The sequence below is a fragment of the Muntiacus reevesi genome, chromosome 1 (assembly GCF_963930625.1).
Source record: "Muntiacus reevesi chromosome 1, mMunRee1.1, whole genome shotgun sequence".
Taxonomy (NCBI): Eukaryota; Metazoa; Chordata; class Mammalia; order Artiodactyla; family Cervidae; genus Muntiacus; species Muntiacus reevesi.
In genome coordinates, this window is record NC_089249.1 from 24476449 (window position 1) to 24620627 (window position 144179).

The 144179-nt window shown below is 38.1% G+C and overlaps 1 protein-coding gene across 2 annotated transcripts; it reads left to right on the forward strand.

The window, feature by feature from the left end:
- The first annotated feature begins 8245 nt into the window (after positions 1-8245).
- IPO8 (importin 8) lies at positions 8246-80514 on the forward strand. 2 transcript variants are annotated; one of them, XM_065939863.1, is made up of 25 exons: positions 8246-8544; positions 12480-12561; positions 17760-17916; positions 20427-20585; positions 21552-21708; positions 29814-29903; positions 31562-31656; positions 32093-32177; positions 36900-37034; positions 37881-37980; positions 42707-42783; positions 43071-43187; positions 43618-43707; positions 45128-45293; positions 46372-46532; positions 46987-47112; positions 49249-49315; positions 52501-52626; positions 53282-53379; positions 57517-57612; positions 65343-65563; positions 69949-70154; positions 74857-75060; positions 77330-77446; positions 78528-80514. In XM_065939863.1, exons 1-25 carry the CDS (start codon positions 8461-8463, stop codon positions 78623-78625), a joined length of 3114 nt encoding a protein of 1037 aa, XP_065795935.1. In that variant the 5' UTR covers positions 8246-8460; the 3' UTR covers positions 78626-80514. The 2 variants fall into 2 exon arrangements, with proteins under 2 accessions (XP_065795935.1, XP_065795944.1); XM_065939872.1 differs by lacking the exon at positions 20427-20585.
- Positions 80515-144179: the final 63665 nt, after the last annotated feature.

Consider the following 144179-nt stretch of genomic DNA (forward strand, 5'->3'; position numbering starts at 1 on the left):
ACTGAGAGGTCTGTCAGATTCTTTTAAAAAAACTCTACTCAGGGCTTTTGGTTACATATGACAGTTCAAAGGAGAGTACCATGCCACTGACTTTATTATACTAATAATACTGAAGATCTTACATTTATGAGACATATGTATGTACTGTTGCCTGTATTTCAGGTGCTATGATGTAGAGTTCAGCCAATAGAGACCCTTTTGAAGTAGAGGCATTTAGTAAAAAAATTTATCATACTCACAGATCATTTGAATGATTTAAGATGATTTAAGAGATCATGTAACTTACAGATAGAGATTTTTGTGCATTGGGTTTTAACTCCCATTTTTGTCTTTACCATATGGACGAGATTCAGTCCTGCTAACATAGCAGATGAGCTGCTGCCAACAGATGGGGAGGCCAGCTGTGTGATATTCCATTTAGATGACTGAAATGTTAAATCTTAAAAAAAGGCCACAGTGGTAGTGCTTGGAGTGAAAATTGCTTTCCATAACTCGAGCTGTAATCATGCCAGTTATCCTCTATAGCTGTATTTCTAGGATGATGTCATCTACTTCTGTGGTGTCAACTAACTTACATACACAGATGACTCAGCGGTTCTCTTTACTCCTTCCTGTAACCCCCCACCCCCTGCCATGACTTCCTCTTTCTCACCCAACTATTCTGTGAGAGCCAGATGTCAACTTCCAGATGTCACTGGAAATCTCCACCTGTATAACTCATAAGCACCTCTAGTTCAACATGTCCAAAGACAAATTCTTCTTTCCTCCAAAATATAGTACTCTTCCCATTTTCCCAAAGGTCATCAAATCTTGATGCTCTATAATCATTTTTTATTTCCTTTTTGTTACTTTGTGGATCTAATCAGTCACAAATTTCGGTTGCTTCAGTGAAGTCACAAATTTCTGTTGTTTTTGTGAAATGTCTCATATCTGTCCTATCTTCTTTATTCTGTGTATATCCTGTTTCAGATGCCTTCTCTCTTCTCACATTCACTCATGTATTCATTCAGCCAATATTTACTAATTGCTTATTAGGTGTCAGGCATAGTATGGGACTGTGTCTCATTTATCAAAGGTTGAATAAGGTCTCTCCTCTCCTTAATAGAATACAATGATAATAATTAATACTGAGCATTATCTTGGGCAATGTACTTACCTCATTCAGTCATCACAGTAGCTTTTGGAAACAGATGAGCAAACAGGCCCAGAAAGGTGAGGCATATGCAAACTACAATGAGACAATACAGCTCACTCAAATTCTATCTTAAGGTGAATGTGTTAATTTATACAGACATACTCTCATATTGTACATAGTAGTAACAAAGAGGGAACTCATAAACAACGAGCCATGTATAAGCTAAAGATACAGTTTAGGGAAAGCTACTTTAAAACACTTGTGAAGAAATAGGTGCTTATGGGTTGTTTGTGTGTGTGTGTGTGTGTGTGTGTGTGTGTGTGTGTGTGAGTGTGTAATTTTTGTTGTCTCAGAATTTGACAGCATTATTTTTTAGTAACTTCACTGAGTCTTTTCAAAGCATACACAGTTTTCATGGGAACATCATCTCTTTCTTTAGTTATATATTTTGTAACTTACAATTATTTTGAGATAATTGTAGATTCTCATGTAGTTGAAAGAAATAATACAGATGGATCCTGTGTACCCTTTATTCAGTTTCCTTCAATAGTAACATCTTGCAAAACTGTGATGCAGTATCACAACTAGGATAATGAGGTTGATGCAGTTAAGACACAGATTATTTCCATTTGCACAACAATCGCTCATATTGCCCTTCTATATTAACATACACTTCCCTCTTGTAGCCATCTCCACTTGAATCCCTCAGAAGCAAGCCCCGATCTGTTCTTAATTATTTTTATGAATGTCTGTGTGCACCAGGACCCAGGAGGAAGGAGCAGTGACCCCACAAGAGACTGACCCAGACTTGCCCGTGAGTGTCCAGGAGTCCCCTGCGGAGTTGTGGGTCAGCAGTGGCCTGCTGCAGGGCTGGGGGCGCTGAGTGCAGCAGTGCCTGCATGGGGCCTTTGGAAAGAGGTCACCATTTTCTTCATTATGCCCACCATAGTTTGGTCTTAGGTCAAACAATAGGGAGGGAACACAGCCCCACCAATCAAAGAAAATTGGATTAAAGATTTACTGAGCACCCGCCCCCCCCAATCAGAACAAGACCCAGTTTCCCCCCACAGACAGTCTCTCGTTCATAAGGCCCTTATCCTTATGAGGGCAGGCAGAATGAAAACTACAATCACCAAAAACTAACCAAACTGATCACATGGACCACAGCCTTGTCCTAACTCAATGAAACTAGGAGCCATGCCGTGTAGGGCCATGCAAGATGGATGGGTCATGGTGGAGACAGCTGACAAAATGTGGTCCATGTGAGAAGAGAATGGCAAACCACTTCAGTATTCTTGCCTTGAGAACCTCATGAACAGTATGAAAAGGCAAAGAGATATGAAACTGAAAGATGAACTCCCCAGGTCAGTAGGTGCCCAATATGCTACTGGAGAAGAGTGGAGAAATAGCCCCCAAAAGAATGAAGAGACAGAGCCAAAGCAAAAACAGTGCCCAGTTGTGGATGTGACTGGTGATGGAAGTAAAGTCCGATGCTGTAAAGAACAACATTGCATAGGAATCTGGAATATTAGGTCCATGAATCAAGGTAAATGGAAGTGGTCAAACAGGAGATGGAAAGAGTGAACATTGACATTTTAGGAATCAGTGAAGTAAAATGAACTGGAATGGGTGAATTTAACTCAGATGACCATGATATCTACTACTGTGGGCAAGAATCTCTTGGAAGAAATGGAGTAGCCCTCATAATCAACAAAAGAGTCTGAGATGCAGTTCTTGGGTGCAATCTCGAAAACTACAGAATGATCTCTGTTCATTTCCAAGGCAAACCATTCACTATTACAGTAATCCAAGTCTATGCCCCAACCAGTAATGCTGAAGAAGCTGAAGTTGAATGGTTCTATGAAGACCTACAGGACCTTCTAGAACTAACACCCAAAAAAGATGTCCTTTTCATCATAGGGGACTGGAATGCAAAAGTAGGAAGTCAAGAGATACCTGGAGTAACAGGCAAATTTGGCCTTGGACTACAAAATGAGCAGGTCAAAGACTAACAGACTTCTGCCAAGAGAATGCATTGGTGATAGCAAACACCCTCTTCCAACAACACAAGAGAAGACTCTACACAGGGATATCACCTGATGGTGAATACTGAAATCAGATCGATTATATTCTTTGCAGTCAAAGATGGAGAAGCTCTGTACAGTCAGCAAAAACAAGACTGGGAGCTGACTGTGGCTCAGATCATGAACTCCTTATTGCCAAATTCAGACTTAAACTGAAGAAAGTAGGGAAAACCACTAGACCACTCAGGTATGATCTAAATCATATCCCTTATGATTATACAGTGGAAGTGGCAAATAAATTCAAGGAATTAGATATGATAGACAGTGTCTGAAGAACTATGGACTGAGGTTTGTGACATGTACAGGAGGCAGCGATCAAGACCACCCCCCGCCAAAGAAACTCAAAAAGGCAAAATGACTGTCTTAGGAGACCTTGCAAATAGTTGAGAAAAGAGAAGCTAAAGGCAAAGGAGAAAAGAAAGATATACCCATTTGAATGCAGAGTTCCAAAGAACAGCAAGGAGAGAGAAAAAAAGCCTTCCTCAGTGATCAGTGCAAAGAAATAGAGGAAAACAATAGAATAGGAAAGACTAAAGATCTCTTGAAGAAAACTAGAGATACCAAAGGAGCATGCCATGCAAAGATGGGCACAATAAAGAACAGAAATGGTAGGGACCTAACAGAAACAGAAGATATTAAGAAGAGGTGGCAAGAATACACAGAAGAACTATACAAAAAACATCTTCATGATCCAGATCACTATGATGGTGTGATCACCCACTTAGAGCCAGATATACTGGAATGTGATGTCAAGTGGGCCTTAGGAAGCATTACTATGAACAAAGCTAGTGAAGGTGATGGAATTCCAGTTGAGCTATTTCAAATCCTGAAAGATGATGCTGTGAAAGTGCTGCCCTCAATGTGTCAGCAAATTTGGAAAACTCAGCAGTGATCACAGCACTGGAAAAGGTCAGTTTTCATTCCAATTCCAAAGAAAGGCAATGCCAAAGAATGTTCAAACTATGACACAATTGCACTCATCTCATATGCTAGCAAAGGAATGCTCAAAATTCTCCAAGCCAGGCTTCAACAGTACTTGACCCGTGAACTTCCAGATGTTCAAGCTGGATTTAGAAAAGAGAGGAACCAGAGATCAAATTGTCAGCATCCATTGGGTCATTGAAAAAGCAGGAGAATTCCAGAAAAACATCTATTTCTGTTTTATTGACTGTGCCAAAGACTTTGACTGTGTGGATCACAACAAACTGTGGAAAATTCTTCAAGAGATGGGAATACCAGACCACCTTACCTGCCTCCTGAGAAATCTGTATGTAGGTCAAGAAGCAATAGTTAGAACTGGATATGGAACAACAGACTGGTTCCAATAGGGAAAGGAGTATGTCAAGGTTGTATAGTGTCACCCTGCTTATTTAACTTCTATGCAGAGTACATCATGCAAAATGCCAGGCTGGATGAAGCACAAGCTGGAATCAAGATTGCCAGGAGAAATATCAATAACCTCAGATATGCAGACAACACCACCCTTCTGGCAGAAAGGGAAGAAGAACTAAAGAGCCTCTTGATGATAGTGAAAGAGGAGAGTGCAAAAGTTGGCTTAAAACTCAACATTCAGAAAACCAAGATCATGGCATCCAGTCCCATCACTTTATGGCAAATAATGGAAACAATGGAAACAGTGACAGACTTTATTTTCTTGGGCTCCAAAATCACTGCAGATGGTGACTGCAGCCATGAAATTAAAAGATGTTTGCTCCTTGGAAGAAAAGCTATGACCAACCTCAGCATATTAAAAAGCAGAGACATTACTTTGCTGACCAAAGTCCATCTAGTCAAAGCTATGATTTTTCCAGTGGCCATGTATGGATGTGAGAGTTGGAGTATAAAGAAAACTGAGCACCAAAGAATTGATGCTTTTGAACTGTAGTGTTGGAGAAGACTTCTGAGAATCCCTTGGATTGCAAAGAGATCCAACTAGTCCATCCTAAAGAAAATCAGTCCTGAATATTCATTGGAAGGACTGATGCTGAAGCTGAAACTCCACTACTTGGGCCACCTGATGTGAAGAACTGACTCATTTGAAAAGACCCTTTTGCTGGGAAAGATTGAAGGTGGAGGAGAAGGGGACGACAGAAGATGAGATAACTGGATGCATCACCAACTCTATGGACATGAGTCTGAGCAAGCTCTGGGAGTTGGTGATGGACAGTAAAGCCCGGCATGCTGTAGTCCATGGGGTCGCAAGGAGTTGGGCACTACTGAGGGACTAAACTGAACTGAACTGATATTTAAAAAATATATAAATATCAAATAGTATGTAACCTTTTGGAATTGGCTTTTTTTCACTTGGCATAATTCTCATCTAGGATTCATCGAGTATGTTGTTGCTTGTATTGTTCCTTTCTACTGCTCAGTAGTATTCCATGGTATAAATGTGTCAGATTGTTTAACCACTGTTTTCCAGAGAGGCTGTATCATTTTAAACTCCAGCCAACAGTATATGAATGATCCAGTTTCTCTGTATCCTCAGTAGCATTTAGTTGTGTTATACAAAGATACCATATATATATGCATATGTGTGTGTATAGATATGTGTGTGTATATATATACACAGTACAGTGTATATATATATATATACACACACAGTACAGTGTTGGATACCAGTGAGAGGTTTTAAGATGAGAACTAAAATTGTCTCTTGCATATATCATCAGGTGCACATACCTTAGATAGCAACTAAAGGATTAGTGCTCATTTTTTGTTGGTAGTTTTAGTGGGAGAAATGAAGGCAGAAGCCTAGGAAAAACTGATTGAAGCAAAGTAAGGAAGCAGAGACAAGGAATGAATACCATTCTTTGGAAAAGGGTGAACAATAGAGAGTATTACTGCAAAAAGACTTTTTCACTGGGGGAAATATTTTTAGGCTGAGTTTGAATCAGTGGAGAGAAAGAGGTTGAAAATAGAGGAAAAACGTTTCACAAATTGTCAACCATAAGTGTAATAATACTCAAAATTCACTTTAATGAAAAATATATAGAATAGAGATTTGTGGAGCAAGGTCCCAGGGGAATGGGAGATTAGGTTCAGATTGGAGACAAGGAGGTGTAAAGCAGGGTAAAGTGAAAGTGAAGTTGCTCAGTCATGTCTGACTCTTTGAGACACCGTAGACTGTACCCTGCCAGGCTCCTCTATCCATGGCATTTTCCAGGCAAGAATACTGGAGTGGGTTGCCATTTCCTTCTCCAGGGGCCCTTCCTCACCCAGGGACTGAACCCAGGTCTCCTTCACTGCAGGCAGACTCTTAACCATTTGAGCTACCAGGGAAGCCTGGTAAACAGACTTAAAGCAGAGTAAACTGATTCATTTGTGTTTCAGTGATTGAGCCTGGTGGTTTTGTCTTTGCAGGGCTCTGTGGAAAGAGAGGGAATTTGAGAAGAGTCTTGAGGGTTGGAACAGTTGCTGAGGTGATGCTGAGCAAAGGAAAGGAACAGGATTTTGGGGCTTAAGGAAAGAACACACATTTGTAATGGTATCAGTTTTCACATTGGGTCAAGGGAAGACTTGAGAAAGGATTGAAAAGTAAGATTGAGTTGGAAAATAGGTGTAAAGTTATTAAGGGAGACAGAGATGGAAGAGAAGGTCCTAAACTAAAAGAAATTGGAGTTAAGATTCCAGAGGTCAAGGAGTTTTAGATTCATGAAGTCCAAGAAAGTAGGATAAGGAAATAGTGTGAAGATGAAAGGCACTATGTTTCATGAAACCTTGAGTGGTAAGGAGTTTGTAGTTTATATTTTATCTTGATATTGATGAGAAATCATCAAGGAAAGAACATGACAGTATTAATCTGTAAGAAACACAACTGTGGAAATTCAGAGAATGGGCAAAACTGGAAGCAACCAGAGACATATTAGGCACTTTTGCACCCAACTGAAGGACGTGATCCCATTTACAGCCCCTGTAGAGGGGAGAGTGGTCAGGCTGCCAAATTTTCTACCACAAAATTTCTACCTTCTTGATTGAACCCAGTTAACTGAATCATTCTGTTTCAATTATCTGCTCTGGGAAAGATCCACCTCTTCAGATGTATTTCACCCACAATCATCTTTACAAGTGTAATTAAACTTTTTCTGAGTAACCTCAGGAGCAACTAGCTCCTTAATATTTTCACGCCATTGAAATTTTGGGCCCAGATATGGCCACAGTGGGTGGAGACAGCATGACGTTTCTTGCCTTTCACTACTTTTCTGAGAAGATTTGGAAAATTTTCAGAAACTTTAGGCATATAATTTCTCTGATCTGGAACAGTTACTTTATATTTTTTTGTTTATATTTGTCTCTTCTATCACACTGTAAGTTCCTTCACAGTAACTTGCATTGAATTAATTTTATTATAATGTGGTACCTAAGTATCTTGGTACTCTCTGACTGAAAAATACATGTTTAAAAAACATTCAGGATATGAGTGAGTAACTGAATGAACGAATGATGGCTCCCACAGAGAGAGCCTTGCGCTACTGGTAAAGAACCCGCCTGCCAATGTAGGAGACATAGGAGATGAGGGTTCAATCCCTGGGAGGGAAGATTCCCTTGGAGGAGGGCGTGGCAACCCACGCCAGTATTCTTGCCTGGAGAATCCCAATGGACAGAGGAGCCTTGTGGGTACAGCCCATAGGGTCGCACAGAGTTGGACACGACTGAAGCGACTTATCACGCACGCAGATGATCTCAGTTGTAATACCCATAGAATTTTCAGACGAATAAAAAGTGACATTCCATCCATATATGCTTAACTTGGAAGCAACTGTAACGAGACACCTTGCGAGCTCGGTTCCCCCCGAAGGGAAATGGTAGGCAGTTCTTTTCCGTAAGGCAGCAACGACGACCGCCTGCTGGAGCTAGTGAGCCCGGTTTCCCCGCTGGGAAGAGGCCAAGACCACTTTCCGTACAGCAGCATGGTGGCCGCCAGCGGGGGCGGCCATAGCAGCATGCCCGGGGGAAGAGGCCGCCGTAAAGGAGGCGCCGTTTCCTCTTCTTACTTCTCCCGCCTCCCACCGGCTGTCGTAAAAGGGTGAATGGAGAGCGAGTTGTGGGGGGTAGAGAGGGAGGACAAGGGGCGCGGAGTCAGAGTGGCGCAGCAAGTGGCTGCAGGTGGCGACGGTGGCGGGGGGTGAGGAGTGAGGTAGTTCAGGGGTCGCGGAGGAGGAGGCTGAGAGGGTCAAAAGACAAACTAAAGCGGCAGTCTGGCCTACTGGTCCGGGGGCCGCGGAGCCCCCGCCTGGGGAGATGGACCTCAACCGGATCATCCAGGCGCTGAAGGGCACCATCGACCCGAAGCTGCGGATTGCGGCCGAGAATGAACTCAACCAGGTGAAGAGCGGGCCCCCCGCCGCCTCGCCGGGCTCTCCCTCTTCGGCGCCCCTGATCTCCACCCCGACCCGGGCCCCCGACCCGGGACCCCGGACCCGGGACCCCAAGGCGGCTCTCGGCCGGTTCCGTCCCCGCCCCCGCCCCAGGGTCCGGTGGAGCCGCACTCCCTGGATCTTTTCTCAACGGCTCACGCACCTGTTGGCCACCTTTGCATCTTTCCCTGTCGTTTTCCTTCCCGGTGCAGTTTGTTCAGCTCGCCTGGTCCGCAGAAAGAAGCTTTAGCAAGCTTTGCTAGTGTTTTCGGGATGGGATTTTTTTTTCCTTAAGTACGCCGAGTTGGTGGGAAAATTCACGTAAAATTCAAACCTGAGTTCTTTATTCTGCAGACCCAGACCTTTTTAGGTGTTGTTGTGGGAAACCCTGTCGGTTCGCCTGCTTCTGTGGGGTTGGCAGGGCCGCTTAGACACCGAGTGGCAGAGTTTGCTGGAGCGCTGGGGAAATGCTGGCGAAGAGTGCTTTGGGAAGAAGAGGCAGTTTTTATGGTGGTGGTGCTTTGCGAAAGCCACGCCGAATAGTAAGAGTTTGTAGAGGTTTTTTAAAAAACGGTAAAATGTGTGAGACTTTCTTTTATTCCCTTTTCTTTATTCTTACTAACTAGCTTTGACCTGTTCCAGCGATATCACCGACATTGCTAAATTGAAGGATCCCAAACTCTAGGTTGTATTTTCCTCCTCACCTGTAAGAATGAATCATAAACTTATCACTGCAAAGTACGAATTAAGGTCTACCTCCAGGACAGAGTGACAGGTTTGAGGTTGCAGTAATCCTTAAAATGTAAAGGAATATACCTGAATTAGTGGTTCTCAAAGCGCTGCCCAGAATGAGCAACGCCAACATTATTTGGGAACTTGTTGGAAATGCAAATTATGGGGCTTCACTCTAGACTTAAGGAATTAGAACCTCTGGGGATGGGGCCCAGCTGTGTTTTAATTAACTAGCTGGGTGATTCTGTGCTTCCTAAAGTGTGGGAATGACTGTCCTAAGTAAGTGTGTCGTAGGTTTTCCCGGGATGGAATTGACTTTGAAGTGCAGATATCTCTTGTGAATCTTTGAAAGGGATTGTTTTAATGGGAAATCTGGGTGGAGTTAAATGTGAATCCAGGATGAGAGAGTGAAAATAACTGACTCTGGAGAGAAGGTTGAGTTCAACTGACGCCCAAGGGAGTGTATTGGTGCTTCAAAGAGAAAAGGACTGTCTCTCAGAATAGGGGAAAGTTAAGGTCAGTACCTGTCCCAGGCTTTGCAGAGTAAAAGTACTACGTGTTGCTTAGTTGGAAGAGTAGTAATCCAGGCGTTGGCTAGGAGCAACAAAGCAAGAGCTGAACTTGCATTCTGCTAGTGTGAACAGGGGAGCTGGCCTGTTTATGACCCCCTTCTCTTCACAATGTGGCCAGATGTTATTTCGATAGTGTGGACAGGGATCGTATCTTTTCTCTCTTGTTGTACTGCTCTGCTTCTGTCAGCCTATGCTTGTGTTGTTTCTGAGTCATCAGTATGTAAGTGCAGCTGACTTCATAGAAGTGGAAAGGGAAGGGGGAAAACCTGCAGAACTACAAGAGATATTTAGGACCCCATACCCTTTTCTTCGTGGTGTGTGCATGCTTAGTCGCTCAGGCCTGTCCGACTCTTTGCCACGCTATGGACTGTAACCCACTAGGCTCCTCTGTCCATGGGATTCTCCAGGCGAGAATACTGGAGTGGGTTGCTATGTCCTCCTCCAGGGGATCTTCCCAGGGATCAAAACAGTGTCTCTTAGGTCTCCTGCATTGGCAGGTCGGTTCTTCACCACTAGTGCCACCTGATAGTGCCACCTGGGAAGCCCCTTTGTTCGTGATATTTCAATCCAAATCCATACTAACCTAACTCTGCCCTGCCCCATATCCACCCAGCTCACTACAGACCACAGCTACCTCTGCAACTTCTGAAAGTAGCTTATTGCTGTGTCACTCATTTAGCATTTATATTTAGTATAATATAATGTTTTGGATTGTAATATGCTCTAAGTATTCTTTTGAATTGTAAGTAGAAGACCAAAATATAATGTCACATAACCTTCTAATAAATAAGGTTTTAGTGTCGGGTTTTGCATGCTTTATCCTTTACCACCACTGCAACATCCTTCTTTGTTGGATAAACCGGTGGGTAACCTACCACAAGTGATTAGGGTCTAGCTCATTTATTTTAGTGACTGAACAACAAGAGTAAACTTTTGAATTATCTTATAATTATTCTTCTTTTCATCCTCTATAAACCGCAGAATCTTAAATTTTTGTATATGAAGTAAATTCTTTATCTATAATTGAAGCCACTAAGTTGTGACTAACTCTTTGTGACCCCAAGGACTGCAGCACGCCAGGCTTCCCTGTCTTTCACTGTCTCCCAGTGTTGCTCAAATTCATGTCCATTCAGTCGGTGGTGCCATCTGACCATCTCATTCTCTGTCACCCTGTTCTTTACCTTCAGTCTTTTCCTGTGGGTCAGCTCTTCCCATCAGGTGGCTAAAGTATTGGAGCTTCAGCTTCAGCTTCAGTCCTTTCAATGAGTATGAAAAGAATCAATATTTTAAAGATACCAATTTTCTCCAGTTTTTTGGTTGAACTTTTATCTCAATGAATGTTATTAAAAATAATAGGAAAGGTGATAAATTTAAAAAAAAGGAGTGGTGTGCATAAACCTAGTGGTGCACTGAAAGGGATGCCACCATAGATCCAGGCTCTAGGGAGGAGGTAAGCAGAACAGACTCTTTGTGACATTGTCTGGCTTAGCCTCACTGAGCATTTATGAGTCTTTTCTGGGAATGTCAGCAGGCAAGGCCAGGTGTAAGCTCTGGGAATGTGGCAGGCCTGTAATGTGGTCCAGGTACTAGACATCTGGAGGGAATATGATCAGAAGGAATAGGCTGCTTGCTCTCTCTTTTTTTTTGCATCTGTAGTCACCATGGCCAAGCTCAGGAGTAGGTCAGAGTAAAGCATGTCTGTGGGGAGACACGGCCCAGGCAGTAGGCACCTCATCAGTGCAGGCTCACTGGGGCACTGCTAAGTTTAAAAGATGCTCTGGCAGTGGAGGGCGGCTGGTGACAAGAGCTCTCAACCCTGTCTCTTGAGATACATACACTGTTGCAATCTGGACTGGCTTATGCACAGCCATTGTTCATTTTCTCTGTTGGATCTCCCATTTTCCGTAGCCCAGGTTTTCTTTTCCTCAAAAGTACTAACAAAATTGAAGTACAGATAAGCTGGAAGGAAACACTGGTATAAGTCACTCGCCTGGAAAACCGCATTGACAGAGGAGCCTGGCGGGCTACCATCTATGGAGTTGCAGAGTCAGACATGACTTAGTGACTGAGCACAATGTATGAGTCAAATAAAAATTTGAAATTTTAAATTCATAAAATAGCTCTTAGAATTTATTAAGAATAAAACAAATATTCCCATTACAGAAGATGAGGGGAATAAAGAATTTGTGGAAGAAAACAAATAGCCAACCAACAGGAAAAAAATTCAAGCTAGAATAAGTGTAATTTAAAATATGAATAAGGATGAAAAGTTTTCAAGGACTGATAATGCTAGTCTCTATATTAGATAGATGGGCACACATATAATCTACCATTGGAAGCAGAAATTGCCACACCCTTTCTGGAGAACATTTTGACAATATGTATCTAAAAAAACATAAAAGTGTTCTTACTCTTTTATTCACCGATTTATTCTAACTAAATTTTTTTGTATTTTAGTAATCTTTATTTTGCTTTGGAGAGTTTCTTTTCCTTTAAAAGTTTTTCTTTTGTTTGGACAGGAATGTATTCAGGAACAGGTGCTGACAGTTATTCACCTGTATTGCCCTATTTTTAATAAAATATTTCTTTGTAATTTCAGTCATACAAGATTATCAATTTTGCCCCCAGTTTACTTCGGATTATAGTGTCTGAGCATGTGGAATTCCCAGTGCGCCAGGCAGGTGAGTTGTTTTTTTTTTTTTAAGTGCTTTATAAGATTATTTATGGGTAAAACTAGAACTAGAGTTTTATTTCATTTCTAAATATCTGCTTTCTTTGAAAACATAGGAAATATACATGAGGTATTTCTCATGACTTAAAAACTGACTCTCTTTTTCCCTGGAAATTTAGAGGTCCATACGGAGCTCTAAAATCTCCCATAGCTTTTTCTGTCCTCTTCTATCTAGCTATTAATACGGTTCCTTTTCTCTATTATGGCATTTTCCCTGTTAGCTTATTCAGTTTTAATAGCTTTATCTCCCTAATTTTTAATGATTCCTGGTGGCTTTGCCTTTAGACCCATAGATTAACACCGTGAATTTATGTGTATGAATTTGGCTCCATTCCATGTGTCAGATCATGGAGGGGGAAGGTTTGCACAGGTGTTCCTAACCGCATGATGGGGAAGCAGAGCTTTTTTTTTTTTTTCCCAGAACTTTTATTATAAACATGAACCTTGCTTTTGGGTCTGTGGATCTTAGGGTAGTTCCTTGATGTTTTTTTAATTATTATTCTTCCTTTTTTAAATGAACTGGTCATTAGAAACCAGAAGGTTAAAAATGGAGCATGAAGAGTCCTGGGAAGAAAATAATTTCAAGTGAAGGGGATAAAATGACAGTAGCTAATTTATATGATTGAAGAGACTTTTTAAAAATTATGTGATGTACACTCATAAATAAATTTGGCAATATAAAAAAATACTCAGAAAAAAGTAAAAAAATTACCCTACATTCATTACTCAGAAATGGCCATCATTAACATTAGGTGACCATTACTCTGTGCATGTGTTCAGATAGAAGAGGCTAGATGAACAATTTTATAGAAATGGAATTATACTCTACATGCTGATAAAACATTTAGTTTTACTTGAACATAACAGAATAAAGTAGGGAATCATTAAATTTTGGAAAAATATGTATGATTTCCTAAACGATCCCTTTGTGGTTAAATTATCTTATGAAAAAATAAATTTCTTATGAAAAAACTGTGGAAAAACATTCATGGTGGAATTATTTTTACTTTAATAAGGTTTATGAGACTTCAGTGTAAGTTTTTTGAAATCACAATTTTCCGTTTAATGTTTGTTTTATGAAATAGGGCTGTTTTGAAACCACATTTTGCTAAATGGAACTTACTTTAATAACCTAAGTTGTTAATAGGGCCATTGTGAATTTGCTATAAAGCTTTGCAATGGAAATAGTATTTTTAAGGATCTTAAAGCAGTTTATTAAATTAATAAGTCTTATTTATATAACATACAAATATTTCAAAAAAACAATTTATATCATTAGATTGCTTTTGAACCTACCCCGAGAGATGGCTACTATCAACTTTGGTGCTTGGTTCTCTAATTCTTTTTCTGTATGCTGGTTTTAAAAAGTAATAAAAATCTGTGCTACGCATGCTATTTTGTAATTTCCTTTTTTTTTTTCATTTAACCATATACCCTTGGGAGATCATTCCATGTCAGTGCACATACATATACTTCATTCTTTGTAACAATTATTTAGTAGTATTTTTTTTAAAGAGAAAGTATATTTTTGAGATTTCCATACTTCCATTCCTCTATATATTCTTTTTTTTTTTTTAATTTATTTTTGTTTGGAGGATAATTGCTTTAAAATGTTGTGTTGGTTTCTGCAGTAGCTTGAGCCAACTGTAAGTATACATATATTCTCTTGAGCCTCCCTCCCACCCCTTTCCCATTCCACCCTTGTGCGGTGTCATGGAGCACTGGGCTGAGCTTCCTGGGTGACAGCACTTCCCACTAGCTCTCTGCTTTATACATGGTAATGTATATATTTCAGTGCTGCTCCCTCGGTTTGTCCCATTCTCTCCTGCTGTGTTTCTTTGAATTAGAACTACCGTAGTGTATTTAAGCAATCTGATACTGGTGGGCATGTCCCTTATTGCCCCTTTTTCTTGTTTTTGTTAGAGGTAACGTTAAAATGAACATCTTTGAACACATATCTTTGGATACTAGTGGGGATATTTTCATAGGATGAAACAAATGGAAATGCTAGGTTAATGATGTTAACAATATTAACATTTACAATTTTGAATCTTGTCACCAAGTTGCATTTGCTTACTTGTTCTATCAACGGTGCATTAGAATGCAGGGTTTTCCATATCCTCACCAGTTCTATACAACTTTGAATCTTAATAACTTAGGTAATTAAGTTTTGATATAAAATCTAATTAGCATTTAAAAGCAACTTTTATTTACAATTTATGTAGATTTTAAATCTGTTAGCCACAGGACAGAGTTTCTCTTGGTTGTTGATCATGTCCTAATTTATTAGGACAACTTTTTACTTTACAGCATCCATTTTATTATACAGTCTGTGTCTATACTGTGTAGAAGTCTACAGTATAACTATCCTAAATTTAAGTGCCATTTATAAATTTTCTTTTCTGTTTAACCTATTATTAGAATACAAAGATACCCCAAGAATCATGGTGACCCTCGGACAATTTATCATTTTAGCATGACCTTTAAAACAGAATGTTGTGATCTTTGATTTTAAAAAATCAGCTTGTTTATATAAAGTGTTAAAGTTATGCTATAATATTAAGTGGAAAGACATGGTTCTGTGAAATATTCAGTTCTTGATTTTTTTTGCTTGTGGGCAATTAATATTCTTGCTATTATCAAGAAAGCTTGTTAGTGAGTGTCCTTTATTACTTTACTGGTAAGAAATAGGAAATAAATGTAATATTTTGATATTGGCAAGCTAAACAAGATAAATTTGGATGTTTGCTCCACTGCTTTCCTTTTGATTGGTAGGCTTAGTAGCATTATCAAGGTGTTGACCTCATTGTTTCAGAATACACAACCTAGAAATTAACAGGAAGTTGCCTCTGATTAGTCCAGAAGCACCTCAAGATGCTCTTTTGTTAAAACTCATGTATCTTATTTGTAGGAAACTCTATGGCTCTTACTCAGAATCTATTTAATCTTGTTTTAGATATAATTTACACACTTTGTTACCTTGTTTCTTGGCCTTTAACAGATTAAAGTAATAACAAGAGAGAGAAGAGGAGAAGGGCTACCACATTGCTATGAAAAATAGAAAAATTTAGAAACATCAACTCAAAAAGAATAGCATTCCGCTTCACTAAGTTTGCTTGCATCCTTTCCACTTTGATGTTATAGAACCCAGTTGACCTGTGTGCTGCTGGCTCTGGGTCCAGAAGATAGAGCGTATGTGATGATTCATTGTGTTTCAAAAGGGGAGAAATGTGTGTATATTTTAAAGTTAATTTCAAACTTAAGATGCTTGAAGTTATAAGTAGATTTTGCAGAAAAACAAATTTTAATACTAAATTTTTTAATGAATGAATTAAGATATTTGTATTTACTTAGCTCTGGCATATGGTTAGATAGACATTTGAATTAAATGATTAAAGGGATATTTTTAGATTATTGGTAGAGTTTCAGTTATTTTTGGTATTTTCCCTTCATTATCTTTAGTAATCTGTGATTACAAGCATGATTAATATTCTATTTTCAAATTATTACATTAAATTCAGTTTTATTTTAACTAACTGCATGTTTCTTGCAGCCTATACATCTCTTATGGTGTTCCAGAATAAAAATATTTTTAGTTATAAAGTTAATAGCATTTAATGAATAAATTAAATAGGTCCATGATTTTACCATGTCTGTATCTATGCTGTCTGAAAGTTACTTTTTATTTTTAAGACTAGTTCTGTAGGGATTAAAATGGCATTGTGATTTTTCTTTTTGCAAAGATTAATCTCATGAAATCAGTCTGAACTGCTGACAGGTTGGACCATATTCTTAGATCATTTATTCATTTTTTCCAACAGTTTGTGTATTTTTATTGCCAATGACGGTTACATAATAAAATAAGTATACTGGGGTAAACGATGGTACTTAGTTCAGAGCCTGTGTGGTCTGACTTAAAAAGAGACAAAAACCCAAACTCTCACACATAGACACATTTCTCTTTCTCTGTCTCCCGCCTCCCTCCCTTTCCTTTTCCCTCCCTTCCCCGCCCCCCGCCCCTTTCTCCCTTTCCCTCTCTCTTTCACTGTCTCAAATAATTTTTGTTTTTATCCTAAAAAATGAAGTCTTAGGTGAAATTGTCTTTTTCAGACCTTTGTTGAATCAAAACTAATGAAAGAGGAGCTTATAGGAGATCAGGTTCATAATTTCATTGGATTTCTACTGTATTACAGCCAATGTAAAACATGTTTTGGTTTAGTCTTTGTGGTATAATGCTTTTATGAGCCAGTTTAGCTTACGTTAAAATTGAGATGAAGGGAGGAGTGGGGAAGAAGGGAGAGGAGAAACTTGAGGGAAGACAGTTATAATGCTTTGCAGGTCATCTCTCTTTATATTTTATGTATGGGTAAGAATATGACATCATAAAAACATATGTATTCCCAGTGCTTAGCTGGGTTGGTAAGAAAGCTTTACATTCCCTGTCAGAATTCTGTAGCAGTATATTAGCTTCTTTCAGACGTCTTTTGTTAAATGTTGAAGATGATTAAAAAGAATAGAAACCAAATCACTGATGATCGTACTTTGATAGAAATAAACAGATAAGAGATTTCCCAAAAATATTTGAAAGCTAATGTTCTTTTCTCTATTGTTATATTTGAAAGTGGCAAATATTTCTGAAGGGTTAGATAATAATTACCAATACTATAAAAAGCATACAAATTTCAAAATGATAGTGTGGGATAATAATAGCCAGTGAAAGAAAGACAGGAAAAGCAATCTATGTGAGGGACTGTAGAGTTTCACCTGTTGTCAGTTCAGTATTGGGCATTATGAACAGTATGACTCTCATGATCTGAAAATTTTTTGGTAGAGTTGCATTTAGACCATTTTGTATTTATTTAGTATACAGGTACATACTTGAGTTCCTAGGTCATTTTTCTGTCATGTAAACTCTGGAGCTTTATTTAATGAGGTGTTTTCTGCTTAGATTTACTTTACTAGCTAAAGAGAAACTTTAAATTCTTATTCATTTTCCCTTCTCCGCTTGGCTATTTATAAGATTTTCCATTTTTGCTGGGTGTCGTATTTAGCATTGAAGGGTTTAGCCTTTCATGCTCTGCAAGGCTAAATGAAAGCCATCTTTTCAATACTGCTACATTAGTTTTTTTTTTTTCCCCTCTAACTTAGCTGCCATTTACTTGAAGAACATGGTGACACAGTACTGGCCGGACCGAGAACCTCCACCAGGAGAAGCAATATTTCCATTCAACATTCATGAAAATGATCGCCAGCAAATACGTGATAATATTGTGGAAGGAATAATTCGGTCTCCAGATTTAGTGAGGTACATTATACTATATCTGTGTGCTTTGTGGGAAGCACAGACTATGTGGATGGGGGAGATTAAATTTAATCATCAGCCTCAAGTTTGTTTTTTAAAAGAGATACAAAGTAATGAAGGTGGTCATTCAAAGAATACAGTTTTAATTATTTGTTTTTGCATTTGTAATTCTTTGCTTATTATATATATATGTATATATATATTTTATTTTTTTTGGCTGCACCATGTGGCATGTGGGATCTTAGTTCCCCAACCAGGGATCAAACCCGTGTCCCCTGCAGTGGGAAAGGAGGAATCTTAACCACTGAACCACTAGAAAGTCCCTGCCTCAAAATATTTTGGAAAGTATTTAGTTGCTATAAGTAGCCGTAAGAAAAGTTAAGGCAAACATGTAACTAAAATTGTTGTGTAGATCCCTGTATGTAAATAACCTATGTTCTCATTTAGAGCACTTGACTTTTCACTATTTGCTTTTCTTTTCCCTGATACAGGGAAATTGACTTCTGGGGGTTTTAACTTAGCACTTTTGTAATACTGTACCTATCTTTTTATTCCTTTTTGTGAGCTGAGCATCTGTTCCTTTGAAGAAGATAGGATGGAGAAAGTATAAACTAGAAGTATCTCTGGCTTTTTAAATTTAGATTAGCTGTGTATATTCCAGTAGATTTTCTGCGGTAATGGAAATCTTCTGTATCCTTACTGTCTGATCCTTAGTCATGTGGCATAGAAGCAGTGGAGTACTTGAAATATGGCTAGTGTAACTGAGGAACTGAATTTCTAATTTAATTACATAACTGGTGGCTGCCCTTATTGGATAGCACAACTATAGAGTCAAAAAAATTATGCAGTCTTAAAATAGGAAAAACAAATTCTTTTCAACATGAGAGAGTGATTAGGTTTCTTTAGAAAAGGCAGGAGGGAAATAGATGAATCTGAGATAGGGAAATGAAGCTAACTTCAAGAGATTAGATATAACTTTATCCCTGAGTGTGACAAGCTTTGAACTCCTCTTTGTGCAGTTGTTTCATTAAGAGGAGAAAGGAGGTGTACTGATAAAAGAAAATAGTCTTTATTCTTTTTGGTTGCCCACATGCCTGTCTGGCACTGGCTTCCCTGTGGTACCATCATGTGTCCATTTCTTGGCAAAATCTTTACATTTTTAAATCTCTCTGAATCTTGCAAGCAATGCTTCTGCACAGTAATATATGAAAGGATGGCTGTTCGTAGACATCCTTTGCTTGGCTTGGAATGAGAAAGGATTAAGAGGGTCAACCTGAAGATGAAATTAAAAAAAACTAAAAGTTTCAGTTTTATTGAATACAGATATGATCTATTGGTTGTTTAGGAACAGCTGCTGGTGGCATAGGATGTTATCGTTATCTTTATTATGAGACAGTTCTTTGTGGCTTTGCTTCTTTTATGTCCTGAAGGCTTAACTGTAACCACTCTTAGATAAATATTCTCAAAGTTTATTTGAAGTACTGCAAAGGATCTTTTGCAGATAGATTTGGAGACACAAGGGAAAGGCATTATTTTGTTTGTTTCATTTCAGTGAATTCAAGTTATTGGCTGTTGAACTGAATACGTATCTTTTTCTTGGCATGGTGGAATCCTAATTTAGCTTGATTCACTTTCTGACCATTTGCAAGTGACCATGTAAGGACACACTGGGAGTTTGTAGGAGAGAAATTTTTTTCCCTCACTTTCTGTTCAGTTGTGACTAGGATCCAGTTGAGGAAATGATTACTGACCTAAGCGTTATGAGATCACATCTTTTATCACTTAACTTCGTGGTTTTATTGAAGATATGTCCTTTTTTTTTTCTGTTTTATGTCTTGCCTGTTGGTTTTTTTTCTATGTTTCTTTGGAAATAGCTCTTAACATTCCCCTTCAAGAATTTCCAGCTAGTACTTGGTACTTTGTATAAAATTTAGGATCTAAGGAAGCTTTGATAGGTGCAAAATACTGCATGGCTGGAACTGCTGATGACTGATTCCAGACTTTGGCTCATGGAGATGCTTCCCACTGTTACGTAGGCTTCCATTTTACTTACTGTGACCATATTTAGGTTAAGTTTGTCCAGTTGAAATAATAAAGTACTTTTTTGTTTTGTTTCCCTGTAGGATATGATAACCAAAATACAAAATATGACAAGGTGGGAAATTTTATAAAGAGCTGGGGTTGAGTCATTGTCTTTTTTTTTTTTGGAGAATTTTTAATGAATTTATTCATTTTTTTTTTTTTTTTTTTACAAAGCTTATCTTTAGGATAAGACCATTTGAAAGATTTGATACATTTTAGGCAATCACTCATTCTATTTATTTTCAGTAAGTTTAAGTTACTGAGGAGGTGTTTTTTAAATAGGACCACTCTTTTTCTTATCATCCTAGATAAATAACTATATAATGTAGATAAATAGGAATCAAAGTGCTTTTGTGTACAGTACTAGAGGTCTTTGAAGCCTGATATTTATAACTACTTAGATTGTGGACTTTTTTCCCCCCACCTTATAGAGTCCAGTTAACAATGTGTCTCCGTGCCATCATTAAATACGATTTCCCTGGTCACTGGCCAGCAGTAGTCGACAAGATAGACTATTACTTGCAATCACAGAGCAGTGGAAGCTGGCTTGGCAGTTTGTTATGTCTGTATCAACTGGTGAAGACATATGAGTAAGTTGATTTCTATTGGCTGAAGATACCAACCTTGTGTTACTTAGAAAGAATTACATTGCATAGAGGGGTCTGCTGTGGGTGTTGTGCAGAATCAGGTTAGTTTGGGAAATGTTGGATTCAACACAAATGTGGTAATTTACTACAGTTTTTCAAAGAATCTTTAATCTGCTAATGTGTTAATCTTTCAGGCAGTGCTTCTCAAACTTATTTGTTAGTTTCAGAGGACCATTTATTTAACAGCTTTCCTTGGAAATTTTGATGGAGAGGTACCTTAACATTTGTCTTCAAGTGAGCACATTATTAAGTAAACCAAACATTTACCTTTTTGGGTACAAGGTAGAAAATGTTCCAGTTTCTTTGCTAGTGAGTTTCGTTTCTATAAGAATTGCTTGGAAGGTGTGGGGCTAGTGTCACGTTTAATAGCATTGCTTTCTAGTTTCGAATTGCTGCTCCTGCATACAAAGTTCTGTAGTCCTCCTTTTAAAATGATTTTTAGAGGATATTTTAGTGATCTAAGAGCACATAAATTTGTAAACTATTTTAACTTGTCAATATAGGGTATAGACAACTGTTTTTTCCACCACATTATTTGTTATATAATAGGAATATCTATTTAAGCTGGCATATCAGCCTGTATTTTGTAGCAAGAATTGTGGTATGATGAAAATTAATCTAAGTACTAGAAAAATTGATTTAGGAAAGTCGCAAAGCTGTTTTTGATTATTTTGAATTAGTCCAACTCTTCCTAAAAAGATTTTAGGTATTCTGCCTGAAACAGGGGTGTGCTCTTTGAGAGTTTCCCTCAGGTTCATTCTAACAATCCAAAGTGAAATGTAATACAGTGTTTAGAAAGTTATTGTTTTAGTTTTATATAGTTTAGAAATACTGTTTTTCATTCATTGTTTATAGCTCTTTTGTGGGGGGAGAAATTATTGTTTTCTTGTTTTGTCTTTGCTTATGTAGATATAAGAAAGCAGAGGAAAGAGAACCTCTTATAGCAGCAATGCAAATATTTCTGCCTCGTATTCAGCAACAAATCATGCAGCTCCTTCCTGATTCCTCACACTATTCTGTATTAATACAGAAACAGATTCTGAAAATCTTTTATGCACTTGTGCAGGTAAGTTTCTATAGCAGAAGACAAATTTGATGCCATGTATTTCTGCCTGGCACATCGAAAGTGCTCAGTAAGTGTCAGTTATTGTTTATTGTTAAAAATTACATATTATATATTCTCACATGTATTTCTTTAAAAAAAATCCTTAGGAGAGAACAGACTTAGGTCAACTTAATTGTCCAAGGTTATCTGAGTGGCAGAGCTGAGATTCAGTGGCCATATGTCTTTCACCCCAGTGTCTGAAGTCTGAGTATGGAAGAAACAAGGTAGTTAACTGTCCTAAAACCTGATGATTTGACTAATCTGTCCATAGCATTCTGCCTGTAGATTAGTTATGATTATAGGAGAAGAGAAAGGAAAAGAAGAGAGTTTTTTTTTAATTGAGAAATAATATTGATGGTAGTTTGTTTGCATTTCACCCAATTTAAAGCTAACAAATGAGACTGAGTGACTCATTTACCTTCATTTAAAAATTTCTCTTTTCTTATTTGAAAGCTATAATGAACATTAATATAGAATGTTTTAAATATAAAAATATTTAAAATTTAATCCTCGAAAGGCTTGGGTAAGATATTTAGATCTGGGTGGAGAAAGAATAATTGCTGTCAGTTTAAACTATTTGAGTGATGAATGGATTAAAGCTTTATTTCTTGCTTTCTTGTTAACTTAGTCATGGCAAGAGGGTAGTTTCATCAAGTTAGAGAGTCAGGATAGTTTGGTTTTGTTCTTGGCTTCTATCTGACTGAAGTACTTTTATATTGTTCTAGAATATTTCACTTTAATAAGATTTATATTTTTAGCCTCACCTTTTAAACTTTTAATAGAGACAGTCCAGGGAGGATTTTTATGTTTTTTTCAACTTTGCCTTTTTTGGGGCAGTGGGAACGGGAAAGGACGCACCTCTGAGAAAAGAGAAGAAACTAGAATACCAAGAAAACATATTCCTTCACCTTTTTTTCCTTTTTTTAAAAGTAATAAAGTAGGAAGATGTATGATGCTTTTGTTTTTGTTTTTCTGTTCAGAAATCTTTCTCAGGAGAATCACTTTGGGGCAAACATTTTTTATTCAGTGAGATGTCTTGCCATTAGACATAGTAATATCCCATTTATTCAGAGCCAGGCTTCCCTTTCTCACTGGGAGAAGCATAGCCAGGAACTGTAAGACACAGGATGATGAAATAGTTTTCTTAAAGTCTCTACTTCTACTTGGTTTGCTAAGAGAGCAAAAATCTAATTTTTTTTTCTTACATGTATGTGTTAAAGAACTAAAAAATCTGGGGGAAAAAACCCTCATCATTTTAAACCATTTCAGTAATTTATTATGTGCTGATATAGTAATATTCTTCAGTGAGGAATCCTGGAAGCAAACATTTAGAAGGCTTTAAGTGGCATAGTTCCAGTATTTATGTAAGTAAAGAGTGATTGTCTATAAGGGAAAAGGCAGAAAAATTTATGTTATAAAAAGTATGATATAATGAAATTGATTTTGTCTAAGCATTTATTAAATATTTATTGTGTACAGGGCTCTTGAATATTTCATACATATTTCAGAACTCATTTGTCCAGAAGTGAACTCATTACTATCGTTCCCCCAACCCTGAGCCTGCTCCTCCTCTTTGCTCCTTCTTAAAACCAATTGACTGCCCACTGCATTTAGAATAAAGTGTTAATTTCGTCACATGGCCTGTAAAGCCTCTCATCTCTCACCTCATCTTATGCTATACTATCTTATACTATTTCACCTCATCTTATACTATCTTATACTATATTTAGCTTTAGCTTTGTTCTTTACACTCCAGCCATGTGGAAATTCTTTTAGCTTCATGAGCAGGTCATGTCCGCTTGTCACTGCTGAGCCTTTAAGGCACCGTGTAACCTGGAGCACCCTCCTTCCCCTTTCTGCCCTGGTTCATTTGTACTCCTTCTCCATGGCTCAGCTTGCATATCACTTCTTCCACAGAAGTTGTCTCTTCTGTTAGTAGGCTGCATTACATGGTCCTAATGGGTGCTCTTATCAACACTATAATGCTTGTTTATCACATCATATTGTAATTTCTTGTTTAAATATTTTTCCCCCCTCAATTAGAATGTAAGCTTTACTTACTATTATATCCTTAGCATGTAGCAGGTTTTGGAATGCATGAATGCAGAGATGCTAAGCCTCATCTCCTGTAGCTCAAGGTATAGTAGGGAGGGGAGTTGTACACTGTAATATAGTGTAGTGGACTGAGATGTCATGCCACAGTGTAGACAAAATTAATTGAAAAAAGTGTTTCTTGAAGGAAAGATTTTCATTAAAGTCATTAAAATGAGTTTGCATCACAAAAAGATAATTATGGGAGGAGAAATTAAGGAAACATCCCTATTTACAACTGCATCAGAAATAATAAAATGCCTTGGAGTAAGCTTATCCAAGGATATAAAAGACCTATATTCTGAAAGCTATAAACATTGATGAAGGAGTTTGAAAACAGTACAAAGAAATGGAAAGATATTTTGAGTTCTTGGATTGGAATAATTAATATTGTTAAAATGTCCATACTATCCAAAGCAATCTGTAGATTTACTGAAACCTCTATCAAAATATTGATGACATTTTTCACAGAAGTAGAACAGATAATTTACCAAAGACCCTGAATTGCTAAAGCAACCTTGAGAAAAAAGAACAAACTTGGAGATATCATGCTCCCTGACTTCAGACTATACTGCTGCTGCTGCTGCTAAGTTGCTTCAGTCTCTGTGCGACCCCATACACGGCAGCCCACCAGGCTCCGCCATCCCTGGGATTCTTCAGGCAAGAACACTGGAGTGGGTTGCCATTTCATTTTCCAATGCATGAAAGTGAAAAGTGAAAGGGAAGTCACTAGTCATGTCCAACTCTTAGTGACCCCATGGACTGCAGCCTACCAGGCTCCTCCATCCATGGGATTTTCCAGGCAAGAGTACTGGAGTGGGTTGCCATTGCCTTCTCCTCAGACTACACTACAAATATACAATAATCAAAACAGTATCATACTGGCACAAAAACAAGCTTATAGATCAATGGAACAGAACAGAGAACTCAGAAGTAAACACATGCACATATAGTCATTTAATCCATGACAAAGGAAGCAAGAATATATGGTGAAGAAAAGACAGTCCCTTCAGTAAGTGGTGCTGGGAAAACTGGACAGTCATATGTAAATGAATGAGGACATTTCCTCATATCATATACAAAAGTAAAGTCAAAATGGATTAAAGACCTCAATGTAAGACCTGGAAACCATAAAACTCCTAGTAGAGAAACATGTAGCACATTTTGACATAAATCAGCAATATTTTTTTAAAAATTTATTTCTTAAGACAAGGAAATAAAAACAAAAACAAATGGGACCTAATTAAGCTTAAAAGCTTTTGCACAACAGAGGATACCATTGACAAAAAGACAGCCTACTAAATGGGAGAAGATATTTGCAAATGATATTAGCAATAAGGGGTTAATATCCAAAATATATAAACAGCTCATATAGCTCAATAACAATAACAAAAAACCCAATTAAAAAATGGGCAGAAGACTTGAATAGACATTTATCCAAAGAAGACATATAGATAGCCAACAAGCACTTGAAAAGATGCTCAACGTTGCTTATCACCAGAGAAATGTAAACCAAAGCCATAATGAGCTACCACCTCATACCCAGTCAGAATACCTATCATGAAAAAATCTTCAAATAACAAATGTTGACAAGGATGTGGAGAAAGGGGAATCTTCATACACTGTTAATGGGAATGTACATTGGTACAGCCATTATGAAAAACTATATGGCATTTCCTCAAAAAACTAAAAATAGGACTACCATATGGTCAGCAATTCTACTGCTAGGTATATGTCTGGAAAAAGTGAAAACACTGATTCAAAAGATATATACACCTCAGTGTTTGTAACAGTATTTTTCACAATAGCCATATTATGGAAGTAACTTAGTTCAGTTCAGTTCAGTCGCTCAGTCGTGTCCAACACTTTGCGACCCCATGAATCACAGCACGCCAGGCCTCCCTGTCCATCACCAACTCCTGGAGTTTACTCAAACTCATGCCCATGGAGTCGGTGATGCCATCCAGCCATCTCATCCTCTGTCGTCCCCTTCTCCTCCTGCCCCCAATCCCTCCCAGCATCAGGGTCTTTTCCAATGAGTCAACTCTTCGAATGAGGTGGCCAAAGTATTGTAGTTTCAGCTGCAGCATCAGTCCTTCCAATGAATACTCAGGACTGATCTCCTTTAGGATGGACTGTTTGGATCTCCTTGCAGTCCAAGGGACTCTCAAGAGTCTTCTCCAACACCACAGCTCAAAAGCATCAATTCTTTGGCGCTCAGCTTTCTTCACAGTCCAACTCTCACATCCATACACGACCACTGGAAAAACCATAGCCTTGACTCAATGGACCTTTGTTGGCAAAGTATTGTCTCTGCTTTTTAATATGCTATCTAGGTTGGTCATAACTTTGCTTCCAAGGAGTAAGCGTCTTTTAGTTTCATGGCTGCAATCACCATTTACAGCATATTGGATCCCCCCAAAATAAAGTTTGACACTGTTTCCACTGTTTCCTTATCTACTTCCCATGAGGTGATGGGACCAGATGCCATGATCTTAGTTTTCTGAATGTTGAGCTTTAAGCCAACTTTTCACTCTCCTACTTCACTTCCATCAAGAGGCTTTTTAGTTCCTCTTCACTTTCTGCTATATGGGTGATATCATCTGCATATCTGAGATTATTGATATTTCTCCTGGCAATCTTGATTCCAATTTGTGCTTCTTCCAGCCCAGCATGTCTCATGATGTACTCTGCATATAAGTTAAATAAGTAGGCTGGCAATATACAGCCTTGACGTACTCCTTTTTCTCTTTGGAACTAGTTGTCGTTTCATGTCCAGTTCTAGCTGCTGCTTCCTGACCTGCATATAGGTTTCTCAAGAGGCAGGTCAGGTGGTCTGATATTCCCATCTCTTTCAGAATTTTCCACAGTTTATTGTGATCCGAACAGTCAAAGGCTTTGGCATAGTCAATAAAGCAGAAATAGATGTTTTTCTGGAATTCTCTTGCTTTTTTGATGATCCAGCAGATGTTGGCAATTTGATCTCTGGTTCCTCTGCCTTTTCTAAAACCAGCTTGAACATCTGGAAGTTCACAGTTCATGTATTGCTGAAGCCTGGCTTGGAGAATTTTGAGCATTACTTTACTAGCGTGTGAGAGAGTGCAATTGTGTGGTAGTTTGAACATTCTTTGGGATTGCCTTTCTTTGGGATTGGAATAAAAACTGACCTTTTCCAGTCCTGTGATCACTGCTGAGTTTTCCAAATTTGCTGGCATATTGACTGCAGCACTTTCACATCAGCATCTTTCAGGATTTGCAATGGCTCAGCTGGAATTCCATCACCTCCACTAGCTTTGTTTGTAGTGATGCTTCCTAAGGACCACTTAACTTCACATTCCAGGATGTCTGGCTCTAGGTGAGTGATCTCACCATCGTGATTATCTGGGTTGTGAAGATTTTTTTTGTACAGTTCTTCTGTGTTTTCTTGCCATCTCTTCTTAATATCTTCTGCTTCTGTTAGATCCAGTCCATTTCTGTCCTTTATTGAGCCCATCTTTGCATGAAATGTTCCCTTGATATCTCTAATTTTCTTGAAGAGATCTCTAATCTTTTCCTTTCTGTTGTTTTCCTCCATTTCTTTGCATTGATCGCTGAGGACGGCTTTTTTATCTCTCCTTGCTATTCTTTGGAACTCTGCATTCAAATGGGTGTATCTTTCCTTTTCTCCTTTTCTTTTCACTTCTTTTCACAGCTACTTGTAAGGCCTCTTCAGACAGCCATTTTGCTTTTTTGCATTTCTTTTCCATGGGGATGGCCTTGATCCCTGTCTCCTGTACAATGTCACATACCTCCGTCCATCAAGCACTCTGTCTATCAGTTCTAGTCCCTTAAATCTATTTCTCACTTCCACTGTAGAGTCATGAGGGATTTGATTTAGGTCATACCTGAATGGCCTAGTGGTTTTCCCTACTTTCTTCAATTTAAGTCTGAATTTGGCAATAAGGAGTTCATGATCTGAGCCACAGTCAGCTCCCAGTCTTGTTTTTGCTCACTGTATAGAGCTTCTCCATCTTTGGCTGCAAAGAATATAATCAATCTGATTTCTGTGTCAACCATCTGGTGATGTCCATGTGTAGAGTCTTCTCGTGTGTTGTTGGAAGGGGGTGTTTGCTATCACCAGTGCATTCTCTTGGTAAAACTCTATGAACCTTTGCCCTGCTTCATTCTGTACTCCAAGGCCAAATTTGCCTGTGTCTCCAGGTGTTTCTTGACTTCCTACTTTTGCATTCCAGTCCCCTATAATGAAAAGGATATCTTTTTTGGGTGTTAGTTCTAAAAAGTCTTGTAGGTCTTCATAGAACCATTCAACTTCAGCTTCTTCAGCGTTGCTGGTTGGGGCTTAGGCTTGGATTACTGTGATATTGAATGGTTTGCCTTGAAAATGAACAGAGGTCATTCTGTCGTTTTTGAGATTGCATCCAAGTACTGCATTTTGGACTCTTTTGTTGACCATGATGGCTACTCCATTTCTTCTAAGGGATTCCTGCCCACAGTAGTAGATACAATGGTCATTTGAGTTAAATTCACCCATTCCAGTCCATTTTAGTTCGCTGATTCCTAGAATGTCAGTGTTTACTCTTTCCATCTCCTGTTTGACCACTTCCAATTTGCCTTGATTCATGGACCTAACATTCCAGGTTCCTATGCAGTATTGCTCTTTACGGCATTAGACCTTGCTTCTATCACCAGTCACATCCACAACTGGGTATTGTTTTTGCTTTGGCTCCATCCCTTCATTCTTTCTGGAGTTTTTATCCACTGATCTCCAGTAGCATATTGGGCACCTTCCGACTTGGGGAGTTCCTCTTTCGGTATCCTATCATTTTGCCATTTCATACTGTTCATGGGATTCTCAAGGCAAGAATACTGAAGCAGCTTAAGTGTCCATCAATAGATGAATGAATGAAGATATTGTATGTTTATGCACATGCATATACATACAATGGAATATTACTCAGGCATAAAAAGAATGAAATTCTGCCAATGCAACAATGTATGGATGGACCTAGAGTGTTTTACACTTAGCGAAATGTCAGGCAAAGAAAGACAAATATTGTTATCACTTATGTGTGGAATCTAAAAAATAAATTAAACAAGTGTATGTAACAAAACAGAAACAGATACATAGATACAGAGAATAAACTAGTGATTAACAGGAGAGGGAAGTGAGGAGGGTCAAGATGCATATGGGATTAAGAGATATTAACTACTATGTATAAAATAAATGAGTAACAAGGATGTACTGTACAGCACATGGAAATATAGCCATTATTTTGTAATAACTTTAAATGGAATATAGTCTATAACAATAGTGAAGTTACTTGTATACCTGAAAATAATATAATATTTTAAATGAACTACATTTCAAAAATAAAAAGATAATTATATGAGGTAATGGAAGTATTGACTAACATTGTTATAAAAGTAATTTAACAATATATATGTGTATCAAATAATCATGTTGTGTACCTTAGACTTATGTAGCGATTCTATTTCAATAAAGCTGGAAAGATGAAATTTGACACCCAAAGTGGTAAATGTTAAAAAAATCACTTATCTAGAGTCTCATGCTGAATAAATGACCTCTTTCTGTATTATTTTTATTATTTTTTACTTTAAAATATACCAGGGACTTCGTTGGAGGTCCAGTGGTTAACACTCCATGCTCCCAATGCAGGGGGCATGGGTTTGATCCCTAGTTGGGGAACTAAAATCCTGGATGGTGCACAGCATGGCTGAAAAAAAGGAGGAACTCAGAGAAATAATTTATGGCATGTATGTTTTCTAGATTTAAAAAATTTAACTTACACACGTAGAGCTGTTTTAAGTTAAATTTTAGGTTGAATCATCTGAAATTACTGTTTTCATGTTCAGGTGTTAGCTGTTCCATGTATTTCAACCTTTCTATGTAGATAAGTTGCTGATTTTTTAGAGGGGAGGAATTATTGTCTGATATTGTTGTCCTTTGTTTTCAGTATGCGCTGCCTCTTCAACTGGTGAATAACCAAACCATGACAGCGTGGATGGAGATCTTCCGAACTATTATTGACAGGACTGTTCCTCCTGTAAGAAAGGGCTTCTGTTTCTAAGAAGAATTGGGAAAAGTTGGATTTGGGTTGTTTGTGGTAGACTATTATCCCAGCCTACTATTCGGAAAAAAAAAATTACTATAATAAAAATAATTTATGATACATACTTAGCTATAGAAAATTCAGATAAACAAAATTAATAAAATAACTGTTTAATCCTACTAAAAATAGATAGCCATTTTTAAAACTTGATAATCATTCCTCTTTTTTTCTCTGCATTCATATACAACATATTTTTTCCTACAGAAAATACTTTATAGGAAGAAGTGATTAAAAAGGGTATACTGACAAAATCTTATTAAAAAGTGATTAAAAAAGGTATACAGGAAAAGAAGCATTAATGGGATCTGTCAGGAGGAACAATTATATTTTATTTGTAAAAATAGTATATATAGATAGTTGTGTGCATGCATGTGTGCTCAGTTCTGTCTGACTCTTGCGACCCCATGGACTGTAGCCCACCAGGCTTCTCTGTCCATGGGATTTCCCAGGCAAGAATACTGGAGTGGGTACTGTTTTGATATTAATTTTCACTTAAAATTTTGTAGAAATGTTTTGTATGATTTTGAATTTTTTTGTATGGTACATTTTTGCTTAATGCTTCATTGGCTAGATTTTTAGCTTGTTATAGGTTTAACTATAAGGATATAGTTAGGTTTCTATGCACATACATGGTTATTTTGTTTGGATAACCTCCTTGCTGTGTTAAGGCTTTGACAGATCTTTAGCTAATTAGTAAATTAATTAATTGAAGTAGAGTTGATTCACAATGTTATATTAGTTTCAGGTGTTTGGCATAGTGATTTAGTATTTTTATAGATTATATTCTGTTAAAAGTTAGTAGAAAGTAATGGCTTAATTTTCTACTTTGACAGATATTTCCAGAGTGGCTTATACTTTAATAAGCAGTGACTGATACTGTTTTGTTAAATACTAAGTTTGCCAGTTTGATAGGTGAAAGATGGTGTCTCATTTTTATCTGCAATAAATGTGATACTATATTTCATATATCAAATTAACTCAAATAATCAGATTAGCTAAATTAAAATATATTAACTGAAAAAATTATATATAAGATTATATTAAATATATAATATTAAACATTACATTAAAATATAAAATATTTTAAAAATATAAAATTATAAAAATTATAAAATATTTAAAATTTTGAGCTTGTCTCCAGATGTTGTCTCCAGATGTCTCAATATTCCTTCCTTTGTCTATTTCTTGGGACAAATTATGTTGAGGTTTAGTTTATACACGTTAATGCACGGAAATTAATGAACAGTTCAGTGAATTTTGACAGACTGACACTTGTGTTACTGTCTCCCAGATCAAGATATAGAACTTTTCTGGTATCCTAGAGTTTGCTTGAGGGATGTGACGTTTTCTATTTTATTTTCTACTTTTTTGGGCCTTTTAAAGATAGATAAATGTGAACAATAACACTAGTTAGTTGAAGTTTTGCTTGTTTAATTCCTACCTAGCAATCTGTAAAGTAAGAACTTGTATTTGTATGGCAATCTGAATTCACATTTAATATTGCTTAATTTATATCAACATTTATTCTGCCTTTGTTAGTCACACAAACCCTTTCATTGTAGGAATTTTATCTGGGTGTTTTGTCCTCCTAGGAGACTCTGCAGATTGATGAGGATGATAGACCAGAACTAGTCTGGTGGAAATGTAAGAAGTGGGCACTACACATTGTAGCTCGTCTCTTTGAACGGTAATTCTGGTTATTAGATTTACCATCTGTGGTTAGTATCTCAGTATTGGATATAATAAAATTGAATAGGTCCCCTTGATGCTGTATGGTATTTGATTATTTTTCTTTAGAGGGCAAAAAGTTATCCTGCGCTTGTTTTAAAGCAGACTTCACTGTGATCATTGGCTTTGATATCATAATGAGGTGAATGGTCTTCCCTGGGTCTTTCTAGTCTCTGTCAAAAAGGATTGGAGATATGATATTTCTGTCTGAAATTTTAAGTATGACCTGGAGTCGAAGTGTTGCTTGTTATAATTTTACTTCAGTGCTGGTGAATAAAAGGGAGTGTTAGTTTTCTGCCCCAGTAGAATGTATCTATCGAAAAGTATTTAAACTAATGAGCATGTTTTGTTTACAAAATTCTCAATATTTAAACATTTTCTCTTTGTGTTTTAAGATATGGAAGCCCAGGAAATGTCACAAAAGAATACTTTGAATTTTCTGAATTCTTTCTGAAAACCTATGCAGTGGGAATTCAGCAGGTAATAAACTTAACATTTTTAAAATAAAAGTATGGTTACTACTGAAAGTAGTTAAAGTCGCTTTTATCATTTAAAAGTAGTTTATAAAATATTAATTAATACATTACCTATTTTTAAGGATGAAATGGCAGCTCTGGGAATCTAATGCAATGCAGTCAGTTTTAGAACCAAGTGTACTAGGGTAGCTACTGCAAGTTTCCCTCACAAACAAACAAACAAACAAACAACAAAGAATTCCGCGCCGTGACGCTGGGCTCGGCCTTTCACGTGTGCTGACTGATGCTTGTGCGGCAGTCACCAGTGTTAGACCATGTTCTGCAGGTAACTTTCTGACCTCATATCAGTGTCTACCCTCTATTTCTTGAATCCTGCACATCTTTGTTTTAAGTTTTTATATCAGAAGATTTAGGTAATAGGAATTGATCTATTTCAAGAGGAGTTGAACTCAGAAGTTGACTTTCAGCTGAGAGCTTACACATTTTTGTGGAAGTTTGGGAACTTTTCTATACAGTGAAAATTAGGAACTCTTAAGAAATAATCCAAGTTGATGTTAATGTTTACAAACTACAAAGGGTAGATGGACATGAAGACTGGATTATCTGTATTACCATTTGAATTATGAAATTTTTGTTTCTATTTCAACACATGAAATTTAATAATGATTGAGCATTGGCTATATCAGGGCTGTATTAAGGAAACAGATTAATCAGACATAGTAAAAGGCTTTAATGATAAAGTGTTTCTAGATTTTTATCAGTCTCTGCATATTAGTCTTTATTGTCAGTGATAGAAAGTTAAATACTTAAAACCTGACATCTTAGATGGAGTAATTCCTTTTATGGATTATCATTTCTAAAAATTACCTTTCAGTGTTTGAGGAAAGCTATGGCTATAATTTCCTCACAAATTATTTTATTGGCCCATTAAGTTCAGTTCAGTACCTCAGTTGTGTCTGACTCTTTGTGACCCCATGGTCTGGAGCATGCCAGGCCTCCCTGTCTATCACTAACTCCTAGAGCTTGTTCAAACTCCATGTCCATTGAGTCATTGATGCCATTCAACCATCTCATCCTCTATCATCCCCTTCTCCTCCCGCCTTCAATCTTCCCCAGCATCAGGATCTTTTCCATTGAGTCAGTTCTTCACATCAGGTGGCCAAAGTATTGGAGTTTCAGCTTCAGCATCAGTCCTTCCAATGAGTATTTAGGACTAATTTCCTCTGGGATTGACTAGTTTGATCTCTTTGCTGTCCAAGGGACTCTCGAGAGTCTTATCTGACAACACAGTTTAAAAGCATCAGTTCTTCAGTGCTCAGCTTTCTTTATGGTCCAACCCTCACATCCTTACATGACTACTGGAAAAACCATAGCTTTGACTAGATGGGATCTTTGTTGGCAAAGCAATGTCTATGCTTTTCAATATGCTGTCTAGGTTTGTCATAGCTTTTCTTCCAAGGAGTGTGCGTGCGTGCTAAGTTGCTTTAGTTATGTCCGACTGTTTGTGATGCTATGGGCCATAACCCACCAGGCTCCTCTGTCCAAGGGATTCTCCAGGCAAGAAAACTGGAGTGAGTTGCCATGCCCTGCTCCAGGCGATCTTCCAAATCCAGGCGATCTTCCAAATCCAGGGATTGAACCCGCATCTTTTATGTCTCCTGCATTGGCAAGTGGGTTCTTTACCACTTGAGCCACCTGGGAAGTCCTTGCTGCAGTCACCATCTGCAGTGATTTTGGAGCCCAAGAAAATACAGTCTGTCACTGTTTTCATTGTTTCCCCATCTGTTTCATGAAGTGATGGGACTGCATATCATGATCTTAGTTTTTTGAATTTTGAGTTTTAAGCCAGATTTTTCACTCTTCTCCTTCACCCTCCTCAGGAGGCTCTTTAGTGCTTCTTCACTTTCTGCCTTAAGGCCCATTAGACAGTTTGTATTTCAAATCCTAAAAGATGATGCTGTTAAAGTGCTGCACTCAAAATGTCAGCAAATTTGGAAAACGCAGCAGTGGTCACAGGACTGGAACAGGTCAGTTTTCATTCCAGTCCCAAAGAAAGGCAGTGTCAAAAAGTGTTCAAACTACTGGACAACTGCACTCATTTTGCATGCTAGCAAAGTAATACTCAAAATTCTCCAAGTGAGGCTTTAGCAGTACGTGAACCGAGAACTTCCAGATGTTCAAACTGGATTTAGAAAAAACAGAGGAACCAGAGATCAAATTGCCAGCATCCGTTGGATCATGTTAAAAGCAAGAGAGTTCCAGAAAAACATCTACTTCTGCTTTGTTGACTACGCCAGTCTTTGACTGTGTGGATCATAACAAACTGGAAAACTCTTCAAGAGATGGGAATACCAGACCACCGTACCTGCCCCCTGAGAAACCTGTATGCAGGTAAAGAAGCAACAGTTAGAACCGGACATGGAACAATGGACTGGTTCCCAGTTGGGAGAGGAGTATGTCAAGGCTGTATGTTGTCAACCGCTTATTTAACTTATACATAGAATACATCATGTGACATGACAGGCAGGATGAAGCACAAGCTGGAAACAAGATTGCTGGGAGAAATATCAATAATCTTAGATACACAGATGACACCACCCTTATGGCAGAAAGTTAAGAAGAACTAAAGAGTCTCTTGATGAAAGTGAAAGAGAAGAGTGAAAAAGCTGGCTTAAAACTCAAAGGTCAAAAAATGAAGATCATGGCATCTGGTCCCATCACTTCATGGCAAATAGAGTGGGAAAAAATGGAAACAGTGCCAGACTTTATTTTCTTGGGCTCCAAAATCACTGCAGATGGTGACTGCAGCCATGAAATTAAAAGGCGCTTGCTCCTTGGAAGAAAAGCTATGATAAACCAAGAGAACATATCGAAAAGCAGAGACATTACTTTGCCAACAATGGTCCATATAGTCAAAGCCATGGTTTTTCCAGTAGTCATGTAAGGATGTGAGAGTTGGACCATAAGAAAGCTGAGCACTGAAGAATTGATGCTTTTGAACTGTGGTGTTGAAGACTCTTGAGAGTCCTTTGGACTGCAAGGAGATCAAACCAGTCAGTCCTAAAGGAAATCAGTCCTGAGTATTCATTGGAAGGACTGATGCTGAAGCTGAAACTCCAATACTTTGGCCACCTGATGGGAATAACTGACTTCTTGGAAAAGACTCTAGTGCTGGGAAAGATTAAAGGTGGGAGAAGAAGGGGACGACAGAGGATGAGATGGTTGGATGGCATCACCAACTCTATGGACATGAGTTTGAGCAAACTCCGGGAGTTGATGATGGATAGGGAAGCCTGGCGTGCTGTAGTCCATGGGATCGCAAGGAGTCAGACACGACTGGGTGACTGAACTGAACTGAAATATACACTTCATTTTGGATACCAGGATAATCAGGGAGCTGGTCAGCTCTCTCTCTTTCCACTGCTATTAAAGCCCCAGTAAGCATCCTAAAATTGATGCCTTCTTATAGTGTGTTCAGTAGAGGTTTTCCAGTGTCACATAAACATGTGTAAATACACACACATTTGAATTTCATGCTGTTGCATCCATGCCATGGAAGCCCTTCACAATATGGTGCTCATGATTGAACAACTAAACTGAACTGCATCCATGCCATAAACTGAACCTTGGTTATTTAAGGTATATATTCTGATATTTTTTAAAGTTTTTTTTTGTTTTTAAAGCAAAAGCTGTTCCTTCTGTTACTATTGTCTCATCTGCTACCACCTGCACTTCATGTGAACCACAGCAGTATTAAGAAGAGCTGTGTTCAGTAGCATCCCTTTTTAGCCTGAATTCCAGAAAGAGTTTCTTGGTGATAGGACTTCTGACAAATTTTATAAACCTGAACTTTATGTGACTTGAACTGAATTCATGTTCTGAATTTATAAATTTTGCACGTGTTTTAAAAGAACACTTTTTAACTTATGCCACAGTTCAGAGATAAGCTTGCTGTGGTGAAGGACTGCAGATCAGGAACCGGAATACTTGGCTGTGTGGCGGTGCAGCCTCCAGCATGGATCATCGCAGTGGCTTTGGTCATGGTTCCTTCCTTAGAAACAGTCTTTTTTTAAAAAAAAATACTTAAAAACTCAGTTTTGTGTTACTTCTACAAAGACTTTCCATGATCTGAGATTATAAAATAAAAAATTTCCACACTCTTTTAGTTATTCTATGGTTTCATTTTTTGGTTGCTGTTGAAATATTTTCCGCATCTGGAATTTATTTTGGTGTGAAGTTTAGTTAGGGAGCTACATTAATTTTTTAGGAGCTACCTAGTCAAGTATCCCAGTACTGTTTTTTTTTGAATGACCTTGTTTCTCTTCCAGTTGAAATGCACCTTTTATCAAATGTTAAAAATCTGCTTATGGTGTCTCTCTCTAAATGGATATAGTGTTTTCAGTGTTCATTTAGTCACGTTTATTATTTCACAGTAGTTTTAATTTATTTGAAGAGCTAGTATGTGGAATAGAATATAGACTTATTTGAATACTTCCACAAGTTAGAAGTTGGGTAAATGGCAGAAAATCACAGTGAGATACCTTTCAGTTCAGTATAACAAGGACCTATCTAAGCTCATGTGCTTTCTCACAAAATATTTATTTCTCTAAAAATCTGTTAGTTCTTTTTTATCTCTGTAACCTCTGGCTTGATTTTATGTCATGCCTAAAATGCCCCTCCTGTTAACTTTTGTTTTCCTATGTTTTCTCTTCCTGTTTTCCTGTAGGTACTACTAAAAATTTTAGACCAGTATAGGCAGAAAGAGTATGTAGCGCCCCGTGTTCTTCAGCAAGCCTTCAACTATCTCAACCAAGGAATTGTTCATTCTGTGACCTGGAAGCAGATGAAGCCACACATACAGGTTAGTGTCAGTGAACAGGTCTCCGAAATTATCCTGTGGTTAAAAGTTTTCTAGACAAGGTCAGTATTAACTAATCCAATATTTTATATTTAACATATTTTTGTTTTCATTAATAATTTCAGAAGAGTATCTTATATTTCATATAAAGAGTTTAGAAGTTTAACTATTTGAGAAGAATGAGGCCTTCAAGTTAAAGGAGTTGATCTTGGTTGGAATCTCATTTAGCCTCTGTTTTTCCTCTGATATGTCAGATAGTATTTTTCTACCCTCCTTACCTGCAAGTTGCTAGGAACAATTGAGGCATTTTGTATAATAGCATTTTGAAAACAGTCGCCAGGGCTGTAATTAAGGTAGTGTGTTCTTTTGTAGGAAATGCAGCCTGATACATGACCATTTTCTTTTGTAGGTTTTTATTTCTCTTTTTAGGTTGTTAAATTCTACAGCAAAAGTTAAAGTTTTCTGTTTGTATCAATTTTACTTAAAGGTAGAATTCAGCATTGTTATTAAGGAACAAATCAATGAAAAATTAGTACCATTGATAAAGTAATATTTACATACAGATAACTGGATAATTTGAAGATGTTAGGAACTAAATTTTTTCCTCTCAAAGTATGCATTCTTTAATTCTGTAATCTCCTAAGGTGGTAGATGAAAAGTAAAGCAAATTCTTTTACTTTATCTTTGGTGTCTAGGATAGATTTTGTTTAGTGTTATTACGGATCTTAAAGATCTGTTAGAAACATTAATATGACAGTTTGGAAAACTAACTTACTAAAGCCTTTCATTATTCATATTCCCCAAATGTGAATACTCTATATCCATTTATTGGTTTGTTTTTTTTCTTAGAATATCTCTGAAGATGTGATTTTTTCTGTGATGTGCTATAAAGATGAGGATGAAGAACTGTGGCAGGAAGATCCATATGAGTATATAAGGATGAAATTTGGTAATTAAGATGATTTTATTCCAATCAGTTCCTGGTTATATGAAGTAGTATAACTAAACTTATACTTTTAAGTAGATTTACTACTTTGTGAAATACCCGAAGTTCTGCTTTGCATGATAAACTCCAAAACTCGTGAAAGTTTGATGTTCTGTTGAGCCAGTGGTCTTGAGATGAGAAGCTACTTTATTCATCTAACCCTCTCAAGGATGCTGAAGCAGTACCATCTCTATACAACTCTTTCTCTTGTGATGCTGATCTGTAGAGTCCATTCCTTTCTGTGCCTTTTGGGCTACTCATTTGGGTTTGTTCTTGGTCTGCGAGATTCTTTGCATTTCTGCATATTTTAGGAATGCCCCAATATAGTTTGTGTCCTTATCGTAGGGACTAAATATTCCTCAGGGGAATGAAATTACTTATGTTGACACCAGTGTGTGGCCCTATTCTCTGTGGGTTGTTTTAGCCTTGCATCTTCCTGGAACCTGCTGAACTCTGTAGGTTGCCTGAGTTCATTCCCCTTTATTCCCAGTATGAATTAATCACTTCATGGATACTCAGGCAGTTAGTATAGGAAGATGTTATTTCTGTCCCTCTGTTTCTCCCACAGTGAAGAAGCTATCTGACAGCAGGGACTATCTTCAGTTCAGTCCAGTTCAGCCTCTCAGTTGTGTCCGACTCTTTGTGACCGCATGGACTGCAGCATGCCAGTCTTCCCTATCCATTACCAACTCCCAGAGCTTGCTCAAACGCATGTCCAGTGAGTTGGTGATGCCGTCCAGCCATCTCATCCTCTGTCGTCCCCTTCTCCTCCTGCCTTCAATCTTCCCTAGGATCAGGGTCTTTTCCAGAGAGTCAGTTCTTTGCATCAAGTGACCAGAATATTGCAATTTCAGCTTCAGCATCAGTCCTTCCAATGAACACTCAGGACTGATTTCCTCTGGGATTAACTGGTTTGATCTCCTTGCAGTTCAAGGGACTCTCAAGAGTCTTCTCCAACACCACAGTTCAAAAGCATCAATTCTTCAGTGCTCAGCTTTCTTATGGTCCAACTCTCACATCCTTACATGACTGCTGGAAAAAACCATGGCTTTGACTATATGGACCATTGTTGGCAAAGTAATGTCTCTGCTTTTTGATATGCTGTCTAGATTCGTCCTAACGTTTCTTTCAAGGAGCAAGCACCTTTTAATTTCATGGCTACAGTCACCATCAGAAGTGATTTTGGAGCCCAAGAAAATAAAGTCTGGTGCTGTTTCCATTGTTTCCCCCTCTATTTTCCATGAAGTGATGGGACCGGATGCCATGATCTTAGTTTTCTGTAAGTTGAGTTTTAAGCCAACTTTTTCACTCTCCTCTTTCACTTTCATCAAGAGGCTCTTTAGTTCTTCTTCCCTTTCTGCACAAGGGTGGTGCCATCTGCATATCTGAGGTTATTTCTCCCGGCAATCTTGATTCCAGCTTGTGCTTCATCCAGCCTGGCATTTTGCATGATACACTCTTGACTATAAGTTAAATAAGCAGGTTGACAATATATAGTCTGAACGTACTCCTTTCCCAGTTTGGAACCAGTCTGTTACTCCATGTCTGTTTCTAACTGTTGCTTCTACCTGCATACATATTTCTCAGGAGGCAGGTAAGGTGGTCTGGTATTCCCATCTCTTGAAGAATTTTCCACAGTTTGTTGTGATACATAGGTAAAGATTTTGGCCTAATCAATAAAGCAGAAGTAAATGTTTTTCTGGAATTCTCTTGTGTTTTCAATGATCCAGCAGTTTTTGGCAATTTGATGTCTGATTCCTCTGCCTTTTCTAAATCCAACTTGACCATCTGGAAGTTCTCAGTTCACGTACTGCTGAAGCCTCATGTGGAGAATTTTGAGCATTACTTTGCTAACATGTGAATAAGTGCAATTGTGCAGTAGTTTGAACATTCTTTGACATTGCCTTTCTTTGGGATTGGAATGAAAATTGACCTTTTCCAGTCCTGTGGCCACTGCTGAGTTTTCCAGATTTGCTGACATATTGAGTGCAGCCCTTTCACAGCAGCATCTTTCAGGATTTGAAATAGTTCAGCTGGAATTCCATCACCTCCACTCGCTTTGTAGTGATGCTTCCTAAGGCCCATTTGACTTCATATTCCAGGATGTCTGGCTCTAGGTGAGTGATCACACCATCATGTTGATCTGGGTCATGAAGATCTTTTTTGTATAGTTTTTCTGTGTTTCTTGCCACGTCTTCTGCTTCTGTTAGGTCCGTACCATTTCTGTGCTTTATTATGCCCGTCTTTGCATGAAATATTCCCTTGGTACCTCTAGTTTTCTTGAAGAGATTTCTAGTCTTTCCCATTCTATTGTTTTCCTCTATTTCTTTGCATTGATCACTGAGGAAGGCTTTCTTATCTCTCCTTGCTATTCTTTGGAACTCTGCATTCAAATGGATATATCTTTCCTTTTCTCCTTTGCCTTTAGCTTTCTTCTTTTCACAGCTATTTGTAAGGCCTCCTTAGACAACCATTTTGCCTCTTGTATTTCTTTTTCTTGAGAATGTTCTTGATCACTGCTTCCTGTACAATGTCATGAACCTCTGTCCATAGTTCTTCAGGCACTCTGTCTATCAGATCTAATCCCTTCAGTCTATTTGTTACTTCCATTGTATAATCGTAAGGATTTGATTTAGGTCATACCTGAATGGTCTAGCAGTTTTCCCTATTTTCTTCAGTTTAAGTTTGGAATTTGGCAATAAGGAGTTCATGATCTGAATCACAGTTAGCTCCTGGTCTTGTTTTTGCTGACTATATAGAGCTTCTCCATCTTTGATTGCAAAGAATCAGCCCATCTGATTTCAGTATTGACTGTCTGGTGGTCTGTCTTACTTGCTTTATTTTGCATTCTCTATCCCTTCTACAGCCCTACACTACTTTGCAAGTTCTTGGCACTAGTTTGCGTTCAGTGAAATGTTGAAATAAATAATGATAAGATTAGCATTACCTAAGGCATGCTGAAGGAGCCGTGACCACAGTGCTTTCCTGTCCTTGGGACATGTATTTCTGGTTACCTGAGTTAAGCCTACTAGTATAGATGCCAGATTGTTTTCAGTGTTGTTTCCCCAGTGCTTTATGTTTAGTACTATTTGATTCAGTAAGTGAGGAAGTGCCCTTGGAGACAAAGTACAGGAAAAGCAAAAGTATGAGAAAAGTAAATACAGAAGTATTTGCCACTGGTTTGTCCTTCCATTCTCTCATTTCCTTTTGAAAGTCATGATACATATTGTAGGCTTTATTAATTCCCCTTCCTAATGCCTTAATGGGCTTCCCAGGTGGCGCTGGTGGTAAAGAACCTACCTGCTGATGCAGGAGAGTTAAGAGACATGGGTTCGATCCCTGTGCCGGTTTTCCTCTAAAGGAGGGCATGGCAACCCACTCCGGTATTCCTGCCTGGTGAATCCTTGGACAGAGGAGCCTGGGGGGCTACTGCCCGTAGGATTTCGTAGTCGGACACAACTGAAGTGACTTGGCACATGCACAGTGCTTTAAATAGCACAGAATTATCTGCCAATCTTTCTTCTGTCTTCTTTAAGGCATTCTTTTTAGTGTTTGGCTTTTCTATACTTGTGAATTTTTATAAGTGCAGTGTATTTGTTTAGCTTTCAGAAAACTACTATTATTTTACTTATTCTTCATACTAAATAAGAAAGTACCTCAGGTTTTGGAAACTATAATAGTTAAGAGCTCTGTGTGTTACATTTTATTGATTAAAAGAGAGTATGGATAACTCAAGACTAGGTTAAGTGTCTTTTTTTCATTAATAGTTTCCTTCTGTGGTCTAGAATGCAGTGGCTATTGTGTGTATTTTACTTTTAGAAAGCTATTGGGGAGAACAATTACTAGTCTCCTTTTTATATTTTTGTCATGTGCAGTTATTTATATGAACAAAATACTGCTAAGTATATTGACTGATATTAATAATGGTGTTTATAGATTTGGTAAAAACTGAAGGAGAGGGACTTATCTGCCGGTCCAGTGGCTAAGACTCCATGCTCCCAATGCAGGGGGCCCGGGTTTGATCCCTGGTCAGAAAACTAGATCCTACATGCCATAATTAGAAGATCCCACATGCCCCAACACAGATCAAAAATCCCACGTGCCACAGCTGAGACCCAGCACAGCCAAAGAAATAAGTAAATATTAAAAAAAAAAAACCAGACTGAAGGAGCTCGGGCCTTGATGTTAAGACTGTCTGGATGTGAATACTGGCCCAGACGTTTACTGTGTAATTGTGGACAAATGACTTAACCTCTCTGACATGCAGTGTTTTCAGCTCTACTGTCTTGGTGCATTTGTGTATAATTAGTTTGTTTCTTTCTCTTACTGTGTAAGCAACATGAGAACCTTTTTTGATATTTGTATCCCCAGAGCTTAGAACAGTGCCTGGCACACAGTAAGCAGTAAATAAATTTTTATTGTTTTCTGATAGAGGAAAAGCATTTTTCCTATCCTCAGTGGAACTGTATTGTTTGTTTTAATATGATTATTTAAAAGGACAACCTATAGAGTTTGATAAATATTGTTGTGTATGAGAGCAGTCATGATATGTTCTTAGCTTATAACCAGTGTTATATATGGACTGTTTTATTTCTTGGTTTTGAAATAGTGGTCAGTCAGGTTTAAACTCTATAATAAGTAGTTGTATTTTTGCTCACATGGTTTAAACTTTTAAAATCTAAAATCTTAGATATTTTCGAAGATTATGCTTCTCCTACCACAGCAGCCCAGACTCTCTTATATACTGCTGCAAAGAAAAGAAAAGAGGTATGTAGTTATTCTTTTTAAATACAAAACTGAAAGGTGACCTGTGTTGATTTGACATTCTAATGAATGCCCCTTGTAATTGAAAAATTATGTTAGTAGTTATAATCAGTAACTTAAAAAAATTTTTGTGTCCTCATAAGGGAAAAGGAATATTTTTTCTTAATTGTAGTTGCTTGATAGAACACAGTAAAATGTCTTTATTTTTGATAATTTGTACATCATTTTTAATATGATAGTAAAGCAGTGGAAGCTCATGTAGACTAAAGTGGATTCTTCTATTTCTTTAGGTGTTGCCAAAAATGATGGCATTCTGTTATCAAATCCTAACAGACCCGAACTTTGATCCTAGGAAGAAAGATGGAGCCCTGCATGTGATTGGTTCCTTAGCTGATATTTTACTGAAGGTTAAGCTACTAAAATTTAATTTACTTAATAACACTGTGAAGCATAGGCAAATGAGATAATATGAAAATTATGGATAATTTAAAACTGCTGACTCTGCATAATTGAGTTGACTATTTTTCTTTCTGTCATTTTTGTTTCTTAAATTTAGAATGACTTTTTATTTACTTTTTCAGTATGAAACTGTTGTTATATAAAAAAGATGATACAAAATAACTTTAGTGTTGTTTCTAGACAGATCAGTCGATACTGAGTTTCTATCTAAAGACTATGTCTCTCTTGTTTTAAAACATACAATATGTAGGTCAATAATTTTTCAAAATTTAAATAGAAATATATTAAGTGTAAATCATAAACATGCTTTATTAGGAAGTGATTTTTACATGTGAGAAAGACATTAATAAGTTAAACTCAATTTCTGTTTCCTAACAGAAGAGTTTATTCAAGGACCAAATGGAGTTATTGTTGCAGAATCACGTGTTTCCATTACTGTTGTCTAACCTGGGATACCTCCGTGCCAGAGTAGGTTTTTCCATATTTCATTATAATGTCTCGAAATCTTCATTTGTAAGTTAATTATTGAACTAAATACTTTTGGACAGATTTATCTTTTACCACACTGGGACAAAATGAAGTCAGTGAGAATGTCTTTTATAGTCATAAAAGCTGAATAAAGAGCAAATTAGTAAATAAAGGGATGTATAGATTTTAACTCCAGCTGTCCCCTGCCTTGCCTCACTTGCTGCATATGCAGATCATGCTGTGAGAGGGCTGATGCTGCAGCAGTGGTACCATGTAAATTCATAAGCTGATTAATTTCTAGTGTCCAAAACAGCATGAAAATTATATTTTGGCTAAACTCCTATTATGATTTCCAGTATAATAATTAGATACACTTTAATAATGTGGAGAAAATAATAATCCATGTAAATTTATTTGTATTCTAGATATATATTATTTATAGAGGCAATATATTTTATGGAGAAATAAAAATAGAACTTTTAACAGTCTAGTGCTTATTTTTGTAACTATATCAACACAACAAAATATCTTGCTAAAACCAATATATGTTAACAATGCCTTGTACACACCAGAGCATTTTATAAATGGAAGACAGGGACTTCCCTGGTGGTCCAGTTGTTAAGACTGTGCTCCCAATTCCGGGGGTCTGGATTCAATCCCTGATCAGGAAACTAAGACTTGGAGCAATCAAATCAATCAGTAAATAAAAATGTTTAGAAAGAGATAATAGTCACTAGAGAAATATTTGTGTGAATGTAGGTTAGAAATGTAGAGGGTGCACAAGTATTTTTATAAGTAGGCTACTATTTTTACAGACTGTTAATTGTATGTCTCTTACAAGTCATTAATCATTCAAATTATTTACTGTCAATTGTATTTTATGCAATAGAGATTCAAAAAAAATAATATGATTTAGTGGTCTAATAGTTTAAAGTTTGGTGATTTATACAAGGTTAAATTTTTTTTTTATCTTCGGTGACTGAAAAAGTCAAGTTTCTTAAACTGATTAGTGTAAGGGAAAATAATATTTTATTCATTTGCTATGAAGACCAGTAAATGAATGTCAACACTATCTTGTAGTGCTTTTGCATATAAATAATAAGTTGTGAGTCATAATATTTATTAAAGCATTGACAGGATTTTTTTTTAGAGACACTTAAGTTTGGCTCTGTTTTACCTTTCTTATGAATAGTGATATTGCATAAAGATGATTTAGAAGTAATAAAATTGCCTTTCTTATAAGAAGTATGGAATCCTGAAGTTAGCATCAGAGACTAATATGTTTCCCTCCAAAAAACAAATAAATAAATAAATAGTACATGGTAGGATTAATGATGTTTTACTTAGAAGTTTTTATATTAATTATTACATAAAACCATAATCCTAATAGTTTCCTACTAACTTTTTCCTTATAACATAGTCCTGTTGGGTACTTCATGCATTCAGTTCTTTGAAATTTCATAATGAGCTCAACCTAAGAAATGCAGTTGATCTAGCAAAGAAGAGCCTGATTGAGGATAAGGAGATGCCTGTCAAGGTTGAAGCTGCCCTTGCTCTTCAGTCATTAATTTCTAACCAGACACAAGGTAAAGCCAAAATTATTATTAAATTAAAAAAATTTGAAATTTAATTTAGAATAAAAATACAGTTTTTAGAGGGTATTTTTAATTAAATAATTATTTTGATGTGGTCTTCTCAAATAGTTTTGTTTACTTCCTTCCCTAACGGAGTTAAGTCCCTAAGTCTTAAAGTTCAGAGTTTGGGTTTTTGAGCTTTTGCTCCCTCAGAATTTTATAGACATTTATTCTTGCCACTTTTAGGAATGTCTGTTAACTGTGGTTTCCAGAAAAATTTGAGATTAGGAAACAAGTTGATGGTTGTTAAACATTAAAGTAGACGGGGAATCGAGAGACCTAGGAGTCTATTTTTGACTGAACTCCTGCCTTGCTGTCTAGACCTGGGCAAGACATGTGATCTGTCAAGGATTAGATTGCCATATATTTAAATTTAGGGGGATTGGACTAGATGGCTTCAAGATTCCTTTCAGTTCTAGGATTCTGTGATTCTGCCAGTTCTGAAAGTAGCAAGTCACATTTCTAGTGAGTGATAACACGTATCTCATTTGTTTGTGTAGAAGAATGCTCTGTTCAAAATTCAGATAAACCTTTGAAAGTAAATTTTGCATTATGAAGAACATTAGCCTTTATCCCTATGCAACACTGTTCCAATGGAAGGCAATATTAGATAAACACATGTGGGGAGAAGGGTGGTTAGAGATGGGGTGAAAGAGGGAATGAGCATCATCAATGTTAGGCATAGTCTTTATGTAAATGATTTTTACACTCGTATCATGCTGTCATATTCATGTTTGATAAGTCATGCTGATGACAGAGGACATGTGTGATTCAAATTTCTCAAGGGAGCTATTGGCATTTGGGGCAGGAGGGTTCTTTACTGTGCAGGGCTAGTTGTCCATGTGTGTTACTCATGGGAAAATGGGTACATTGGTGAACACTATTTTGGTACAACTTTTTAGCTTACCATCAGACAAGTATGTGTCTGGGACCTGTTACCCCGTGTCATTTACCTTGCGACCAAGTAACTTTCCTTCACCACTTGTGAATGGCTAATATTTTTTACTGAGTTTGTTTTTTATTGCATTAGCCAAGGAATATATGAAGCCACACGTAAGGCCTATTATGCAGGAGCTGTTGCACATTGTTAGAGAGACAGAAAATGATGATGTTACTAATGTTATCCAGAAGATGATATGTGAATACAGCCAAGAGGTAGCCTCAATTGCTGTGGATATGACTCAGCATTTGGTAAGACTGGGCACAGTTTTATGTTAGTTTGGTATAAAGGCTTTGAATTATCTAAGTAAATTAAACTCCAAAATTTGAAGTTTAGTTTGTATGTAACTGAAATGCTAATGTAAAACTATTTGCTCTGATAATTCTGACACTTAATAATTTCTATATATACTTTCCAGTTTTCCTAGATTTTGGATTTATTTATTTAATGGCAACCAGAAGTTAATTATTTGCTGTTTGATTATAATAGCTAATATATATTCCACTTTAGTGACTAGATAAGGGCAAAATGGCTATATTTAAAACATGACAGTTTCTATCATCGATATTCACTTGGCAAACTGCATATCTTAAAGTTTGAGCAGTGGTGGCATTTGGTGATGTGACACTGTCCTTTTGCTCACTTCTCATAGAGAAGCGTGAATGTAGCAGTACTAATTGTTGAATGTGTTTGCTATTTTTGTAGGCTGAGATATTTGGCAAAGTTCTTCAAAGTGATGAATATGAAGAAGTTGAAGACAAGACTGTAATGGCTATGGGAATTTTACATACCATTGATACTATCTTGACAGTTGTAGAAGATCACAAAGAGGTAGGATTTCCTTGTGTTTTATGATGTAATAATTATAGTAAGTGAAATTTATATTATCATTGGTCATGAATTTTAGTCTTGACCTTTAAATTGCTGCTTATGTTGCTGGATTTTAAAAATTACCCTCAAATCTTAAAGAAAAGTATTCAAATGATTGAAGGGAAATGTTGCATGTGGTTTTAAAGTATACAGTATATCTCTTTTGCTAAACTTAGTTCAGTTCATCACATCTGCTATGTGCCAGGGTAGGCTTGGGGGCTTATTAAACCAAATTTAATAAGACATAAGCCCCGCTGTTTGGAATCCACAGTCTGGTCTTCTTGGTAGAGAGAGACTGCCATTCAGTTACAGAGGCAAATTTTAAATAATAGGACAAAATACTGATGTAACAAATACCTGAGAATGGAAGGGAAGAGAGCTTAAAACATCATCTTTCCTAGGCTGAATTCCAGAACAACATTGGATTAAGAATTTGCACAGATGTTTATCAAGCACTCTCATATTTGTTCTGTTCAGTTCAGTCGCTCAGTAGTGTCCAACTCTTTGTGACCCCATGGACTGCGGCACGCCAGGCTTCCCTGTCCATCACCAGCTCTCAGAGCTTGCTCAAACTCACGTCCATCAAGTCAGTGATGCCATCAACCATCTCGTCCTCTGTCTTCTCTTCTCCATTAGCTGATAGAATGTTACTGTGTCGCCCTGCCATAGAGCAGGTAGTGGTAGTGCCCGTTTGCAGAAGTAGAGCTCAAGGTTCAGGTTGTATCTCATGTTCACGGAGTTGGGAATTTATAGATTTAGAGTTGCAGTCTAAATATATGCTTGATATATCCTGATACTGTATCAATTATTGCCTACCTAAAACCTGCTGCTCTCCTCCCCAAGTATTATATATTATATAGCCTTTACTTAAATTAGATTTGTGTTCATTACTTCTCCCAGCACAGTTGACTTGTTTGGCAATGATGGCAGCTCTCGTTTTATACAGTGGGACTTAGGAAGCAGGTGCTGGTTCTTTAAATAGCATTGTTAAACCCTGTGGCTGTTGACTTATCCTCTGTTTATCGCATACTAATGGATGCTTACCAGGTTCTTAAAATGGTTCGATTTTCTTCTCCTAGGCGGGCCTTTCTTTACCTAAAAGACTTAATGTGAATTTTTGTTTCCATATTCATTATTGTATTGCTGTGTCCTTGTTGAAAATATATGGGCCTCTCTGTAATGGTGAGATTTTCAAGTTAAATTGCATGTATACTTAAGGATTATTCTTTCCCCTTTTATGTAGGACTTGTATTTTAAATTTAAAGAGAACTTAGAAATCGTCTTCTCACGTTTTCCCAAATATGGTTTTCTGGAGGATGGGCAGTAGTAGGATAAGCATCAGGATTAGTTTGGAAAAAAAAAAAAAAAAAACCCACCATTTTATCTTTCTGTTTTAATTTTTTAATTCTTGATATTACTTTTATTTTAAATTTCAAATAAAGTTAAAGGAGCATGTGACCTTATTGTGATTATCAAAGGAGGAATGGGTTAAAGTTGAGATACACTAATCAAATCTAGCTTCCCTAACCTACAGATGAAAAATCTTAAAGCCTTTAGCTAGATGGCTTTGCCAAGGTCATAGGTAACTAGAGGCAAAACAAGGACTGGAATCTTGGTCTCCTGACTGCCAGTCTTATGATTTTGAACTTTGACTTACTAAAAGCAAACTTTGAAAGCAAGATTTCCTTAAAAGGAATATTTACATGTGTACAAATACTTAATGTATGAAGAGTAAAATTAGAAATCTGAAAAAGATGGCTAGTATTTTTATGGCTTAAGTATTCACATTGAAGTCCTAGACATATTCGGAATTAATTTTGGTATAAAATATGAGATAAGGAATTAATTAAACTTGTAATTTTATTATGATTTTAACCCACATTTCCATCATTAGCCCACTTTTCAGAATTTCCTGGTTATTCTTTAATGTTTAATTTTTCACATGGAGTTTAGAATTAACTTCTTAATTTCTCTTCTCAAAAAGGTCCTATTGGAAAAAAAATCCTATTGGTATTTCTATTGGGATAATACTAAATTTATAGATTAAATTAAGGGTTATGATGAATTTTAAACTAAATGTTTAAAATTTGTCTTTAGGTTACTCAGCAGTTAGAGAATATCTGTCTACGGATCATTGATCTTGTTTTACAGAAACATGTAATTGGTAAGTTCTAAGATAGAATAAAAAGGTAAATTGAGACTATTTTTAAATTTGATGAAAAATGCGTTTTAGCCCTTCAAATTCAACAGGATGGACAGTTTTTAGAAAGAGAAGCTTGCCTTCTGTTCAGTTTTTAGATATACTTTCTAAAATTAGATTTCTAGATTTTCATTTAGAGGTAAGCTTAACATACCCAATTAAGAATTGTTGTTGGAGTTTTTAAAGAACAGAGATTTTAAATTTTTTTAGAAAGGAAGAACTAAGATGAGGTTCAGATGAGGTTACTTTAGGATTGAAAAATATGAGATGATAGGCATATATTCTACAGAAGTGTGAATCAATTGTTATTCTGTTATGTATGGTACCTGACTTCTGAGTAGAGTCAGTAGTTAATGCTGGATGTTACAGATTGATTGGGATTTGTAGAAGAGGCAAGTTTTCATAGTATCCAAGCATTTTGAAGATACCAGCCACAAGTCTTGTGGGTAGAAGAGAAATGTAGCCTGTATAGTGTAAGAGATAGAAAGATGGAACAAAAACAGATTACCACATTAGAGCAGCCATCTCCAAACTTTTATCATTCACACCATTAGTAAAAAGTTGAGCATGTACTTCTAATGTATGTGAATAATACTCGAATATATATTTATATGCAATATACATGTTACTGTGCTACATTTACTTACATAAAGAGAAATGTAAAACATCAGATTAAATATAAATGAATATGTTTATCTCTAAGTGTTTTAATGCATTCTTTTCCCATTTTAGAGGATTATCTTCTACTTTGCCAAAGTAGTCCTTACTTTTGAAATCATCACTATAAAGCAGTAGTTCTCAAACTTTGATGTGAATAAGAATCACTGAGGATCTAGTTAAAATGAAACTTCCTGGACCATAACGTCAGAGATTCTGATACACTCAGAAAGAATATATTCACTTATGTCCTTATTTGTGAAAAGATTGCAACTGAAAATTCTCCATTAAAAAATTTCTCTTAAGGACTTCAAACGTGAATATTGTATTGACTTACAATACAATAGTTTCAGGTTTACAACATAGTAATTGGATATTTTTATAGAATATGCTATATACAAAGTTATAAAATATTGACTATATCCCCTATGCTGTGCATTACATGCTTGTAACTATTTCAGGTCAAGGGGATTAAGAGGTACAAACCACTAGGTGTAAAATAAATAAGTCACAAGTATGTAATCTCCATTGACATTTAAAGTAAGTAGTCTTGAGGGAAAAACTGTGAAGTAAAGGAAAGTGAAGTGATTTATACCAACTTTCTGTGATCTGCCTGTGCCAGATTTGTAATTTGGGCAATTGAAACATCAGGATGTTAAGAAAAGAAAAGGGGCCTATTTCTTGAGTGTGGTGGGCAGAGGAGAAGAGTTTCAATCGCCGCCTGTCTCTTCTAATCTCATCTCTAGTGCCAAGGAGATCTCTCTTGTGTTTTTAGCTGTGATGTATGAACTGTTAATGGCCTTTTTTTTGAACCAATATTTAGTCATGTAAGATTTTAGGTTAAACAAAAAAACCTAATTCTGGAAGATATTGTGGGCTGTTAGCGCAGGACCCCACCATAGCAGTCTGACCATGTTTATGTCTATGGTCTAGTCTTTTTCCACTGTCCCACTTTTGCCTCCTTCTTTTGCCTGTTTTTATTGCTAATTTACTCAAGAACTTCATGTATTATTAAAAGCTAGGCTTATCCATTACTGATTTAACTGCTCTATCTTATGCAGTAAGTCAAAGTTAGTACAACCATCCTACCCTAATAGTCTGTTGTCATGGCTGAGACTAAATGAAAAGGCTTCTGGTTAATTTAAACATAAATGAAATTGGTGGAAGGATATTGGTAGCTCACCAAAGCAGTGGGAAGGCTGGAGTTGGCCAGAGTCAGCCAGGATTCTGTCATAAAAATGGTCTGCTTAGAAGGCCAGTGCTGCCTTGCTCAACAGTGGGTCCTACACTGCTGCCCACCATAGTCCAGACTCCCAGCACAGACTGTGATCCTCCTAATTCTTCCCCACCCCCCACAAAAAGAACTGGACTAGCTTTGTGCCTTTTAGTTTCTCCCTCAGTTTCATAGTCCTGGTCTGGAGCATCTTGAGTGGCCTGGTAAATTATACAGGTTGCAGCCATCAAGAGCATGAAAGGAAATACTGGACCTCTTTTCTTTCTTTCAGGCTTCATGTTAGGAAGAGGCATTTGCTTTCCTGAACAGAACTTTCAGAAATTTTTTATTCAGGCCATTGGTTGTATTTCAAGTGATTGTCTTTCATAAATTATTTCCCAGTATCTATGATTTCCATCTTATTTTGCTTTTGGTAAGGCAAATATCTGTATTGCTAGCTTTTAAATATATTAAATTTTGAATAATGTTACAGAAAAAATTGTATTCAAGCTTTCAGGGTGAATATTGGTTCCCTTGAATAAAAAGAAGGAAAAAAACCCCCCCGAACTTTGAAGTTAGACTTTTTTGTTCAGTGACATGGTAGGAAATTTTTGAAATTTTTGTGTTGAGGTTTGTGTTTTCTGATTGTATGTTTAGATATAATTTCCTTCTGAATGAGGGTAAGAATAATATGTATATGTACAAATGCAAGAATATTCCCTTTGGACTCTTTTAATAGTAAGTATAATTATCTTGAAGTAAGTTGAAAAATATTGTACTAATTTTACAAACTTTGTAAATTGGCAAAATATATTCTGTATGTAGTTTGTAAAAAAATACATGTGGCAGATGGATATTTTCACCTAGATGAATTAAGTTCTCTGAAGAACATTAATTGTTTGTAAATTTAAAATCCTATGCATGAGAGATATACAGTAATCTGTTCCTTCTTATATCCATTTCTAATATAGTTATATATATAAACTTTATTTTCTTTATTACAAAACACAAAAAATATAACTTTTCAGTATTGCAAGTAAGTTTAGTAAAAACAAATCTTTGCCTTATCTTATTGAGTAGGGGACAGATCTTAGTGAGAAATGGAAGATGGCAAATATTAATAGAGGTAGCAAGAGACGGAAGCTGAGAAACAAATGCTCAAAAGTATGTTAGATATAAGATATGTGTGAGTATATAGCCTAAATCCTCTTCTGTGTGGTCTTTGTGTTTAATATTTGCTATTTCCTAGGATTCTAACAAGAGATTTTCTTCTTTCTAGAATTCTATGAAGAAATTCTTTCATTGGCTTACAGTTTAACTTGCCATGGTATTTCTCCTCAAATGTGGCAGCTTCTAGGTATATTATATGAGGTTTTTCAGCAGGATTGTTTTGAATATTTTACAGGTATGACTTTGACCATGTAACATTTTTGCTGTTCTGTGTCTAGATAGGTATTATTTCCTTTGACACGACATAAAGACGTATGATTCCAGTACTAATCAGAAAATAATTGTTCTTCCTTTCCTGTGGAGTAGTGCTGTTGTGGGACTGTTTTTCAGCCCTAGGCATAGAGGTCGTAGTAGGAAGGCTATATTTCCTATTGAATCTTAAATTACTTTGTAGTCAAAGTATATATCCATATATTAATTAATATTTTCTGAATGTCAGCTATATTCCAAGCATTGTTCTAAGCAGTACATCAGAGAACAAAATAGACAGCCCTTGCCCTTTTGACACTTCATTCTAGTATGGGGTGGGAGAGGCTAGGAAACACACAGACAAATAAGCAAATAGAGTGTGTCAGATGGTAATGAGTGCTATGGGGAAAAAGAAGAAAATTCATAACAATCACTACAGTAAATGATGAGAATTTTAATCTTCCTGATCCACATTTCCCTCATCAATAAATAGGGCAGGTGTACCATTTTAGTTTCTAGCGTTTTGTGGTTGCAAGGGAAGATAATAATGTGTGGGTGCTATAGAAATGTGCTTTCAGTGGTAATACTTTGTTTCTACTTCTGTTACTCAAATCTCATTGAGAGTTTGAATTTTTTTCCAGACATGATGCCTCTTCTGCATAATTATGTGACAATAGATACAAATACTTTACTGTCAAATCCAAAGCATTTAGAAATACTTTTTACAATGTGTAGAAAGGTAAGCATGTCCTAATCATTTGTTGTAGTGATTCTTACTAATATTTACTGACTAGTGTTGTATTTTACTTCAGATATTCTCTCAATTTATTTCTTATACATGTAGTTGTATATTGCTTTTATGAACATATATTTGTCATTTTGTGTTTTCAAATGGAGTTTGGAATTATATTCTGAAAATTTCATATTGTGTGTTATACTTAATGTTTGCTACTTCTATAGCTGTGTACTTCACAATGCTTAGGTAAATAATTTTCCATGTATTTTTTCTTTCAAAAATATAGATACACTACTTGATTAAGGAAGAGTGCTAGGAAAATATCACAGTTTGTCAATTAGTGATTTTTCTTTTAATTGAATGTATATATTGGAAAACACTAGGTATAGGTAATTTGAACATAAACAAGACAAAAAAAATTGGACTAGTTGGAAAGATAGCATCATTTAACTCAATATAGGGTAGTTTATAAGCCGCATAATGACTACTGTTGTATTTATGCACAACCATGATTGTCTACTATGTTATCTTTGTCACAAATGCCCCCTCTTGGTTATATCTAGGAGTGATTCATGACTAATGCTTTCCTCCTCTTTTAGGTGAATATGTGTATGTTCATAAATATAAAAGGGTATTACATAGAGATGGCAGATTTTAGAAAGTTCAAATAGCCAGAAACCTAAGTTTGGCTTTGGAGTTGGGAGTAAGATAGCTAGTGTACAGTCTGTTTTCCTTCCTAGAAGAGATGTGTACCAGCCTCTGTTAAGAGTGCTGAACTCATAATTAGTTTATCTAATTTAGGTCTCAGTTCAGTTTTAAAGAGCCTGGGAGATTTGGGGAGGTCACTGTTTCATCACATATAAACTGCAGGAGTAGAATCATGATTTTTGAAGACTCATATAGCTTCTGTAGGAACCCAACTTGTTAGGGCATAATCACCTGTCTGTCCTCAGGTTTTTCCTGTTATAGAGATAGCTGCTAGTGAGGAAAAGGGGCAGAGAAAGCAGCAAGTAGACAATTAACTCACAGCTGCTCTGTATTGTAGCAGATAGAGTAACAGTGATGTTCATAATGATGTCCTTCTTAGTAAGTAGATACAATTTATTTCTTATTGTCTTATTAGTGCACTCTTACTATATATCAGGTATTTCCTAAGCATTTGTATGCATTAATTTATTTAATCTTTTCAGCATTATATCACCTTTTTGTCAAAGAGAAGAGAGGCATTTTGCATTGTGTTTGAGGTTTAGAAGAGTGACCTAGGTCATATAAGCAAAGAGGAACTAAAGAGCCTCTTAATGAAGGTGAAAGAGAAGAGTGAAAAAGCTGGCTTAAAACTCAGCATTGAAAAAACTAAGATCATGGCATCTGGTCCCATCACTTCCTGGCAAATAGATGAGGGGAAAATGAAAACAGTGGCAGTTTTTATTTCCTTGGGCTCCAAAATCGCTGGGGACAGTGACTGAAGCCATGAAATTAAAAGATACTTGCTCCTTGGAAGAAAAGCTATGACAAACCTGGACAGTGTATTTAAAAGCAGAGACATCATTTTGCTGATAGATGTCTATCTAGTTGAAGCTGTGGTTTTTCCAGTAGTCATGTATGGATGTGAGAGTTGGACCATAAAGAAGGCTGAGTGCTGAAGAATTGATGTTTTTGAATTGTGATGCTGGAAAAGACTCTTGAGAGTCCCTTGGACAGCACGGAGATCAAACCAGTCCATCCTAAAGGAAATTAACCCTGAATATGGGGGCTTCCCTTGTAGCTCAGTTGGTAAAGAATCTGCCTGCAGTGCAGGAGACCCAGGTTCGATCAACTGGGTTGGGAAGATCCCCTGGAGAAGGAAATGGCAACCCACTCCAGTATCCTTGCTGGAAAATCTCATGGACAGAGGAGCCTTGGGGGTCTGCAGTCCATGGGGTCGCAAAGAGTCAGGCATGACTGAGTGACTAACACAACACACTTACTTATTCATTGAAAGGATTGATGCTGAAACTGGCCACCTGATGTGAAGAGCTGACTCATTGAAAAAGACCCTGATGGTGGGAAAGATTGAGGGCAGGAGAAGAAGGGGACAACAGATAATGAGATGGTTGGATGGCATTGCATACTCAATTGACATGAATTTGGGCAAACTCTGGAAGATGATGAAGGATGGGGAAGCCTGGCATGCTGTAGTGCATGGGGTCACAAAGAGTTGAACATGACTGGGCAACTAAACAACAAATCTAGTTCCAGAGCCCATTTTTTAACTACTGCACTATATTTTGCTTCTTTTCCTTTTGTGGAAGGAAGAGAAACAAAACCTCAAACCAGCAAACAAAGAAACCAAGTAAATGCAATTTGGGATAAAGGGACTGATTTTTTTTTTCTTTCTGTACCATATAATCCTATGACATAAATATATTATTATATTCCTTTTTACAGATGGGAACAGTAAGGCACAGAGGTGAAATAGGTTATTTAAAAACACAGCTCATAAATGGCAGAGCTAGGATTTAGACCTAGGCATTCTGGTCTCAGAGTCCATTCATACTTAGAATCTAGATCTAGAAACACTACCCTAGAGGTGGAATTTTTTATATAAATAGGGTTGATTCTTGGTTTTGCTAGCTACCTGTTTACAGTTCAGCTCCCTGACCCATCTGTTTTCCAGCTTCCATAATTTTATAGCTGTCTCTTTTTCCTTTTTTCTGTCTTTGTGGATGTATGCCTCTAAAATATGTTTATCTTCATTTTAATGGCCTTTGGGAAGGGATAAAATTGAATGGGGATGTTCATATCTGTCATCTTTATCTGGAAAGATTTAAAATTCAGCTTTCTTAAATCTTATTTGTCTAGGAAATTATCTAATTCATCTGAGTTTAAAAAAATATAAAGAATATAATATTCTTCATAGTATTTTCATTTTTAATCTTTCCTTTATAGGTAATGATATCTTTCATTCCTAACATTTTTTAAAATTTTGCTTTGCTTTTTAAAATAATTTTGAAAAAAATACATTTGATAGAAGTTGTCAAATTATTAAAGTCTTTAAAAATGAATCTGGTTTTGATTTCATATCTGTCATCTTAATCTGGAAAGATTTAAAATTCAGCTTTCTTAAATCTTATTTGTTTAGGAAATTATCTAATTCATCTGAGTTTAAAAGAATATAAAGAATATAATATTCTTCATAGTATTTTCATTTTTAATCTTTCCTTTATAGGAATGATATCTTTCATTCCTAACATTTTTAAAAATTTTGCTTTGCTTTTTAAAATAATTTTGAAAAAAATACATTTGATAGAAGTTGTCAAATTATTAAAGTCTTTAAAAAATGAATCTAGTTTTGATTTCTCTTTGTTACCTCTTTTTGTCTTTTATTCCTAATTTCTGTCTCACCTTTATTCTTTAAGTCTGTTCTTTTTCTTATGTCTTGTGTTTGAACTCATTAACTTTTTCATATTTCTTAATTTCTAACATAAGTGTGCCTGTACTCTATAAACCTCTCTTCTGTGAACCTTATTATAAAGCTATCATATTCTTTGTATGAACATGTGCTTTCTATAGTTGTTCATTCAGTGAAAATACAGAATTGTCATTAGGGGAACAGTCTGGTAAGCTTTGTTATATTCATCTTCTGTAATACTGTTTAGTCCTAAAAGATTTAATATCTTTGGAAAGTACTTCAAGTTATAAAGTCCATGTGAGAAAATTAAATGGTATGTAATATATTTATGGTTTTTTTATGAAAAACTGGGTGGATATAGACAGGAATTCAAAAAGAACAGAAAAATAGGAAAAATACAGGGTTTGTTTCATTGTTTAAGAAGGTTTTTTTTTTTTAAGTTTTATTGTATCATTTTATTGTTTTTGGTGCCTTACTTAAAGGGAGGCTTTATTTGTCTAGACAGGTAGCAGCCTACTTTTTAATCCAGAGTTAAATAAAGTGAATTATTACTCATATAAGGAATTAGAGTAGATAAAAAAGATAGATGGACTTTATTTTGAACTTTCTTTTTTTGGGTTGGCAAGGTAAACTCATGATGCAAACACCATGATTCTAATGGCTGTTTTTTACGTGATATTTACTTTGTGTAGACTTGATTAAAGTTTTACAGTGCTGTTCACTGCTGAGTGAAATTTTAATTACTGTAGGTACTATGTGGAGATGCAGGAGAAGATGCAGAATGTCATGCAGCCAAACTTCTTGAAGTCATCATTCTTCAGTGCAAAGGAAGAGGAATTGATCAGGTAATATATGTGTAGAAGACATCCTACTTGATGTTTAAAATTTAAAATTTACATGCCTGCTTGACATTTTGTTTATATTATCATGAAAAATTATAAAGATAGCCTATAGTTTGTATTTACTGGTACAAATCTTGTAACAAAAATACCCATGAAATTTGGAAATTATTCCTTGCATTCTAGATACACAGAAAAATATGTAATAATTTAAGAGTCTAACAAGTAAATCATGAAGGAGATAAGTGTACAAATCCTGCTGTTTGATTCCCAAAGAGTTGCTTTTTTCGTTTGTGTTTGTGTATGCTATTGAAATATTCCCAGATATCTTTTTCAATCAGAAATGAAGGTGCAAAAATGTTTTTCTCTATTGATATAAAAATAGTGTATATTTTTAACAAGATTAATTCAGTTTTTGATACAACTGTGGTGTGATATTCAGTTACTGAGAAAAGTATTCAGGTATAAGTGTAGAGTTTTTTTTTCAATTCTGTAATATTTATTCCATGTATTTTTGTATAACAGCTTTATTGAGATATAATTTATATACTATCCAGTCAGTCATTTAGAGTTTAATGCTTCTCTGATTTTTAATATAGACACCAAATTGTGCAACTAATATCACAGTCAGTTTTCAGAATATTCATCACTACCCCTGAGAAAACTCTGTGCCCTTTAGTAGTTATTTCTCATTTCACCTAAATAACCCTCAACCCTAGGCAACCATTATTCTACTGTTTTTCTCTACAGATTTGCCTATTTTAGACATTTTATATAAATGAAGTGTGGTTCTTTGTGAATGACTTCTGTTACTTAGCACATAATACTTTAAAATATACCTTCATGTTATAGCAGATATCAGTACTGTATTTCTTTTAATTGATAAATATTTCATCATATGATTATATCACATTTATTTTAGCTATTCGTCAATTGTTGGACATTTTTCTTATTTCTACCTTTTGGCTCAGGTAGAGCCAAACAAAAAATTTCCATTTTCTTCTAAGAGATTTATGGTCTTAGCTCTAACATTTAAGTCTTTAATTCATGTTGAGTTAGTTTTTGTAGATGGTGTGAGGAAAAGGTAACAAAGTCATCATTTTGCATGTAGATGTCAAGGTGTCTAGGAGCACTATTTGTTGAAAAATTATTCTTGCCCCGTTGAAATGTCTTGGCACACTTGTCAGATACATTCAGTATAAATGTGAGGATGTATTTGTGGACTTTCATTCAGTTATGATGAATTCTTTTGTCCTTAATCCAGGATTGCACTATTACTGTAACTTTGTAGTAAGTTTTTGAAATTAGGAAGTTTTAATTCCTCCAGTTTTCCTGTGTAAGATTCTGGACCCTTGAATTTCCATATGAATTTTAGGATTGACTTGTCATTTTAAGGAAAGAAGACAGCTAGAATTGTAATAAGCATTGTGTTAAATCTTTAGATCACTTTGGGAAGTATTGTCACTCTGAGAATACTTCAATCCCTGAACATGGGATGTCTTTCCTTTTCCTTTTATTTAGGGTATCTTTAATTTTTTTCAAAAATGTTTTGTAGTTTTCAAGTACATTTCTTTTGTTAAAATCTTCCAAAAATATTCTATCCTTTCTAATGCTGTTGTAAGTGGTATTGTTTTCTTAATTTTATTTTCAAGTTGTTTATTGCCTGTGTTTAGAAATACATTTTTTGGTATATTTATCTTGTTTCATGCAACCTTGCCAAAGTTGCTTATTAGTTTTAATAGAGTTTCAGAGAATTTCTTTGGATTTTCTGTATACAAGGTCATCTCATCTACAGGTAGAGTTTTGCCTTTCAAACCTGGGTGCTTTTTATTTTACTTTTCTTGCCTAGTTGCCTTGGCTAGAACCTTCAGTGCAATGGTGAATAGGTATGGTGACACCTTGTCTTGTTCTTAATCTTAGGTAAGGAAGCATTCCTTTCACCATTAAGTCTAGTGTTAGCTGTGGGTTTTTCATAGCTGTCTTTTATCAGATTGAGTGCGTTCCTGTTTACTCCTGGTTTGTTGAGTGTTTCAATCATGAAGGAGTGTAAGATGCTTTTTTGCCGCTCTTGAGATGATCATATGGTTTTTGTTCTTTTAATGTGGTGTATTTGTTGATTTTCAGATGTTAAATCAACGTTGAATTTCTGGTATAAATCCTACTTGATCATGGAATATGATCCTTTTTATATATTTCTAGATTCAGTTAGATGGTATTTCTTATAACTATTTTTGTGTCTATATTTATAGGAGATACTGATCTGTAATTTTTTTTCTTGTGGTATCTTTGTCTGGATTTGGAATCAGTGTTATGCTGGCTGGCCTCATGGAATGAGTTGGGAAGGGCTTCCTCCTCTTCTGTTTTTTGGAAGAATATATGAAAGTTGGTGTTTTTTAAATGTTAGAATATAGCAATGAAGCCATCTTTGCCTGAGGTTATTTTGTGAGTAGTTTTAAAATTACCAGTTCAATCTCTTAATTGTTATAGGTCTACTTGTATTTCTATTTCTTTTTGAGTTAATATGGGAGTTTGCATCTTTCTTAGAAGTTGTCCATTTCATCTAAGTTAACTAATTAGTTGGCATGCAATTCATAATATTTTGTTATCTTTTTGTAGGTCAGTGATAATGACCCTGTTTGTTTTTGATTTTAGTAATTATCATCTTCTTTCTCTTTTTTTCCCTTTTGTTATTTCAAGTAATTTGTTCATTTTTTCAACGAACCAGTTTATGATTTTTCTCTCTCTTGTTTTTCTGTTTGCTGTTTCATTAGTTTTTGCTTTAACCTCATAATTTGTTCTTTTCTACTTTCTTTGAGTTTAGCTTGCCCTTCTTTTCCCAGTCTTGAGGTGGAAATTTAGGTTATTAGATTGGGATCTTTCTTGCTTTTTATTATAGAGATTGATAGCTATAAACTTCCCTCTAACTGCCGCTTTAGCTACATTAATAAGTTTTGGTATATGTTCATATTCATTCATCTCAAAATATGTTCTTATTTCCACCTTAGGTAATGCTGATATAGAGATGTGTCTTGAGGTAGAAAGAAGGGATGTCAAAACTTAAGTCCAACGGAAGTCTAGTAAAGAAAGATTGAGTAGAGGAATTGCTTTTAGTTGGATAGACTCATTTGAAGTTAGCAAATAAGAATTTCAGGTGTAATACTGTGGATTTCTACTTCTAAAACTGGATTGTCAGAGGGATTGAAAAGTTAGTATCCAAGCATTTCTATGTCAGAAAGTTGAGTTAGCTCACTCTCTAATGTTAGTGAGGTTACCACTACTGTGCTGAAGGATTATAACACCTTGGAATGAAATTCCTCAGTATTTCCTATAAATTGGTAGTTATATCTAGATATTTTGGTAAGATTTATTTGTGAATTTTTTGGCAAGAATGCTTCATACGTCGTGGTGTGTGTTCCTACCAGGAGGCACAGGTGTCTGGTTGTCTCTCATCTTATGATCTTAGTGCTGGTGGTGATGATATTTTAATTCTGTCATTCTTTCTTCATTTATGAGTAGAAATATTTCTATGAAGAGAAGTGTTTTCTCATCAATTTATTAGGTTCCTCTGAGGAACAGTTTGAGTATTTCCCTTTGTTTGTCATGACTGAGGCAATAAGTTTGTTTCCTAGCATCTTCCAAGGATGACCAGTGAGATGTTTTGGGTTTTTTTTTTTTTTTTTTTTGGTTTTTAGTATTATTTGAACTTATAGATTCAACTTTATTTGACATGTTTCATTTAAGTCTGTATGTTCAAATAATATTAAAATAATACTTAAGAATGTTTCAGGTACAAAGAGTTCTTTTACCCTTGGCTCATGGGAGCCTCTTGAGTTTGCCATAGGAGTGCTTTTGACCTGACTCTAGTAGTGTTTGGAAATTTTCTGCTATCTGGTGTGTCTAGATGCTCCAGGTTCATCTTGTACATTTCCTGCCCTACCCTGGGAAATGGTATTCCAGAACTGTAAGCAAAAGGGATAGCCTTTGCTATTGAGTTGGTCATTATTTCCACAAAACAGAACCAGGAAATACATATTATGTTATTTTGAGACTAATGCATTAGTAGAAGACATGGACATTTCCAGTTCAAATTCAAGACTACATTATTTTTATTTAACCAAATTGATCCTAATCAATATCCCCTAAACCCAGAATCCTTGTCCTCATCATAATTACTCATTTACTTTATCTCACTAATATGTATTAATATATAGAGTCTCATAAAGGATTAATCTCTGAAATATACAAGCAGTTCATACAGCTCAATATCAGAAAAACAAACAACCCAATCAAAAAATGGGAAGAAGACCTAAATAGACATTCTCCAAAGAAGATATACAGATGGCAAATAGACACATGAAAAAATGCTCAACATTGCTTATTTTTAGAAAAATGCAAATTAAAACTGCAATGAGATATCACCTCACACCAGTCAGAATAGCCATCATCAAAGAATCTACAAAGTGTGAATGCTGGAGACAATGTGGAGGAAAGGGAACCCCTTTGCACAGTTGGTAGAAATGTAAATTGATACAGCCACTATGGAGAATATGGAAACTTAAAAAACTGGGAATAAAACTGCCATATGACCAGCATCCCACTACTAGACATACCCTGTGAAAACCACAACTTTGAAAGATGTATGTACCCCAGTGTTCATAGCAGCACTGTTTACAATAGCCAGGACATCAGAGCAACCTAGATGTCCATCAGCAGATGAATGGATAAAGAAGTTGTGGTACATGTATATGATGGACTATTTCTCAGTCATAAAAAGGAACAAATTTGAGGCACCATCTAGTGGTGGATGAACCTAAAGCCTGTTACACAGACTGAAGTAAGTCAGGAAGAGAAAAACAAATATTGAGTATTAATGGATATATATGGAATATAGAAAGATGTACTGATGAGACTGTTTGCAGGGCAGCAGTAGAGACACAGACATAGAGAACAGACTTGTGGACACAGTGGGGGAAGTACAGGGTGGGATGAATTGAGAGAGTAGTATTGAAACTTATATATTACCATATGTAAAGTAGGTAGCAGTGGGAAGCCGCTGTGTACCACAGGAAGCTCAACCTGCTACTCTGCGACAATCTAGAGGGATTGGATAGATGGGAGATGGGAGGGAGGTTCAGAAGGGAGGGAACAGTGTATACCTGTGGCTGATTCTTGTTGATGTATGGCAGAAACCAACACAACATTTTAAAGTGATTATCCTCCACTTAAAAATAATAAGAAGAAGTATATACACAGTGTCAGTGTAGTTATACCAGCATGGCCACAAACATGTGATTACATTGTCTTAAACATGTGTGTTTAAGGTTTTTCAGTAGCTCTTTTTGTCTCAAGGGTATATTCATATGCTAGGAATATTTATAGCCAAACATGTCAAGTCACAAATTTTAAAGTAATTTAAAATAATCCCTGTTCGATTATTCATTTTATTTTAACAACTAGGGATTCCTTAAGTTTTTTTATGAATAAACAAAACATATGCATAGTCTAAAGTCTGAATTACAAAAAACAAGGTATATTCAGAAAAATCTAGCTTCCATCCCTGTCCACTGTACCATTACTCTTTCCCCATTTCCACCCCCCCCCCGCCCCGCCAGTTTTTAGTTCATACTTTCATTTAAAAAATAAACAAGTAGTTACATTCATTATCTCCTCACTTTCTTAAGTTATTATTTCTTAACAATAATAACATTGTTATTCTTTCGCTAAGTTGTGTCCAACTCTTTGTGACCCCATTGACTGCAGCATGCCAGTCTTCCCTGTTCTTTGGTATCTCCTGGGGTTTGCTTAAACTCATGTCTGTTGAGTTGGTGATGCCATCCAATGGTCTCATTCTCTGTCTCCCCCTTCTCCTCCCCTCAATCTATCCCAGCATCGAGGCCTTTTCCAATGAGTCTGCTCATTGCATCAAGTGGCTAAAGTATTGGAGCTTCAACTTGAGTATCAGTCCTTCCAGTGAATATTTAGGACTGATTTCCTTTAGGATTGACTGGTTTGATCTCCTTGCTGTCCCAGGGACTCTCAAGAGTCTTCTCCAGCACCACAGTTTGAAAGCATCAATTCTTCAGCAGTCAGCCTTCTTTATGGACCAACTCTCACATCTGTACATGACTACTAGAAAAATATAGCTTTGCCTATATGGGCCTTTGTTGGCAAAGTGATGTCTCTAGTTTTTAATACACTGTCTAGGTTTGTCATAGCTTTTTTCCCCAAGAAGGAAGTGTCTTAATTTCATGGCTTCAGTCACTGTCTGCAGTGATTTTATAACCCAAGAAAATAAAACATCACTGTTTCCACTTTTTCCCCATCTGTTTGCCAGGAATTGATGGGACTGCATGCCATGATCTTAGTTTTTTGAATGTTGGGTTTTAAGCCAGGTCTTTTACTCACCTCTTTCACCCTGATCAAGAGGCTCTTTAGTTCCTCTTCAGTTTCTGCCATTAGAGTGGTATCATCTGCATAGCTGAGGTTGTTGATATTTATCCTGGCAATCTTAATTCTAGCTTGTGAGTCATTCAGCCTAGCATTTCGCTTGATGTAACCTAGACAGCCTATTAAAAAACAGAGATATCACTTTGCCGACAAAGGTCCATATAGTCAAAGCTATGGCTTTTCCAGTAGTCATGTATGGAGGTGAGAGTTGGCCCGTAAAGAAGATTGGGTGCTAAAGAATTGATGCTTTTGAATTGTGGTGCTGGAGAAGACTCTTGAGAGTCCCTTGGACAGCACAGTCAAATCAGTCATTCCTAAAGGAAATCAACCCCTGAATATTCACTGGAAGTACTGATATTTAAGCTGAAGCTACAGTATTTTTGCCACCTGATGCAAAGAGCTGACTCATTGGAAAAGACCCTGATGCTGGGAAACATTGAGAGCAGGAATAAAAGGGGGTGACAGGATGAAATGGTTGGATGGCATCATTAACTCAATGGACATGAGTTTAAGCAAACTCTGGGTGATAGTGAAGGACAAGGAAGCCTGGAGTGTTGCAGTCCATGTAATTGCAAAGAGTCAGACACTCCTTAGTGGCTGAACAACAGCAAACCATGTGTATGTTATATCCCTGTGACTTTTTTAGGAATTTATTTTCCTCAAGAGAAATTCTGATCACATCATGCTTATTCTAAGTCTCATTTTTTTTTTTTTCTTTTTTTTTTGCACTTCATTCTTGAGCAATGCAGGAGTTAGAGGTGCTCACCCTCTGTGCAGTTAGAAATCTGTGTATAACTTCTAGTTGGCCCTCTGTATACATGGTTTCTCCCTATCTGGATTTAATTAACCATGGATAGTGTAGAAGTGTAGTATTAATTGTTGAAAAAAATCTGTATTTAAATGGATCCATATAGTTCAAACCCATTTTGTTCAAGGGTGAAGTGTATTTCCAATTTGATTTATCAAAGAAAAACTCCATCCTAGTCGTTTTAACTTAAACATGGAAGTAACTGAGTCTACATTTGGATTATTGCAGTTTTTTTGATTGTGTACTCTTGTAGGACAATCTTCATCTAAGTGAAATCTTCAGTTAAAAGGAAAGGAGACATTTTGGTACTGCTCTAGGACCTTTTTTTGCCATTTAGTCTCTCTGAATTTTATAATTCTGAAAATGATTTAAACTAGCAAGTTCTACTGTCTTTAAGAGTATCTTATTTAATGATTACACTTTACCAGCATTCAGCTTTCTGTAAAAGTTATTTGATTTCTCTTTTTCTTTTTTCCTTTAGTGCATTCCACTCTTCGTGCAACTTGTTTTGGAGAGATTAACCCGAGGGGTCAAAACTAGTGAGCTTCGTACTATGTGTCTTCAGGTTGCAATTGCTGCCTTGTACTACAACCCAGATTTGCTGCTACATACTTTAGAACGAATTCAGTTGCCTCACAACCCTGGACCTGTAACTGTACAATTTATAAATCAGTGGATGAATGATACAGATTGTTTTCTTGGGTCTGTGTCTTTTTGATTTTACACTGCATTTCTGTTCTTGGAAAGTTGACTTGTAATATGCATGTATAATAGCATATTGAAAGATAGTTTTTATATATGAGTTTTTTAGTGTATTAACATAATATTAAATTTTTAGAGAATTAAGAATGTGTTTTAGGAGTATAATCTAGTGGAAAAGAACACAGCCTCTGAAAATTAGATTTATTACACTCCCTCACTTGTTTTTGACTTACGTGTATCATTATGTCTTGTCAACAGAATTAAGTGTTTACTTGGGTTCCTTGACTTTAAGTGCCTGTGAGTAACAACACTCTAAATGGAGTAATGTTTCTAAGGAAAGTACTAATCTGGTAAAAATATGAAAACCTCGAGGAAGCCTGTTCTAAAACGTGAAATCAGAGGATTGTTCGCTATAGTCCAGATCCTATCCTGGTAGGAGAGTTTGACTTTGTGTGAAGCACTCTCTTAGCTTTCCAACATAGGAAAAAGTGAGATCCTAAGTCATAGTCAGATAATCGCTATGGTGTGATCACTCACCTAGAACCAGACATCCTGGAATGTGAAGTCAAGTGGGCCTTAGAAAGCATCAGTATGAACAAAGCTAGTGGAGGTGATGGAATTCCAGTTGAGCTATTTCAAATCCTAAAAGATGATGCTGTGAAAGTGCTGCACTCAATATACGAGCAAATTTGGAAAACTCAGCAGTGGCCACAGTTCTGGCAAAGGTCAGTTTTTATTCCAATCCCTAAGAAAGGCAATCCCAAAGAATGCTCAAACTACCGCACAATGGCACTCATCTCACACACTAGTAAAGTAATGCTCAAAATTCTCTAAGCCAGGCTTCAGCAATACATGAACCGAAAACTTCCAGATGTTCAAGCTGGTTTTAGAAAAGGCAGAGGAGCCAGAGATCAAATTGCCAACATTCACTGGATCATCGAAAAAGCGAGAGTTCCAGAGAAACATCTGTTTCTGCTTTATTGACTACGCCAAAGCCTTCGACTGTGTGGATCACAATAAACTGTGGAAAATTCTGAAAGAGATGGGAATACCAGATCACCTGACCTGCCTCTTGAGAAACCTGTATGCAGGTCAGGAAGCAATAGGTAGAACTGGACATGGAACAACAGACTGGTTCCAAACAGGAAAAGGAGTACGTCAAGGCTGTATATTGTCACCCTGCTTATTTAACTTATATGCAGAGTAGATAATGAGAAACGCTGGTCTGGAAGAAGCACTAGCTGGAATCAGGATTGCCGGGAGAAATATCAGTAACCTCAGATATGCAGATGACACCACCCTTGTGGCAGAAAGTGAAGAGGAATTAAAAAGCCTCTTGATGAAAGTGAAGGAGGAGAGTGAAAAAGGTGGCTTAAAGCTTAGCATTCAGAAAACTAAGATCATGGCATCTGGTCCCATCACCTCATGGGAAATAAATGGGGAGACAGTGGAAACAGTGTCAGACTTAATTTTTTGGGGGCTCCAAAATCACTGTAGATGGTGACTGCAGCTATGAAATTAAATAACTTACTCCTTGGAAGCAAAGTTATGACCAACCTAGATAGCATATTAAAAAGCAGAGACAATACTTTGCCAACAAAGGTCCATCTAGTCAAGGCTATGGTTTTTCCAGTGGTCATGTATGGATGTGAGAGTTAGACTGTGAAGAAAGCTGAGCGCTGAAAAATTGATGCCTTTGAAATGTGATATTGGAGAAGACTCTTGAGAGTCCCTTGGACTGCAAGGAGATCCAACCAGTCCATCTTGAAGGAGATCAGTCCTGGGTGTTCATTGGAAGCACTGATGTTGTAGCTGAAACTCCAAACTTTGGCCACCTCATGCGAAGAGTTGACCATTGGAAAAGGCCCTGATGCTGGGAGGGATTGGGGGCAGGAGGAGAAGGGGACGACAGGGGATGAGATGGCTGGATGGTATCAATGGACTCAATGGACATGAGTTTGAGTAAACTCCAGGAGTTTGTGATGGACAGGGAGGCCTGGCATGCTGCGATTCATGGGGTCGCAAAGAGTTGGACATGACTGAGCGACTGAACTGAAGTCATAGTTATATACCCACCTCAGGTGACCAGACACATATAAGTGACCCTGTCATGTTAGAATTTGAGAGACTGCTGATGAATTTAGAAATAACTAGTGTACTTTTTACATCTTATAAGATATCATTTAGAAAAATTTACTGAGGGGAAAATAATTCCAGCAAGAGTAGTTAGAATATTACCAAGTGGTGGGGAGACGGTGGAGGCCTGAATTAGGATGGTGGAAAGGAATAGGGAAACTTACTTAAAAACTGCTATGTGTATTCTAATTTTTCTACATATAGGAGACTAGAATTTGTCCCAGATTTAGATTTCTTACTAATACTTTGAAAGGAAGAGCATACTTTAGAAAGAAATTGTACTCAGTTATATCTGACAAAGGTTTACAGAGTAGAGATTTAGTCATTCACAGTTATAAAGTTGTTGTTGCTTAGTCTTTTAGTCATGCCCAACTCTTTTGCAACCCCATGGACTGTAGTCTGCCAGGCTTCTCTGTTGCTGGGATTTCCCAGACAGTAATATTGAATTGGGTTGTCATTTCCTTCTGCAGGGGATCTTCCTGACCCAGGGATTGAACCCACTGCCGGCATTGGCAGGCAGATTCTGTAACACTGAGCCACCAAGGAAGCCCAGTTATACAGTTAGTAGCATATATAAGCAATTTTCCAAAAATAGAAGGTATCTCAGCAATTATATAGATTGGGCATGCATCGATTATGCTCCCTTGGATTCTTCAGAGCCCCACTAAATAATCATCTTTTGTACTGTAATCCATTTGACCCGTGGTGTACACTACTAGGTAGAGGCTGCATTTATGAGAAAGTCATCAGGTCAAGCACAGTACCTATTATAGTATACTACTTTGGCATTAGTAACTTGAATCAAGCAACGGAAATAATGAAGACTAACAGAAGCTATATTGGTTGTTAGGTTTGTTGTATATTGAGGGGCGCATGGTGTATATTGGGGCTTTCTTGGTGGTTCAGACAGTAAAGAATCTGCCTGCAATGTGGGAGACTGGCATTTGATCCCTGGGTCAGGAAGAATCCCTGGAGAAGGGAATGGCTTCCCACTCTAGTATTCTTGCCTGGAGAATCCCATGAACAGAGTAGCCTGGTGGGCTACAGTCCATGAGGTCTCAAAGAGTTGGACATGTTTGAGTGACTAACACTTTTCACTTTCTTGGTTGTATATTTTATTTTGAATTACTGCCAGTAAATTTTTTTGTTCATGCCTGTGTGAATGTTACACTAATACAGTAATCTTTTCATTCTTAATATTTTTAGTTTTAAACAGTTTAGAAGCATTCATGTAAAAATCTTTGTAATGTATATTGTATATTTGCTAAATCGGCTTCAGTCATGTCTGACTCTGTGCAACCCTATGGACTGTAGCCTGCTTGGCTCCTCTGTTCACTGGATTCTGCAGGCAAGAGTACTGGAAGGGGTTTGCATCTCCTCCTCCAGGTGATCTTCTGAACCCAGGGACTGAACCCAGGTATCTTATGTCTCCTGCATTGGTAGGTGAGTTCTTTACCACTAGTTCCACCATTGGTCAAACTTTTTTTCCTTCAGAATTAAGTTTTCTTTATCTTATTTTATAGCACAGGACATTTAATAGATTTACTTGCAGCTATTAAGTTCAGCAGGATTTTCCAGGTGGTGCAGTGGTAAAGAATCCACCTGACAATGCAGGAGGCACAGGAGACCTGGGTTCCTTCCTGGGGTTGGAAAGATCCTCTGAAGCAGGAAATGGCAACCCACTCCAGTATTCTTAGCTGGAATGTTCCATGGACAGAGGAGCCTGGCAGGCCACAGTCCATGGGATCTGAAAGAATAGGGCATGACTGAGTAACTGAGCATGCCCACATTAAGTTCAGCTTATTAGATGTTGAGATTTTTAGACTAGGTTTTGGCACCCTGGGTGATTAGTATGCAGTATAGTATACCTGAAGACCAGTGCAGTGAATCAAAGTCTAAGGGACTTCTCTTTTTTCACTGGATAGGAATTTTATGCTGTCATATATAGGTATTCTTGCTTTAATAAAACTTGTTTTGTCAAGGCCCAGTTGCAGCCTTTGTATTTCATAAATTGATATCACAGCAAGATTCATCATATCAATTGCAGGCTCCCATAAGTCTTTGATGATGATAATTGGTTTGCAAAACTTGATTTACATAGGAATTCATATAGTACGAAATAGTTTTACCTCCATGTAGCTCCAGTGAATGAACCTTAGAGCATAACTTGGATGTTCCTTTTTGTAATTTCTTCAGAAATTTTTCTTATTTCTCATGTGCACACTTTTTCCCCTTTTTATGATTTGTAGGCATCATGATCGCAAGATGTGTATAATAGGACTGAGTATCCTTTTGGAATTGCAAAATCGACCTCCTGCAGTAGATGCTGTGGTGGGACAGATTGTGCCCTCAATTCTTTTCCTTTTCCTTGGACTAAAGCAGGTCTGTGCTACCAGACAACTGGTAAACCGGGAAGATCACTCAAAAGCAGATAAAGCCAATATAGAAGAAAATGGTAAAGTGTTCTAATTGCAATGAATGCTAGAACTGATTTTTTTGAGTATGTTTTCTTTGAGTTTTAGTCTATTTAGAAACGTTAAATAGATTTAATTTCTTGGCCTGCTACATGTTTAACAAATATTTTGAGTTTGATTGAATTATAGTAGTCCCTTCTTACCCCAATTTTGATTTTATGATTTCAGTTGTCTAAAAATGTTAAATGGAAAATTCCAGAAATAAACAGTTTATAACTTTATCTATTTTCCATTGAAGTATAGTTTATATACAATATTATATTAGTTTCAGATGTACAGCATATATAATGATTCACTGTTGTTATAGATTACACTGTTAAAAGTTATTTTATTAACATATTCACTGTGCTGTTCAATATATCCTTGTAGCTTATTTTTTTAAAACTTAATAGTTTGTACCTCTTAATCTCCTGCTCTTGGCCCTCCACTTCCCCCTTCCCAATGGTTACTACTAGTTATTTCTCTGTATCTGTGAGTGTCTTATATTCATTTGTTTCTTTCATTTTTTATATTCCACATTTAAATGTGGAGAGACAGAACTTGTCTCTCTCTGTCTGATTTACTTCATTAAGCATAATATCCTTTAGATCTATCCCATTTTGTTGCAAATGGCAAGATGTCATTCTTTGTTTATAGCTGAGTACTAATTCACTGTATATCTCACCACATCTTCATTATCCATTCATTTGTTGATGGACATTTGGGTTGCTTCCTTATATTGGCTATTGTAAATAATGCTGCTGTGAACATTGGGGGTGTGTATATCTTTTTGAGTTTTTTTTTTATATATGTATATATACACAGGAGTGAAATTGCTGGATCATATTTTTAGTTTCTTGAGAAACTTTTCATATAGTTTTCCATAATGGTTGTACCAATTTACATTCCCACCAACAATATGCAAGGGTTCCCTCTTTATATCCTTGCCAACATTTGTTATTTGTTGATAGCCATTCTTACTGAGAAGGGTGAGATGATACCTCATTGTGATTTTGAATTACATTTCTCTAATGATTAGACATGTTGAATATCTTTTATGCTTATTCAGGTCTTCTGCTCATTTTTTAATTGGGTCATTTGGCTTTTTGACATTGAGTTGTATGAGCTATTTATATATTTTGAATATTAACCCCTATCATATTGTATCATTTCTTGCACTTATTGGTTGTCTTTTCATTTTATAAATGATTTTCTTTGATGCCCCAAAACTTTAAAGTTTAATCAGCTTCCATTTGTTTTTGTGTCCTTTGCTTTAGGAGACAGAACCCCCAAAATATTTCTGCAATTTATATCAAAGAGTGTTCTGTTTTTCTGCTAGTAGTTTTATGGTTTCTGGTTATACATTTAGGTCTTTAATCCATTTTGAGTTTATTTTTATCTATGATGTGAGAAAATGTTCTAATTTCATTTTTTACATGTAGCTGTCCAGTTTTCCCAATACTGCTTATTGTTGAAGAAATTGATATTTTCCATTGTGTATTCTTGCTTCCTTTGTGGTAGGTGAATCAACTCCAAATGTGGAAGTTTATTTCTGGGCTTTTAATTCTTTCCTGTTGATGTATGTGTCTGTTTTTGTGCCATTACCATACTGTTTTGATTACTATAGCTTTATAGGATAGTTTGAAATTAAAGCACATGATACCTGCAACCCTGTTCTTTTTCATCAAGATTGCTTTGACAGTTCAGGGTTTTTTGTGGTTCCATATAAATTTTAGGATGATTTGTTCTAATTGTATGGAGGTTGTCATGGGTATTTTGATAGACATTAAATCTATAGATTGCTTTGGTAGTATGGATAGTATAACAATATTAATTCTTCCAATTCATAAACACAGGATATCTTTCCATTTTTTTATATTTTCTTCCATTCCTTCTTCAGTGTTTTATAGTTTGTAGAGTATAGGTCCTGTCACTTCCTCATTTAAGTTCATTCATAAGTAATTTTCTTTGATATGATTTTAAGTAGATTTGTTTTCTTGATTTCTCTTTCTGCAACTTTACTAAATTCATTTATTAGTTCTAAAAGCTTTTTGGTGGAGACTTTATGGTTTTCTATATATAGTATTATGGCATATGAAAATAGTGACAGTTTTACTTCCCTTCCAATTTGGATTCCTTTATTTCTTTTTCTTGTCTGATTGTCATGGCTCACCTCCCAATAGTATGTTAAATAGAAGTGGCAAGAGTGAGCATCCTTACCTTGTTCCTGAATTTAGAGGAAAATCTTTCAGCTTTCCCTGTAGCATATGATGGTAGCTGTGGGTTGACCATAAGCAACCTTTATAATGTTGAGATATGTTCTATCTATACCTACTTTGATGAGAATTTTTGTCATGAATGGATGTTGAATTTTGTCAAGTGCTTTTTGGTAGGTAGTATGATTATCATGTGATTTTATCCTTTTTTTAATGTGGTATATCACATTGATTGGTGGATATTGAGTCATCTTTGCATTCCTGGAGTAAATCGCACTGGATTGTAGTGTATGATCCTTTTTATAAGTTGTTGAATTTGGTTTGCTAATAATTCTGTTGAGGATTTTTGCATCGATATTCATCAAAAATAATAGCCTTATAATTCTCTTCCTCTTGTTTTTGGTAGTGTCTTTGCTTTTGGTGGCCCCATGGAATGAGTTTGGGAGTGTTCTCTCCTCTTTGGTTTTTTGGAATAGTTTGAGGATAGGTATTTGCTTTTATTTATACATTTGGAGGAGTTTTCATATTAAGCCATCCAGTCATGGACTTCTGTTTGCAGGGAGTTTTTTGATTATGAGTTCAATTTACTAGTAGTGATCTCTTTATTCAGATTGTCTATTTCTTCCTTATTCAATTTTGGAAGGTTGTATATCTCTAGAAATGTTTCCATTCCTTCTCAGTTGTTCAGTTTGTTGGCTTATAACTATTTGTAGCATTCACTTATGATTTTTTTGGTATCTCTGTGATATCAGTTGCAATTTCTTTTATTTCTTGTTTTATTTATTTGAGTCCTCTTTTTAATTTCCCCTGCTAAAGGCTTAATACATTTTGCTTATTTTTCAAAAAACAGTTCTTGATATTTTCTATTTTTTTTTCTTTTTTGGTCTATTTTGTTTATTTCCCCTCTAAACTTTATTATTTCTTTCTTCTGACTTGGGGCTTTGTTTGTTCTTTTTTTTTTTTTTTTTTATCCTTTTAGATGGTTGGTTAGGCTGTTTATTTGTTATTTTTCTTGTTTCTTGAGGTAAACCTAAATTTTGCAGTGTCTGTAAATTTTGGAAAGTTGTGTTTTTGTTTTCATTTGTCTCAAGGTATTTTCTGATTTCTTTTATGATTTTTTCATTCACCCATTGGTGTTTTAGTAGCATGTTGTTTAGTCTTCATGTGTTTATGTTTTCCATTTTTCTACCTGTGATTGATTTCTAGTTTCATAGTGTTGTGGCCTGAAAAAATGCCTAATATAGTTTCTATCCCTGTACATTTGGTGAGACTTGCTTTGTGGCCTAGCATGTGTTCTGTCCTGGAGAATGTTCCATGTGCACTTGGGAAAAGTATGCATTCTGCCATTTTGGGGTGTAATGTCCTGTAGATATCTGTTAAGTTCAGCTGGTCTATTGTTCACTTAGACACATTAGAAAAACTACCAAACTACATTTCAGTCTGTGTGTGTCTTTAACCCTGAAATTAATTTCTTCAAGCAATCAGAATTCTTTTTTTCCAGTATGTTGCATTCTTTCTAATTTCTTACTTTGGTCTCTCTTGGCTTATAATTATTATGACTTGAGGGAAGATTTCTTTAGTAATATCCCAGACTTTCTCATTGAATTTCCTACTAAAGTGTATGATGATTAACCAACAAAGGTATCTCTTGCTGTCTGTCTTGTTATTATCCTTTATATATATATATATATATTTTTTTTTTTTTCGTGTATGTGGTAAAAACTAGGGTTTCTTGCCTTATCCCTAAAATTATTTTGCAGCTTAATCCAAGTGCTTCAGTATAGTATGTTTTATAGAACTAGATTTAGATTAATAATGCCTGGTTTAAGTTTACTCCAGGTTTTTTCTCTTAGATTGATTTTGCCCTGCTTTTACTATCTTCCAGTTATTTACAAGGCAGATTGGCCCTGAAAATAGAAACTCAATCTATGGAGATACTCAGTTCAGCTGTCAACTTTTTAACCCATGTGTAGCTAATTATTTTTCCTTAATATTTCTAAATTTTTCAGTTTCTGTTAGCAGAAATGACCTCTTCATTTGAGCATTTCCAAGCAATTGGTAATTATTAGGATCTTAGTTAATTGTTAAGAGACTCACATTCTCAATGGGAGGTCATTGTTGTTTAAAACACATGCACTGAGTACAGAATAATTTTATGTCTTTTTTCTACAAAAAGGTTAATTTGGGAATCTGGCTAAATAGTATTTTTATATTAATGGATATGAAGCAGCCATAGTAAAACAGTAATAACAGTTCATCTATATCATAGATTTAGAGATAGTTAGAAATCGTTTTAAATGAGGAGGATAAAGTCATTTTCAATTTAGCAAGCTATAGTAAAGGTAAGGTTTATTTTTATAATTTTACATAAAATTAAATGGTAGTTTTTCCATTTCTAGAATGTCACTTTATAATTTTTGTTTTCATTTTGATTTATCTTTTGTCCGTATGTGATTTGATTCCTTTTGAATAAATAATGGATTCACAGAAGAGATTTCAAGTGATGAAGAGGAGACTAATGTCACTGCTCAAGCAATGCAGTCAAATAATGGAAGAGGTGAAGATGAGGAGGAAGATGATGATGACTGGGATGAAGAAGTGTTGGAAGAAACTGCTCTTGAGGGATTCAGTACTCCACTGGACCTTGACAATAGTGTGGATGAATATCAATTTTTTACACAAGCTTTGCTGAGTATGTTGTTACTCCCTGAATCATCAGATATGTTTTTCATTTCCATCTTTTAGAAGTTGTTTCGGGGTCTACCCCAAATTGGTTTAGGATTCCCTGTAAAATTTGTATTTATTTTTAATTATAGAAATCCCCAAACATACATAAAATGAGAGCAGATAGCATATGTCAGGGTAAGATTGCAGGATATCCTCATAAAAGTAATTTAAGGCAAGAGTATCTGTATATATTGTTCATCCTCTAGGTATAAACAAAGATTTTTACAGAATGAAGTATCTCACATATTTTGCTTAAAAATTGTGCCCATAAACTTCTCAGCAATTTACAATCCCCATGTGAAGGAATGGAGTCCATAAGAGAGTAAGTTTTTAACTATATAAGGAATATACCAATTTTGTACAGCAAAGGACACTAGAAATACAGTTAAAGTACTCATAGAAGATTGGAAGAAAATACTGTCATGTAAGATCCACAGATTATAGAAACCTTCTATAAATGAATAAGACCAATAACCTAGTATAAGAATGAGATATATAAATAGAAAACTTATAGAATTAAAAATAAGTAAGAAGCCAGTGAGAGTATTTGGAAAATTATTATAAACAAGTTATAATGAAAAGAAATCCCACTATATGGGTTGCTTGATAGTTGCATTGTATTTCTATGGCAGTATCATAATTTAGCTTATTTCCACCATTGTTGGACATACAAGGTATTTCCAGTTTTTTGTTTCTTTGCTGTTATAAAGAATATTAAATTGAACATCCTTGTTCAATTTGAACACCAACCCTAAAATATTGTTAATACCAGCAAGGTAGTGGTAGCCTAATATACTGGCATTATGTAGTATGCCAATATATTGTTTATTACAAATACCATTAATGAATCACCTCTGTGTTTTGTTGAAATTTAGCAGGAACAAGAGGTAGAGAGTCCAGGGAATGATATTCCAAAACATGAGGAAGATAAAGAGCATAAATGTGGAAATTGGAATGCAGAGGGTGTACTCTACGGAAGTTGCTACTGGACCTGGGTGTCCACCATAAGCAGCAAGGAAGCTCTTTGATCTTGAGTGGGATCTTGGGATATGTATTTTGAAAATTCTCCTCAAGAGACAGGCAACCAGCTTTGGCTCAGTCAGAATATAGGGACCACTGCTTAAGTCTCTGTGAAGTGGTAAAATTGTACCAAATTGTACCAGCCTTGGATTCTGGACTGAGGTTGCCTTTATCCCATTGCCCATTAGAGTGTTGTTGAATGTTTTTGTATAAAGAGGTGATCTTGGGGATGTGGTAGTTTCAGGGGTATTATCTATTGATAATGTCCAAAAAGAACTGAAGTGGGCTAGACTTGGGAACCAAGTGCTAGGAAATTGCTTTATTAAGTAAGTAGGGCCCCCTAGAGAAAGGATGGCATTTGATGAAAAAAAGCATATAGGTGAAAACCATCAAGAAAGCAGCACAGAATTGGATGTGGAGAGGGCATGATAGTGGTTGACTAGGAGACTGATAGAACTAGTGATGGAAATGGGGAGATCCAAGGAGAGTTTGAGAGGTAAAATGTAAAAATTGGTTATAGTTGTGCTGAGTTGCAGGTGACCTACCCAATGTAAAAGTCCAGGAAGTTTAGGGAACAGTTTTGCCTAAAGGTACAAATTCGAGTTTTTGGTGTAGATGCAGGTAGCATATGGCATGTGCTGGAAGCATGAGAATTCCTGAGGAAAATGATAACAAGTGAGTAAAGTGTTTCCCATGATCTGGATTTTAGGGAGCTATCATAGTTAGTGAAACCCCAAGAAGAGGAGGAGATGGCAAAGGAGGCAGAGAACTAGGCAGAGGAGAGATTTGTGATGTTCCAACCCTTTCACAAGGGGCTTCCCTTGTGACTCAGCTGGTAAAGAATCCACCTGCAATGCGAAGACCTGGGTTCTATCCCTGGGTTGGGAAGATCCCCTGGAGAAAGGAAAGGCTACCCATTCCAGTATTCTGGCCTGGAGAATCCCATGGACTCTGTATAGTCCATGGGGTCACAAAGAGTCGGGCATGACTGGGCAACTTTCACTTTGCTTCAACCTTCCTTTGTAGCTCCACACAGGTTGAGTACTAAAGTGAGTACTCAGGAGTCATCCTTTGTTGGAATAAGTTTTATCGCTTATTGTCTGTTATCATTTCATTGTAATTTGGTTATATCATTAGTTATTATCTGAAATAATAACTGTCACTGGACTCCCTTATCATTCCTTCTCCCCTGAAACACCCCCACATTACAACAGCTGTGCAGAATCGGGATGCTGCGTGGTATCAGCTGCTGATGGCACCGCTCAGTGAGGATCAGAGGAGGGCCCTGCAGGAGGTGTATACACTGGCCGAGCACCGGAGGACAGTGGCAGGTCAGCCAGCACGATTTTCTGATCCGAGCGCATGTGTCGGGAGTCAGCCTTTATTTTTACCAGCCTGGTGGCACCTAAATACTGTTCTAAAATTTGTTTTTAGAGATCAACCTTTCAAGATAGTAAGAAATTATCGTTGTTTTATGATCTTATCACTTACGATAGCTTTGCAAAACACCATGTGTTAACATCTGTCTTTAGTAGTGTTCTTATTCACTCTCTTATCCTATTTTGGAGCCAAAGGTAAGACATAAAGGTTGGGATGAATCTTGCTGAAGGAGAGTTAACCAGCTGGGTCACCCACCTAACCATCTAAACAATGAATCGAAGGCATTTTATGAGTTCTTGCAAGGACCTTATATTTCTAGAAATGAAATACTCTCCATTTCTTTTTGTTGGGCTTTATGTAAAAGTTGGTGATTCTTGTTGATTTTCAGTTTTTGAGCTGGAGAAATTATTTTACACAGACATTATTATGGTCACTTCTGGAAAATTAATGGTAGATTTTGTAATTACAGAAGTATTTTAGTGGAAGACATTATGGAATAGGAATCTAGAGTTTAGAACCCAGGTTCTTCTGCACAGACTTTAGACTTCTGTTCTGCCCAGATTCTGTATTGCCCGTTCTGATGGGAGAAGTGAGTGTGTCCTTTTAGGAGTAGACACTATGGCTTTGAGCCTTGTTTTTATCTTGCTCCGTTTTAGCAAACAGTTTTTCCGAAATGGAGATTATAATTGCAGTCATTCCTCAATATCTTCAGAGGGGATTGGTTCCTGGGCTCCCCTCAAATACCAGAATCCTAGGATGCTCAAGTTCCTTGTTAGAATAATGTGGTGCAGTGGGCCCTGTATATCTCTGGGTTCCATATTTGTGGGTTACACATCCCCAGACACCTGGACGATGGTCCTTACTGACATGGGTTTGTTAAAGGCTAGTGTTCAATTGGGTAGAATAATTAATACCACAATTCACATTCCTTCACAGTGCTAACTCTAAAGAATCTGGCTCCTTTGAGGATATTTCCAACTTTGTCACCTTAAATACTCTTCTCTTTTCCCTGCTTTCTCTTGCAAATTCTAGAGGCAAAGAAGAAGATTGAACAACAGGGAGGCTTTACCTTTGAAAACAAAGGAGTCCTCTCTGCATTTAACTTTGGGACTATGCCTACCAACAACTGAAAGAAGGAACATCAGCTGGCCAAACGTCGTGGTTCCATTGAGCGTCAGCCGGAAGGAGAGGGTCAGCAGGGCTGGAGAGGGGCTGCTCTTCGTGCCGCCGGCTGTGCCAGTGACCGCTTGGCGTCCGGCAGCACCTTTCTCTGCCCCCGCGTCCCCTTTGATCTTTCTCACCCTGAAATATATATTTTAAGCAGCTACTGTAATGTATGAAATTAAAGAAAAACAAAATCATAGGACTGAAAAGGACAAAGCATATGCTCCAAAGGATGAATGACCAAGGTGGATTTAGAGGACTGGATGGAAATGCACGTCTCAGGTTTTGCCATGCAGAATCAATGGATTTATGCGAATAACAGTGCCTTCTGTTGTACATGAATTATCTGAAAAAAATTTTTTTGGAGTGTGTTGCAGTTTTTTTTAAAGCATAAAACATATTTCTAGATAAATGTAAACCTTGGCTATATGTTGATTTATTCTGTATTTTACTGTGTGAATTTCCTGTTAGACAGTTAGCTACAAGTCACTCTGGTTTCAAAATCATCACTGCTCCCCTTGATCCCCCTGCTGCTGGGGTCTTTCTTCAGGGGTTGTACAATATGCACTGGCTCTGGTTTTTCATAATGTGTTTTTTCCTAAAGATGTGGCTTTCCTAAGAAGTGTCTTATTCTCTCTTCTGTCGTATTTTTCAGCCCTGAAAGGGGTAGTATTTCTTTTGAATTAATCTATATGAGTATCGATTTTATTCATAACCTGGTAAGTTCAGGACTCAAAAATTTCTTGGCAGCAAGTGGCAGGGACTCCTTAGTCACTGGAATTAACAATAATTCCGAGTATTTTTTGAATCATGTACTTAATTATGCAGTTAATTGATAATTATGCTAAAGCACATTGAACTTCTAAGAGAAAGGTGCTGCATAAGTATGCTGTTTTTCTGGATGGGGGCTTGCATTGTCAATAACTTATCATTCCAGCTGTGTTGGACCTGGGTCCAAAACATTTTGTAACAGTATTTTTTATCTAGGAAAAAGACCCAAGTAAATCTAACATCTTGCTTTCTCACACATCTGACATTTCCCCTATCTAATCTGAACTGAATCTGTTTATTTTAGCTCAGTTTGGCTTCTTATATTTTTCAGAGATTGGGATATTGGTCAGCTGCACTCTTATATTGTCATGATGCAAGATAGCCCATGAGAAATATTACAGATAGAGGTTACAGCTGTTTTCTGAACTGATTCAGTGCCAGAACATGGGTCATAGTGTTTTCATTCTATAAAGTGAAAGTGGATTTTCAGAACTTAATATATTTCTGGATATGATACAGTTGTCCTTTTTTATGAAATGTTTGCAGCTTATATTTTCCATCAGTGACTGGAGGAATTTCCTCCAGGTGCTTTCTAGATTACCATCCCTTGTTTATATGAACTCTTTTTAGAATTTTAGGTTATTTAAGTAGACTTTACAGAAGTAGCCCAAGAAGCCATGAGTTTCAGTTAAATAATCCCCTGCTTTTCTCTGCCCCTCTCTTCCCAAGGCACTGATACTGAGTGTGCCAGCTGGGAGTTAGAAAGATGGCATTGGGGGAAATTGTTAACATGTTAAGTTTTGAAACTCTTCTTATTCTCCTTATGTCGCAAATGGTTTAATTTTAACATAATATGCCTTCACACTGGATTGTAAAAGGCATGTGATTTTATTTTTGTGATGTATTGTCTCCTGCAGTATTAAAGGGAAAGAAGTGTTAATGTGTATCATCCTATCTTGTTTTTGAAGCCAGGGTAGTTGTACAGTTTTGTTACCAGCAGTGCTAACCTGAATGTGATCTGATAACCTTGGAAATGCAGGAACTCATATGAATGTAAAATAAAATGCGGGCTGATTCCCAGGATCCTGAACTCCTCTGTGTGAAATATTTTCTGAAACACCCATCAGGATGTTTTCCTGACTCCTGGGGACCTGAAGCAAGGTGGGTGTAGGTTGGGGAGGGTAACAAGGGCTCATCAGAAACAGCCAAAGAGTGGGGAATATTTGGGGACAAGAGCCCATCTTATAAACCAAGGTGTCCAAATGAGAACTGCAGATGCTCTGAAAAAGCAAGATCATTCAACCACATCAGGACCCTGAAGAAAAGGAAAAGATGCCTGTGGTGGGGCCATTTTCTGATGTGTCTGTGCGTGCTCAGTCATGTCAGACTCTTTGCAACCCCAGGGACTGTCGCCCAGGTTCCTCTGTCCATGGGATTTTTCAGGCAGGAATACTGGAGTGAGTTGCCATTTCCTCCTCTAGGGGATCTTTCTGACCCAGGGATCAAACCCAAGTCTCTTGTGTCTCCTGCATTGGCAGGCAGATACTTTACCACTGTGCCACCTGGGAAGACCCGGTTTTTTGATGGGCGGCCATCAAATTAGGAGCAGTTGAAACTGAGTGGAATGGTAAGTGCTGGCCTTTTGATTCTCAAATATTTACCTAGCATGACAGTAAGCTTCTCCTCCCTACCTCTGATTTATGTTAAGACTGCACTCATTCAGTAAATTGTTAATCAGTGAAAATTACAAAGAAAGAAAACAGGTTATTTGTTTAATATAGTGAATTACAGCCTAGTTTTCTGTTCAACAATGAAGATTGAAAATTGCAATACATTTATGGAGGAAATAAGAGGAAACTTCTCCAGAGGCCGCCAGTTTGTGTGTGTGTGTGTGTGTGTGTGTGTGCGTGCACACATTTCATCTGTTAAAAAAAAAAAATCAGTTCAGATAAGCCTTAAATGGAAATCCATCCTGCTCCTGTTTCACTCTGTCCACTGAGATCAGTGTACAAGTGGGTTGGAAACATCTCAGGCAGTCAATTAGTGCCTAAGACCACAAAGTCAGTGAATGAAGGGTTGGGATGTATTTTTAAGAAGAAACACAAACACCAGTGCAACCATGGCTGATTCTGTAGCCAGGAGAGAGGTTGTGTATGCAACAGTGGGTTGAGTGGCAGGAGAGTCTGGGGCAGACAGCAGTGCTGGCAGAGAGAAGAGAGGGCTATGTTGTGAGAAGGTCTGCAAGACTTCCATCAAGGGTGGAGGTGAGTGAATGCACATGCTCCCTGCAGAGCACCTGAGAGGAAGTTCACCTTGGAGATCGTCCAGTTTGAAAAAAGGATTCAACCAGTATGTGGATGCCTCTCAAAAGCTAAGAATCAAAGGCTTCACAAAGGGTCTGGAATATACCTGGAGCTAAGAGCAACTCAGGCAGGAGTGACAGAGAGCGTGCGTGATTAGTTGCTCAGTTGTGTCCAACTCTTTGTGATCCCATGGACTGTAGCCCACTAGGCTCTCTATCCATGGAATTTTGCGGGCGAGAATATTGGAGTGGGTTGCCACTTCCTACTCCAGGGATCTTCCTGACCTGGGGTTCTAACCTATGTCTCTTGAGTCTCCTGCATTGGCAGGTGGGTCCTTTACCTGCTGAGCTACTGGAGAAGTCCATCATTGGTACCAAGTCCCCCCAAAGAAGACTAATAGCTAGACTGGAGAATTCAGGGAGACTTGAAACTTCCCACCTAAAATTGAATTATTTCCTTGCTTGGCTGCAGTGCAACAAATATCTATTTGTCATGCCTCTCAGCTTGTTGGATCTTAGTTCCTTGACCAGAGATTGAACCCAGGCCATATCAGTGAAAGCACCATGTCCTAACCACTGGACCACCAGTGAATTCTCAAACAAATATTTAAAGAAGGTTAATAATTTGATATCCCCTTTAACCTAGTAGTGTTTAAGTGTTCACTCAATATTTATTTGGTGAAGTTGGGGAGAAGTTTTTTATTAATAAATATTGTATACAAATATTTTCAAAATAAGAGATTTCTAAACATTTATTACACACAGTTTTCCAAGCCAGATAACCCAATATTGGTCATTCCCAATATCACAAACTACAAACTCAATTTCTCAATTTTTAGCTTCCTGCAGCTATTGATATAAGACAACCCTCAGCTAGGTGGTGCCAAGATTAGGGAAATTTTCTACATAAGACAGTGTTCGACATCAGTAGGTACCAGCAGGAGGTGTTTATCTTTCTACTTTGGTGGGAACAAGAAAACTGGTTTTCATTCCACTAGTTGATAAATGAGCTGTATTTGGAAACCGTCATCAGTTGGCACCCTGTTTCCTGGGCGTCCCAGTGAGGTCAGCCCTCCCGACAGCCGGAGTTTCAGGCCACACCCTCTGGCCAGCCCCTTCATGGGGCTGTGGTTGGGCACTTTCATCAGAGATTCTCTGAGGCAGTGACAAGTTAAATAAGCAGATTGTTTACTCTCTCAGTATGCCACATCTGACAGGCCTTCATCCTTTCCTTCCAATCAAGTTTTGATGAATATGGTACAGCCCGGACTTTGGATCTAGAGAGCTGTGTGACTCCAGATGGAGTCTACTTGCTGTGGTAGCCAGCTTCCACCATGGCCCACAATGAGCTTTGCTATCTCTTGGGTTGCTCCCTCTCAGATTGTTCCACAGTTAAGCTGTGAGAGCTATAGCATGTAGAAGTTATGCTGTGTCACTTCCAAGACTAGGTTATAAAAATCTGTGACTTACATCTTGGGTGTGTTTTCTCTCTCCCTCTATCCAAGTGCTCTGGTGGGAGCCATGTCATGAGCGGCCCTATGGTGAGGACCATATGGTGAGGAGCTGAATGAAGCCTGCCAGAAGACACAGGCATGAATTAGGAAGTAGATCCTTCAAGCTTGTCAAGTCTTCAGCTATCACAGGCCTGGCTGACAGCTTGACTGTAATAACCTCATAAGAGACCCTAAATCATAAGCATCCAACCAAGCCACTCCTAGATTCCTGATTCTCAGACACTGAGACAATAAATGACTTGATTTTAGCTGTTAAGTTTGGTGACATTTTGTTATGTTGCTGCAAATAACTAATACACTGTTTACAGAAACTCTCCTATACTTTCTACTTTGAATAAATAATACACCCTGGATTGCCAGGAAATAGAATGCTGACATCTGAGACTGATGCGCTGCCCACTGCGCTAAGAAGGCTGACAAATGCTGACATCTGATATGAGGCAGCACTAGGTGTTTTCCAAGATTTCTCCCCACCCCAAGATTCTACAACAGTTTTAAACTGAAGACTGACTATAATAACGGAATTTCCCTAAAATAATCTAGATTTTCTACTTTCAAACTGAACTGTATCTTAAAACAGATATGACAAAACCTGCAGGTTAGATTCAGTTTACATCTTGTTTATGGATGTTAGGCATTTGTTTTTAAGTACTATCATTTATTTTAATTTTTAGTCAGCTTTATTGTTTAACATGTGAAACCTTCTAGAAATAAAAAGGCATGGTGCAGTTTATAGGCTATGTTTTTATTGTCATGAAGTATCATTTGAAACTATGACCGAATTAATTTTTTTTTGTATTCAGACATTATCTTGATTCACACTGACCCCGGGGGTCAGCTGTACATACTCATGCAGGCCAGGCGGTTTGTCAGTAGATCACGTTAACGTGCATCGTGATCTTGTATTGCTGTGGAGCTACTTCTCACTCTCTTTCAAAAGATTCACAATTTGTACGCGCATCTCTGCCCTTGGGCTCTATTTTACTGTGTCCTGTTTATATTCGACTTGGAAATCTGGTTTTCAGAGACATCTGTGTTTAGAATTGACTGTGGGACTTAAACACTAGAACAGAATTGCTCTTGTAATATAATAACACAGGCATTTGCCTCCCTAGATCTTTTGTTGAGCTGTCACTGGCTGATGGTTATTTGGTGACATTGTTATTTTATTCTGCCTTGTGGAGAACGACTAAATTAGGGTAATGGATTATGCTGTCAATCAAGTTTGACAGACTCTCTATGAGAATTTGTAATGGAATGAAAGCAACATGGTCCTGTTGTTCTAACTATGATTAGCAATGTAGCTTAATAACTGAAGTAGCCCTTCAGTTATTGAATGCTATAAAGTGCATTTCGTTATGGTGGATCTAGCTTCCCACTTCATGCTTCTATAAGATTGTACGTGTGGTACTCAAGGCAGTTTTTAACCTGTAACACTTTTAAAACAAAGTTTAAACATGCTGTTGAAAAGCATTTGATTATATGTACATATATATATATAGTATGTGTATGTATGCAAATGTCACTGGAGCAACATTTATGGCGTAACGGTGTATTGAGGAGGAAAAGCTTTTCCTCTGCTCTCTTAGGTTCATTAACTATGGTCTTGAGAATTAACCTAAGAAAAGAAAACAGAAAAAGTACAGTGTTTTATTCATATTCATGTGCATAAGATTTCACAGAAGCAAAACTCAAAGAAGTAGTTAGAAATTTAGAATAACTTCTAAAACTCAACAAATAAGAATATGGGAGTTAGCTGGACCATATGGCCAGCTTCTGCTTTGCCCATGCACACTGGACAAGCAAGTGATAGGCCATCAAACTATCCACCTTCAGCCTGGGGCCACCTTCATTCTCTATCACCAATACCAGGCAGAGAAAGGGTGCCTTTTCTTGTTCTCAGAATTCTAAAAGCTATTTTTGCCCACACAAATTTCTTTCTTTTTCTCTTCTTTTTTTGGTCATGCCAAGTGGCTTGCAGAATCTCAGTTCCCCAACCAGGGATTGAACCCAGGTCACGGCAGTGAGTCTGGAGTCCCAACCACTAGGCCACCAGAGAAACCCTACTCCCCACCCCTTCACCGCCCCCCCCCCCCACAAATTTCTTGATACTCTGTAAAACACTCTAGAATTCTTGATGCTTGATACAGATTTTCTTGCCTTTAGAAAAAACACTTATGGGCCAACATTCTGTTTAATGGTCATTGACTCTACTTTTGGCACACTTTTATGCCTCATCTTTCTCGTTTATTTTCCCCTCTGGCTTCTAATTTTTCTTTAGATTCTTTTTCATTTCACTGTACTCTTATCTGAAAGTTTAGTTTGTATTAGGAAACCTGGGAAGTCTATATGCCAAGTTCATTAAATACCTACTAGGGTTTTAGAGATGGAATGATTTTTCAGTCTGGTTCACACTGAATTTTTTTTATTTTTTTGCCATGTCTCATGGTATGGGATCTCAGTTCCCCTACCAGGAATTGAATCTAAGCCCCAGCAGTGAACCCAGGCCCCTCCCTCTTGGACCTCCCCGCCTCCATCCCATCCATCTAAATCATCACGGAGCACCCAGCTGGGTTCCCTGTGCTATAGAGCAGGTTCTCATTAGCTATTTATTTTACACAGGGTGGTGTAGTATATTTACGTCAAACCTAATTTCCTAATTCATCCTACCCTCCCTGCCCCCACCCTGTGTCCACATGTCCGTGTTCTACACTGTCATTTCTATTCCTGCCCTGTAAATAGGTTCGTCTGTACCGTTTTTCTAGATTCCACATATATGCATTAACATACGATATTTGTTTTTCTTTTTCTGACTTCACTCTGTATGATAGATTCTAGGTTCATCCACATTGCTACAAATGATCCAATTCCACTTCTTTTTTTATGGCTGAGAAATAGTCTATTATATATATGTACCACATCTTCTTTACCCATTCAAGTAGATGCTTCTTTAAGAAGAAAATACAAGATGAAATTTTGAAAGTAGTTGCCTGAGAAACTGCTGACTGGTTCTTGCGGTGGAGGTGGCCATTACTGTGATTTTTGATTAGGTTTTTCTCTTCCTAAACCGCTATCATCTCTTGTTCAGAATATGATCCCCCCCACCTTATGCTAAGCTATGTAGAGAGAAAGGAATTTGGAAGGGCAATGTGAGCCTTGTACCTGAGGCAGGGGGAAGCTAAAAGTTGCAAGAACTCTAGGTAATTGGTATGTTATAGGAGGGCAGATGGGACATTGGGATGAGGGAAATTGACTGTTTTCTCTGCCCCTAGCTCTAAAATGCACTTAGGGAAAACTCTGTATAGATCCTTCCCTTACCAAGCTCCTCTATTTATTTGTTTCTCTTGATAATTAGTCATATGGTTCTTATCTTGGCATGCTGAGGAATTCTTATTTAATACTGGAAACTTGAAAAAAAAAAAAAAAAAAAAAAGATGCTTGGGACTTCCCTGGTGGTCCAGTGGTTAAGACTCCACAGGGGGCACGGGTTTCATTCCTGATCAGGGAACTAAGATCCTGCAAGACCAGAAATAAAAGAGGCTCCACATGATGATGTCTTTCCATGGAGAAAGTTCAAAAATTTCCATAAGAAAACAGAGTTGGAAGAAGGGGAAACATTTTAATAGTATCAGTGACTGGGCTGTTTTGAGGTTAGATTGCAGTTCTGGAAAGATTCAGTCTACTCCTTGTCCCTTGTACCTAGGGCTTGCCCTTCAGGATTTCAGTTAAGAGATTGGTAGGTCTGGGTCTCCTTAGCTCTGAGAACTATGGGCACTTCTGCCCTGCTTTTCAGTGGTTTTCAGAAACGCTCTTTAATCTCCCATTATGCACATCTTTGGAATTAGCTAAATGCCTTGATGGCGGAGACCAGGTCTCAGATCTCCAGCTTTGGCATTTCAGTCCTGAATGCCCACCAAAGCTCTGTGAGTTACTTTTGTCTTCCCAGAAGAGACCTGTCTGGACCAAGCTCAGATCCTCAGTCTCCAGCCCATGCCCAGAATTGGCAGATACCTACTGGAAAAGTCAACTGCCAATTCTCAACAACATTGTAGAAGGTTCTGTCTGTTAGTCTCTGGAATTTTAGTCCTCTAGTACTGTTTGCTTTCGTATCTGTCTGCTATCTTAGAAAATTTTAAAGGTTTAAAAAGTTTATCTGGATTTTGTAGTTCTCAGTAGGAGCCTTTTCCTGCCATGAATTCCATCATATCCAGAAGCAGAAATATGCCTTTTTTGTCGGTTTGATCTGATGGGGACTGAGAGAAATGAAGTAGCCTTCCATTACTGTTTCCATCTGTTTCTCTTTGTGCTTGCAATAGTTTCTGTTTTTATCAACATTGTTGCTACATTGTTTAGTACAGAGATATTCATAGTTGTTACATCTTCATTTTGGTTTGTATGCTTTGACACTGTGAAGTGCCCTTATTATTGCTTTTTGGCTTGATTTATACCTTCTCTAATATTTTATTACACTAGCCACTTTCTTTTTGTTTTGCTTTTTCTGGTATTTTTTGTTGTTGTTCATCTTTTTAACTTTTCTGGATAATTATGTTTTCAGTGTTACTCTGTATTATAGCCTAGGAATTGGGTATGTGACCTAAATCTGTGAATCAATCTGAAAATCAATATTTTTCTTTTATAAGGTAAATTAAACCTACACATATTGGTATGATTAATTTTATACCTATGATATGTGTAACATTTTAAAAGTCTCTTCTATGCAGCCTCTTTCTTTCTGATGGTAGCTATATAGTTATATCTTTATTTAATACTTTCTCTTTTTTTCTTTAGAGTAATATGTAGAATTTTCCTAACATAAGCAGCATTAAAGTTGCTTGTATTCTCTTCTTCCCCTTCATCCCTTCCTCTCCATCCCACAGTTCTTGTAAATAATGTTATCTTTCTTAGTGTTGACTTTTGTACCGTCAAATATGTTTTACTTCTAAAACTTGATTTTTCAACTTTAAATATCTCTTGATTTCTTGGTATTATAGATGAAGCAGTCAGTGAGTTTATTCTTTTTTCTGCTTTCCCTCTTTCCATTAAAAAAATTGTTTTTAAATTGTCAGGTCATATACCACATATATTCTATTCTGTCACTCTATTTTCCCCCTTTTAAATTTTATATCTGTTGGTAGATATATTTACTGCCATTGAGAAGTCTTTTATCGGAGACTTCCTCAGTCATCCCTTGGCTGATTACAGTTTTTCCTCTAGTAGTTTCCTTGAGAAGAATACACACATACATTAATCCCTGAATTCTGGAATGTTCAAGGCAATTTGATAGTCTTAACCATTGGAAAGAATGTGGCTAAAAGCTCTGTTTCTGGCAAGAGTATAAACTGGTACAACCACTGGAAAGCAGGTTTGCAACAACTTATCAAGTTAAACATTCACTACTCTATGACTCAGAAATTCCATGTCTACTCAGGGACAACTCATGCACAGATTTTCAGAAGTCACATAGAGGGCTGTTCATAACAAGATTCTTTATAACAGTAAAAATTGAATGACCACAAAAAAGCAAATGACAAGTAAATCAAGGTATATTTCTCAAATTTTATACATCAGTCAAAATGAATAATCTATAGCCACATTCATCAGTACAGACAAAATCTTAGCAATGTGCTATATTTTACTAATTCTTATCCTTGTCATTTTAACACATGTAAAACTGTGATATATATTACAATTAATGGTATGTCATTGTTTAATTAGAGGATATTATTTTTTCTTATTATATCAAATAGCACTGTATCTTACACTGTCATGGGGGCTTATATTCAAGGACATATAGTAATAATGTGTGACATGATGAAGTGTCAGATTACATTCAATATGGTGCCCTTTGTGTAAGATTGAAACAACTAAAACAAAGCAATTTTATTTATGAACATGTATATATGACAATGTATATATATATATATATATATATGACACACACAATACTATGTGTGTCCAAGGGGATAATAAAAAAAGTAAGGATGGAGATTCCTTCTGGTGGGGGAAGTCAGATTGATGAGATATGAAAGAAAGGTAGATGAAAGTTACTGATTGAGTTCTCATGTTGGTTTCATGGATATTTAGATTATTATTTAACATTTCTTATTTTAATAATCAATAATTAACATAAATTATCATAAATCAAATAAATATATGTATAATACATAAATGAGGACATGTATGGACTAAGAATGAAAATATGCTCTGAGCCAAGAATTCTGACCAGTTTTATACACCCTGAGGTTGAAACTTTATATTAGAAGTAAAATTTAGCTGGTTCATACTGACCTTGAGTTTAAGTGTTAAAACTACCTTCTGACATTGAAAGTTATTTTTGAGGAATCTGACATCTACCATCATCCTCATTTTTTTTTCTTTTTCATAATTGATGTCATCTTTTTGCTTGGATTTCCAAATGATTTTCTGATTCTTTAAAGATAGTGGATTTACTAAGATATGTCTGTTTTGTTGGAGGTGGATCAAGCTTTCCTAATATACAGTGTACTTTTTCAATAGATAGGCTTAGATCATGTATTTCAGAAATACTTTCTATAGTTATATGCATTCTATTCTACCATTTTGACTTTCTTCTTTTGGACTCTGTATGTCTAAGATACCCTTAACTTGTCTTCTGTATCTATGATTTTATTTCTAATCCTCTTGATATTTTTCTCTATTTTGGCTTAATTTTGCTTGCTTTTCTCATTTCTTTCCTGCCTATCTCTTATTGTGCTTTCCATAATATCTATTTTATATACATATGCATTTTGCTTCAACATACCTCTCTTTCCTTGCTCCTCCCTTGTGTTGTTATTAATTATGTATGCTGCTGCTGCTGCTAAGCTTCAGTAGTGTCCGATTCTGTGCGTCCCCATAAACTGCAGCTCACCAGGATCCTCTGTCCACGGGATTCTCCAGGCAAGAATACTGGAGTGGGTTGCCATTTCCTTCTCCATTAATCGTGTATAATGGACTATTATAATGAAGTGTAAGTGAAGCGAAAGTCACTCAGTCGTGTCTGACTCTTTGCGACCCCTTGGACTATACAGTCCATGGAATTCTCCAGCCCAGAATACTGGAGTGGGTGACCCTTCCCTTCTCCAGGGGATCATTCCAACCAACCCAGGGATTGAACCCAGGTCTCCCATAGTGCAGGCAGATTCTTTACCAGCTGAGCCACCAGGGGAACCCATTATCATAATGATTATATCTTTATTATTATAAGTACATCAATATAGCTATATCATTATTATTTTATACAGTTGTCTTTTAAATCAAGTAAGAGAAGAAATAAGTAAAAAATGCATTTATATTATGTTATACATTTACCTATGTGTGGTAGACAGAATAATGACTCCCCAAAGATGTTCATGTCTAATCCTCAAAACCTGTGATTATGTTAGTTATATAATAAAGAAAAATTAAGGCTCTAGATAGAATTAAGACTATTTAGCTGCTGACTTTAAGAGAGGGGAGACTATTCTGCATTAGCCCAGTGGATACAATATAATCACAGTGTTTTTGAAAGTGGAAAAGGGAAGCAGAAGAGAAAATCAGAGTGATATGAGAAGGACCCAACCCACCATTTCTGTCTCTCAAGATGTAGGAAGAGAACCACAAGTCAAGGAATGCAGATAGCTTATAGAAGCTGAATGAGAGAACTTAGTGGATTTCCCCCTAGAACTACCAGGAAAGAATGTAGACGAGCTGATACCTTGATTTTAGCCCAGTGAGATCTGTTTTGGACTTCTAAACTTATGAGATAGTATTTTTGCATCGTTTTAGGCTACTAAGTCTCTGGTAATCTGTTAACTAAAGCCATAAGAAACTAACAGACTATGTAATTATCTTTTCCATGTTCTTTGCTTTTTCATGCGAATTTATTTATTTATTTATTTTTCAGCCAGGGGGACGTCTTTTAGAATTTATTATAAAAGTAGATCTGCAAGCAACAATTTCTCTGTCTTTTAAAAATCTGGGTATGTCTTTATTTCACCTTCATTTTTGGATAGTTTTACTAGAAATGTACTTTTTAGTTGACTTTTTTTTCTCTTAGCATTTTGAATATATCATCCCACTTTCTTCCAGCCTTCACTGTTTTGATGAAGCTGTTAATCTTACTGAGGGTCCTTTATGGTGAATCGCTTTTCTCTTGCTATGTGGAAAAACTTCTTTTTGTCCCTCGGCAGTTTGAATATGATATGTCTAGGTATGGATCTGTTTGAATTTATCCTACTTAGGATTTGTTGAGCTTCTTGGCTGTGTGGATTAATGTTTTTCATCAAATGTGGGAAGTTTTCAGTCATTACTGTGTGTGTGTGCTAAGTTGCTTCAGTTGTGTCCGACTGTTTGTGACCCCATGAACTGTAGCCTGCCAGGCTCTTCTGTCCATGGGATTCTCTAGGTATGAATACTGGAGTGGGTTGCCATGCCCTCATTCAGGGCATCTTTCTGACCCAGGGATCAGATGCGTGTCTCTTATGTCTCATGCATTGGCAGATGGGTTCTTTACCGCTAGGATCACTTGGGAAACCTCAGTCATTACTATTTAAAATCATTTTCTGTGCCCCCGCTACACTGCCTTTTTCTCTTTAAAAAGGCACCTCTGTGTACGCATCTCTGAACTTCACCTGGTTCGGTATGGTGTCTTCAGCCTTCTTTTGCACTCCCCTGGTTTCTTCACCCAATGCTGTACCTACCTTGGAAGGTGATCCCTTCATTTTGGCTGATGCTTTTGATAATTTGCGACTCCAGATACCCACAGGCACCTTCCATCTTTTTCTCTCTCTCTTCCCCAGCACTTGTGATGTCTATTCAAAGTCAGGTTGGATGCATGAGACAAGTGCTCGGGGCTGGTGCACTGGGAAGACGCAGAGGGATGGGGTGGGGAGGGGAGTGGGAGGGGGGATCGGGATGGGGAACACATGTAAATCCATGGCTGATTCATGTCAATGTATGGCAAAAACCACTATAATATTATAAAGTAATTAGCCTCCAACTAATAAAAATAAATGGAAAAAAAAAAAGTCAGTCCTGTCTACAACAGGTCTCATTCAGGGTGAGGTCCTCACCTTCTGGGGGAATATTTTGCTGGTGATTTCTGAGGTCTTTTACTGCTACATCCCTCCATGCACTCCTTTGCTGTCTCATTTCTGCATTCTGCTCAGCTGTTTTTTAAAACACTTCTATTTCAATTTAGACTTTGTGGAATTTTTGTTTTTCCCAGTTGCATACAAACTGAATTTGTGGCTTCAAAAACTCTGTTTTTTTTTTTTTTTTCCAGCTGTGGTTTTTCAAGAGAAGTCATGGGAAGGTTCATTAAATGAACACTATAGCTATGCCAAATAGCCCCCATATATGTTAAAAAAAAATTCTAGTGTATTTTCAAAATCTATTTACAGTGTTCAGAGGAAAGACAAGGCAAAAACAAAGTTGGCCCAGAGTTTCAGTCAGATGTTGTGTCTGTCATTTTGTTCACTTCAGTGTACAGCATTCAAGGGGGCTGAAGTGTGATGTTACAAGAGATTGGTCACATGTCTAAGCTGGATTTTGAGCAGTTTGAGGAAAACTACTTTACAGGACCTACATCAAATATGAAACTATTATCATTTCTTGGTGAGTTCTTCAGCTAACCTTAGAAAAATAAGTAAAAGATGCAAAGAAAGAGAAAAGGCAATGGAATTCTGCAAACAGAATAGAAGATGCAAGTGGAGATGATGTTTTGGGCTAATGAATAGGACAGAAAAAAAGTGATTTCTTCCTCTGATTAGACAAGCAAGCACACAGAAGTGAACAGATGGTTTTTTATGTAAAACATAGTTTCAGGGACTTCCCTGTGGTTCAGTGGTGAAAAATCCATGGGCCAATGCAAGAGATACAGGTTCCATCCCTGTTCCTGGAAGATCCCACATGCCGTGGAGCAGCTAAGCCTGTGCACTACAACTATTGAGTCTGTGCTCTGGAGCCCACATGCTGCAACTACTGAAGACCACATGCCCTAGATCCCATGCTCCACAAAAGAGGCCACCACAATGAGAAACCCAAGCACTGCAACTAGGGAGTAGCTCCCACTCGCTGCAATTAGGGAAAAGCCCACACAGTAACGAAGGCCCAGCACAGCCAAAAATAAATAAATAAATGTAATTATTAAAAAAACATAGTTTCAGAACCTTGTGATATTTCCAGAAAACTTTCATTTTAAATTTGTAAACCAAGAGCAAGTTGTTTCAATTGAAATACTTCAGTTAAAGTGGTATCATATAATTTTTAAAAAGTCTTGCTATGTGTGTTATACTGTGTATTTAGCTACTACTCATTTTAACAGGGACTTCCCAGGTGGTACTAGTGGTAAAGAACCTGCTTGCCAATGCAGGAGATATAAGAGACTCAGGTTCAATCCCTGGGTCTGTAAGATCCCGTGGAGAAGGAAATAGCAACCCACTCCAGTATTCTTGCTTGGAGAATCCCATGGACAGAGGAGCCTGGTGGGCTACAGTCCATAAGGTCACAAACAGTCAGACATGACTGAAGCAACTAAGCACGCATGCACATTTTAACAGAAAAGCCATCAGTGACTGGATTATCAACCTCATCATGTGTCTGTTATCTTTTCCAAACTCATTGCATTTCTAGTGTTGTATGCACCACCATCCATCAGAAGACAAGGTCAGCTTTGCAAGTCTTGTGCTTTGAAGAAAGAACCAACCAGTCTTTTTAGCAACAAAAATGTCAGGAAGTCCTAAAGAACTTGATCTCAGATATACTAATAGGAGCTAGAGGAGATCTGTTTGTGGAAGGGGATCCCCTCCATAATCTCCAAATCCCAGCATAGATGGCTGCTTACTAATTTTTGACCGCTGAGGCTAGACATAATAACTCCTGATGAACTCATCCAGACAAGATGGGAAGGCCTACCATGGAATGCTGGGATGGGATACAAGAGAGTGGCAGCAAAGGCTGCTGCTGTAATGTGATCTTGCCAGATGGAGTGTTTCATCCTAGGTTAAAAGGTCAGTGCTATGATCTCATTCTATTTTTTGCAAACATTGTAATGATTGACTTTATTATAGGGATTAAGATCTATGATTAAAGTGATGTAATGTCAACAATCCTTTTTTAATCCTATATTGATTCAACAACTGCTTTGTATATGCTTTGGTTTAGTTAAATATGATGGAATAGTTTGTAGACCTATGAATTCCAACAACAACAATGGACATATTTACAGTGCAGCTGTGGAACTGATAATCATTCTTTATGACAGTGTTATAGGGAGGTATATTTTTACTCTGAATACAACAGGCATGTCTCTTCATTTATCTACTCTATTAAAATGCATTTATATTTAAAAATCATGTATTTTTTTATCTTGAAAACACTTAAACTTTGAATCACAGACCAGATTGTTTCATATTTTTTTTTAAGGAAACTTTATATAATGAATAATACAACCCACTGATAATTTGTGTCAGTATTAAAAAATGATTATTTTGGGGACTTTTATAATCCCTTATGCTAAGTGATGCCTGCATATAAATGCTGCTCTTGAAATGGGTTCAGGTCATTTATAAAATAATAGCATGGGTGTTTCTCCTCACTTACTGGCTAAATTCTGGATCAACACACTCTGAGTGGCAAAACTGAGAGAATATAGTGGAGAAATGGTGAGTGGGTGAGAAATAGCGGGAATTGAGATAGATGCTCTGAAGTCCTGTGATACCTGAAAGGATTTTAGAACAAAAATGTAAAAGCACATGAGGTTGCTAGGTTTACATTATGCCAGACCCTGCTCCCATCCCCAATACAAAACACAAGCCTGTATATTTATTACTTCAGGAAACAGCACAATAGCAGGGTTACTTATATCATCTGCCTTGAAGTCACAGTCTGTCTGCCTCATCCCCCTCCCATGCCTACAGTCCTCTTCTGATAAAAATGGGGGTGGCCAGATGCCTTTATGGGGTTTTGGGCAAAAACCATGTTCTACAGAGGAACTCCATAGGGAATGGTGACAAACTGATCAATTTGATCCTTAATAATAAATACGGATTCCATGAGACATGCAGAAGTGGAAATTGTATCCCAATGTTTGCTGAGACGTAGGCTGGTGCTCCATGGGACCTGCCCTCTACCCAAGTCTTTGGGATCAAGAGGGACTGAACAGCCAAGAGGAAGAGGATTATTTGTGAAAATTAACATGCTCCTGAATCTCTGTGAGAGACCCTTGTCACTGAAAGTCACCAGACTTGTCTCTTGTAACCCTGAAAACCACTCTGTATACCAGCAACTAGGTATCTGCTTTAGGGTCTCTGTATTCCATGTTTCTTCCCAGACCAGAGAGCAAGAAGTTGCAGAAAAAACAAAGAGGACACATTATGGAGTCCCTGGGTTCAGATTCTTGCCGTTGAGCTCAATATCAGCCACCGTCAGATCTTTTAGTTCGGATAATTCAATTACAGTCTGTCCAGATTACCCCACAGAGTTCTTATGAAGGCTCAATAAAATCAGAGCATATCAAACATTAATGTATCAAATGAAGATTTTTGAAAGTTATAAATGATTGTAAATTTTATTTCTTTGCTCACCAAATGTCTTCAATATTGTCTTTTATAAATTTTGCCTCCTTTGAGCTGCACAGTAAGATAAGGGATCACCAGAAGGTGCTTAATAAATGCTTGTTACATGTATGACCATCCTAAAATCATGACCCTTGTAATTCACTCAGGACTGGAGCCATATTTAGAGAACAGAACAAAGAGAAATTCAAATCACTAACAAATCAAATGCAGAACTCTAAGGCAGCTCTTCCTAAAATCCCTTTCCCCTCCAGTTCTCTAGCAGCCTGCAACTCTCAAGCCTGTCGGTGTCACCCCTCTCCCACAGAAAACCCTCTCGCTCACCCTCCCAGGCCCGCCCATTACTCTTTCTGGTGGTGGTTTAGTTGGTAAGTCCATGTGCAACCCCATGGACCGTAGCCCATCAGGCGCCTCTGTCCATGTGATTTCCCAGGCAAGAATATAGCAGTGGCTTGCCATTCCCTTCTCCAGGGGATCTTCTTGAACCAGGGATTGAACCTACGTCTCCTGCTTGGCAGGCAGATTCTTTATCACCGACCCACCAAGAAAGCCTTGTATTCTCTCTAAACCACCACAAACCCATCTCTCCCAGCATTGCACTGGGCCCTCCACACCTCCACATGTGAGATTCCCTAGGGATGGAGGCTGTTTTTTTACTCTCATTCTTGTTTTCACTAAGCCTTTTATCCTCAACTCTTTTTCCTAATTCTGCCTCCAGAGACTGAATATTCTTAATCCTGTTCAGAGGAAGAAGGGGGAAGGAACAGTGGATGGAATCAAAACCCAATTTATTTGACAGAAAGAAGAGTTGGAAACATTCACCATTTTTATCTGACTTTGAAACAGAGCAGGACCCTGTGGTCCTTCCCCACATGTCCTCTGCCTGCCTTTTGTCTGTGGAAAACTTTGGCCAAATAATAAGTTTAATCAGAGTGATGAGAAATGCTGAAACAAAAGAAAATAGAAAAAGGGGACCAAATAATAATGTAGTCATTAAGCATAGTGAAGGACCATTAGTTCCTTCTCAAGGACTATAGATAATATTCTGAGCAATATCCTGTGAGCTGTCTTATAGATACAGAAACTCCAGGTGGAAAATTAATTACATGACCACCAGACTGTACCCAAGACATGAACTATCACAATTCCGAGAATTGACCTCAAAGAAATGGGAATAAGTGTGGACCCTGGAACTGAAGATTGTTGTTATTTGGTTGTGAAGTCATGTCTGACTCTTTGTGACCCCATGGACTACAGCACATCATGCTTCCCTGTCCTTTACTATCTCCCAGAGTTTGCTCAAACTCATATCCATTGAGTGAGTGATGCCATCCAATCATTTCATCCTCTATGGCCCTCCTCTTCTCCAGCTCTCAATCTTTCCCAGAATCATGGTCTTTTCCAGTGAGTCACTTCTTCAGATGGTGGCCAAAGTATTGGAGCTTCAGCTTCAACTTCAGTCTTTCCAATGAATATTCAGGGTTGATTTCCTTTAGGATTGATTGATTTGATTTCCTTGCAACCATGGAACTCTCAACAGTCTTCTCCAGCACCACAATTCAAAAGCATCATTTTTTTTGGTGCTCAACCTTTTCTATGGTCCAACTCTCACATTTGTACATGACTACTGGAAAAACCAGCTTTGACTATACAGACCTTTGTCAGCAAAGTGTTGTCTATGCTTTTTAATATACCGTCTAGGTTTGTCATAGTTTTCCTTCCAAGGTCCAAGCATCTTTTAATTTCATGGCTGCATTCACCATCCACAGTGATTGCAGAGCCCAAGAAAATAAAATTTGTCACTCTTTCCACTTTTCCCACAGTTATTTGCCATGAAATGATGGGACTGAATGCCATGATTTAGTTTTTCGAATATTGAATTTTGAGCCAGCATTTTCACTATCCTCTTTCACTTTCCTCAAGAGTCTCTTTAGTTACTTTTAGCTTTCTGCAATAACAGTGGTATCATCTGCATATCTGAGGTTGTTGTTATTTCTCCCCACCACTTCCCTGGTGGCTCATATGGTAAAGCATCTGCTTACAACGAGGGAGACCTGGGTTCAATCCCTGGGTTGGGAAGATCTCTTGGAGAAGGAAATGGCAACCCACCCCAGTATTCTTGCCTGGAAAATCCCATGGATGGAGGAACCTGGTAGGCAACAGTCCATGGGGTCGCAAAGAGTCGGACATGGCTGAGCGACTTATTTCTCCCAGCCATCTTAATTCCAGCTTGTGATCCAGCTAGCCTGGCATTTCACATGGTGTACTCTGTGTATAAGTTAAATAATCAGAGTTGTAATATACATCCTTGATGTAATCCTTTCCCAATTTTTGTTGTTCCTTCTGCTATTCTAACTGTTGTTGCTTCTTGACTTGCATACAGGTTTCTCAGGAGGTAGGTAAGGTGGTCTGGTATTCCCATTTCTTGAAGAATTTTCCACAGTTTGTTGTGATCCATACAGTCAAAGGCTTTAGCATAGTCTATGAAGTAGAAATAGATGTTTTTCTGGAATTGCTTTTTCTAAGATCAATTGGCAATTTGATCTCTGGTTCCTCTGCCTTTTCTAAAGGCAGCTCGTTTATCTGAGGTCCTCAGTTCGCATACTGCTAAAGCCTAGTTTGAAGGATTTTGAGCATTATCCTACTAACATGTGAAATGAATGCAGTTGTACAATATTCTGAACATTCCTTCACATTTCCTTTCTTTGGAATTAGAATGAAAACTGACCTTTTCCAGTCCTATGGCCACTGCTGAGTTTTCCAAATTTGCTGACATATTGAGTACAGCACTTTAACAGCATCATCTTTCAGGATGTTAAATAGCTTAGCTGGAATTCCATCACTTCTACCAGCATTGTTCATAGTTATGCTTCCTAAGACCCACTCGACTTCACCCTCTAGGATGTCTGGCTCTAGGTGAATGGCTACACCGTTGTCATTATCTGGGTCATTAAGATCTTTTTTAAATTATTTTTTTGTGTATTCTTGCCACCTCTTCTTAATCTCTTTTGCTTCTGTTAGGCCCATACCATTTCTGTCCTTTATTGTGCCCACCTTTGCATAAAATATTCCCTTGGTATCTCCAGTTTTCTTGAATAGATCTCTAGTCTTTCCCATTCTATTATTTTCCTCTGTTTCTTTGCATTGTTCATTGAAATAGGCTTTCTTATCTCTCCTTGCTATTCTCTGGAACTTTGCCTTCAGTTGGGTATATCTTGCCCTTTCTCCTTTGCCTTTCACTTCTGTTCTCAGCTATTCATAAGGCCTCCTCAGACAACCACTTTTCCTTCTTGAATTTCTTTTTCTTGGGAATGGTTTTGGTCACTATCTCCTATACTGTGTTATGAACCTCTGTCCATAGTTCTTCAGGTACTCTGTTTACTGGATCTAATCACTTTAATCTATTCTTCACCTCCACTGTATTATCATAAGTGATTTGATTTAGGTCATATCTGAATGACCTAGTGGTTTTCCCTACTTCCTTCAATTTAAGTCTGAATTTGCCAAAAATGAACTGATGATCTGAGCCACAATCAGCTCCAGGTGTTGTTTTTGCTGACTGTATAGAGCTTCTCCACTTTTGGCTACAAAGAATATAATCGATCTGATTTTGGTATTGATCATCTGGTGATGTCCATGAGTAACGTTGTCTTTTGTGCTGTTGGAAGAGGGTGTTTGCTATGGCCAGTGCTTTCTCTTAGCAAAACTTTGTTAGCCTTTGCTTTGCTTCATTTTGTACTCTAAGGCCGAACTTGTCTGTTACTTGAGGTTTCTCTTGACTTCCTACTTTTGCATTCTAGTCCCCTATGATGAAAAAGATATCTTTTTTTTTGGTGTTTTTTTCTGTAAGGTCTTATAGGTCTTCCTAGAACCATTCAACTTCAGCTTCTTTGACATTGGTGTTTGGGGTATAGGCTTGGATTACTGTGATATTTAATGGTTTTCCTTGGAAGCAAACCGAGATCATTCTGTTGTTTTTGAGATTGTACCCAAGTACTGCATTTCAGACAATGAGGGCTACTCCATTTCTTCTAAGGGATTCTTGTCCATAGTAGTAGAAATAATGGTCATCTAATTAAATTCCCATCCATTTTAGTTCACTGATTCCTAAAATGTCAATGTTCTCTTGCCATCTCCTGCTTGATCACTTTTAATTTACCTTGACTTATAGATCTAGCAGTCCAGGTTCCTAGTCAATATTGTTTTTCACAGCATTGGACTTAACTCTTACCATCAGACACAACCACAACTGGGCGTTGTTCCTGCTTTGGCCCAGCCTCTTCATTCTTTCTTGAGCGAATTCTCCACTCTTCCCCAATAGCTCACTGGACACCTAGTGCCCTGGGGCATCCATCTTTCAGTGTCATATGCTTTTGCCTTTTCACACTGTTCATGGGGTTCTCAAGGCAAGAATACCGGAGTGGTTTTCCATCCTCTACTTCAGTGGACTACATTTTGTCAGAACTCTCCACCATGACCCATCCATCTTGGGTGTCCCTGCATGGCATGGCTCATAGTTTTATTGAGTTACACAAGGCTGTGACCCATGTGATTATTTTAGTTTGTTTTCTTTGATTGTGGTTTTCATTCTGGAGGTTGTGTAATTCTGGAGGCTGTGGGATTGTTTCTTCTGTCTGCCCTCTGATGGATGAGGATAAGAAGCTTGTGTGAGCTTCTTGATGGAAGGGACTGGCTTTGGGGAAAACTGAATCTTGCTCTGGTGGGTAGGGCTATGCTCAGCATATCTTTAACCCAATTGTCTGCTAATAGGTGGGGCTGTGCTCCCTCCCTGCTACTTGTTTGACCTGTGGCCGCCCAATCCTGGAGTCTGCAGTCTCTATGGTAGGGCTAATGGCGACCTCCAAGAGGACTTATGCCAACACGTGCCTCCCAGGACTGCTGCTGCCAGGGCCCCTGTCCCCATGGCAGGCCACTGCCAACCCACACATCAGCAGGAGACCCTCAAACATTCACAGGGAGGTCTGGCTCAGTCTCCCCTGGGGTCACTGCTCCTTTCCCCTGCATCCTGGTGCATGCAAGGTTTTGTTTGTGCCCTCCAAAAGCCTGTTTCCTCCAGCCCTGTGGGAAATTCTGTAATCAAATTCCACTGACCTTCAAAATAGGATTCCGTGGGGATTCTCAGTCCCTCTTCTGGATCCCCAGGTTTGGGAATCTGATGTGTGGTCTAGAGACTTTGCAACTGTGGGAGAACTTCTTTGGTATAATTGTTCTCCAGTTTGGGTCACCCACCTGGCAGGTATAGAATTTGATTTTAATGTGATTGTGCTCCACCTGCCATCTCACTGCAGCTTCTCCTTTGTCCTTAGACATGGGTTATCTTTTTTTAGTAGGCATCAATATCCTTCTGTTGATGGTTGTTTGACAGCTAGCTGCAATTTGGTGTTCTTGCAGGAGAAGAGGAACGCACATCCTTTTACTCTGCCATCTCACCTCCCACTCTTCTCTTCCTATCTCACTCAGGAAGATTAACTCTACCTAAAACAATCAAGGTGACCCTGGTCAGACCACCGATGACCAATTTGAAGATGACTGTACCAGCTGACTGTGCTGTTTCTGCATGTAGCTCCCTCCTTCCTCCGACCAGCTCTTGCCCCACTGGTTGCCTGTTGGTGGAGTTGGCCTACGCACAGATGTCTGCCACCCCCACCCCTAGTTGCCAGCATCTGAAATGAAGCAAATTGCCCTGTCCACCAACCTGGCCTGTTTATTGGCTTTTGGGCGGGGAGCAACCAAACTCCACTCTTTTTGGTAACAATTTCATAGAATGATTAGATGGAGAATAACAGACTCAGCAAATATCTATTACATTCCTGTTAGGAAACTGGCTCCAGGAATGAGCTGAAAAGAGAAAGCTGCACTACTCAATTGTTGCAGACTGGTGGGGAGAGTGGGGGAGCATTTTTCCAGAAATGTTTGTGAATGCTTGAGAAAGTGAAAAGTACTGTAGAAAAAAAAAATATTACACTACTTTCTTAAATATAGTTCAGTGAACTTTTGGTAAGTGTATAGTCATCTAACCATCATCCATTAACCCCAAAATTTCCACTGTGTTCCTTTTCAGCCAGTTCTCTTCCACTGCTCCCAGCTCTTGTCAACCGCTGGTTGATTTTCTCTATCTATGGTACCATCTTTTCTAGAACAATGTGTAAATAGAAGTAAAGGGTATGTAGTCTTTTCTTATGTGTATTAATAATTCATTCTTCTTATTACTGAGTAGTGCTCCATTGTACATACATATCAAATTTGTTTATTCATTCTCCAGTTAATGGGCATTTGAGGTATTTCCAGGCTTGGCTACCATGAATAGAGCTGTTATGAGCATTCATGTAGAGGTCTCCATGTGAACATAGGTTTTTGTTTTCTTGTGTAAATACCTAGGATTTGGGTTGATGTGTTACATGGTAGGCTATGATCACTCTTCACAGAAGCTGCCCTGCTGGTTTCCAGAGTGACTGCAAGAGGGTTTCGTTGCTCCACGTTCTTGCTGCCACTTGGTACTGTCAATTGTATTGATTGTGGTCATTTATGTATCTTTTTTGATGGTGCATCTGTCCAGATCTTTAGCCCATTTCTAATTGGATTGTATGAGTTGTATCATGAGTTGTATTTTTCCTATTAAGTCTTATTATAGAGTAAAATTTCGTTAGGTATTCTAGACACAAGTGCTTTATTGAATGTATGTTTTCAAAATATTTTCCACCCAGTCTATGGCTTGTTTGTTTTCTACTTTCTTTTTTTTTCTTTAACTAAGTTATTTTTATTTATTTTTTCCATTTATTTTTATTAGTTGGAGGCTAATTACTTTACAATATTGTAGTGGTTTTTGCCATACATTGACATGAATCAGCCATAGATTTACATGTGTTCCCCATCCTGATCCCCGCTCCCGCTTCCCTCTCCATCCCATCCCTCTGGGTCTTCCCAGTGCACCAGCCCTGAGCACTTGTCTCATGTATCCAACCTGGGCTGGTGATCTGTTTCACTCTTGATAGTATACTTGTTTCAGTGCTGTTCTCTCAGAACACCCCACCCTCGCCTTCTCCCACAGAGTCTAAAAGTCTGTTCTGTACATCTGTGTCTCTTTTTCTGTTTTGCATATAGGGTTATCGTTACCATCTTTTAAAATTCCATATATATGTGTTAGTATACTGTATTGGTCTTTATCTTTCTGGCTTACTTCACTCTGTATAATGGGCTCCAGTTTCATCCATCTCATTATAACTGATTCAAATGAATTCTTTTTAATGGCTGAGTAATATTCCATGGTGTATATGTACCACAGCTTCCTTATCCATTCATCTGCTGATGGGCATCTAGGTTGCTTCCATGTCCTGGCTATTATAAACAGTGCTGCGATGAACATTGGGGTGCACGTGTCTCTTTCAGATCTGGTTTCCTCATTGTGTATGCTCAGGAGTGGGATTGCTGGGTCATATGGCAGTTCTATTTCCAGTTTTTTAAGGAATCTCCACACTGTTCTCCATAGTGGCTGTACTAGTTTGCATTCCCACCAACAGTGTAAGAGGGTTCCCTTTTCTCCACACCCTCTCCAGCATTTATTGCTTGTAGACTTTTGGATAGCAGCCATTCTGACTGGCGTGTAATGGTACTTCATTGAGGTTTTGATTTGCATTTCTCTGATAATGAGGTTTTTCTACTTTCTTAACAGTGTTTTTTAAAGAACAGAAATATGTAATTTTGATGACATCCAACTTAGAAATTTTCTTCTTTTATAGTTTGTGAGATATCTTTCCCTAACTAAAGCAAGGTCACTGTTATTTTTTGAAACATGTACCCACAATGGCCAAAACTAGTATGTTGAGGTCTTAACCCTGACTACCTTAGAATGTAATCTTACATGGAGACAGAATCTCTGTAAAGGTAATCAAGTTAAAATGAGTTTATTAGGGTGAGTCATAACAGATTTACTTCCCTGGTGGCTCAGATGGTGAAGCGTCTGCCTACAATGTGGGAGACCTGGCTTCAATCCCTGGGTTGGGAAGATCTCCTGGAGAAGGAAACGGCAACCCACTTCAGTATTCTTGCCTGGAAAATCCCATGGACAGAGGAAACTGGTAGGCTACAGTCTTTGGGGTGGCAAAGAGTCAGATACAACTGAGCGACTTCACTTTCACTTTCATAACAGATTATTCCTATAAGGAAAAGAAATTTGGAGACATACACCCATACACATACACAGAGAGAATGTGTTGTATCTATAGACCAAAGCATCCCTCAAATGCTAGCACAGCACTAGAAGAAGAGAAAGGCATTGAACAGATTCTTCCTCACAGCTCTCAGAAGGAACAAGCCTTTCCAACACCTTGGCCTTGGGCTGTTGCTCTCCAGAGTTGTGATATAATGCATTTCTGTTGTTTCAGCTATTCAGTTTGTTGTACTTTGTTATAGCAGTCCTAGCAAACTAATATAGTCACTAAGAATTTCTCCTACTTTTTAACTAGAGGTCCTGTAGCATTTTTGTAAGATTAATACAGCAGAGATATGAAAAAGTTCCTGAAATCAAAATGATTTCAGAATGAGTTTAAAGAACTGGATGATGCTTGTAGCAAAATTTTTATAGGAATAGAGAAATTTTGCCTTTGTTTTGGCAAGCAGAGAGATGTGGATTTTGTCTTTGTGAAAACTAATTTCACTGAAGCCCATAAAATTTGGGCACTGTCTCACTATAATTTAATGAATTGGAAATGCAATTTGTGGGACCAAAGGCTGCAGTTTGCTGAACCATCATTTTTTCATTTAATTCTGAGGAAATTCACTGCTTCTTCATAGGTAGTGTCCAAATATAAGGTTAAAATAGTTAAGGAGTTAAGGAGCAAAGTGTTAAATGAAGTGTTTAGTAGCTAAGATAGACAATCAGCTTGTGTTAGACTTTTCACTGAGGGCCCTTGCTGAATGGGGTTTCAGATCTCAGCAGTGTTTGGTTACTTAATCTGACTTCTTACAAACAGGGAATTCAAGAAATTCAACTAGGAATCATGGATCGCTCACCATATACTCAGCATTGTCAAAATAAGCAGAAACCAAAAATATGAAGACCAAGTGCTTCAGAAATCTGCAGTACACTGGATTTCAGCCATTGTATTTATTAAGGACACCACTCCTGCATCTTCCTGGCTTTCTATGGTAGTCTTGGGAGATCGATCAGTGCTCATGTTGGGATCTCAGTAAATATTTAGAAGCATGCTGGATGGCAGAAGATGCCAATTTATTACTCAAAGAAGTGCGGCATGGTTCAAAAAATACAGGATATATCGAAAAGGATGATGATATCTCATTTCTGTGAGTTGAATGGAAGGAAGTATTGTAATTATGTTTTACTAATGAGAAAACAGAATTAGAGAGAGTCTATAAGGACATATTCAGAAATACCAGCAATATTTAGCCAAAGCTTTCAATTAAAGTATTATTTTGGTCAGAAGTATCTTCTGATACTTCTATAGAATCTCTAGATCTATAGAATCTTTGTTTATCTGGATATACGGAAGACTATTGTTCTGCAAATTTCCAATCCCTCTCTTCCCCCAGCCTCCATGGGTGCTGCGCCTGCCTTCACATCCTACTGGGCTTGACTCTGGACTCAGTCACCTGATTGCTTTAGGCAATGGGATGTCCATGGAGGTGAGTAAAGGCTTGAAATGTGCTTGCACACGTGGTTTTGGTCTCTAGAGCTCCTGACTTTCACCATGAGAAGAAGATGATGTGGACACTGCTCACGTAAGAAGGATGCAGACATGGATGCAGACATGGATGCAGACCTGGAGCAGACCTGGATGCACCCTGCAGCTGGGAGTCAGGCCCAGCTTAGCCAGGCCACATCAGCCGAGTCCACAGAGGAGTGAGGGAGCAGCATGCTTCTGCAAGTCATTGAAGTGTCCAGGTTATTTGTCAGATATCTTTGTTTAGGTAGTACTACATTCATACGTACTTTTGTAAAATGCAAAACAGTTACAGATAACACAATGTAGTCCTCAGTGCTAACATGCTGTAGATATTGCGTTGTGCTCAGTTGCTCAGTAGTGTCTGACTCTTTATGACTCCATGGACTGTAGCCCGCCAGACTCCTCTGTTCATGGAATTTTCCAGGCAAGAATACTGGAGTTGATTGCCATTTCCTACTTCAAGGGATCTTCCCAACCCAGGGATTGAACTCATATCTCTTATGTCTTCTGCATTGGCAGGTGTATTCTTTACCACTATATAGACTGGAAACAATGGGAATGGAGGCGGAATGGTCTGAAGAACTGGCACAGGACTAGAAATCAGAAAACCTGAGTGCAGGGTTTTTTCTATGTTTAATGATAATAGCTTAGCTTATGAAATGCTGACCACATGCCAGGCATTTTTTTCTAGCAGTTTTATTAACTCATTTAATTCTCACAACAACCCTGTGAGGCCCATTTATTGATATCCCTACCTTAGAAATGAAGAAATGGAGGCACAGAGAAATTAAAAAATCAACTGAGGTCTCACAGTAAGTGGCTGGACTGAGACTGGCCCCTGGACAGGCAGTGTAATGGATGCTGTCATGCACCACCCAGATGCCTGGTCACAACTGAGGTGCTCATTTTTCCAGCTTCTGGGAGAGCAGGCTCCTGATGCCTCTCAGCTGAGTCCCTCTCTGGAAGTTGGCCAAAGGAAGCTGCCTCTCTCAAATTACATTCTTTCTTGGGGATAGTACATCCAATGTCCGGTCAATATGTGGCCAAAACCCTGGTCAAAACTTCTTGGTTCACATTAAGGACGACTTGAACTCCCTTCCAATTCAGAAACTCTCAGCAAGATCAGATTAGTCCTTTCATCAACTCTGCCCAATCCTGCTTCCTTCATTTCCTAAAAGGTGTTTTTGACAATGTTCGCTAACAAGCTTACATACAAATACCCGCCTCAGTCTAATTCAAGGAACCCAGTCTGAGATAGCTGCATTCCTGAGTCTGAGTTTCTAGCTACTACACAGTATTGCAAGCCACCACTTGGAGTTTCATTATAAAGGAGGGACAATAATACCCATCTTATTGAGAGGGTTGAAAGTGGTAGTATTTTACATTCATTTTCACACTGGAGAAAGTGGTGATCTGGCTTCTGTCCCCCACCTGTTTTCTCACTCCTTGAAAACTCTTACCACTAAGGTCATCAATGACTTTTAATGACAAAACCCAATTGATATTGTTTACACTGGACTCAACTGCATTTGATTTTATCATCACTTTTGAACTTGGTCTTTTGATGATTGTTTTTCACAAGTTTCCAACTCTTCTTTTATTCAACTACTGTCTGCATATTCGTGACTCCCTACTCCAACTTTCCCAAGCATTGGAATAATTGTTCCACAAGTAGTTGATCGTGCATTGCTATTTGTCTTCCAAGTTCCTCAAACTCAGCATTCCCAAACTGAAATCACCATTTTCTCCAGCAAACTTGTTTCTCCTTCTGTATTTTGTTTTCATCAGTGACGTCATCCTTCCAGGCCACCATTCAAACATAAGGGTGTTTTTCTTGAATATTTCCTCCTCCTCATCCCCACACTAAATAAGTCTGATTAATTTTCTCTTTATCCTCAAACTCATCCACTATGTCCCTCACTCCAGTCCTTCTGTCATTGCCCTCCCTGAGGCTTCATCAGCTCTGGTTTGAGCAATTGCAGTAACTTCCTAAGTGGTCTTCTTGCTTCCAGTCTTGCTTTTTCAAATTCATCATCCAAACCATAGCACATGTGATCTACCTAAAAGGAGAATATGATCATGCTGTTCTTCTGCTTAAAACTCTTCAGTAGCCCCCATTTTCTATAAGATGATGCCAAACTTCTTACAATAAAAAATTTTTCATGATCTGAATCAGTGCAGTACAGTGCAGTGGCTAAAATGTGGGTTTAGAACCAGACAGTAGGATAAAATCCTGGCTCCTTTGCTTATGAGTGGTGTGGCCTTGGGCAATACACTTAACCTCGCTAAGAGAGTGGGGATATAATAAAGACATCTACCTGAGGCAGTTACTCACCATATTTTCCACCCACTACCTGATGTTTCCCAGCCTTTTGTGAAGTTAGGTTGGGACTGTGTGATAATCAAGTGGGAGTGGGACTGACATCAGGCCTGTGACTTGCCTCCTTTTTTCCTCTTTTCCTGCTGTGATGACTTTGGAGGCCACATGGTCATGAAGGCACTGGACCATGTGCTCCGTGAGGACACAAGACACATCCCTGTGGACACATGGCACTTTCCTGTGGCACCTCCAACATTAGAACAGTGCCCCGTACATATCAGGTGGTCAACAAATGTTTGCTGAATAAATCAGCACCCACTAGGAAGCTTGGAAAATCGAGTATCCTTCTCTTAAAAATATGTGGAATAGATTTAAACCCTTGTACTATATTAATCTGCTGAAACTGCCATAACAAAATACCACAGACTGGATGGCTTAAACAACAATGATTAATTTTCTCTGTTTTGTAGGCTAGAAAGCCAAGACCAAGGTGTTAGCAGGTTTTATTCTGAGGCTGCTCTCCCTGGCTGGCAGATGGCCGCCTTCTTGCTGTTTCCTCACGTGGTCTTTCTACAGTACATGCAAGTGTCTGGTGTTGCGCTGTGTCTAAATCTATTCTTTTTATGAGGATACCAGTCATATTGGATTAGGGCCCAATTGAACTGAATTACCTCTTTAAAGTATTTATGGCTACAATCTGAGGTTCTAGGGATTAGGACCTCAACACAGGAATTATTGGGACCCAATACAGTTCATGACAACCTTCATCTGGGGACTACCGTGTTCACCTCAACAGACCAGGGGATCGTCTCCTCTTAGAAGAAAAAAAATCTTGTAGTGAGAATGATCAAGATACAAGAAAGTAACACTTGTTTGTTGATATGACATGACAGCGGCCCACATCTACTATCTACTCACTATGTACAAAGTCTTATGCTAAATTCTGAAAGTACATTGTCTCTTTTAATCTCAAATTTGAAGTATAGGATAGTAGAAGAAATTGCTCTAGGACATACAGCTAATAAGTGGTAGAGCTAGGATTTTATTATTTGAATCCATTTATGTTGCCCTACTCCCCATCACAATTGCCCTGGGAGAGAGCTTTTTTTTTTTTTTAAATGAAACTGGTGATAGAATAGCAAACATTTATACACTGCATGACATTAAGTACTTTGTGAAAGCTAACTCATTTATAACCTCACAATAATGCCATGAGTTGGGTTCTGTGTTGTCACTGTCCCACAGCCAGGAGTCCCAGCAAGGAGGAGGTACAAGGGTATTTGAACCTAGGAAAGTCCACCTGCCACACTAAACCAATGCTTGAGATACAGGTTCAGTAACTTGGTCAAGGGCATGCCTCTTAGAAGGGACATGACTGGGCCCTGAACTTTGGCATCTCTGTAGAACCCGTACTCCCTTCGTCACTCCAAAACCTGCCTATCTGCATGCAGGGTTTTTCTCCACATCTTTCGTGATGTGACGAGCTCTGCTGACTCTTATTTCAAGGAAAGGGCTTTAATGCTAAAAAAACCAGAGTTGGAGGACATGCTCCTTGCAATGTTGTTGGAGTAAACTCTCATTTCCCCCAGCCTAACTAGCTGCATGTTTAAAATTTCAAAACATAATTATATTTAACAAATCTGATGGGTTAAATTGGGAAGGAGTGGGAGGCTTAAGCAGGCTCGCAGTTGTGTGCAGACTGTTTGACTTCTTTATATTTATAAAAGTCGTGTCTGTCACAAGACCTCTGGGAACACTTGACAATGTAAAATACAAACTAGAAAAATATGTTGACATAATTGTCTGCCTTAAGGAATTTTTTCATAATCATAGCCTTAACATAAAAAGTCCCACTTGGCGTCCCTCCCCAGGCAGAAGTTGGAGTGGACAGATGAGACTTTCCTTATGCTTAGAAGTTAGCCTGAAATTCTCTGTCCAAACAAGTCCATTTCAGACTGGAGCTCCCAATAGGCAGCATGTCCAGCCTTCCTTCTCCTTCTGCTTTTCCCCAACCAGAGCCTGCTTTTCCCCAGAGCCTGATCCACTACCTACTCCCCTTCTCCACCTGCAGACATTGGTGGCTTGGCTGTGCTGTCCTCTCTTGGAGTCTTCAGTGGTCCTCCTGCCCAACTCTAAGGTCATAAGATCTGGATCCAGCCGAGTCCTTGGCTTCTTGTCATTCCCTATGGTCTCCACAGTACCCCCACATTTGAGTCTGTGCTGTCTTGACCTCTGGTTACTTCCTGCTGCTGTCTGGAGTTCATAGGTTGTGCTCTGAGTAGGCCAGCTTGAGAGGACTTGATGAACACAGGTGACCTGTTTTGCTTTACGAGCCTGCAGTGTTTCATCTGCAAGTTCAGGGTCCTTTTATAGAGTCCTTGTTGTTACTGGTGTTCATTTCCTGACTTCTATCTCAAAATTCCAAAAAAGGGCAGAATCTGGAGATAAAAGCAAGAATGTGTCCATAGCAGGTGTCAATAAAAGGAAATTGCATTTTTTTTCCTAAAAATGTTTTTTCCATGTTGCCTGACTTGTCAAAAAAAAAGGCTCAGTTCAGTCGCTCAGTCATGTCTGACTCTTTGCGACTCCATGGACTGCAGCATGCCAGGCTTCCCTGTCCTCCACCAACTCCTGGAGCTTACTCAAACTCATGTCCATAGAGTAGGTGATGCCATCCAACCGTCTCATCCTCTGTCGTCCCCTTCCCCTCCTGCCTTTAATCTTTCACAGCATCAGGATCTTTGCAAATGAGTCAGCTCTTTGCATCAGGTGACCGAAGTATTGGAGTTTCAGCTTCAACGTCAGTGCTTCCAATGAACACCCAGGACTGATTTCCTTTAGGATGGACTGGTTGGACCTCCTTGCAGTCCAAGGGGCTCTCAAGAGTCTTCTCCAACACCACAGTTCAAAAGCATCAATTCTTTGGCACTCAGCTTTCTTTATAGTCCAACTCACACATCCATACATGATGACTGGAAAAACCATAGCTTTGACTAGATGGACCTTTGTTGGGAAAATAATGTCTCTGCTTTTTAATATGCTGTCAAAGTTGGTCATAACTTTTCTTCCAAGGAGCAAGAATCTTTTAATTTCATGACTGCAGTCACCATCTGCAGTAATTTTGGAGCCCCCCAAAATAAAGTGTCTCACGGTTTCCATTGTTTCCCCATCTATTAGCCATGAAGTGATAGGACCAGATGCCATGATCTTAGTTTTCTGAATGTTGAGTTTTAAGCCAACCTTTTCACTTTCCTCTTTCATTTTCATCAAGAGGCTTTTAGTTCTTCTTCACTTTTTGCCATAAGGATGGTGTCATCTGCGTATTTGAGGTTATTGATATTGCTCCTGGAAATCTTGATTGCAGCTTGTGCTTCATCCAGCCGGCATTTCTCATGATGTACTCTGCATATAAGTTAAATAAGCAAGGTGACAACATACAGCCTTGACATACTCCTTTCCCCATTTGGAACCAGTCTGTTTTTCCATGTCCAGTTATAACTGTTGCTTCTTGACCTGCATACAGATTTCTTAGGAGGCAGGTCAGATGGTCTGGTATTCTCATCTCTTTAAGAATTTTCCATAGTTTGTTGTGATCCACATAGTCAAAGACTTTGGCATAGTCAATAAAGAAGTAGATGTTTTTCTGAATCTCTCTTGCTTTTTTGACGACCCAGTGGATGTTGGCAATTTGATCTCTGTTGCCTGTGGCTTTTTAAAATCCAGCTTGAACAACTGGAAGTTCACGGTTCATGTATTGTTGAAGTCTGGGGGAGAATTTTGAGCATTACTTTACTAGTGTGTGAGATGAGTGCAATTGTGCAGTAGTTTGAGCACTCTTTGGCATTGCCTTTCTTTGGGATTGGAATGAAAACTGACCTTTTCCAGTCCTGTTGTCACTGCTGGGTTTTCCAATTTGCTGGTGTATAGAGTGAAGCACTTTCACAGCATCATCTTTTAGGATTTGAAATAGCTCAACTGGAATTCTATCACCTCCACTCACTGTTCGTAGTGATGCTTCCTAAGGCCCACTTGACTTCATATTCCAGGATGTCTGGGTCTAGGTGAGTGATCACACCATTGTGGTTGTCTGGGTCATGAGCATCTTTTTTGTATAGTTCTTCTGTGTATTCTTACCACCTCTTCTTAATATCTTCTGCTTGTTAGGTCCATACCATTTCTGTTCTTTATTGTGCCCATCTTTGCGTGACATGCTCCTTTGGTATCTCTAATTTTCTTGAAGAGATCTCTAGTCTTTCCCATTCTAGTGTTTTCTTCTATTTCTTTCTTATCTCTCCTTGCTATTCTTTGTAACTCTGCATTCAAATGGATATATCTTTCCTTTTCTCCTTTGCTTTTGCATCTTTTCTTTTCTCAACTATTTGTAAGGCCTCCTCAGACAACCATTTGACCTTTTTGCATTTCTTTCTCTTGGGGATGGTCTTGATCCTTGTCTCCTGTACAATGTCATGAACCTTGGCCCATAGTTCTTTAGGCACTCTGTCTGTCGGATCTAATTTCTTGAATCTGTCACTTTCACTGTATAATCGTTAAGGGATTTGATTTAGGTCATACCTGAATGGTCTAGTGGTTTTCCCTACTTTCTTCAATTTAAGTCTAAATTTGGCAATAAGGAGTTCATGATCTGAGCCATAGCCAGCTACTGGTCTTGTTTTTGCTGACTATATAGAGTTCCTCCATCTTTGGCTGCAAAGAATATAATCAATCTGATTTCGGTATTGACCATCATAGTGATGTCCATGTGTAGAGTCTTCTCTTGTGTTCTTGGAAGAGGGTAAATTTGCTATGACCAGTGGTGTCTCTTGGCAAAACTGGTAGCCTTTGACCTGCTTCGTTTTGTACTGTAAGGCCACATTTGCCTGTTACTCCAGGTATCTCTTGACTTCCTACTTTTGTATTCCAGTCCGCTATAATGAAAAGGACATCTTTATTGAGTGTTAGTTCTAGAAAGTCTTGTAGGTCTTTATAGAACCATTCAACTTAGCTTCTTCTGCATTACCGGTTGGGGCATAGTTTGGATTACTGTGATATAGAATGGTTTGCCATGGAGAGGAAGAGTGATCATTCTGTAGTTTTTGAGATTGCATCCAAGTACTGCATTTCAGACTCTTCTGTTGATCTGATGGATACTCCATTTCTTCTAAGGGATTCTTGACCACAGTAGTATATATAACAATCATCTGAGTTAAATTCACCTATTCCAGTCCATTTTAGTTCACTGGTTCCTAAAATGTTGATGTTCACTTTTGCCATCTCCTGTTTGACCATTTCCAGTTTGCCTTGACTCATGGACCTAACATTCCAGGTTCCTATGCAGTATTGCTCTTTACAGCATTGGACTTTATTTCCATCCCCAGTTACACCAACAACTGGCTGTTGGTTTTGCTTTGGCTCCATTTATTCATTCTTTCTGGAGTTATTTCTCCACTGATCTCCAGTAGCATATTTGGCACCTACCAACCTGTGGAGTTAGTTTTCAGTGTCCTATCTTTTGCCTTTTCGTACTGTTCATGGGGTTCTCAAGGCAAGAATACTGCAGTGGTTTGCCATGCCTTTTTCCAGTGGACCATGTTTTTTCAGAACTCTCTACCATGACCCGTCTATCTTGGGTGGCCCTACATGGCGTAGCTCATAGTTTCATTGAGTTAGACAGGGCTGTGTGATCAGATTGGTTAGTTTTCTTTGATTGTGGTTTTCATTCTGTCTGCCCTCTGATGGAGAAAGATAAGAGGCTGATGGAAGCTTACTGATAGCAGAGACTGATTGAGGGGGAAACTGGGTCTTGTTCTGATGGGCGGGGCCATGTTCAGTAAATCTTTAATCCAATTTTCTGTTGATGGGTTGGGTTGTGTTCCCTCCCTGTTGTTTGACCTGAGGCCAAACTATGGTGGAGGTAATGAAGGACCTCCTTCAAAAGGTCCCATCATGCATTGCTGCACTCAGTGCCCCCAGCCCTGCAGCAGGCCACTGCTGACCTATGCCTCCGCCAGAGGCTCCTGGACACTCACAGGCCGGTCTGGGTCAGTCTTTTTTGGGGTCACTGCTCCTTTCTTCTGGGTCCTGGTGTGCACAAGCTTTTATCTGTGCCCTTCAAGAGTCTGTTTCCCCTGTAAGTCCTGTGTAAGTTCTGGCAGCTCTATGGTGGGGTTAGTGGTGACCTCCTCCAAGAGGGCTTATGCCACACCCAGGTCTACTGCACCCAGAGCCCCTGCCCCTGCGGCAGCCCACTGCTGACCCATACCTCTGCAGGAGACAATAAAAAACAGGTCTGGTTCAGTCTCTGTGGGGTCTCTGGGTCCTGGTGTGCACAAGGTTTGTTTGAGACCTCCGAGCATCTCTGGCAGGCTATGGGGTTTGATTCTAAATGCAATTTTGCCCCTCCTACCACCTTGCTGGGGCTTCTCCTTTGCACTTGGACATGGGGTATCTTTTTTTTGGTGGGATCCAACATTCTCCTGTTGATGGTTGTTCAGCAGTGTGTTGTAATTTTGGAGTTCTCGCAGGAGAAGATGAGCGCATGTTCTCATAAAAGACTGCAGTGAGACAAATTGTTGGAGAGAAACTTTGAACAAATTTTTTAAGTAAATGTTTTTATTGTGGTAAAATATACATGACATAAAGCTTATCATTTTGGAAATTTTTTTGTATACAATTTATGACAACAGCTACATTCACAATGTTGTGCAACCATCCCCGCCATCTACCTTCAAAGCCTTTTCATTTCTTGAAATTCATCTCAAACATCAACTCCCCATCCTCATTACCTCCCCACCAAGCCCTAGTGACCCATATTCTACTCTGTCTTTATGAATTTGCCTCTTCTGGGTACCTCATAAAAAATCAGACAATTTTTGTGTTTTGGTACATGACATTTCACTTAACATGATGTTTTCAAAGTTTTTCCATGTTGCAGCATGTTTCAAAGTTCATTCCATTTTAAAGCTGAGTAATATTCCATTGTATGTAGACATCATATTTTCTTTATCCATTCATCTATAGATGGAAATTTAGGGTATTTCCAAATCTTGGCTAGTGTATCATGCTGCAATGAATACAGATATGCAGAGTGCAGATATCTCTGTAAGATACTGTCTTTAATCCTTTTGAGTGTATTCCTGAGAGTAGAGTTGCTTTGAGTGTATTCCTGGAAAGTCTATGTTTAATTTTTTGAGGAATTGTCATGACTTCTATTTACCTCTTTACTCTGTGCTTTTCTTCATCTTCACCCTTTTCACAGCCCCTTTGCTCTGTATTTGTGCCTTTTTAGACACCCCACAAGTGAGGACAGAATTAGTTTAGAAAGCACTTGCTGGACAGGATATGTGAGATGGGCCTCTGGTCAGCCAGCCTTTAGATGGAGCCTTTGGTCAAGGACTAGTATCTTGGATGAGTTGAGTCCAAATTATTGGTGTCATGTGATAAAACTAACTCTGAACAGTAGACTGTGGATACTGTAAACATTCCTCAAAATTAGGCCATATGTGGGCACTCCAGGAAACACTGATTCACAAAATAAACTCCAGAGGGAATTATAGACCAGTGAGGATTTATTCAATCTGGAATGTAACTTACTGCATTTCTACAGTGCTGTCGCCTATCCTTTAAGTCCACCTCTTCACTACTTGGCAAAGTTTAATGTCATTTGGAAATCTCAAAGACTTCATTGCACAAATGAAAAAATTTGTTAATTTTGAAGATTCATAAGTTAGAATGTAGAGTTCAGTATACTATGGAATACTTCAATCTTGATTTAAAAATGACTTCTCCCCTACCTCCCCTTGCAGCCTATAGCCAGTGATTTGGAAGAAGCAAGGAAAAGGGAGCAGACAGTGCTTACTTGAATGGTACCATCATATATTGGCTTTGTACCCTTGGGCCTTGGAAGAAATCTAAAACTAACTCCTATGGATGCCTTCCTGGTTTGCTTGGTTAAAAACTCTGATTACAACTGTCTTGACATGGATGGTTTATTCTCTTTCTTTTCTACAATTCTCTCCCCAGCCGCACGTTTTCTGATAGCCCATTCTACACAGGTTTTCACTATTTGAAGTCCAATCACCCTCTCAGGCAGTGGTCAAAATGATCCCAGTGACTTACAGTCCATGGGAACCCCTCATGCCTCCCCTGCTCTGACAAATTCTGAGAACTGGACTGCTCCTGATGTGTTCCTATGTTCTGTGCAGGCCACTTTTGCTGTCCCTCTCATGAATCAGGCACAGTCCTTTGTACCCCTATAACTGCAGGGACACACAAAGGTTCTCCAGGTGGCCTGCTGAAGCTTTTAACCCTAGACTTGAGTTGAGGGAAGAGTATCCATCCCTTCCCATAAGGGTGAGTCAGGGCATCAGTTGTTTTCTTCAGATATGTTGAGGGCCCCTTCTGCATCAACACTCCCAACTCTTTGAAATCACCATATTATGAGGGTGGGTCTGCCTGACACTCTTAGTATTCATTGTATTTTGGTGCCTCAGTTGAAACTTCCAATTAACCTCTTACTAACCTTTCTCTTTATTTGCTTTGCATCTAAAGCATTTCCCAAACTCTATTAAAGTTTCCCCCATCTCATTATTACTGTTCTTTCCAGTTGTTTTTGAGGTGAAACCCTGCATAGACTTGTAGAAAAATCTGAAATGTATAGTACAGTATGTAAACCACAGTGCACAGTGTGTGGTGAATAGTGAGGGCTCAAATGCTAGTTCTTTTTATACTAATCAAGAAATCGCATACACTGATACCACCAGTTTCACAAAAAGTCTTTGAGAGCTGAAAAATTGATATTGAATATAAATGAATATGATTAATACGTTTTCCCCAAAAGTCAATTGTTTGCTTGAAAGCTGGGATTTTATTATTGAAAACAAAATACCATCAGTGATTTCCTTGAAGTGATGAGCTCACTTTGTACATTTTGGAGAAACTGCCTGCCAAATACCCAAGCCTGAAAAACTATGGATCTGTCAGTAGTTCTGTTATATAAAAATTATGTTCCATGAAAAATGTGACCAGTTCAACATGCAGTTCAAACTGGTGTGCACAGGCTCTTCCTTGAAACAACCATTGCTCTTTGGTTTGCAGAAGTGCTTTGGAAGTGTACTTCCTATTTCACCACACAGAGTTTTAAAAAGATGTGTATTCATGAATTGAAATTTTATGAAATTAATAATTTTGGCTGCTTCAAGGATATTCTTAGGTGAAATTGACATTTAAAAATTAAGGTACCTCTTGGAGAAGAATATTACTACTTATAGAGTTTGGATTGCTAAGGTGGTTTAATACACTGGTGCTTTTGTACCATCCCTACAAATCTCACCACAGTGAAAAAGGTAAACAATCTATTATTATTATTATGAAAATGGTTTTGACTTTGTGGACTCCCTAGTCTCATGGACCCCCAGGGAACCACAGACCACATTCTGAGAATTTCTGATCTAGAACACTCTCTCAATCTTGTTAAAAAAAAATAACCTTTTGTGACATTGACATTTTGGCAAATTTGGGTCAACTTATTTATAAAATGTCCCACACTTTGCATTTTCTGATCATTTCCTCATGTTTAGCTTTCAGATTAAATATTTTTGGCAAGAATAATATAGAGGTGGCATGTACTTCCTATGCTATTACATCAAGAAACACTTACTGTTAGGTTGTCCCAATATTGGTAATTCTATGTTTGATTACTTGATTATGGGGGTGCGTGACAGATCTCTTGATAGTAAAGGTACTAATTCCCTTTGAAATTAGTAGCACTTAGAAATTGACACATAATTATCTGCGAAATCATGCTTGGAGACCGCGTGGGTATCTTGTTCTGCAAAATGGTTTTAGCATTCCACTGATGATCTTTGTCTAAATGATGATTATGTTGGAGATTGCAAAATGGTGATTATTTCTTCTACATTTATTCACAAGAGGTATTATATAAAGAATAATACCACCTGTTTCATTCCATCTATTTCTCTTTATAGACTCATGGATTCTTTTCAACAATTCAATAAATTAATTGGGGAAATGAGAACCTTTTTAAAGTGCTCTTGTGTTCTTTTAACATGTTTCCATTAGTCTTTAAGCATTTCCTTGCTTTCTGGTAGACAGTATTCAAGATTCACTTTACACTTTCCTTGGGTCAGTCTTGGAATCAGCTGTGTTTCCCAAGAGTTTTGGTTCCCTTTAGTGGGGATGGTATTTAGAAATCAAGTCTGAGCACTATTTGTATTCATTGCTGTCAGGGTGTCATTGTTTTTAGATTCATTCAATAGATAGAGCTATGATATGTGTTTTTTAAAATGATCAATTCAGAATTGCTTATACAGACAACAACATGGTTAAATTTCAAAAACATTACACTCAGTAAAAGAACCCTTTAAAAGGTTCTATAGAGCTGAACCAGAAGTCTGGCTTGGCTGAGCCCAACCTAGAACAACTAAGCCACAGCCCACCTTCATATCTGTGAGAAATAAAATAGTATTTTTTTCATGCTACTGAGATTTTGAGATTGTTGTGCAGTGTTGTGGCAGCCAAAATCTGAGGAATAAGAAGGAAAGCTAAGAAAGTATTTGGTTTTGAAAGTTATGTTGTGTGTGTGGGTGTTGAGTCTTTGCGACCCCACGTACTGCAGCCCCCCAGGCTCCTCTGTTCAGGGGATTTTCCAGGTAAGAATACTGGAGTGGGTTGCCATTTCCTTCTCCAGGTGACTTCCTGACCCAGGGATGGAACCCGTGTCGCTTGTGTCTCCTGTATTGGTAGGTATACTGCACCACCTGGGAAGATTTTTGAAAGTTAAGAAAGTGCTTCAAGGAGTGGTAGCAATGAATGGTTTCAAATACTGCTATAACTCTGTTATTGACACTTTGTGGGTTGAGAATGGACACTGAATTTAGCAACAAGAAGCTATCAGTGAACTTAACAAGAAATCAGTGTCAGTGACTTGGGGATGGGTGGGTAGAAACTATGATTAGAGCAGGTCTGAGAGAGAATGGGAGATGAGGCATTGGAGACAATTAGCTTAGAAAATCTTGTTAGGAGTTTTGGTGAAAAGAAATAGAGAAGGAAAAGTATGGTCCAAAGAAAGTTTTGTTTTAAATTTAAGATGGAAGAAATAGCAGCACGTTTGTATGGTGATGGGGCAGCCTAGAAGAGAAGTGATTGCACTGTTACCAGATAAAACTTGGGCCCACTCATCTGTGCATAAAGCCAAACTACTGACACCAGTTGTGGTGAAGGAAAATGAAGTGTTTATTGCAGGGCACCAAGCAAGGAATCCAGGGCAGCTACTGCTTAAAAGACCTGAACTCCCTGAAGGCTTTCAGGGAAAGTCTTTAAAGAGGTTGAGGAAGGAAGGTTGTGGGGTGTGTGATCAGCTCGTGGATACTCTTCTGACCAGTTGGTGGTGAGGTAATCGGGAGTCAACATCATCAACCTGGTTCCAACCAGTCTGGGGTCAACATGCTTGTGGGCAGTGTACAGTTAACTTCTTCCACTGGTGGGCGTTTCAGTATCTGTAAAACAGCTCAAAGGGCATGGCTCAGAATATTATCTATAGCCCTTCAGGAGGAACCAAAGGTCCTTGACTTTGTTTAATGGCTAAACAATCATTATTTTGTCTTGCTTGATTGTTTTCCTTTCCGCATTTTCTTACTTCTCTGATTAAATTTATTCGTTGACTAGAGTTTTTCTGCAGACAAAAGGCAGGTGGAAGACATGGGGAGGGGGTCCCGTCTAGGAGGGTCCCACATGGTCCTGCCTGGTTACAATGCTGCTGTCAGGGGTCTTGCTGGAGTGAGCTCCTGGAGGGGCAGGAATGAGTGGTCTCTTTCTCCACAGGCTTCTTACGGGGAGACTAATGAATCTCTGTCCATAAAGCATTGCCCACAACACTTGTTTCTCCATAAATGATAGTCGAATTTACTGGAGTTGAACATATTTTCAAAAAGACTGGTGAACAGCAGTACAATGTTTCAGGGCCTGAAACCCAATTCAGTTGATATCCTCAGCTCTAAATCTGTTGTAGGCCTCATACCTGATAAATACTCAGATCAGCATTTTCCCCCTTAATTCAAAAACTTTTCATTTAAAAACAACCTATGAAGAAGTGGCAAATTTCAACCAAATAAGAAAAAAAAAAAAAAAAAAAAAAAGGTACAATGGGCCAGCAACTGCAGCTTCTAATCCACACCAAACTAGTAATGGTTTTTTTTTTTGTTGTTGTTCAATCAGATTTATTTCCCTCAAAATGGAATTCCTATCTCTCTGCAGACTATCTTTTTTTTTTCCAATAAAAACTTTATTACCAGCCTCATCCTGTTCCCTAAAGACAATTTGAAACCCCTGTGATTTGTACCTATGCTTCCTACATGCCCTGCTGTAGCAATCATATGAAAGCCCGACAGTATTGTTCATTTCCTCTACTATCTACAAGGATTTCGGGAATGATGACCATGTGCAAGGTGTTGGGCAAGTTCTCTGGATACCAAGTCCTCCAGGATGGGGTGATGTAACTTACTTTCATAACATCCCTGGAGCCGGGTTTCCAGTAGGAATGTGAATACTGACTTGAATATTCTCCATCTAGTCAATCTATGGTATGGGTCAAAAGTGACAAATATGTCAGTGAGTGTTCCCAGGTGAAGGAGAATTGCCAGATATACAACAAACAAATGAAAAGCAGATACCTTATTATATTTGAATTTCAGATAAAGAATGACCATTTTTTTCAGTATGTGAGTGTCCTAAATACTGCATGTCTCTTGATACTCCAATGAGCCTTCTCTTGCTAGCATTCCTCAGTTGGCTTTACCCCTGGAAGACTTGACCACTTCAAAATATCTCACTCCTTCAAGAATAAGTGCTCTGCTTTCATAGCATCCAAGCTCTTGTATTTTTAAACATTAAAGCCTGAGAATTGGGATTAGATCTCCAGATTGCAAGTGTAGAAACATGTATGAGTAGAAGCTTGTGTGAAACCAAGCAGAAATGGATAAAATGCTGTTGCTTCCCTCTGCTTTCCTGTCCTAGATGCTCTGTATGTTTTCTGCCACAGAAGTACCAGTCTCTCAGCACCAGGGTTAACAACATATGTCCTTAAACGTGCCACTGTGAATTCAGAGTTAGAGGGAAGTTTTGTTGGCTGTGTCCCTGCTGGTGTGCAAGCAAGGCCTCCATCCCTGTATTCTCTTCTGGAGGCACTGGCACTATCCCACAAGACAGAGTCAGCCTGTGCAACTGCTGTCTAGGTGGGGAGCCCATTCCTGGTGCCTCCTCCCCCACCCTCTCTCCAGATTCCTCTGGTTCCCTCTGTCTAATTCTCAAGAGCTCAAATGAGCTGGAGGGAGCTGGGCTCCCAAGTGTGGGAGTAGCTGACTGAGATGACATGCCCACATGAAAGGAACAAACCTAAAACATTTGCTGTGTTAGTATAAGCAGGAAGCTAAGCCAGGGAAAGCGCCCAGTCTTCCTTGTTCTATTTTTCTCATGGAAAGGTGTGCTGGTGGAGGGGCAGGTGGATCCCCAGACCTTCCTGCTGAGGTAGCCTCAATGAAAATCTACTGTCATATAATGGGGGGGGGGGGGCAGTTGGGGAGAATGGAGTGGATGGGTATTGAGTATGGAGTCAGGGTGAGAAAAATGGACAAAAGATGGTAAATTTTCACTTTTGTTAGAAAGATCCTAAATAATTTGCAAACCTTCTTTGCAGCAAGATTCATCAAGGGTAGATTCTTTCCTGAAAAAAAAAAAAAAAAGGATAGAGGTAGAAAAAGCAACTATTTACCAGTAAGATGTCAGCAAGGAAAAAAAGAGATAGATACAGGAAAGTAATATTTTAAAGTAACTCTTTAGTCTTGACATTAGAGTAAAACTATGGTAAAAATCAGCCAGTAGGCTTCTATTGAATTCACATGAATTACTTTGTAACTGCTGTGTAATATTTCCTGATCCATATGATTCAAGTTGTCATCAGTAGAGTCATGGGGCTTCATTAATACATTTGAAAAAAAGAACAAAGGATTTGTGATATTCAACATCCAGATACATAAAGCAGAGTGTAAACTGTTAATTTTACTTTTTTTTTTGAGGGTGTCATAAAAAAATCCTTAATTTCACTTTTAATATACATGTTTTTAGTATTAAAGAATTCAATGAAGATACAGGTTTTTAATCATTTAAAAGGGAAGAAATACAGAAAGAAGAAAACACAAAAGGGAAATCCCAGCCCACATGCATGTTTCTTCTATCTATTCATGTTCATCCTAGCTATGTTTCATCTGGTTTTCTTCCATGGCTGCTTTATCATCTAAATAAATAGTGTTAAAGAGAAAGCATCTTTAACACTACAGGATTGTGGAAACCACTTTCTTCAAATACACAAATTTAAATGGTTAATATAATAATTATCACAGTTATTTTGAAAGGGAAGTCGCTCAGTCGTGTCTGACTCTTTGCAACCCCATGGACTGTAGCTTACTGGGCTCCTCAGTCCATGGGATTTTCCAGGCAAGAATACTGTAGTGGGTTGCCGTTTCCTTCTCCAGGAATGTACGGATGTGAGAGTTGGACTATAAAGAAAGCTAGCACAGAAGAATTGATGCTTTTGAACTGTGGTGTTGGAGAAGACTCCTGAGAGTCCCTTGGACTGCAAGGAGATCCAACCAGTCCATCCTAAAGGAGATCAGCCCTGGGTGTTCATTGGAAGGACTGATGTTGAAGCTGAAACTCCAATACTTTGGCCACCTGATTCGAAGAACTGACTCATTGGAAAAGACCCTGATGCTGGGAAAGATTGAGGTCAGGAGGCGAAGGGGACGACAGAGGATGAGATGGTTGGATGGCATCACTGACTTGATGGACATGGGTTTGGGTGGACTCCAGGAGTTGGTGATGGACAGGGAGGCCTGGCGTGCTGCGGATCATGGGGTCACAAAGAGTTGGACACAACTAAGCGACTGAACTGAACTGAAATGAACAGTTATTTTCTAAAACAATTCACTATTATTTTGCAAAATGCCACATACAGCACAAGGTGTTGGTTTTAAAGAGAAGGAAACTGGACTGTGTCATTTCCCTGCTGAGAGAATTTTGTGGACTTAAAGAGACTGGAGATGCCTGCAGGGAATCCAGGTGAGTTGCATTCTAGAGCATCACCTTTTGATAGACTTGACCTGTAAAAAAATGGTGATTTTCAGCTGTTCTAAAAACTACTTAAAATGGAGTTGGTAAATTTTTTTCTCCCTTTTAAAAATTGTGGTACATAAAATATACAGTCTTAACCATTGTAAAGTATATATGAACTATACACTGAATGTGGCTTTAAGTATATTTACATTATTATATACCCATCAGCCTTACCCATCTCTAGAATTACTTTCATGTTGAAAAACTGAAGCTCTGTACCCACTGAACAAAAACTCCCTTTTCCCCTCCCCCCATCTTTTCACATTTTACTTTCTATATCTATGAATCTGACTATGCTAGGTAACTCATATAAGTGGAATCATATAGTATTTGTCTTTTTGTGACTGGCTTATTTTACTTAGCATAATGTCCTCCAGGTTCATCCATGTTGCAGCGTGTGTCAGAATTCCCTTCCCTTTTAAGGCTGAATAGTGAACACAGAGCCTTTGTATGTTCTGTTTTGCTACCTTCTTTTCTCTGAAACTTCATCACCCAGTCCTCACTTCCACATCACTCCACAGGAAAATCTGACTTTCCAGGCCACTCAGGTGCACTGATTATATGCTCTGTAGGAACTCTGTAGTTCTTTATGTCAGAGAGCACGGCTATAATCCTACACTGGTTTTGTGATTACGAGTTTAATACTTCTCTCCTCCTCTGGACTGTGAGTTCTATGAGGGTAAAGGCAGTGTCTTTTTTTCTTGTCACTGATCAATTCCTGGTGTCCTATAGAGGATCTAGTACATAACATTCAAAAATATTTATTGAGTTTATTCATGAATTTATGGTTGTGTGACTTTTAAAACAGGGCTTCCCTGGTGGAAATAGGGATAAATATAACAGCTTCTGTGGAAGGTGGTTTACCTGCTTTGAAGGTTTTGTTATCAAGCTTACATATATCCTCATGGGAATGACAAACCACGTGGTACACAAATGCTAGTCTGTATTTATTATAGAGATCACTGAGGACGAGATGAGATGATTCCACAGAAAGTCTTTAGCTCAGAGGTGAGCTACAAAATCATACAATTTCAAAGGGAAATCTAAGATGGATAGTAATTGGTGAAAGGCTTCCACAAGAGAGTAATATGCCGACTGACAACATTTGAGACTGCTCAGCCTTTCTAATGTGCAAATTTGTGAATTATTTATGTCACTTTTTTTTCTACCTTTGAGTCAAATAGAACTTTAAAGAGTGGCTTTCTTGTCATGCTGCTCCTGCTCGCTGTGGGTGACAGACAACAGGTGATAGCATTCAAGGCAGCCAGTCTCCTCTGACACAATGTGATTGTTGTCTTTTCAGCTTCTTTTTTCTGATTCACCACAGCCAAAACCTGAGCCTGCAAAACCACACTGGCCTTGGCTTAGAAGACATTTGGTTATTAGCTTATCAAATAAGGCATCCCCAAATAGCAGCACTGGAAAAATACCTTTCCAAAAAATATAATATACATATTATCTATATTAAATACATATATATAAAACAAGGGCTACCCAGGTGGCTCAAGTGGTAAAGAATCTGCCTGCCAATGAAGGGGCAGGGGATGTAAGTTTGTTCCCTGGGTTGGGAAGATCCCCTGGAGAAAGAAATGCAACCCATTCCAGTATTCTTGCCTGGAGAATCCCATGGACAGAGGAGCTTGGTGGGCTACAGTCCACGGAGTTGCAAAGAGTCAGACACCATTGAGCATGCACCTAAGCATATGCATGTATAAAACATGGTATTTGTTCTCCTGACAAAAAGTTTCAGTATCTATTGAGAAACACATAGGGCTGTATACACCACAGTTTATACTTGTGTATCTCTAAGTGTGTGTGACTAGCAAGGATGGCCAAAGCAAACATAAAAAACCTACAGAAATGTCTTGAGATTTTAAGTGAAAAGTTGACTATGTCAAATCATGACCCAGAGCCACAGTGCCAAATAATTTTTTATATTTTTCACACAGCAGTGTGTTTGTTAGAAAAGTTCATTAATGTTTTTGAACTGTGGTGTTGGAGAAGACTCTTGCGAGTCCCTTGGATTGCAAGGAGATCCAACTAGTCCAACCTAAAGGAAATCAGTCCTGAATATTCATTGTAAGGACCAATGCTGAAGCTGAAACTCCAATACTGATGTGAAGAACTGACTCATTTGAAAAGACCCTGATGCTCGGAAAGATTGAAGGTGGGAGGAGAAGTGAACAACAGAGGACGAGGTGGTTGGATGGCATCATCGACTCCATGGACATGAGTTTGAGTAAACTCTAGGAGTTGGTGATGGACAGGGAGGACTGGAGTGTTGCAGTCCATGGGGTCGCAAAGAGTTGGACGTGACTGAGCGACTGAACTGAACTGAATAAGGAAGACCTTATTTAAAGAGATTTTTCATGAGATAAAACATTTTTTGTGACTTGGCAATGGATCTAACATGAGTGGCATATTAATATTTATAAAATAGATATGCTGCAGATATTCTGGTTCCTTGTTGAGGGTTAACAAAATCTGCTGATGTTACATGTCATACTCACCTTCCCAGTTCCAGTTCCTGTTTTCCTTTTGTTCCTTCTTCAGTGGTCTTTACTCACCAGTGATGATGGCGTTCCCTGCGAGGAGTGGAAGAACTGCAGCTTCTTGTGAATGCGCAGGGTCTCTTCACACACCACGGTGGTGACATGGTGCTTCCCAAGTGGATAATGTCACCTCCCTGGGTACCACCTGCAACATAGAGCATCACATTAACTTTTTTTATAAAGGTACATTTCTGCAAGATCTAAATTTAGAATTTAGGGAGGACTGCCCATGGAGTGAATCTTATACAACAGGCCTTTGAGATTATGTGAAGAAAAAGGTTGAAGTAAAACAGTAATGTTGTCTCCTTTTGTGTAGAGAAAGATGCCTCCCTCTACTGAACTATGAATAGGGGGTGTTCCTATCAAAGAGGATGGATGGATTCTGCCCTCTGTGCAGTCTCTAATGGGAAGTTGCTAATTCCCATCATGGAATTAATTCCAGCTTTGGCTTTATTAACCCCATGTTCTTACCAATCATTAGTTAGGATATCACATAATATTTTGCATATTATTTGTCTGTTTTGTTTGTAGTACAGTTGAAATACAACATTAATTTCACAGGTCTAACATAATGATTCAATATTTATACATATTGTGAAATGATCACCATAATAAATCTATTTGACATCCCTCATTATACAGTTATGAGTTTTTTTTGTGTGTGGTGAGAACTTTTAGGATTTACTCTCTTAGCAATTTCAAATATGCAATACAGTATTATGTAGTATTATTAACTGTATATTATACAAAATAAATGTTATTAGCTGGGCTTCTCTGTTGGCTCAGTGGTAAAGAATCTTCGTGCAGTGCAGGAGAGCTCATGTTCGATCCCTGGTTGAGAAGATCCCCTAGAGGGGGGCATGGCAACCCAGTCCAGTATATAGTCACCATGTGGTACATGATATCTTCCTAACTTTTTTATTTTATAGCTGGAGGTTTGACTTCCTTCACTCATTTTAGCATCCCCACACCCACTCTCCAGCAACTACTAATCGGTTTTCTGTATCTAAGAACTTGTTTTTTCATTTGTTTATTTTGTTTTTTAAGATTTCACATATATGTGAGGTCATGTGGTGTTTGTCTGGCTTATTTCACTTAGTATAATGCCTTTAAGGTCCAAACATATTGTTGTAAATGGCAGAACTTCCTTTCTTTTTATGACTGAATAGTTTTCCCTTGTGTATATATACTACATCTTTGTCCATTCATTCATTGATAGAAACTAGATTGTTTCCATATCTTGGCTATTCTAAACATTGCTGCAATGAACAAGAGGATGCATGAATATTATTATTCTTGAGAAAGAAAATTGATACTATCCAAATGGATGAAGAGATCCAACCAGTCCATCCTAAAGAAAATAAGTCCTGAATATTCATTGGAAGGACTGATGCTGAAGCTGAAAACTCCAATACTTTGGCCACCTGATGGGAAGAACTGACTCATTTGAAAAGACCCTGGTGCTGGGAAAGATTGAAGACAGGAGGAGAAGGGGATGACAGAGGGTGAGATTTTTGGATGGCATCAATGACTCAATGAACATGAGTTTGAGGAAGCTCTGGGAGTTGGTGATGGACAGGGAACCCTGGTGTGCTGCAGTCCATTGGGTTGCAAAGAGTTGGACATGACTGAATGACTGAACTGAACTGAAATGGATGAAATTAGCTAATATCCTAAGAGCACATCTTATCCAATTAATATTTTTATATGTATTTATTTGTTACTCTTTTTTTCTTTTTTAAAACTGTATTTATTTGTAGTTGAGGATAATTATTTTATGATATTGTGTTGATTTCTGTCATACATCAACATGAATCAACCATAGGTATACACATGTCCCCATCCTCTTGGGCCTTCCTCCCAACTCCCACCCCACCCCACGCTAGGTTGTCACAGAGCACCAGGTTGAGCTCCCTGTGCTATACAGTAGCATCTCACTGGCCATCTATTTTACATATGGTAATGTAAATATTTCAACCAATTAGCCCCATCCTCTCCTTCCCCCACTCTGTTCATGTCTGTTCTCTATGTCTGAGCCTCGATTCCTGCCTTACAAATAGGTTCAGCAGTACCATTTTTCTAGATTCCATATATATGTGTTATTATACAATATTTGTCTTTTTCTTTCTGACTCACTTCACTCTGCATAACAGGCTCTAGGTTAATCTACCTTATTAGAACTACTGAGTCAAATGCATTTCTTTTTATGACTGAGTTAATACTACACTGTATATATGTACAACAGCTTCTTTATCCATTCATCTATTGACAGACATCTAGGTTGCTTCCTTGTCATGACAGTTGTAAATAGAACTGCAATGAACACTGGGTTACATGTGTCTTTTTCAATTATGGTTTTCTCAGGGTATATGGCCGGTAGTGAGACTGCTGGGTCAAATGGTAGTTTTATTCCTAGTTTTGAAAGAAATCTCCATATTGATCTCCTTAGTGGCTGTATCAATTTACATTTGCACCAATGGTGCAAGAGGGTTCCTTTTCCTCCATACCCTCTCCAGCATTTATTGTGTCTGGATTTCTTGATGAACCATTCTGACTGGTGTGAGCTGATATCTCTCTTATAAGTGATGTTGAGCATCTTTTCATATGTTTATTTGCCATCTGTATGTCTTCTTTAGAGAAATGTCTATTTAAGTCTTCTGCAAATATTTTTAATTGGATTGCTTGTTTTTCTGATGTTGAGCTGTATGAGCTGCTTGTATATTTTGGAGATTTATTCTTTGTCAGTTGCTTAATTTGCAATTATTTTCTCCCATTCCGAGGGTTGTCTTTTCACCTTGCTTATAGTTTCATTTGCTGTGCAAAAGTTTTTAAGTTTAATTAGACCCCATTTGTTTATTTTTGTTTTTATTTCCATTACTTTAGGATGTGAGTCATAGAGGATCTTCCTGTGATTTATGTCAAAATGTGTTCTGCTTATGTTTCCTCTAAGAGTTTCATAGTTTCTGATCTTACATTTAAGTCTTTAATTCATTTGGAGTTTATCTTTGTGTATGGTGTTAGGGAGGAACTGTTTTAATTTCATTCTTTTACATGTATCTGTCCAGTTTTCCCAGCACCACTATGGTCTTGCCTCCTTGTCAAAGATAAGGTGCCTGGAGGTGTGTGGGCTTATCTCTGGGCTTCCTATCTTGTTCCATTGGTCTATATGTCTGTTTTTGTGCCAGTACCATACTATCTTGATGTCTGTAGCTTTTTAGCATAGTCTGAAGTCAAGAAAGCTTCTTCCTCCAGTTCCATTTTTCTTTCTCAAGATTGCTTTGACTATTTGCGAGTCTTTTGTGCTTTCATACAAATTGTGATTTTTTTTTGTTGTTGTTCTAGTTTTGTGAAAAATGCCATTGGTAATTTGATAGGATTGCACTGGATCTGTAGATTGCTTTGGATAGTATAGTCAGTTTTACAATATTGATTCTTCTGATCCAAGAATATGGTTATAACTCTCTTCATCTATTTATGTCATCTTTGATTTCTTTCATCAGTGTCTTATAGTTTTCTGTGTACAAATCTTGTGTCTCCTCAGGTAGGTTTTTCCCTAAGTATTTTATTCCTTTTTGTTATAGTGGTGAATAGGATTGATTCCTTAATTTTTCTTTCTGGTTTTTCATTTGTTAGTATATAGGAATGCAAAGGATTTCTGTGTATTGATTTTGTGTCTGGCAACTTTAATAAATTCACTAATTAGCTCTAGTTATTTTCTGAGAGTATCTTTAGGGTTTTCTATGTATAGTATCATGTCATTTGCAAACAGTGAGAGTTTTACTTCTTCTTTTCCAATCTGAATTTGTTTTATTTCTTTTTCTTCTCTGATTGCAGTGGTTAGGATAATAGTGAATAATGTTGAATAATAGTGGTAAAGTTGAATAATAGTGGCAAGAGGGGCACTATGTTGAATAATAGTGGCAAGAGGGGCACCCTTGTCCTGTTCCTGATCTTAGAGGAAATGCTTTCAGTTTTTCACTGTTGAGAATAATGTTTGTTCTGGGTTTATCATATATGGCCTCTATTATGTTGAGAAAGTTTCCTTCTATGCTGATTTTCTGGAGAGCTTTTATACATGGGTACTGAGTTTTGTTGAAAGCTCTTTCTGATTCTATTAAGATTATTATCATATGGCTTTAATCTTTTAACTTGTTATTATGGTATAACACATTGATTGATTTGTGTATATTGAAGAATCCTTGCATCCCTCATTATCCAATTAACTTCTAATTAAAAAGTTGATGTGTAATGTTGAGGTCTCTGAACAATTTGCAAAATGATAAAAAGGAATTTTACCATTTTTCAGTCATGATGTTCTCTCTCAGTGGTCTTGTAGAGTCTCTCCATATTTGCCATGGTCACACGGGGATGACTTGGGCTAAGTTTGATGACCTATTGATAATGGGCCTCTGTCCTCTCTGGATTCCTTCTAATCTCTTATGGGCTAGTAGGAGCATAACAGCTCTTATTGATAAAACTCTTGAGTTCCTTACTCTCTCCTTTGATGCATCATTCTTTTCATTATTACAGAGTCATTTGTTATTTTTGTTGTATAGTTGCTAAATCAGGTCCTACTCTTTCGCAATCCCATAAATTGTAGCCTGCCAGACAAGGATAGTGGAGTGGGTTATCATTTCCTTCTCCAGGGGATCTTCCTGGTCCAGGGATGGAAGTCTAGTCTCCCTCATTGGCAGGGAGCCACCTGAGGCTTTACCACTGAGTCACCTAGGAAGCCCCATTAGAGTCAGTTATACCATCAGTTATTTTTAAATTAGCTTCCTTTAAAAAATTTCTCCTTGCCATTGCTTAACTTTAGACCATTTTTCTATTTACTTCTATCCTCAAAGAAAATAATAACAAAGCAACAATAATGATGACAATAATTTTTTGTATAGTGCAATTGCACATACAATAATATGATTAATAAAAATTAAAGCTGATCTCTTTTGCTTCTTGAGTTGTTTTAGTAAAATTTTCTTGATGGTCAACATCTTAGCTAATATGACATTTTGAGACTATCAGTAACTCATTTAGTCATACAGTATCTGTATCCTATTAAGATGAAGAAAATAATCCTGAAGCAATTTCTAAGGGAACTGAACCTTCATTTCTTATGTTTCTTGTTTGGCAGGTGGGTACTTTACCACTGAACAATCTGGGAAGCCCTTGAGTTATAAGAGATAAACCCAAATAGGTGAAATTACTTTTTACGGATACAGAAGCTAAAGCTTAAGAGGTTTAGAACTTTGAAAAAGATCCCAGAGCAAGAGGAAGTCAGAGTGGAAAGTAGAATCAGTTCTTTCTACCCTAGGAAACTTCCTCCAAAATAGCTTCCTAGAGAGATTTCTGAACTTGGATAACTGAACTTGGTATGCATGCATAGTCAGTCATGTCTGACACTTTGTGACCCCCATGGACTGTAGCCTGTCAGGCTCTTCTATCCATGAAATTTTCCAGGCAAGAATACTGGTGTGGGTTGCCATTTTCTACTCCAAGGGATCTTGCAGACCCAGAGATTAAGCCCACATCTCCTGTATCTCCTGCATTGGCAGGTGGATTCTTTAACACTGAGCCACCTGGGAAGATATACATTTTCTCTTTTGGAATGCTGATACTTTCCAACAATTTCTTCAAACGGGCCACCTTAAAATGAATATTTAACTGGCAGGATACAAGAGATACCCCACAGATAAATCTAAATGAAGTAGGTGGCATATGCAGCAGGCAGGAGTTGGGTGGAACTTCATGAACATGAAAACACAAAGAGACATATATTCTTAGTAAGATAAGTAGAATGGATAGTGGGTTGACTTGGAAGTTTGATTGTTGTTGAATAGAAAGACTATTCTCTTGAGGTTTATTCTGGCTTTTAATTTCTTAATGTGTGTCACTGCCAATTTGTTTTTTTAATTTTTATGTTTTTGCATTTTTTTATTTTGAAATTGACTTCTGATTTGTATTACGTTGTTTATAAATGAGTGGTAAGAATAGTTGAGCTATTTCAAATCCTAAAAGATGATGCCGTGAAAGTGCTGTACTCAATATGCCAGCAAATTTGGAAAACTCAGCAGTGGCCACAGGACTGGAAAAGGTCAGTTTTCATTCCAATCCCAAAGAAAGGCAATGCCAAAGAATGTTCAAACTACTGCACAATTGCACTCATCTCACATGCTAGCAAAGTAATGCTCAAAATTCTCCAAGCCAGACTACATGAACTGTGAACTTCCAGATGTTCAAGCTGGTTTTAGAAGAGGCAGAGGAACCAGAGATAAAATTGCCAACATCAAAATTTAGAAAGGAGTAGGACAAGGCTGTGTATTGTCACCCTGCTTATTTAACACATGCAGAGTACATCATGCGAAATGTTGGGTTGGATGAAGCACAGGTTGTAATCAAGATATCTGGGAGAAATTTCAATAACCTCAGATATACAGATGACACCACACTTATGGCAGAAAGTGAAGAAGAACTAAAGAGTCTCTTGAGGAAAGTGAAAGAGGAGAGTGAAAAAGTTGGCTTAAAATTCAACATCCAGAAAACTAAGATCATTGCATCTGGTCCCATCACTTCATGGTAAGTAGATGGGGAAACAATGGAAACAGTGAGAGACTCTATTTTTTTTTTTTTGGCTCCAAAAATCACTGCAATCGTGACTGCAGCCATGAAATTAAAAGATGCTTGCTCCTTGGAAGAAAAGCTATGACCAACCTAGACAGCATATTAAAAAGCAGAATGACTTTGCCAACCAAGGTCTGTCTAGTCAAAGCTATGGATTTTCCAGAAGTCATTATGGATGTGAGAGTTGGAATATAAAGAAAGCTGAGTGCCAAAGAATTGATGCTTTTGAACTGTGGTGTTAGAGAAGACTCAAGAGTCCCTTGGAGTGCAAGGAGATCAAAGCAGTCCATCCTAAAGGAAATCAGTCCTGAAAACTCATTGGAAGGACTGATGCTGAAGTTGAAACTCCAATTCTTTGGCCACCTGATGCAAAGAACTGAGTCATTGGAAAAGCCCTTCATTCAAGGAAAGAGTGAAGGTAGGAGAAGGGGAGGACAGAGGATGAGATAATTGGATGGCATCACTGACTCAATGGGCATGAGTTTGAGTAAGGTCCGGGAGTTGGTGAAGGACAGGAAAGCCTGGCGTACCACACTCCTTTAGGTCACAAAGAGTTGGACATGACTGAGCAACTGAACTGAACTGAAGAATATCTAGCAATTTTATACACAAGAATAAAAGAAGATTTCTTGGGAAGGTCAGTTTTAAATTAATTAATTAATTAATTCATAATATAATTTATGTTCTAGAAAACAGAAAAGCTTCAGAGGTACCAGAAAATAAAAACTTCTTTGAACTTGTCTTGTTGAAAAAATAATTAATGCTGAATTTCACTGCAGGCAGCCAGTCTATTAGTTAATGAGAATGAAATAATGTTCTTGTATTAAATTTGGCATCTTTCTTTTCATTATTTATTAGTATTCATTATATGCCAACAATTTATGGAGCTCTGCACAGACCATAAAAAATAGAATTCTTGCCCAATTATATTTTACATTAAATAAGATGCAGTTAGTGTATTTTATAGCACCTGCCATATAAGAGCACACTATCAATTATCACATTGCTTCTATAAAGTATATTAAAAAATAAGAGAAAATGTATTGTCTTGGAAAACTAGTGTCTACATTGTGCTGGGACTAGATTTAAATGCAGGTTGGATAGCACTGTTGAGGTGCATTGCAAGATTGTAGATTGCAAAGAGCAAATCACTACTTCCTAAATCATGAAGACCACTTCCCATATCCTGTAGAGTTTTGCTTAAAGATATGACTAGAAGACCTGGGCTCATTTGGCTAGGCTGAACTTGAGGATTTAGAGCAGTCACAGTCCAAAGGTACAATGTGACTCTCAAGTGCTCACTGTTACTGCCCAGCACAGTGAGGTTTCTTTCTGGGACACTGTTTGGGTCACTGACCTTTTCTTGGTAGAAAGACCTAGTCAGCCTTATCTCATCTCAACAGAAAAGGTGCTCCTCATTTTTATTTTTCAGACTTGGCTAACAAAACTCTGTGGTGTTGTATAAATCTGAGCTTTCTAGACAGTTCTTTCCTCCATCTTGATAAATTACCTTACTTTCCTAAACTTTGTCTTTAAAATATAATAACAGAGAATATGCAGGAAGGGTTAAAAAATCAAGAATAAAATCAATTCTACTGGTGGAGGGGAAGGTCAAATGGGAAAAGAACCAACCTTTACTGAATACCTACTGTATCCCATGTTCTGTGATAATCACTTTATATGCTTTGGTTGCATTTATATCAACATTAACCATAAAAGCATTTACAGTTCTTACTCATGTTTACTAACTTTAAATTCAGTTATTGAAATTTTTAGTCTTATTTTCCAACAAAAATCTATTGGATATTTTATCTAGTGGATAATCTATTGCACATGCAAAACGAATTGCTTACCAGTTATCTTTTTTTTCTCATATACATCTGTTTCACTGCAAAACTAGAAGAAAAATAGCAGCATAGAACTAATTTCTCACTGATGTGGGTACAGAATCATCTCTGTAGAAGTTGTGACCTCCCATATAAAACAATCTTATAAAGTATCAGGAAGGGAAAAGGCAAGAGATCGTAATACTTGGGCGAATGCCTCTGCACTTTAGTGATGTCTGCAAGGAAGAAAATGTCCTCTGCCCTTCTAGGTTCCTCTGGCTAAGAATTAAGTTGACACAAGACAGATTAACAGGAGAAAATCACTCAAAAGTCCAATAACATATTTACATGAGAGAGACCCAGGAAAACTGAGTAATCTGAGTAATTCAACAAATTGGCCAAAGCCTTCACCTTTAACGACACCTTCCCCTTCAGCTAAAGACAAAGAGGATATTGAGAGTAGTGGCATGGGACTTCAAAGAGGAAAAAGTCAATTTACATGGAGATGGAAAAGCAAATGTTTGGTCAACAAATGTTTGCTGGGCCATGCTGGAGACAGGGGGACACAGAAAGGAATTTTAGCAAACAGAAATTGCTAAGTTCCTCCGTATCCACACACCTAGTTCATATTGTAGCTATGTACAGTGATGGCTGCCTTCTTGGAATAGGTCCTCAATCTACATTTCTTCCCCCCCCCCCCCGCCCCAGTTATTTTTATTAGTTGGAGGCTAATTACTTTATAATATTGTAGTGGTTTTTGCCATACATTGACATGAATCAGCCATGGATGGGGATGTGTTCCCCATCCCGATCCCCGCTCCCGCTTCCCTCTCCATCCCATCCCTCTGGGTCTTCCCAGTGCACCAGCCCTGAGCACTTGTCTCATGCATCCAACTTGGGCTGGTGATCTGTTTCACCCTTGATAGTATACTTGTTTCAGTGCTGTTCTCTCAGAACACCCCACCCTCGCCTTCTCCCACAGAGTCTAAAAGTCTGTTCTGTACATCTGTGTCTCTTTTTCTGTTTTGCATATAGGGTTATCATTACCATCTTTTTAAATTCCATATATATGTGTTAGTATACTGTATTGGTCTTTATCTTTCTGGCTTACTTCACTCTGTATAATGGGCTCCAGTTTCATCCATCTCATTAGAACTGATTCAAATGAATTCTTTTTAATGGCTGAGTAATATTCCATGGTGTATATGTACCACAGCTTCCTTATCCATTCGTCTGCTGATGGGCATCTAGGTTGCTTCCATGTCCTGGCTATTATAAACAGTGCTGCGATGAACATTGGGTTACACGTGTCTCTTTCAGATCTGGTTTCCTCAGTGTGTATGCCCAGGAGTGGGATTGCTGGGTCATATGGCAGTTCTATTTCCAGTTTTTTAAGGAATCTCCACACTGTTCTCCATAGTGGCTGTACTAGTTTGCATTCCCACCAACAGTGTAAGAGGGTTCCCTTTTCTCCACACCCTCTCCAGCATTTATTGCTTGTAGACTTTTGGAGAGCAGCCATTCTGACTGGCGTGTAATGGTACCTCATTGTGGTTTTGATTTGCATTTCTCTGATAATGAGTGATGTTGAGCATCTTTTCATGTGTTTGTTAGCCATCTGTATGTCTTCTTTGGAGAAATGTCTGTTTAGTTCTTTGGCCCATTTTTTGATTGGGTCATTTATTTTTCTGGACTTGAGTTGCAGGAGTTGCTTGTATATTTTTGAGATTAATCCTTTGTCTGTTTCGTCCTTTGCTATTATTTTCTCCCATTCTGAAGGCTGTCTTTTCACCTTGCTTATAGTTTCCTTTGTTGTGCAAAAGCTTTTAAGTTTATTTAGGTTCCATTTGTTTATTTTTGCTTTTATTTCCAATATTCTGGGAAGTGGGTCATACAATCTGCATTTCTTAAGCAATTAGTAGGGAAGTCAAGTTTTTTCCTGTGTCTTTTGGGTGTGGATTATTCTCAGCTCCTAATAATCCACATGCCATTGAAAAGTTGCTGCTGTGAGCCATGTGTTATACCAGGATTCATGATCTCTGGAGGAGAGGATTTTGATCCGGGGTCAGAGACGAGACTTGACTACTTGGAACTTTTTGTGTAGCAAGGTTTTATTTAAGTATAAGAGAAAGCTTCTGATATAGACATTAGAAGGGGGCAGAAAGAATCCACACTTCCTAGTTTTTATCAAGGCATTTTATGTCAGTTCAGTTCAGTTCAGTTCAGTCATTCAGTCATGTCCGACTCTTTGTGACCCTGTGGACTGCAGCACACCAGGCCTCCCTGTCCATCACCAACTCCCGGAGCTTACTCAAACTCATTCCACTGAGTCGGTGATGCCATCCAACCATCTCATCCTTTGTCATCTCCTTCTCCTCCTGCCCCCAATCCTTCCCAGCATCAGGGTCTTTTCAAATGAGTCAGCTCTTTGCATCAGGTGGCCAAATTATTGAAGTTTCGGCTTTAACATTAGTCCTTTAAATGAACATTCAGGACTGATTTCCTTTAGGATGGACTGGTTGGAACTTCTTGCAGTCCAAGGGACTCTCGAGTCTTCTCCAACATCACAGTTCAAAAGCATCAGTTCTTCAGTGCTCAGCTCTCTTTGTACTCCAACTCTTACATCCATACATGACTGCTGGAAAAACCATAGCGTTGACGAGACAGACCTTTGTTGGTAAAGTAATGTCTCTGCTTTTTAACATGCTGTCTAAGTTGGTCATAACTTTTCTTCCAAGGACTAAGCATCTTTTAATTTCAGGGCTGCAGTCACCATCTGCAGTGATTTTGGAACCCCCACAGAAATAAAGTCTGCCACTGTTTCCACTGTTTCCCCATCTACTTGCCATGAAGTGATGGGACCAGATGCCATGATCTTTGTTTACTGAATGTTGAGCTTTAAGCTTACTTTTTCACTCTCCTCTTTCACTTTCATCAAGAGGCTTTTTAGTTCTTCACTTTCTGCCATAAGGGTGGTATCACCTGCATATCTGTTATTAATATTTCTCCCAGCAGTCTTGATTCCAGCTTGTGCTTCTTCCAGCCCAGCGTTTCTCATGATGTACTCTGCATAGAAGTTAAATAAGCAGGGTGACAATATACAGCCTTGACGTACTCCTTTTCCTATTTGGAACTAGTCTGCTGTTCCATGTCCAGTTCTAACTGTTGCTTCCTGACCTGCATACAGGTTTCTCAAGAGGCAGGTCAGGTGGTCTGGTATTCCCATCTCTTGAAGAATTGTTCACAGTTTGTTGTGATCCACATAGTAAAAGTCTTTGGCATAGTCAATAAAGCAGAAGTAGATGTTTTTCTGGAACTCTCTTGCTTTTTTGATGATCCAATGGATGTTGGCAATTTGATCTCCAGTTCCTGTGCCTTTTCTAAATCCAGCTTGAACATCTGGAAGTTCATGGTTCACGTATTGTTGAAGCCTGGCTTAGAGAATTTTGAGCATTACTTTACTAGCGTGTGAGATTAGTGCAATTGTGTGGTAGTTTGAGCACTCTTTGGCATTGCCTTTCTTAGGGATTGGAATGAAAACTGACCTTTTCCAGTCCTGCGGTCACTGCTGAGTTTTCCATATTTGCTGGCGTGTTGAGTGAGTCACTTTCACAGCATCATCTCTCAGGATTTGAAGTAGCTCAACTGGAATTTCATCATCTCCACTACCTTCGTTCACAGTGATCCTTCCTAAGGACCACTTGACTTCACATTCCAGGATGTTTGGCTCTAGGTGAGTGATCACACCTTAATGATTATCTGGGTCATGAAGATCTTTTTTGTACAGTTCTTCTGTGTATTTTGCCACCTCTTCTTAATATCTTCTGCTTCTGTTAGGTTCATATCATTTCTGTCCTTTATTGAGCCCATCTTTGCATGAAATGTTCCCTTGGTAGCTCTAATTTTCTTGAAGAGATCTCTAGACTCTCCCATTCTATTCTTTTCCTCTATTTCTTTGCACTGATCACTGAGGAAGGCCTTCTTATCTCTCCTTGGTATTCTTTGGAACTCTGCATTCAAATGGGTATATCTTTCCTTTTCTCCTTTGCTTTTGGCTTCTTTTCTCAGCTATTTGTAAGGCTTCCTCACACAACCATTTTGCTTTTTTGTATTTTTTTTCTTAAAGGTGATCTTGCTCCCTGTTTCCTGTACAGTGTCATGAACCACCATCCATGGTTCATCAGGTACTCTGTCTATCAGATCTAGTTTCTTAAATCTATTTCTCACTTCCACTTAGGAAGGGATTCCACAAATGTTAGGGATTTGACTTAGGTCATACCTGAATGGTCTAGTGGTTTTCCCTACTTTCTTCAATTTAAGTCTGAATTTGGCAATAAGGAGTTCATGGTCTGAGCCACAGTCAGCTCCCAGTCTTGTTTTTGCTGACTGTATAGAGCCTCTCCATCTTTGACTGCAAAGAATATAACCTATCTGATTATATGTCTGTTCAGTTCAGTTCAGTTCAGACGCTCAATCATGTCTGACTCTTTGCGACCCCATCAATTGCAGCACGCCAGGCCTCCCTGTCCATCACCAACTCCCGGAGTTTACTCAAACTCACGTCCATCGAGTTGGTGATGCCATCCAGCCATCTCAACCTCTGTTGTACCCTTCTCCTTCTGCTCCTAATCCCTCCCAGCATCAGGGTCTTTTCCAATGAGTCAGCTCTTCCCATAAGGTGGCCAAAGTACTGGAGTTTCAGCTTCAGCATCAGTCCTTTCAATGAACACCCAGGACTGATCTCCTTTAGGATGGACTGGTTTGATCTTCTTGCAGTCCAAGGGACTCTCAAGAGTCTTCTCCAACACCACAGTTCAAAAGCATCAATTCTTCAGCACTCAGTTTTCTTCACAGTCCAACTCTCACATCCATACATGATGATTGGAAAAACCATAGCTTTGACTAGACGGACCTTTGTTGGCAAAGTAATGTCTCTGCTTTTTAATATGTTATCTCAGTTGGTCATAGCTTTCTTTCTAAAGAGTAAGTGTCTTTTAATTTCATGGCTGCAACCACCATCTCCAGTGATTTTGGAGCCCCCCAAAATAAAGTCTGATACTGTTTCCACTGTTTCCCCATCTATTTGCCATGAAGTGATGGGACCAGATGCCATGATCTTAGTTTTTTGAATGTTAAGCTTTAAGCCAACTTTTTCACTCTCCTCCTTCACTTTCATCAAGAGCCTCTTTAGCTCTTTTTCACTTTCTGCCATAAGGGTGGTGTCATCTGCATATCTGAGAGTATTGATATTTCTCCCGGCAATCTTGATTCCAGCTTGTGCTTCTTCCAGCCCAGCGTTTCTCATGATGTACTCTGCATAGAAGTTAAATAAGCAGGGTGACAATATACAGCCTTACTGTATATATAGACAAATATATATGCAGTATATATATACAATATACAGACATACTCCTTTTCCTGTTTGGAACCAGTCTTCTGTTTCATGTCCGGTTCTAACTGTTGCTTCCTGACCTGCATATAGGTTTCTCAAGAGGCAGGTCAGGTGGTCTGGTATTCCCATGTCTTTCAGAATTTTCCACAGTTTATTGTGATCCACATGGTCAAATGCTTTGGCATAGTCAATAAAGCAAAAATAGATGTTTTTCTGGAACTCTCTTGTTTTTTCGATGATCCAGCAGATGTTGGCAATTTGATCTCTGGTTCTTAGGGAGCTTCTAATCAGATAAAAGAAACACCTTAAGGCTGAGGGAACTTCACCAGGCCCCTTTCCCACAGCATGCATTTTTGAGATATGAAGTCACAAGGTGGTCATCCCTGGCTATAAAACAATTGACATGAATACTGGTTTGTTGAGCCATTATCAACCCAAGGTCTGAGAAAAGAAAAAGAATTAGTCTTAGACAGTATCATTTAGAAGAAAGGTAAATTCCAAAGCAAATATGTCATTTCATTAGCATAGCTTAAGAAAAACATTTCCATAAGAAAAATGCATTGGTTAGCTCAAGGCAGAATCAAGTGTTGTCAACACAGAATTAAAACAAACTTCCTTTAATTTTGTGTAGAGAAGGAAACAAGTGTCTGCCACTTGCAGTTTATTTCCTCCTGCCACTTGGGGACCTCTGGCATTCCTACCTGTTACTCTTTCACCATCATCTCACTCCAGTCAGAATGATTGTCATCAAAAAATCTACAAACAATAAATGCTGGAGAGTATGGGGAGAGAAGGGAACCCTTTAGCACTGTTGGTGGGAATGTAAATTGATACAACCACTATGGAGAGCAGTATGGAGAGTCTTTGAAAAGCTAGGAATAAAGCTACCATATAACACAGCAATCCCACTACTGAGCACATACCATAATTCAAAGGACACATTAAAAAAAACAAAAAAACAGACACATGTACACCAATGTTCCTTGCAGCACTGTTTACAATAGTCAGGACTTGGAAGCAACCTAGGTGTCCATCAACAGATGAAAGGATAAAGAAGTTGTGGTATGTATGTACAATGGAATGTTACTCAGTTATAAAAAGGAATGATTTTGAGTCAACTGAACTGAGGTGGATGAACCTAGAGCCTGTTATACAGAAATATTCCCTTGATATCTCCAATTTTCTTGGAAGAGGAGTAAATTATGAGTTTAGGATTAACAGATAAACACTTCTATATATAAAATAGGTGAACAACAGGACCTATTTAAAACACAGGAAACTACGTTCAATATCTTGTAATAACCTATAATGGAAAATAATCTGAGAAAAAATATGTGTATACACACACACACACACACACACACACATATTGCTGTTGTTTAGTCACTCAGTTGTGTCCTGCTGTTTGCAGTCCCATGGACTGTATCGTAACCTGCCAGACTCCTCTGTCCATGGGATTTCCCGGGCAAAAATACTGGAGTGGGTTGCCTATCCTTCTCCAGGAGATTTTCCAGACCAAAGGATCTAACCCATGTCTCCTGCTTTGGCAGGTGGGTTCTTTACCACAGCCACCAGGGAATCACCATACATATCTGAATCATTTTGTTGTATACCTGAAACTAACACAACATGGTACATCAACTATACTTCAATAAATTTAAAAAAAAAGAGAGAGAGGAAGGGGCTCAGTGTATTCACCTGCAGAGACTACCCTTAAAGATATATGAGGTTTTTCGTTTTAACCCAGTGGCTCCCGAAGGCAGATGGGTACCTGCCTTTGAAACAGTAGCAGCTCCACTAGGCATTTTAAGGCTCAGCAGTGCCTAAAGCTACTTTTTCAGAGTTTCAAATTTTCAAATTCCCTTTTAACTGCTTGCATAATTCGTCTGGGAGGTGTTGTGTGGGTAAGGGGCTCCTGCCCACTTGTTACTGGGACATTTCTGCAGCCTGAGGTGGGTGGCATGTGAACTAATTGTGCTCAGAACAACCAGCCTGTGCTTCCCTGCTCTGGGCAGGACCCACATCCCTTCTGACCCACCACTCAAGCTCACCCTCAGTGCCTGGATTGGTGCCTCCTCCCCTGGGGACTGTTTCCTGGTGGCTCTCCAGCAGATCTCTGGTACCGCTATGGGCTCTGGGTATGATCACTATGTAGTTCGTATAACAGGTATTGATGTTCTGTCTGCTGAAGATAGAATCATGCCCCACACTGCCTAGGCAAGTGAGTGCATGCCACTCAACAGAGTAAGCTTAATTTGACCCACAAAGTGAATGGGCATTTTAACATGAGTTGCAAAGACTGAGAAATTTTACATAAAATTCCAGCCTTTTGATTTCTTTTGAAAAAGTGGAAGATCTGACATCTCAAAACTCCCACCCCTTTAATAGACACACTCAGAGAAGCTGACTCTCCACTGAATGAGGAATATGCTCTTCATTTGACTTAAAGCTCCCGCCTGCAGGCATTACATTGTGTGAGTCCTTGCTCAGACAGCTTTACATCAAACAAACAGCAAAGCAAGCTCATCTTCTCCTTTCCCAAGGTGCCAAGTTCACTTTCAGTATCTATCCTATGGTGTAGGGCTTTTGAGTAGGCTGAATAAATGTTAGTCAGCACTAAATCTCTTTCCCTCCTCATTCATTTGTGTAGACCCTCACACATCAGAGTACATGTTTCCTGCTGCTAATTTGTTTATGGTCACAGTCCTGCTGGGATCAACAGCAGCCTGTTAACTTTCACAGCCATTTTTCACCACAGCCTCAGGGTTTCCCTCTGCTCATTAATTCACTTTTGTGAGAAAGTTTTGAGTGCATTAAAGTGAAGCATTTAAAATAATCCTGATTTAACGAAGTGCAAGGCAATCTCACAGCTAACCTGTGGCAGGACATGGTCAGGTCCCAGTGACAGACCAAGGCCACTAAGCCAGGGCTCCATGTGTGTCCTGGGGCCTCTCAAGAGCACCACCAATATGACTCACTTCCACCCCACCCTGCAACCCAGGTCAGGGTAGAGCTAGGTTCCTAGAAAGATCTACATTAGTTTTTCTTCAAAGAAAATTATGCTCTTTGGGGGTGGGGTGCAGCTTCTCACACTGGGCCATGCCCCACCCATATACACTGGTTAAACATAAGAACACTTAACATATAAGCTTTTCAATTTCAAACTACTTATTTTTCACAACTAAGATCATGTCTTTACACTTTTTACCTCTATGTGATAGCTGAATTAATTAAATTAACTAAAACTACTGAGGTTCAACCATGAGGAAACGATTTATGACTTCATAGTAAAACTCTGAAGGGCAGATAAAAGCAGGTGACCCAATAAAAGCCCAAAGCAATAGTTTCTTTAAGATGATCTGAGTATCGACATTTTTCATAACTTTATGCCAACCTGCTACTATTGAGTATTCAACCAGAAAGATGAAAAGGGAATGCAGAGTGATAATTACATTAACGATGTTGCAGAATAATACCTTTATCTTGTGAATAAAATGTTAGAAATTCTCCTCAAGTGCTGTGATGATGATGTTGCCTCATCTTACTACACCTGGTATCACTAACTCTAGCAACACACGATCATATAAGATGTGTTTTAAAAATTCTGTGGAAACCTTGGATTTCAAGAGCATCATTAGGTCGAATTCTGTTTCCTGAAAAGCTACATTAAAATCAATTCCTTCACATTATAACTTGCGTATATAACAGTAAACAGCAGTTTCCAATGGCAATTACAGGCTTTAATTTTCTTTACTCCCACTTTTTTGCTGATTAAAATAGGCAAAGCATCATATTTTCACCTAAACTGTTTTGCTTCTTTTCTGAATTTCTGAGCTGGATTTCAATTTTGAAGTCCTGAAAGGTAACAAGGGATCCCAAATAATCATTTGCCATAAGAGGAAATAATCTGTTTAGCTTCAAAATTCTGGTTCAACAAAGTGTTTTCAGTAGCCTGCTTGCTTTCTCTTTCTCTCATGATCCTAAATTTCAGGGAGTGATGAAACCTTTACACATAAACTATGAAGGGGAGTCACTGTAGAAGGGAAACACCTCATGTGCATCTTAGAGTCTATTTTTGTACTCTCTGGGAAGGCAGTGCATTACTTTTAGTAGTCTAAGTAGTCCAGTTTTTAAGCATTTTAAACTACGTTTTAAGTAGTCAATTTTAAACAGTTCATCTCCCATTTAATTCATCAAGTTAGAAATTTCTGAATCAAGCCTGATCATTTGTATTCTCTTGACTTTCTGAGTTTAGGAGGAAAAGAAAGTATTCCCAGGATATCTTGAATTAAAAACACACGTGACCTCAACAACAGTGTTGACAGGCTTACCACCTGCTGTTCACCAGTCACCGATCTGTCACCACCTCACACAAGTTAGCCTTGTCGGTAGCAAGCCAAGGGGCAGCATTCTGCTGTGGCTCCTCTCCAGAGACGGGAAACCGGGAAACCGTGGTGACGCAAAGGTGAACGCGGGCCATGGGGAGGGAGCAGAAGACAGGACACATGCCCTTCTTATGCTGTAGTCACCTGCTCTGGCATGCTTTTTATCTTGAGAAAAAAAAAAAAAAAGAAAAGTAAATCTTCTGAAGAAGGTGAAGGACTCTTGAAAATTATTTTCTTTCTTGGCATAACTGATACAGTTGGAAAACTTCCCTTATGTTTCAAGTAGCAAGAGCTTGCAACATCACTCATCATCAGAGAAATGCAAATCAAAACCACAATGAGGTACCATTACACGCCAGTCAGGATGGCTGCTATCCAAAA

Excerpts from the sequence above, each read along its gene's own strand:
- IPO8 (XM_065939863.1), top strand. The coding sequence starts at position 8,461 with ATGGACCTCAACCGGATCATCCAGGCGCTGAAGGGCACCATCGACCCG. Across the intron at positions 43,188-43,617 it reads TAGCTGATATTTTACTGAAG|AAGAGTTTATTCAAGGACCA; the intron begins GTTAAGCTACTA and ends GTTTCCTAACAG. Across the intron at positions 47,113-49,248 it reads TTGTAGAAGATCACAAAGAG|GTTACTCAGCAGTTAGAGAA; the intron begins GTAGGATTTCCT and ends ATTTGTCTTTAG.